At 39.5% G+C, this 144,179-nt stretch overlaps 1 pseudogene; it reads left to right on the top strand.

Annotated features, from left to right (window-relative positions):
- Positions 1 to 54,264: 54,264 nt before the first annotated feature.
- Positions 54,265 to 134,729, top strand: LOC143640944 (CD44 antigen-like; annotated as a pseudogene).
- The last annotated feature ends 9,450 nt before the right edge of the window (positions 134,730 to 144,179 follow it).

The following is a 144,179-nucleotide window of genomic DNA, read 5'->3' as shown; positions in this document are numbered from 1 at the left end:
AGGATTAATACGAAGTATTGTAGGTTTTGCTAACTTGGCACTTTAAGATCTCTTGAACAAGATGGGGAGCTCTGATGGCCATTATCTTTATTACTCTGATCTGCATGGTCCAGCTTCTTCACAAATAATTATGTTCATTTCACAAATAATTATTTTTTTATCTCCCAATTTTACTATAATACCTATAATTAGACTTATACTTGTTTCCCTTCGCTACATTATCCTTCACTTTGGAATTTTCTAATGAATAACACAACTCTTCTCATATTATGGTTCTTTCCTAGTTGGGTATTTGTACTCCTTTCAGTTTACACTTTATTAACTTTGAATTCTGAAAACTACTCTATATCCCCAGAAGAATCTAGATGGTCTGACAGTGTTTATCTCAAGGTTCCTTTTAAATTTACTGGTTTTAGACTCTCTCTTGGATTATCCCTGGTGCCTGGGGGAGCCTAAGCAGAGCCAGAGATTGCTCTTCCAGGCACAATTCTGTGATAAATTTAGTGATCCAATATTGGACAATTGAGATATGTTAACCAAGCTCCATGTGTTCCTTCCTACAATACTTAAGATAAAATTATACAGAAAAGCCCATCACCAAATTTTTAGATGGATTATCATTTCCTATATTCTGATGCCTTCTTCTCTGTAGTACACTGATTGTAACCACCTCCAACTCACCTTCCATCTGAGAATAAGAATGTAAGCACCATTGAAACTTTGTTCCACTAAGAGTTTTTAGCACTGTCTTTTCTAGATTGCTCACTGGAGAAACCCCAAGCCTCTAAGTTCAGTGCAGGTGGAAATAATGCCATGATTCAGTATCCCCCTATATTATGGCACTTTTCCACAATTCCTTAATAATTTCATAATGTTTAAGAAAATATTTAGGTACTATCATTATCAGAAATATTACTATTAGATAACATCAAATGCAAGTTGATTCTAGCAAATATAGATATCTAGATTTGTCCTTTTCCTTTAGGCTATGCAGAATTTACTTCAGAGAGCTCTCTGGCTGCTGCTCTCTTTGCTCTTTTTTGATTTCTTCTCCCATAACCCTCCCTCTAGGTTTCCCTTTGTGCTTTTCCTTCTAGTGACCTCACCTGTTCTGCCTCTCCTGGAACTGCCCTATGTCCTAGCTGTACTCTAGAAGAGTCAGAACTTCCTGCACTGTGAGTCCCTGAAGGCGGCTCTTATTTCCTCCATATTTTCCAGAGGAAAAATAATCTATGTGGAAAACAAAAATTTATCTAGTCTATGTTGGCATGTCTCAAGTATCATATAGTAAATACTCAATATTGTATATGTTAGAGAAAGCAAACCATTGCAGGATAATATTTTTTCACATTTATTTTTTAATATATTTTCTAAAATTGAGGTTACATGGAAACCCTCGAGAAACATTTATTCTAACGAAGGTGTTTGTGACAAAAGAATCCATCCCATACCTGCAAATTATAGAAAGTAAGTGAAAATTAATGATTATTCATTAATTTAAAAGGGCACACAAAATATATTCAGACTAAAATCCATAAATAGCACTCCAGAGAGTGTCTTCCTAAAAATTCGCGTTTGTTTGTGCTATTTATTACTTTGCTTTTTGTCCAGTAATTATTTACCTATGACTTTTTATGTAGGGTATTCTTAGAAACAAATGCTAAATTTATTTCAAGCTAAAAAAATGAATTGAACTTGGGCAGGAGTTGTGACTAAGCAGTAAAGTATTTGCCTAGAATGTGTGAGGCCCTGGATTTGATCCTCAGTACCACATAAAAATAAATAAAATAAAGGTATTGTATCCAGCTACAACTAAAAAATGACTATTTAATAAACAAATAAATCGAACTCATGCATTTTAAATTAAATATTTAAATATTAACATACATTTTAATATCAAAATTCTTATGTACCATTTTAAATGTGATTTATGTACCTTATGTTACATATATAGTATATTATATTTATTATTCTGCCTTTAGGAGATGAAAATAACTATTTAATAGAAAACCATTTTATTATAGTGAAATACTACACATGACTAGAAATTCTTCTAACAGATGCCCAGAAAATCTAGAGGGATACATTTTATTGTAATTATTTCACTCTATGACGTATCATGATGATTGTTTTCATTATATTAGAAATACAAGCTTTTTTTCTGTCATCTCCCTTACAGGGCAATTGATTTTTTTTTTCTATACTTACAAAATAGTTGATTTCAGATTGAGTTGCAATTGTGTGATTTGTTGTTTCATAAAAATCTAACTTCCAGGAAGTTTAAATAGAAAGCCAGAGCCTGACCTTAGGCTGTAATTGCAAAAAGTACTTTGTTAGGTTCATGTAGAAAGACTGAACACAGACTCTATAAAATGCTGTGTATATAGCCACCCAAAAGAGAAAAGACTTTGATGATGATTGCCTTAGGAGTTCTTGAGCACACAGGATGAAGGAATCATATTAATTCAAAGAATGCAAACTTTCTTGATTTTTATGAAGATATCTTACTAGAACCAATGGGAAGTAACTACTGAATTCAAGGTATAATTGGCATTTTTAAACTATTTTACCTGAGTGAGTAAGCAATGAAGATTAAAATGGAAATCAATTTACTCCCGTTGAAATTTTATTACCACATTCATGTTATATGTTAAAGTAAAAAAAAAAAATATGAAGATGGTGTCCTAAATCAAGAGCTGAATGATAAAATAAGTCAAAGATAAAAGTCAATGGTTGCTAAGAGCCACAGCCAAGTAATATAATGCATGGCATTTTTGGTTTAGGTGACGCCAGCAAGCCATTGAGATGATATGATTATGTTAAGATTTGCATTTATATGGATATTGGACTCCTGATGTCCACTTCGGCCTGTTACAGGACTCCTGGAGAGTTCCCATTGGTTGGGGAAGTGCGGTAGGGGGGAATTCCAGAGGAGGACCTTCCTCTGGGGTTCCGGGAGAACGTGGCGTGGGTCCATCGGGAATCTTCCCTGACGCGTAGGGAGCATTGGCGGTGGTTTCAAAAAATAAAGTTTGTTCCTGCTTGAGTGGCTCGTGATTTTGTGCCCAGCCAGACTGCGGCAATTGGTGGCCCGTATGGGGACCGCCTGAAGCTTGGAGGTGAGTAAAATTGCTTGCCCCTGAGGGAATGCGACAGAATATGTGACCATTTCAAAAAACAGTGTGTTCTTGTTTTGATTCATTTTATTTTTGTTTCAAGCTGCCTATCCCTAAAATTTTCTCAGGCAAACTGGGAAAAATGGTTGGCTCAAGGTATGAAGTTGTTCGGCCCTGAGAAAGAGAAAATTGATACAACTACTCTTTGTTCTGTTTTTGTTTCATTGTGTTTCGGTTTTGTTTTATGCTATCTTATTGGGTTGCGTTACCTTTAAAGTAGATTAGAAACTAGTAAAAAACAAACCAAAAGACTGTTAAGTAAATTGTTAGAGGTCCAGACTATGGTAGAAAACATGTTAGGTCAAGCAAAAGAGAAGGTCTCTTGAGCTAGTCAGACAGAGGAAAATTTGAAAAAAGAAAGCTTAGAGCAAAAACAACCATAAGGCGGGGAATTACAACAGGAGGCTGCTACTAACTCCGTTCTATCACCAGAGGGCATAATTCAACCAACAGCTCCATCTACAGCTGAGCGGTCCTCAACTCCCATAGTTGATGGACGGAATCCTGAGGCAGGACCCCAAAGATTAGCATGCCCTGTACTTGAACAGGCAGGAGGGCAACGAATTCACCATGCTTTAGATTTCAAAACAGAGAAGCAATTAAAGGAGGCTGTAACAACCTATGGGCCGCAAGCACCCTTCACCATAAGTATGGTTGAATCTATTACCAACCTGGACATGACACCAGCAGATTGGGCTAACATGTTTCGATCTGTGCTAAATGGAGGACAATATTTGTTATAGAAGGTTGCCGATGAAAAATTTTGCACAGAGACAGCTAGGCAAAATGCAGCAGCCGGTTACTCTCAAAAAAAATCTAAAAATGTTGTTAGGAAAGGGACCTTATGAGGGTCAACGACAACAAATTAAATATGATCCTGGTGTATTCACACAAATTGCTGTAGATGCGGTTAGGGCATGAAAAACTTTACAGGGGCATGGAGATTTACAAGGACAATTATCTAAGGTAATACAAGGAACTAATGAACCTTACGCTGAATTTGTAGATAGGCTTATTCAAACAGCTTCTAAAATACTTGGAGATACAGAACAGGCAATGCCATTTATAAAACAACTGGCTTATGACCAAGCAAATCGTTGCCACAAAGAGGTCATTAGACCATGGAGACATAAAGATTAAAACACATTTATTAAATTATGTAGAGACATTAATGAACAAGGACAAGTCTTAGCAGCAGTACAACAGGCTTTAGATGCCAGGCCAAAAGCATGCTATAATTGTGATCAAACAGGACATTTTAAAAGGAGTTGCCCCATATGAGGAGGGTTTAACAAAGCTAGGTATCAAAGGAATAGAATACCAGGTATTTGCCCACGATGCCGTAGAGGGAGACATTGGGCTAATGAATGCCGTTCTCAAACCACCAAAGAGGGTATTCCGTTATCAAAAAACGGACAAGGACCAAGTGTTTACCCACGATATTGTGGAAAAAGACATCAGGCTCCATTGCCAAAAAATGGATTGGAGGGCCCAATGCTTGGGGGCCCCAAACCACAAATATACCTGGCAATGGAGGAACCCAGCAGCACCATCAAGGTAGTGCCCAGGACACATTATCCATTAAATCCCTCATCAGACAAACTAGAGGGAGCGCAGGATTGGACATCTTCGCCTCTGTCAGAACAGTACTAACTCCAGAGATGGGAGTTCAAATTATTCCCACAGGAGTAAAAGGACCTCTTCCCCAAGGAACAGTAGGCTTATTATTGGGACGCAGTTCTTCTACACTAAAAGGACTTATGATAAGTTCCAGGGTAATTGATCCCGATTATAAAGGTGAAATAAAAATTATAGCTAGTTCTCCAATAGGTATATCAGTAATTTCACCAGGAGATAGAATAGCACAGTTATTAATATGCCGCAGTCTCTGGCTGGGCACAAATCACGAGCCACCACACAGCTTGTAGATTCAAACAGCAATTCTTTATTCCCGATCTCACACCGGCAGTCTACAAACATGTTCTGGGGAAATCCACGTTCTCTGCCCAAAATCACACTCTGCCCAAATCCAATACTCCTGGGGTTCTGTCTCCCAAAATATACTGTCTGACTCTAAGAACTCAAGAGGAACTCAGCAGCAGGATATGCCCTATTCTAAAGGGGGAACACCCTAATCTCCTATTATGCTAAACCATCCTATTCTAAAGGGGGAACACCCTAATCTATTATGCTAAACCAGGGACACCCTAAACAAGGATCCGCCCTGGTCCTTGAGCAAGGTCACCTTTCAAGAGTCTTTCCACTAGACAGCATGGGAGTAAGCTGGCAAGGAAATTGTCATACCTACTTGGCTGATGGCTCCCAGCATTAATAGTACCCAGCTTACATGATAAATTTTCCAGTTGTGCTGTAGAAAGAGGTACCAGGGGATTAGGCTCCACAGGTGTAGATTGGGCTATGCTGTCTTTAAATTTAGATTCTCGCCCCATGCTAAAACTAAATATTCAAGGGCATAAATTTAATGGGCTACTGGACACAGGTGCTGACCTTAGCATCATATCCTGTCAAGAATGGCCAAACATTGGCCATTACAACAAGCCACTCAAACGCTTCGAGGCCTAGAAGTGGTGACTAATCCCCATAGAAGTGCAATGGTATTAGATTGGAAGAATCCTGAAGGATGTGAAGGAACTATACAGCCCTATGTATTGGATCATCTTCCTATAAATTTATGGGGACGAGATGTCCTAGGTCAATTAGGTTTGACATTAACAAATAACATCAGTCCTAACGCGCCCACTACTCGGGCTAGACAAGGCTTTAGAAAAGAAAAAAAGATTTAAAAAACAAGAACAAGGTATGACAGCACCAATTCAGATAAATCAAGAAATAAATAGACATGATTGGGTTTTCAAAAAGGGCCACTGAGACAATCAAAATTACTTGGAAATCAGAAAGACCAGTGTGGGTTCCTCATGGGCCCCTGACTAAAGAAAAGATACAAGTAGCCTGGGGGGATGAGATTGATCAAATTATGTTGTGTGCTTATATGAATAAGACATAATAATCCCTACTACGATGTATAATTATATGCACTAATAAAAAAGTTTTCAAATTAAAAAAAATGTTAGTAGATGTTCTGGGTTATTTTAAAATTATATTTATTATATAATGCCATTATATTCAAATATTCAAATTCAATGATGAAGTTTATTAATATTTATGTTAGGTAAAGCTTATAGTTTTACTTCTTGAAAATCATGACACTTTGGCTCTACTTCTACTCATTAAGAGACATGTAGAACCATCTATGCTCCTAATACACTACGATAAAAGTTGTATACAAATTTAACTATATTGTGTTTCTGGTAGCCAGAACCCTTTTTAGCTCTGGTAAAGTGGGTATTGTTTCTGTCAGTGACCTCTTAATTACCCTCGACTATATGATCTATATAGTTCCACTATGATTCCACCAATGCCAATTTTAATGGCCCAGTCAATACAAGAACAGGAATCTTGTCATCAATGAGAAACTCACTTTCACTTTCCAGGGGCAAGATCCTGCATACATCACATGGTATGGTACTTGTGCTGAAAAAATTGTGGAGTCCACTGGTATCTTCACTACCATGGAGAAGACTGCCATTCACTTCCAAGATGAAGACAAATCATCATCATCTCTGCATCTTTTGCTGAGAAACACTTTTTTGTGATGGGTGTGAATTCTAAGAAGTAAGGCAACTACTTCAAGAACATTAACAATGGCTACTGTACTATCAACTGCTTAAGCTCCATGGTAATAGTCACCCATGACAACTTCAGCACCACAGAGGGACTCATGACCATAGTTTTTCCCATTGCAGAGATGCATAAGACAGTGAATGGCCCCTCTGCGAAACTGTGGTGCAACACCCTGGGGCTACCAACAATATCATTTCTGAATGCATTGGTGCTGCGTAAGACCATAGACAATTCATCCTTGAGCCAAATGGAAAGCTCACTGGCGCTGCTTTCTTTGGACCCACCCCAATGTGTCATTTATGGGCATGATCAGTAATCTATATAAAGGTGCCAAATATGATGCAAATAAGAAGTCGATTAAGCACATCAGCAAGATCCCTAAAATTCATTCTAGGTTACACAAGGAACCAGGTTGTCTACCGCAACTTTGACAGAGACTCTTTGTTACACCTTCAATGCTGGGTCTCTCATTGCCCTCAATGACCACTCTATCAGCTTCATTTAATGATGTGACAATGAATTTTACAACAGCAATAGGGTGGTATACCCTACATTCCACATGGCTTCCAGGAAGTATGAACCCCAAGAATTCCAGGCCTATCAAGAGGATTGAGAGGAAGAGAGAAGAGCTCAGCTGCCAGGTGTCCCTAACCTAAGTCAGCTCTCATGACACATAAACTCTTTCCCCCTCACAGTTTCTGTTTCAGATCCCCTAAAGAAGAGAATTACTTGGTCATGTTCCATCAATGAAGTCCTCTGAATCTAGCTTAAAAACAAAAAAAGAGCAACATATTTTAGGGTTATTTAACTAAAAATCCACTTGTATTCTTATGAACATGAAATTTGTAAAAACACTTTTCATCATGAAATTTAATTTGATGCAAGAAAGTGACAGATTTACAGATTTGTCAATGTAATAGTTCTTGGACTCGTGTATTATACAATTACAAATTGCATGTATGTTTTATTTATGTGTTTTGTTTATCATGTTTCATTTATTAAAAAAAAAGAAAATACAAAACAAAAGTACTCTAGTAAGTGCTGATAATCCAAAACCCTGCATTCTGTTATTAAACCTTTTTAAAATTATTGTTTGTACTTTTATCAATGTATTTCAATTGTTTATTTTCAATAATAATATTAATAATTTTTTTTTAAAATTTGAATTTCGATTTTCATGTATATTTACAATGGATATTTTTAATACAGGATACACTTTTTTTCCATTTTCAATCCTGATACTAATTTGTATCAAACAGAAGAGAGGAAATACAACTACAGAGAAAAAGAGACAAAGAAAATCTAGTTGTTAGGTGAATTCCACAACTTAAATGTTGTTAAACAGAGATGGTAAATAAATTATTTGGATTTATGACTTACTTTTATTTGGTATGCTTTCATCTTGATGTAATAGCAACACAGAGTGAAACTTACTCTTGATTCTGTTTATTCATCTGCATTTTAACTCATTTGCATGTGACTGATCAAAAATTCATTATAGCCAATATGCATCATTTGAAACAAAATTGGCTACTTTAGACCATGTGAATTTGTAGAATTCTCACAAATATTAGCAGGCCACAAACATAGTTACAGTTATATATGTTGAAAAGTTGCTGAATTTTTTAACACCTTTGCTTTTTCTCCCAGGTGTTAGACTAGTATTCACAGTTTAAAAACATAAAATATGTGTTCCTTCCTATGTCTTCACCTTATGGGGGGCTATTACTCTCCTGTGGATCAATGCCAGTGCCAGACCAAATAAATGATGTTGACTCTCTGATTCATTTCCCAGGATACTAGAACTACAATACCGGATTTGGGTTGAAAACTCATAAATCTTTGAGGTTGAGTGTAGTGAGATTCCTAAGTGCACACTGTTCTGATAGCATTAAAGATGAGATTTGAAGCTCTCCTGCTGCAATTCTGTACTTTATCTGTAGTTGATACTATTGCAAATGACAGGCTAGTGGTGATCTAATCAATAATTTAAGTTTTCTATCCTGGACCAAAATATCCACACAGGAAGAAATTCCTAAAGTAATACATTTGATGTCTGGATAGAACAGATTTGGCATTTCAGATTTTTTGGTTCCCCTCAATTGAAGTGTTTTATTTTCAAACTATCCCACATTCATTCATTATTTAAAGATATCTACTGTCTTTCAGTACTGTTTTTTTATTATTTATTTTCACCAAGGAAGGGATAATTAATTTAGCCTTCTTTGTTCCAGGTTGTGATTGAATGAAAATATTTCATGGGATGTTACAATATATCATGGTTTTGGCATCCTAAAAATTTCTCACTTGACAATAGTGTTAAAATTGTGGCTGCACAGTTAATCATTAACTCTTTTGTCCAATATATTAGTATTTTATCAACTAACATTCATTCATTTATTATTTATGTTATCTATTTCAAAACATACTTGACAGGTGAATTATTAACCCAGAATTACAAACTGTAAAGTCCCAAGTAAGAATAAATGAAATATTCAATAAAAGTACATGAATAAAATAGCAAAACCTATCTCTGCCATAAAATAAAAGAAAAATATATATTTTTAAATTATTTTGGCTTATTTTTCTTAAAAAGGGAAACTAAGTTTTGAATTAATAACAGGTCAACATTCAATATTATATTTTAATATTAAGAAGAGTGTCACAGTAGATTGGGTAGAGAGAGGTGATAGGAGGGGAGGGGAGAGGAGGTGGGATAGGGAGGGCAGCAGAATACAGCAGACACTAGTACTGCTGTATGTATATACATGATTGTAAATCAATGTGAACCTGCAATCTGTACACGTGGAAAAATGAGAATTCATACACCATTTGAATCAAATGTATGATATGTCAAGATCATTGTATTGTCTTGAGCAACTAATTAAAAAAAAGTTTCTAAGATCATAGTTTTTCAACTAGAGCAAAAAAAATGAATTGCTTAAGACTATCAGACATTTATTTGTATTTATGTTGTTATTGTAATTTGTATTATGTATTTTTCAGTTTATGATAACTAATTTTTCCCCAAGACTAAAAGTTGCAATGTGGTATGTTAGCTAATGGAAAATTTATAAAGAAGCAAACACATTTGTAAAGTTGAAACATCATTTATTCAACTGTAACTTACATATGCAAAAATACCTTATTTACTGAGAAAAATAAAATTTAATTATATCTTAGACAAGTTGCAAATATATACTTAAAAACACATTAATATTTTGGAAAAACATAATCTTATTTTTTTTAGAAAATATTTGTTGTTCTACCCAACGGATCATGTTTTACTGATAGATAAATAATTCTATTTGAAAATGAATTAGAAAAATGTCTTTTTAATAAAACAGGTCGCATATCCCTACTTTTAAAACTTTTTGGTTATACACAATATGTATGCAGTAAAGTATTAAAGAATTTTGTTCAATTAATTTTAGTGAATTTCACACACCTATATGATGGACATTCGGAGACAAAAATGTGCACGGCTAGTATATAAATATCCCCTTCCAATCACTCTAGACTACCATGAGTGATGCTCATCCTGACTAACCTGCAAGGGAAGTTGTGCTTGCCTTTGTGATTTGTGTCTCAACATGGAATTAAATAGATTCTGACTACTTTTGCTCAACATTAATGTTGTGAGGTTCCACCATGTTGAGGCATGCTAGGTACATCACTCATTTTCTCCTCTGATGATACAATATGATATGTATTTTTTAGTTTATGTTGTAGCCATCTAACTGTGAAGCAAATTAATTTTTAACTATTGTCTCATTTCCTCTTATTTTCAGAAAGTCCTTTTTTTTTCCCTGAAAAAGAATACAAAATATTTTCTTGTGGAATGGCTTCCTTAAAAACTACATTCAGTTTCTTCAGTAGATATTTTAATATTTATATCATTTATTTATTTGAGTTTTTAAAATTTTGTTTTGTATTTCATTTAATTATCAAATTTATTGTCATAAAGTTGTTTACCTCACTTCCTTAATGTCATTTTAATATAGGTATAATATTTAGTGATGAAACTTCTCTTTTTCCTGATATTTTGATAACTTCTGTCTTCTATTTCCCAAATTGATCTGCCTCAGGATTTATCTTCTTTTGCCTTCAACAGAGAAGCATATTATAATTTCTTTATTGCTTATTCTTTGTTCTATTTGTTTGATGCTTCCACCAATATTTATTATTTCCTCTATTCTCTGTACTATTTGTTTCATTTGCTCTTTTACTTATAGATATGTTAGTGGAAGTTGGGAGATTTTCTTTTTTGTCACAAGAGTTCAGTAGTAAGAAAGTTACATCCAAGAAATTTTAATATACTAATTTTCAGTTTAATTAAACTCAGAATACTTTCTAATTTATCTTTTATTTTCTTTTTTTTCATGCATGGGTCATTTGAAATTGTAACATTTTTTCCCCTGTCATTCATGGATTTTTCCAGACAAGTTTGTGGTATTGATTTCTAATAATATTATTTGGCAATCAGAAAAAATAATTATATGTTTCGAATTTTTTAACATCTATCAAGAATAGTGAGGTAACCCATAAAATGCTCTATTATGATAAATCTCATGCATATTTGAAAAAATATTGATATTTTTGGAGTATTTATAAAACTTAATGAAGTAAAAGAGTGATTATAGTTTCCATTCATTTATATCCTTAATTTCTATTTTATAATTATATTATGTTTTGAGGTGGGTTGTTGAAATCTTATAGCATAATAGCTGATCTGTCTAGTTCTCTTAGAATTTTCACCATTGTAAAAAATATTTTTAAGGTTTAAAATATGTGGGAATTATGATTTCTATGTTTTTGTTGAATTGAGCACTTTATTATGACTAGCCCTCTTTATCCATGGTCATGTTCTATGTCTTGAAATCAATTTTTTCCTCATTTTCCTGTCCTCTTTTGACTCTTTTGAAGTATTGTATATCCTTTTACTTTACATCATATCTATTGTTATATTTAATGTGAAATTCTTGTAGGAGCAAATAGTCAGGTCCTGATGCAATCTATTCAATTATCCTCTTGTCCTGAACTTGAAGTTAGAACTATACGACTTTTCCTCCTGTACTTTACACTACACATGTATATTAGAATAAAGGAGGAAAAAAATGGTGGATTATTAATTCCTAAATATCTCTTCAAGCAATACTACCTTTGCCTGTTATTTTCTATCAACAATCTAAAATTCTTTTAGGCATGATCCTTCAAATACCTTTCTTTCTCTGGTTATTTCATCAAGTGCGAGCACATGGTCCACTCACACCTTAAGGCTAGGAATTATTTAGAGAACTTTATTATAGCTACCAAAAATATCAACATTTTTTTCAAATATACATGAGATTTACCGAAACAGAGCATTTTGTGGGTTACCTTACAAGACTCAATTGATGTTAAAAAATTCAATATACATGGGAAAGTATATTCCCCTGACTTTCTACATCTGTTATTCATCAGCTTGGTGGGGCATCTCTTTCATTACTCCATATGTCCTCATTTTCCTAATTGGAGTTAAGCAACTGATTTTTAGTTGATTATACCACATCTATATGATAATAAAATACTATATTGTTTAGTATTAACCAAGAAATGGATAAGTAATAAATTCAATAGTTAATACAGTAGTTATCTGGTTAATCTGAAGAATAATAGAAAATAAAATAAAATAATATAACTTTTAACAAAAGCAAAACATTTGACTAGTGAATGTGTAGATATAAATATAGACATTCCAGGTTTCAAAAAATATAGATATTCCAGTTTTCAACAAGAAAAGAAAAACCGGTAGGCCATGTCAGGAAACAAAAGAATGTATCTCAAACAAAAGATACAAGGAAAATAAAGAGAGAGAGAGAGAGAGAGAGAGAGAGAGAGAGAGAGAGAGAGAGGGAGGGGGGGAGATTTATTGTGCAGAAGCTCAAATATTAGACTTTGTAGTTAAACATTTCTATGTAACAACTATAAATATGTAATAGTAATGCATATACTAATATAAGTATATAAAATACTTGAATAATATCATCAGCATTCTTGATTAAATATATGTGCATTGAACTTTAACATAAACAAAAAAAACATTTGTTATAAAGTATTCATTGGATGGTAATAAATATTGAAAAAATTGTAGGCCACAAACTCGAAGAATCCACTATAGAATAATGTGTTGCAATTATTTGTTATGACTCTTTTGTCTTATTCAATCTGAAAAAAATTCCTAAGACTCTCTTTCACTTTCACAATTTGATGATTTTCAATATCCTAGCAAATTTTGGTTTATCTGATATTCATAATAGAACTTTGATCATGCATTTTTTTTGTCAAGAATGTTACTTCATTTTTTCAAGTGATACACAGTTTTCATATAGTACATTAGTGGTGAGGTACTTTTGACCATGAGTGAAATCAGTCAAGTTTCTCCATTGTAAATTAACTTATAGGTTTTAAGTAAAGCATTATTTATGAGCAGTTATTTTGAGTGTACGAAGCATTTAATTTCCATGAGACTTTGATTCACAATTTATGTATTCATATTTTGTGCCACAATCACATTTTGGATTGTTGGTATATGGTGATTTTCTAGTTTTAATATTTACACTATACTTTTTTTGCGTTTATAGTATCAGATAGTCTTCTTTTTTAACCAATTTGTAGTATATCCATTTGCATATTGTATAAATACAAACATTGTTTAGCTATAATTCCAAGGAGCCCTGATTCCTTTTTCTGGAGAATGGAATAAGTGTCTGTGATGTTGTTCTTATGTTCTCACCAGGTCAAAGAAGAGAACTGAGACACAGATACACAAACATGTACACACACAGGGCACACAATTACCTATACACACACACAGGGCACACAAATACCTATACACACCTTTACATTTATAGTTATTTATCTAACTCTTTGTCTGTGTAACCATGTAATTTGTCATGAACTGAAAACCATGAGTTTTCAATGATATTTTGACCTTGAGTTCCACCTCAAATCCAATAGCAGTGAATATAATCTAGCTGCTTCTGCTTCTTTCTTTTTCTTTCTTTATTTTCTTTTTTTTTTTTTTTAGTGCCAGGAATTGAACCTGGGGATGCTTACCTAGCTACATCCTCAGTCCAAAAAGAGTTACAGATGTAGCTGTAAATGCCTTCTGAGTTCAATTCTTAGTATTACAAAAATAAAATAAAACTTCATTTATTTCCCAAGTATGAGCTTTTCACATTTGATTAGTCAGCTAATTACCACTTGCTTGATTCAATTTTTTTTTTTGGTCAGCCTTGAGATTGAACCCAGGTCTTTACACATGCTAGGCAAGTGTTCTACCACTGGTTACACCCTTATCCTTATTAACTAAGATCATTCAACTTAATATGCTTGCACAAACTTTCTTTTTATCTACTGTTACATGTATGTTTTATGTTATAGTTTGAATCTGAAATAGTCTCCAAAACCTCAAATGTTAAAATTTTAGTTCCTGTGACAAGTATATAACTTTGTTGAAAAGTTCAGCCTCTGGAAGATCATCAGATCACATGGACTCTAATCTCATCAAAGAATTAATCTAATGGTGTCTTCATAATTTTATTAGCTATGAGCAGGTGCTGGGAGCTAAGTGTGTCCTTGAAGGCTAGGTCATGTCTCTGGCCATTCTTGATCTCTCTGGACCTGGCCACCATGAAGTGAACAGTTTGTCTCTGCCATACCATTCTGCCATGATAATATGACTTACAAGAAGCTCAAAGTGAGAGGGTGAAATGACCATAGACTGAAACTTCTAAAACCATGAGCCCAAATAAATTCTTCCTCCAAGTCCCATCTATTTTCTCTTATATATGGAGGCTAGACACACAATAGGAAATAAGAAAGGGATCTCAAGTCAATAGAATAAACACAACAAGAATAAAGAGTTCAGTAGGGAAAAAAAGTGGTGGCTAAAGGATGATACTGGAAAATAAAATCTATCAAATTATCTTATATGCATATATAAATATGTCACATTGAAACCCCCTATTTGGTATAATCAATATGTACCAATAAAAATTTTCAAAAGCAGATTAAAACAAAATAAGTCCTTCATTTTTTTAATTTGACTTTCATAGATTTTCTTTTTTGGTGACAGAAATGAAAAGCTGACTACCACACTTGGTTACTGAATTAGTAGCAACATATCATATTTGTTTTGAAAATTATTCTTTTAAAAAGACTTTGATCAAATATCCTAAACATTAATATAATTATTTGAAGCTCGTTATTCTCTAAGAGCCTGATTTCTGTAAACATTTCTAACTACATTGATAGAATAATGTCATATTGTGAATTATTATTTTAACTTCCCTGTTCTCACTGCATGACACCATCATATTTAGCTCTTTATAATGTGGTTCAAATTAGATCTGAGTTATAACTTCAAAGTTCTCAGCTGAAATGATAAAAGAAGGGGGTATAAGAGTTACTTTTTACCTAAATTAAAGATACAGAGTGCCAACTATTCAACAACCTTTAAGAATATACAAATCTTTATGTCTAATATATGTGTGAGATCTATAGTTGAATATGTAAATTCTGCCACAAATTAATAATGTGATGGAAAAGCAACAAACATCAAAGACATTTTTAAAAGTGTAAATAATAAGCAATAAAATGGCATTAAACACCAGCTCCTTATTCACTTTATCACTTCAAAAATAATACCCTTCTTTTTTAAGACTTTTGGAATATTTAGTACTACTCTCTTTGATCTTTTTCTCACAATATTTATTTTATCAACCTTCCATAGAAGGAAGGTTTTTCCCAATACTAATTAAAATCTGACTAGTATTCAAGCGTGCTTAGAAAATGTATCTGAGGCAAATCATAAAGTAATACACATGATTTTAAAATTGTAATTGATGTAAAATTTTGCTAATGTCCATGTGTATGGGCTTGAAATTTTCATGAATCAAGAATAAATAAGATTTGGAAAACATGGGACAGAATTTATTAAGATAAAACTCAAAGTATGTGTGTGTTGGTCTTTTCTTCATGAGTATGTCATGGGCCAAAGTCTAACTTACATCTTCAGAAAGTTGATGTACTTCATCCTTCTTTATAAATTATACTCCTGTTACCTATATTCACAGGAACTGATATATGAAAAAAAACACAATTAAAATGATAAATACAACATTATAATTAGAGTACTTGACTTACTTAGTGATAAATATATTATAGGTAACAAATATATAGTGTCAATACTAGTGTATATGTTTATTTGCCTTCTTTCACTGAAGGCAGTGAAAATTGCTTAAAAAATTCAACTTGTTGATATGGTAGAGAGGTATAAAAAGGAAGCCAAATTATAGTCAAAATGTTATTTGGACAGAGTAAAATAAAAATAAAGCAAGTTACTTGGTATTTCAAAGTTAATTCATATTTCCATTAATCAGCTAGTATACTTAGTATGCTTCCCAGGATGGGATTCTCACGTGTCTGTCCAAGGGTTAGTGACATTCCCCTTAACTCAATGCCAGGACCAGAGCAGAGAGACAGCTGGGAACTCATTAGTGGGACACAGAGTTTGGCTGGCACCATGTGCGTTTGCTGGGTTTCATGGGGCTGTGCACTTGTGAAGACATATAGCCTGCATCTCAGTACCATGTTTCCATACACAGAAAGAGAATTTACCTATTGGTTCTAATTTTCTCTTGGTGAAAAGGTAACTCCCACACATGATAAATCACTGGGATCCCTGTGTGGTGCATGGATCTGTCTATGTGTTAACCACTGTTCATTGGTTCTGCAAATAGAGACCCAATGTGGAGAAGCAAAAAGAAGCCTTCAGGGAATACAGGAGGTGAGATATTTTTTACTATTGCTTGTGTCCCAGGTTTATTAAATCCACATAAAGTTGAAAAGATTCAGGTGAGTTTGAAAACATATGGTGTAGTATTATCTTAGCAAAATATGTTTAATAAATAGTCTTTTTTTCCCTATATATCCATGATGATGAATTGTAAAGTAGATGCATAACTGATGATATTTTGAAATAATTGTTTTACAATCTGGCATTCCATTCTAAATTCATATTTAAAAGAGTTCTTCAATGTTGCCTTTGGAATTCATTAAGTAATTAAAGAGAATAGTGGTTTTCCAAAACAATTCATCCACATATATTAACACAGGATATTCAAAGATAAAATTTCTGATTTGTTTGAAAAAAATACAATTTTCACTTAAATTAATTTAAATTGTAATTTAAAGATATGTTTATTATGTTCATCAGGAGAAACATTATCATGTCTTTAGTGTTAAATAGTTCATCTTTGTGAGAAAAATGGTATTATTTTCCTTTATTGTAATACTTGTCATTCATTTTATCTTAATTTTACTAAATATACTAAAACCAAAATTTGGAGTACAGTGGAAATAGCAATTTATTGTGTTTCACATTTGAAAACATTCTACCATGTGACTGACATGACATAAACATTGGAGAAAAGAAGATAAGATACTCCTGCCAGCACATTGGTTGTGGCTCAGTGAGCCTTGGGTTGGGTTTGCAGAACTATAAAATAATTAATTTATGCTTTTTTTAAAGACACTCAAAAAAATTTTTTTTATTGTGAGCTGTTACAGCTACTAATGTAAACTGATTGCTACAAAGGGTAAATAATGATCATGGGTATAGATTATATTGTAAAGAAGTCCTAAGTAAAGGCAGATAGTGAGCTCTCTTTATAGTTCAACTTGCAAGGAGTTACAAGTTGAACTTCAAGAGCATGCATAACAGTAATACAGAAGGATAAAGAATGAAACAAAATAAGGTCTTATAAAATCTGTAAACATAAATTAATTTTATGTATTTATACATATTCTTCAAATTATTCTACAACATTTATCACTCTTCATTTGATGCTTTTCTTTCCTTTTTAAAAAAAATCTCATAATTATGCAGGTGACAGAGTGAAACAGGTGAGTTCAGTAAGGAACTTAAGTAACCTAATTTTTATGAACTATGATTATCTAGTGCATGCATTGGTAAAAATGCTACCTTTTCAAGGTATGATAACAAAAATAAACACTCCAAGTCAAAATTGTGACAAATGAGTGGCCACATAGCTATAACATGCTAATATCATAAATGCCAAACACTTACACTATATAATCCATTGTTTTAGTCAGCATTTATGTTGCTGTTACTTAAATGACTAGGAATAACTGAAAGGAAGAAAAGTTTATTTGGAACTTTCAGCATCAGAAGTGAGTAGTTCCGCTTTACTTCTGTGGTTTTCTCCTTCTTTTTAAAATTTAAGATAGAAATATTATTAGAGTCTACAGATAAGTTTAAGTGAGAACAACAAAGTTGCCTTTGTTGTTTTTGCAGCTGTATCCACTGGATCAATCTTCTTAGTCCAGTCATGGCCAGGAGTACAAAAGCAACCGCCACCTGCATGAAAAAAGTAAGGCAATAGCAGCACAAGAACAACAAAGCAGCCTTTGGAGTCATCTATAAAGTCTTCCTAAGTCTCTGCTTCACTGAATCCTGTTGTTCCCAATTGCATGTTCACCAAGCCTCCTGGTGAAAGTCTCACTGCCAATGTGAGAATTAACAGAGAACCCTGAAATTCTGGTGACAGAGTATGAACACTGAAAAGTTTAACATCTCAGGTTTCTGTCATAAGTATGATTCTGGGTAGAATGAGCATACGGGGCCTCTTGATAATTTGTAAAATATACTTTTTTGGGGGGTATGGGATGGTACTGGGAATTGAACTCAGGGACACTGGACCATTGAGCCATACCAAGTCTATATTACAGTTTATTTAGAGGCATGGTTTGACTAAGTTGCTTAGCACCTGACTTTTGCTGAGGCTGGCTTTGAACTCCTGATCCTCCTGCCTCAGCCTCCAGAGCCACTGGAAGTACAGGAATGCACCACCTCGGCTGGCTGTATGATGTACTTTTAACCAGTGGTAACCAGCTCTGTTGAGGCTGTATCACCACTAAACCATAGTATGCATAAATATCAAGTTCAAGCCTACAAGCCACAGAGCCACTTATTGAAAACCCCTATATCTTTCTGAGGGCTTGTTTTGAGAATATTTACACTTGTTGAGCATGAGCACTGCCAACTCCAGATGAGCTATAAGAATAATGTCCCTGAGTCCTGTAGGAGTCATCAGCCAATGACAGATGGGGGTTAGTTTTTTTTTTTTTTTGCCCCCAACTTAGTCAGAGATATGGGCTACTTCTCCCTAAACCAATGACAATATCTGATTTGCTAATGCATTTTTAATTGGTTTTGTTCCTTTCCTGATTCATGTTTCCATTCTGTGCTATAGCTTCCTGGATTCCTCCAAAATAAATTACTTGAAATCCAATCATTGTCTCAGTTTCTATTTCTGGAGGAACCTACCTATCAGCACCATGAATCTTTGTTAAATTGTTCCACCAACATTTTACACTAATGCTATTTGTTCTCCAATTGCCCAAAACCTGACCTGTAAGTTGTACATCAAGTGCTGTATTTAGATGTTCCTTTGTTCGTTAAGTCCAAAATGTGATTTTCTTTTTCCTCCAGCATTTAGAACAAACCGTTTAATTATTTTGTTGATCATGAGAAGAAGTAATTAACTTTTATAGAAAAGATTATTATATGCATATAAAAAGAGTCCTTAAAACCTGAGCTCCTTGTAGCACAATAAAATGTTCACATTATTTTAAATATTAACAAAATGAGGCCAACTGAAGAAACAAATTAGCAGAGGATCCTTCTCTTATCAACCCATGTGATCTTTGAGTGGTATGGCAGGTTAAATCTATATTCCTTTCTGTTTTAGTCCTGCCAAGGAAACAAAAATCTTGCTAAATTGATTTAATCAAGAAAGTTACATTGAAATATTTTTTTTCCTAGTAGCACTTCAACAGTAAGGGGAGCTTTTAGCCTGTATGGAGCTTCAAGGTATTCAGAATTTATTTTTTGGTAGAGAAAATAGTAGAAATCAAACATTATGGTTCTTTCAAAATATGTTTCAGAGGAATTAGGTAGTCTCTATTCCATTTTCATGGACAACATGATATCTTCTATCTTGCTACACACTTACAGAATACAATAGAGAAACAAACTTCACTTCTTGCTGACTTTAACTGAAGTGTTCCAGTCTCTTTATAGGATTACTGAATGTGGTTTATATACTGAAATAGTCTGAGAATATTCTAGAGCTCTTGAAATGATGTCACAAGTGTCAGTTTCTCATGTCCTAAAGGAAACACAACTTTAGCAAATAGTAGTGAAGAATGCTCACAATGATCAAAAATAATTTCCCAAAATAAATAAATTAATAAAGTAGTTGTGATTAGTCTGCCTTTTAAAGAAGGACAATCCATATGTATGTTTGTGCATGCATAATAAATTTTAAAACATTCTGAATAAATGGTCAATTAACATGAAGAAAAGAACTTACATTCTTATATAGACATTTCCCCATTTCCAAGCACTTAAATATAGGACTGGAATGGGTATTGCTTTTTCTTTCTAGCAAAACAACTCATTTAGTCCTTAACTACCTAGATTTGAAATTGTATATGAACACAACTCACTTAATTATTCTTAGTGACCTGATATTATAAAAAATGTACAGTGGGAAAAAAAAGGCTTCAGGATAACTGTTTATTACAGGAAACTGAATTCTTGATGTTTTATGACATAAATTACATAATCCTTTGTTTAGCATCCCTCTGACAAAGCATTCTTCTTTCTGAAACTATTGATAGATGCAGTAGCATCGCATGGCAAAACTAGCACAGCTTGCAGGTAAAAAAAAAATGGACTCACAAGGGAGAGATAAGAGAATTTATTGAATATCTATTGTGTCCCTCAGTCTTTGTGAGGTGCTTTGAATTTATTATCCAGTTAAATTTGGCCCTCGTAAGAGCAACAATAAGATGCATCATAAGCTGTTGTAATAGCATGCTATGGAAACAGCCTTTTGGTTCGAATTCAGACTGCCACTTCTGTGGTCTGTAATTTCAGGGAAGTCACTAAACCTCTGTGCCTCAGTTGTTAAACCTGAAAAAAGAGGAAAAAAGAAAAAAAACATGTGGATGATATTAATGGTATCTACAATATAGAGTTATTGGGTATTTAAATCTCTTCTTATTTATTAAAACTCAGATGACTGAAAAATAACAACACTAAAGTGTGTTCAGTCTATAAATTTAAAATAATTAGGTGGGTAGGAGAATTCTGTGAATAGGTTGCTTTTCTGATGAGTGATTATGAATTGGCATTAGAATTGGATCTGTCTGAATAGTTATTCTTTGCTTTTATAAAACCATGATTCAGAAATTTATTCAGGGTCCTGCCAGTGGAAAGAGGCAATAGGAACATTAAATTCAGCACTTGTGACATAGAAGACACATATGCATAGATGCATATTTCCATGAAAGATGAATGAACAAGTAAGTTAATAAAGTGTCTGACTTCTGCCTCTTCCCTTTAAACTAGGTTTCTCCTTCCAGCTCAGACATAAGGATATCAATTGAAGCAAAGCCTTTGTTCTTCTTGCGACAAGTTGGATGAGCACTATCATCCATCCTACAACTATAGTCTGCTTCAGGACCCTTAAATGATAAATGTAGTAAAGTATAGGAAAGTGCCTTTAAAACCACAAAACACGTTTCAGTTACATGTATGCTGTTATCTGGTAGGGCTTATTGTTCCTGCTAAAAAATCCACCTAGGCTTGAATCTTGCTAGTTTATTGATTTTGATAACCACCTAAATTCCCTAAACTTCAGCTGTCTCAAAGGCAAATGAGCATAATTCACTGTGAGTGGTAAGGAAATATAGTTGACAGAACATGTAAGTACTTGATTCAACCCTCATCATGGTGCTTATCATCAGAGGGCAACTTGTATCAGCCAGATATTTCTATTATAATATTACTGTTTTTATCATTATTACTGTTCAGTGTGGCAGATTAGAAGGCACATTTCTTCAGAGCAATAGTAATAGCATGCACATGTGCCATTGTGCCCACATCCTGTGACAGTGGTAGATATTATTAATTCTCAATGACCTTTAACTTTTTTCTATACCAGGCAGTCACTGGTGACTAGAATGATAAATGAAATAAAAGTTATTTTCTGCCTTTTGTGCTTAAGTTTATTTTTATAGCCTTCTTTAAACATATACAAAGAAGATAATGAATGATTCAAATGCAATTTTTACATTCATTATTTCTTCAACAATCCAACCCTGAAGATGCATTTTGGAAGCAGACTCTAGAAGCCACGTCAGAAAGCAAAGACTTAAAGAGTATTTTATTTAATCCTCTTGCATACCTAAAAAGAAAACAATGATTGTGACATGAGGAAATTGATATGCAAAAGGCAAATATTTGTTTATTATATTTAAATATTTATATCATGCAGAAATTAAATATTGAAATCAGGGACATAAGTCCCATAGATCTCAAGCCAAAAGCAGTCAGTATTCTTATAACCTGAGGATAGCTAGGGGAAGAGGAAGTCACTCAAATATCACACAACTCCAATTTAATCTCCTTTCCAATAATGTTATCTACATATGAATCCTTCTTTCAACATTTCCTCATATAAATAATCATTGAACACTTTTTAAAATAAATATTATGGATTGACTAACATAGTAAAAAATGATGAGAAAAGTTCCATGCTATAATAATTCTAAGTTGGAAAGTGACATAAAGACATATGGTTATGATATATATATATATATATATATATATATATATATATATATATATATATATATTAATCTAGAGAATATGCCTGGGTATCCCATTCCTCAGCATTTATCCAAAAGGACTAAATCCAACATACTATAGCAATCCATGTACAGCAATTCATATATACTAAAGTTAATGGAAGCATAAATCACAATAGTCAAGTTATAGAGCCAGATTAGGTTTTTATCAACAGAAGAATAGACAAAGAAAAAGTGGTATATATACAAAATGGGTTTTACTTTGCCATAAAGAAGAAGAAAATTGTGTTATTTTCAGGAAAATGGATAGAACTGGATGACATTGTGTTAAGTGAAATAAGCCAGACTCAGAAAGTTGAAGGCTGTATGTTCTCTCTCACACTTGTAAGTTAGAGTGAAATAAGTCAAAAAAGGAACTCATGAAAATAGAAGAGAGATTAATAGAGGAGACGAAGGATATCATGGGAGAGAGGAGAGAACTGCAGTGGAGGTACTGGGGAAAGAAAATAGTCAAATTATATCATGTGCAAGTAAGAACATGCTACAATGTTACGAGTTTGTAATATGTGTATATATGTATAATGTATCAAGAAAAACTTTAAAGGAAGGAATAACTTCATAGGTAGAGTGGACCTGAGCTAAGAAAGCAGAGAAGAGAAAAAAATAAAAGAGGGATTATGAAATACTTGAATGAATTTGGTTTCACTGGAATACGTGAATTTATAGTGGGCACTTTTGGGAAATGAAAAAGAATAAACATATTGGCGACAGATAGGGTATAGCCATGAACTCCAGGCCTATACTTTGTAGTTTCTGTGTGACTTATTATGCTGAGCAGGTTGAAAACACCCTCAGGACTGCATGTTCAGTGTGCATTTGCTGGGATGACTCCTCCCAGAGAGCACTCAGTTATCAAGATCTTTCTCAGAAGCAGCTCTTATCCAGTGTCCACTCAATTTGGGTTTGAGGGATTGGTCTTCTTGTCTCAATTGGCAGGATGCTGATAAGTTACTTTAGCTGTTGTGAATGCAACTCAGACTGACTTTGTCTGTGCTCTGTCTTGCTCACTAGCTTTACCAAAACAAAACAAGCAAACAACAGCAATGACAAAAAACACTGTATTTTCTCAATACTCTCAACTATTCAACACTTCACTTCTAGTGTTAGTTATTTGGGGGTTTCCCAAACCATAAAATTCTGTAATTCTCTGCAGACACTAAATTATATCACCATGTACCTGGAGAAAGCATCAGATCTCACAGGTTTAAGGATGAAATCCCATCTACTCTCTCCACTTCAGAAGCAAATTGCATGTCTAGCTTATTAGTTGTGCTTCTAACTCTTGGCTATAAATCAGAGGTTTCATGACCCTCTCCCCCCCTTGGCATCCATAATTTGTGAGAATGGCTCACAGAACTTAGAAAATAACTTTACTTATTTTTATCTATTTATTTTAAAGTCTAAAACTCAGAAACGAATAAGAGAGAGAATCTTAGGGCCAAATATGTGGTTAGGTCTCAGAGATTCCATGATCTCTCCACTTGTCCCACCCATCAGGCATCTTACTGTGCTTATCAGGATGGGACTAGTGTAAGCCTCATCCTTTCAAGTTTATAGAGTCTCCATCTATGAACTTTACTGATATCATAAGCCATTAGTACTAATTTAACTCCCAGACCCTATTTCTTCTCCAGAAGCCCAGACGTTTGGAATAAAATTTTCAACCCTCTATTTACTTAGCTGGGAAGGTACAGAGATCAAATATATACTTTTGTAAATTGATCTCAATTAAAACTCAGAAACTGTAAAAGTAAAATAACTGTATTTGCAGTTTTCACATAAATTCAAGAGATGCAATTTCAAAATCCTCTGAATCAGTGTTCTGAAGAAACTACAGAAATTGAGCATTTATATGGCAAACTGTGCTGATAAGTGGCAAAGACGTAAATATTCTTTAGTAGGAAACTTCTAATGAAAGTTGAGAAAGAATAGAAACTGTGAGACTGAGAGAAGATTAAGAAAAAACACATGTACTTAGAAGATTCATAAGAAAAGAGTCTGATAACATCCTGAAATTAATTTTGAGTCTCAGAACTCAATTTAATTGCGTGGTCATTCTAGTAGTTCTAAGTGCCTGTAGTCTAAGGGTGGAGATGACCAGACTTCATGTTTCCAAACTACAACTTGAAATATGTGTCAGTGCTGCTTCTATAGTGGCTTTCCAACTCCATTAAACACCCACCCCCAGTGCTGCTTTAATTGTGATTTTCCTGTTATTTTATAGTTAATGCATGCAAATCCCCATCTCTGAGTTTACTTTCTTGGGAGTCTGACATTTAATAGTTACAGTCTATGACAAATTAGGGAATTATATGTAAAAAGTTGCATTAAGACAGAACAGTGAAATGTTTGGGGCTTTAATTTTAAGACAATTTAATTCAAGTTCTCCAAAGCATCAGTAAAATGATTTCAAAGGAATGATCCTACAAATGCAAAAATAAACAACAATCACAAAAATAACAACAGGGTTTCCTCAGTGAGAAAAATACATTTCCACAAATTTCTTGAAAATGGGATAAATATGGGAGCCAGTATGCCAGTATTCCTGTAAAAGAAATGTTATCAGTATCAAAATGGAGTCATTATTGTCAAACTTTGTCAAAGTGGAACCAGAAGACCATACAAAAAAAGAAAAAAAAAAAGCTTTCACTTAGCATTCCTGTAACACACCTTATTGTAAGAAATTCCTATACTTCCTAACGGTCCCACTCACGGTACTACATAGATAATAATAGACAGTTCCTGGGGCCTGCAGTACATCCAAAAAGTCACCTGTACCAAGACAGATGCCTAGCAAGGGCTGCCTGTATCAATGAACAAAGGCAAATTCCCAATATAAGTTCCTGTGAACAACAAATTTTAAGGCAGCTTAGCTGGATTCCTTTTTTTGTCATTTAGAGTTTTCATCATCCCACTCTTTAGGATATATCTGTGATTTTCACAGTATGAAGTTCTCAAGTTATAATTCTTTTGGTATTCCCAATTAAAAGGTTTGTTTTGGAGGACCTATCTCTATGAGTTTTAAGTATTTGTAATTTTAGATTGAGAGAAAGCAATAAAAAGAAGTAGCCCCAAATAAAACAGCAATGGGCTATGGAGGTTTGCCGGGCGGAGAAAGCAAGAAACTGTTTAAACAGAAAGCACAAATAAAATTCTTCCTCAAATTCAGTGTACATTTTAAAGGTAAAAAGGCAATACATAAAATAATTAGTAACTTTCATTGATTCAAAAGAAGAGGAGAGAGAAGCTTCAATATTTGCTAAAAAAATTTATGTTTACTGGAAAATCAAGTAATTATATTTTAAATTGATTATTATAGAAAAGTTTGAGTGTGATTTCTAAATATGGCTCTATTTCTAAATGAACACCACTGAATTTGAAAAAAAAAGAACTGAAAATGATATGTGGAGTGGTGGCTAATACTCTTTATTATAAGCTCCTTAGAACTATTCCATTTATTTTATAAGATGCCCAAATGCCTATGACAATACTTAGAACTCATGGGGTAGTAAAACAATAGCAGAAGAGATAAGGGCGGGAAAGGTGCAGACAGAATTAAGATTTAGTATTCCACTGAATGATCAGGCAAGGAATTACTGCAACAATGGGGAATGAAAATTTTGGCTCTCAGTTTTCCAAAATGACTGAGCAAACAGAAATAGAAGAAGAAACAGGAGTCAGGATAGCACCTGGTTCAAAGGTGAACAGCTTTTACTTTAGATGATATAGAACAGGTACTAAAACCTGTTCAGCAGCCACTGGAATTGTGAGATTAATGTGTGGAAAATATTTATATTTTATATTTTAAATATTTTATATTTGCAGATTCTATTATTCAAAAAAATATGAAATATTATTCATTGTGCTTCCTACATACATCTTGCTCCTTCTGTTTTCAGATGAATAAATTGATGTACTTTGAAAATGTCTAGAGTTGTTAAAATAGATGTGCAAAGAGAAAGACAAAACATCTATTTTTTGAAAACTTTCTAACTGGGCTTTTGGCAGTCAGAACATTAGGAACTGAGGGGATGTGAACATAAAATTAATCCATGTAACCTTTTATGACAGGTATGTTGAGGAAAAGAAAGAACTATCAGAGGCCAATGTAAGCATCAGTATTACATTGAAGGGCTGGTGCTGAAGCTCAGTGGTGGAGCACTTGCATAGTATGTGTGAGGCACTGTGTTCCATTGTCAGCACCACAGAAAAATAAATAATTATATATTTCAAAAAAAAGAATCAAGAAGAGTCATATGGAATTGGATGGGGTAGAGAGGGAAGGAAGTTATGGCCCCGAAGGAATCCAAAGGGAAAGATAAAAGAATATAATTGGGAGATTTGGGTGGTGTAATCAAACCCCAGCATCACCATTTTTAGTCAACCAAGTGGAAGACAAAGGAAGAGGGCAAACTTGAGCTTCTCACCCTGGTGAGCAATGTTCTTCACCTGAACTGAGGCTTCCCACAGAATGCTTCCCTGTTTATCTCCAGAGATTCTCAACAGAAAGCTGCTATCCCTTGGTCTGAAATTTTCTGAAACTGCTGTGTATGAATCTCTTTGATTGTATCAAGGACATCAGTAAGCATTGCCAAAGAACAGAATGTCTTTGGCTTCTAAAGGGGCTGTAGTAGGATGGGTTTTCTACAGTTATGGGGTGGGCCTGGGGAAAAAAAGCATACATATTATATCATGAAATTTAGAAACTAATCATTTATTGTCATTTTGCTTTTCCCCCTACTGACAATAAAGTTATTTTTCTCAAAATTACTTAATTCTTAGTTTTGGGAAAAAAAAATTCTTCCAATTCTACACGGATTTTTGCTATTTTAAAGACTGATTTATAAGGCAAATATGAATATGTGAAAAAGTTTAAGTATAAAGTATAAAGACTATTCTTCCCTTCTTTCTCACATTTTTTTCTACTTTTCTTTGTAGTTCTCTCTGCGAAAATAAGAACTTCTCTTGAAACATTAAAAAATACCCAAAGCTAGAGGGAATATACAAACTTAAATATTTCAAACCTTCCTTCATCTCTCTATTTCTCTCTCATTTATTCCTTAGGTACTCACTTCCTTGCAATTTCATCTTTCAATGTTTCTATTATTTATATTTAGAAGCCTGGTTGCAGATGAATGCATTTGAAACCTAAATATTTGTGGAAAAAACTTTTTCAAGCAAAATTGAATGAGATTTATTTGACCTCTGATTCCGTATTGCTTCCAGGACTTATGCATTTTCCTCTCCCTGTGTCCCTTTGTCAAAATGTTCTGGAAATAATTTGATAATAACATTGAATTTCCATTCACTAATGACCACTAGTGCCTTATAAGAGTATTCTCTAGCAAATTTGCATGATGGTTTTTTATATATAGACAAAAATCTATCTAGTTTTTTAGCTATTATTCAAAAACATATAGTAATTCTGACCTATTTTACATGTGCATAAGCAAACAGATATAGATAGAATTTTGCATTGATCTGTGCCCTTTCTTAATGAAAATTTACATGGCAAGAATTTTAGGTAAGTAGCAGGCTTCATTTCAATAAGTAGTTTACAGAACAGAAATATATAGCTTGCAGTACAAAGCAGAAGTGTACTTCAAAGCATAAGGAGAAGTGATGATGTATACGAACAAAGGCACTGCCCAGATTCCCACTATAGGCCACTGTGAAAATTAGGGATGCAGGTCTGCTCGGTCCTGATTGGTTTATGGTTACAGTCTACTGAAGTAGAGTTCATCAGTCACCTCTAATAGCAAGATGAGATTTTTCTGGGTGCTGTTTATATTGGCAGTTAAAACAGAAATATTCTCTGAGCATAGGTCAAAAAGTACAGCTTGTGGTTCTTCCAGGGTCACAAAGTGTGCATGGGAGCCCAGTCAGCAAAGACTATCAAGACTTCATTTTTAATTTAGATCCTAATAGCCCTTTGGGAGCCTTCTTGGAAATTTTTCTTTTTTCTAAAGTTCAAACTTTCATGTATAGGTTTCACAAATACATTATAAACTACACTAGAAGATATATTTTTTCTTAAAGATATTCAAGTCAGATTATTGTTTTTCATTACTTTTGAAAGATGCTCAAGAATAAATATGACGATGTCATTAGAATCATCTATAAATCCATTTAGTCTGTGCCATGCCATGCGATGTGCCAGACATTAAAGTAGCATAAGAATGGAAAGTTGAGGCCCATCTCTTATGTTCATCAAGAGCATCCTGCACAGTTGTGGTCTGATTTCCACATATGTAGCCTGACACACTCTTATTACAAGGATCTACTGTAAATGGAAAACAGCTCTATTTATTCACTTAGTTTGAGAACTGTGTGCACACAAACTCCTCCTTACTAATTTAATACCCTCTTCTATATACTTGTGACTGATTGGAGTAGCAGATGCATATGGCTATTCTCTGTCAGAATTTGTGTCCAGGAATAAAACTTGAGAATTTTTGTTGGTGTTGTATAATTGGATAACAATTATGCTTACTGTCATTTATTTTTTTCTCTTAGTGATATCCTCATCTTTGTAGTAGGAGGAAAGGCATTTGCCCCCTGGGTCTCAGGGTAACAGTTACCAACACTTACCTACCTTTTTTTTCAGTATCTTTAGGAACACAGAAAGAATTATTTTCTGAGATTAATATTTTTATAGTGTTAGATCATGGGTTAAATTTTATAGTAAATTTCTACCTCCAGTCCCTAATAAATTTTTAAAAAAATAGTAAAATACTTAAAACTCACTAGCCATGTGTTATATTTTAGATTAGGTGTTCCGCAAAACTCACGTGTGAGACAATGTGAGAAGGTTTAGAGGTGAAATGATTGGGTTATTAGATCCTTAACCTAATCATTGCATAAATCCTGTGATAAGGATCAACTGGGTAGTAACTGTAGGGTCTTTTAGACACAGGAAAAAAAACTGACTAAAACACCATGGGAAAATATGTTCTTTTATAAAATCTGACAGATGATAATAGTGCTTGCAATGAGGTGAGTCTTTTGATGATGAAAATCTATTTAATGACCTTAGTTCAAGCACTGGGTTATTTTAGCTTTGGTGCAATTTTTATTTTTAAATGAAAATGAAAATGGAAAAACCACACTAGAATCATAATCAGGTTTAATTTTAATGTCATCCTTTAGGTTTTTTATTTATTTTCAAAGTTTTTATTTTATGAAAATTTCTCAAAATCTTTACATAATTGCTTATTTTAAAATTATAATATACTATTTTAAGATTAAATCATTTTAAAAATAATTTATAACTCTAGAAATCTTGATAGAAACAGCCTTCACTCTTTTAATCTAAAAGGTTAAACAACAAATATTTTCTGTTTCTATCAAGAATTCTAGAGTTATAAATTATTTTTAAAATGACTTAATCTTAAAGTAGTATATTCTAATTTTAAAACAAGCAATTATGTTATGTGTATAAAAATTTATATCTGATTATAAAGTTATTGAAAATAGGAACTAATGTTTCACACTGACAATGCAAGTCATGACATATATTCAGAATTTGTAAATTTAGCCTCTGGTTAATCCATTAGTTTTAGTGGTATAATGTGTACAGCTACATCATCAGGTTGACAATGACCAGTAGTTAGATTATTATAGATATGTATGTGTGAAAATATCCATGTAATTGTTTCCTCAAAAAGCGATATGGACAATAGTGTTATTCCTTTCTAATTTACATATTTTTTTACCTGAAATTGAAAACTAACTACTATTTATTTATTATTTTCCCTCTTAAGTAGTCCTAATCTGACTATACAGGATGACATTTTATATCATTTGTAGTGATCCTTTAGCAAATTTGTAATTATTTGAACAGTATTAACAATATTTTGGATTTATGAAAAGACTTTTTTACATTAAATTTATTAAAATTATTTAAATTACCTAATGTGTTGTTTTGATACAAATGTGTTGTTTCATCTGTAACCAACATTGCAGCTCTTGATATGCAGACAAGATAACTTTACAGTACAATCACTTTTTAAAAACTATTAATGAACAAAGCTGTTATCTATTGCAATTTAGGCAGAAATCAGATATGTATTCTTACACCATGAGTTTTCATCCCCAGGAAGAGCATTGAACTCCCCTGCATTGATTTTATCATCTCTCCTTCCTTTGAAAATTGACAGATGAATAACAATTTCTACATTGCAGTTGTAATCATTTAATAACATATCCAGGTATATGCTTGTTTCATTAAATGTGTAGCACAGAACAGAATTTCTTCTCTGGGAGTGTAGAATCCCTCAGTATTTGAGGAGACTAGAGTGGGGCTTACCTTCTTATCGAGAAAATAATTACTAAAAATAATCACTAAAAATAATTATCCACAGTATTTGCCAGTGTCAAACAGAATGGGACTAGAATTAAGACCAGAGACCTTAATTCTAAAGCTGACCAGTTGTTTAAGTTTGTCTCTTTCTTAATTACACTGATTCTAAGCCACATTGAAGTTTCCAGCCTTGTAAAGATGGAGAAAACAGAACCAGGGCAAGACCCTTTATGGGCATGTAAATAGAAAGAAAGCGCAATTTCTTCGATAATTGACAGTTCAACCCAAAATGAGCTGTGGGAAACAAAAATTTTTCTAAAATCTACTCAGTATTTATATTGTTTGCAATACCAAGTAACTGATAAATTTGTAATTGAAATTTATATTAGATTATAAAAGTATATATATATTCCCCCCTCCTAGGAGATAAGCCCATTTGTTAAAATTAGACTACACTAATTTACCCAAACTTTCTAAATATCTATATTATTTAAGTTATATGTAATTATACATAACTGTATATTTTACATAATGAATTTTTTATAAAGTATAATTATAGATTTGATGTACTGTGTATACAAGTATATTTAAATGTATTATCTATTTAATATATACTACATATATATATATATATATATATATATATATATATATATATATATATATATATCATGCTATATATATGTAAAGTTTCTTGTTTTTATCAAAATAACAAAAGTACTCCAGTACTCATTGAAAATAATTATAGCTTATATTAAAATTAGTTGAATTGTTTTATAATAATTAAGAAAATGATTTTTATGTGAATTTCAAGCTTTCTACAAGCAATAACCTTATTAATCTTAGTATGCTTTATTCTTTGTATCTATATTTGTGCTGGAAAAAGCTGAGTGTTGTAAATTCCTTGAAATTCTTGGTTTCTTCTAAATCACATTCTTGAGCTGGATAAAGAAGCGTCTCTGGAACTTCAGCTAGGGATAGATTTATTTTCCCTTGTTTTCTCCCAAGCACTGAAGAGTCAGTGGGGTAATAAGCTTATGTTCTGCTGCACTCACTGTAATACTTTAGTGAATTGCTGTGGCTTTCATGAGAAGGCCTTACAGTGGTTCCCTGCAGGGCTTGTGTCTCTGTTGAGTGGCAAGTGTGGGCTGCTTCAGTCATTAAAAACTCCTGGCAAAATCTATTCCTAGAAATGCATGCTGATGCTCACAGGCGGCAGTACATAAGAGTAAGAAATGAACAGGAATTATAAGAATTACCTTTTTTTAAAATAGTATATACATCTCAAGGAGGGTATATTTTAGGTTTTCTGAATTTTAGATGCTAAGTGTTTTCAACATCCAACATTTAGTTTATTACTTTATTGGTCTCTATTCAGATGCTTTTGCAAGAAACATTAGTGACTATCAAATTAATTATGTCAAATGTAACCATAAAATCAAACTGGTAAGTTTTAAATTACATTGATGTTTAGAACCACCTCAAAATCTGATCATTGGACTTGGGTAGAAATATCTTTTCAAAAGCTTCTTGGTTAATTTCATGATACATGCAGTTTTGAGAATTTTTACACTAGTCTAATTCATTTAATTTATGGGAATGGTAAACTGAAGCAGAGAAAAGTAAAATAATATACACAAGGTGATAAAGAAGTCAGATTTACTATTATAGTGAGACCCAGTTCCACAGCACAGCAATTCTTCTAAAATAGTGGGATAAACCTTATCTTAATCTACATCATTTTGATATATGATATCATTCATCTATATTAGCAAGTAACAGCTTAAAGTTTAAGTTCAAATTCATATTACTCCTAAACATACCCTTTCATTTTTCGTGTTTTACATAAGTTCCTTTAATTTAAACACATAAAAGTTATCTCTATATTTTTAAATATAGATTTCAAAATTAAGAATTTGACATCTAAATATGATGTGAGACCCTCTAACAATGTAACTTGCACTCCCTTTTTCCACTGGATAGAGACTAGAATTTGATTCATGTATTTAGGGACATGTTTCCACAGAATAACTGAACATTCCTAAGCATACCTGTTATATTTATTTTGTATATGATGAAGAGATAGAACAAATAAAAATAGAGGAGTGAAGAAAATTATGGAGATGGTAGAGTTGTTTAAAATATGAAGTAACAGTTTGAATTTATTTCAAATGGAATGAATATATAGAATTGTATGGGGCATATGAACCTAAGTAAATAATGAAAGGAAATTTGCATTAGTACAGTATTTTTTATAAATTTACTTTTTCTAGAAAAATAGAGCTATAATTGTTAATGGGTTATATAATTTAATACATTTACCAATTACTACTATAACTCATATTTCTCTTGATAAAATTATACTGCTAGTAAAGCACATATCTTAAAATAACTCAGGTACTTGATCTATAGAAGAAGAAAAAAGTAACAAAAAAACATTAAATATTAACATCTGCAATTAACTTGTATTTTCAAAATTTCTCTTTTTCTTTCAAAAGGAAAATACACTGTGAGTTATTACAGTGCATCTTATTATAGTACATCTCATTACAAAAAAAAGTGACTTTGGGGATTTCTATTAACACATATAGTTATCAAAAGAAAAAGTATGGACATTGATATTATAGGCTAATGGAGATCTCTACCAATATTAAAGTACTCAGTGGGCAAAAAAGCAGATCTTCACATCTTTGAACAAATAGATCAACTTATTAAAGATGATTATGCTAATAAGACCATTAAAATTTAATATTTTCTGATTCATGTGTCAGAGAAGTTCAGAAGTGTCAGAAAGATCCCATCCTTCTTCACTGTTTCCAAATGTTTCTCTGTGAAGGCTGAAATTGTGGTATTGCCTGCCTCAGTGCAAGAAGGTCATTTTTAATGAGCAGAAGTTAAATTAGACCCCAGTATATATCTTTTGATGCAAATGTTGTTATCACAATTGAATACTCTTGGATTGTTGGGCATAGAGAAAAAAATTTAGAAGTATAACTCACTACCATGTCAATCTAATGCTTTTGATGAGAGAAATTCCACTAGGAACAAAGGGAAAGAAAAATGAAAGGGCTCAAAATTGTTTAAAAGGAAAGGGAAAAGCAACTTTCAAAATGAACTTAAAAAAACAATAAACTAGAAATAGAACATAAAATGAAAAATGATAACTGAAAGCAATTTAATGTGAATTTTATACAGAGATTGCAAAACATCATGATGGGCATTTCTGATGTGCTATAAAATGCACACATATTCACAGAATATTTAAACAAGCATTTTGAGAATCTTAGTTAATTTCAATTATAGCAAAAAAAACTTGTTCTAAATTGAGTTTTTGTTTGTTTATTACTAAAGTATGTTAACAGAATCACATTCTACGTTTCAACTCAATATTAATTATTACTTTTCAGATGAAATATCTTCAGATTGATCTTCCTTCTGTTTCCTATAAGAACATGATCTGTTCCTGGGGGAATAAGGAACTGAACAGAGTGAATATTTTTTATGTAATGTATGTGAAAATGTGAATTGGTTCATTACTGCAAGTTCATCTACAAAAAATTACTTTTTATGTTAAAATTGTTGACTAATTATCAAATTCCCATTACTTTTTTCCTGCTTTGAATCATGACATAGTAATTGTCCTCTTCTTTTCGTTGCTATGAATGATCACTCTAGGTCATTCACAACCCTTCCAGGAGCTTGGCCCCATGATCTATTTGTCTTCAAGCACAGGCACATCTTCTTGTAATTCTTCTGTGAAATTTCACATATGCATTCTTGAACTCCAATGTTTCACGTATTCCAGGCAACTCATGTTTCAAGAACTCTATTTTTAAAACAAAAACTCAATAAAAATAAATATCCTCAAGCACACCGTATTTTCTTTAAAATGTAAACTTCGAAAGTAGTAACATAATTTCAGAAACATAACCTAATGCATGCCTCATTTTACAGCCCCTTTGAGAATTTATATGAAAGAAGTGATTAGGCAATTAAATCCCATTGCCATTTCATAAGAAGAGTATGAATACAAATGTCAAGATCACCACTGGAATAAGAAAGGAGTCAGATTTCTTTTTTTATTTCTTTGATGCAAGAGATTGAACCCAGGGGCACTTAACCACTAGGCATGTACCCAGCCCTTTTTTTTATATTTTGTTTAGACATAGGGTCTCACTGAGTTTCCAAGTGCCTCACTAATCTGTCGAGGTTGGCTTTGAAATCCTGAACCTCCTTCCTTAGTCTCCTGAGTTGCTGGGACTATAGTTGTGTGCCACCATGCCTGGCAGGAGTCAGATTTCTAAATAAGTCCACTGTAATAAAATTTTTGTTTTCAATATATTCTTAATAAAAAGTAAAACCATAAAATGCAGAATATCAAAGTATATAAAATATTATTTTTTGATATCCTAAAAGTCGAATGGATTAGTGGGCTGGAATTACAGGCTTGTGCCACTGCACCCAGCTTAGAGTTCTTTCTAGTTTATGTAGACAAATTTAAGAATAGAAATTGACCACTCAGTTGTTGATTTCTTCATATTTTAAGTGAGCACATAAAAACAATCAATACTTCTTTCCAGTTTATATATTCAGACAATTATTTTAAGTTTTATGATTATTTTGAACTAACACTGTTGTTCTTTTGAACAAGTACAAACTTTCAATTTTTTGTAAAAATTTGTGAGGAAATTTTGAATATAATTTGTACAAAATTTATTTCATAAATGATTTTCCATTGGCCATTCTTAAAAAACAAACAGGTTGAATTGCTTAGAAGTATAAGGGAAGTAATCATCAGTGTAAAATTGTCTAGAAAATAACTGTTTGTAGGTGTGTGATTATTCTCCACAAAATAATGAGATGAAACTTATGAATCCTAAATTATTCCACTGTTACAAAGAATGCTCTTTGAAAACTCTGGTATAGAATAGTGCAGAATTCTCAAATGCATATTAAAGCTTTTCCTTACTATATCTAGTTATTCGTTTTGTATTCACAAGAAATGGAATATGGTGGCAAAGCACATACTATATAGATTTTATAACTTCTTGCAACATGTTAATTTATGTATTTATAATAATTTCTATTCTATAACATTTATGTTTAAAGCTTTTTTACATGATACTTTTGTGATAAGAAAAACATTTCATCCTTACATAATACTAAGATATACAAAAATATTATTGCATTTCAATAAAAAGTAACATTATAATGAATAACAAGTAACTCCAATAGACAGTAGATGATAAAAAGTATAGGAGAGACAACACTGTGGGAAATGTGATGATAACAAATATAGGAATATTCCACAACTTGGGCTGTAGGGATAAATATGCCTAAATAGAAAGTGCTAATGGGAGAGTATGGTAAATGCATCAAATGTTTCAGGCTGAACACCTGTCACCTTCTCCACAAATTTATATATCGAAAAGTAATCCTTGATGAAAGGTGTTTAGTGGGGTGGGCTTTGGTAAATGATTATGTCATGATGATGGACCCTTATGAATGGGAATTAGCCCCTTTAAAGAAGGGGCTCCAGGAAGCTCTCTCCCACTTTGTGCTATTGGAGGGCGCTGGAGAATTTGCCATCTATGAGCCAAAGGCAGTTCTCCCAAACACTGCATCTGCCGGATTCCTGATATGGTCTTCTAGGTCTTCATATCTGTGAGAAATAAATTCTGTTTACTAAAAGCCACATAGTTTATTTTTTTTTGTACCAGCCTGAAGGGACTAAGACAAACATACTAGTAAGAATAAATATTCAATTCCATCTATGTATCAACAAATGAAATGGACTAAATTATGACATCTACATATAAGAATATACTGCACTGAATTTAATTTTTATGTATGTACATAAAGGCCCAATTTAAAATAACAACTATAATAAATAGAAAAAATACCAGCAGAAGAAGTGGAACGGGGGAGGGAACCAGGAAGGGAAAGGGGAAATGCTGGGAACTGAGTTGACCAAATTATATTCCATGTTTGTATGATTATGTCAAATTGAACCCAAATATTAAGTATAACTATAATACAGTAATAAAAATATTCAAAAGAAGAAAATCAGAAACAGAAAATGTTAGAGTCACATCCTATTACAGTTATTCTTATAGTCTGGATTAATTTGTTCTGATTAGAATCTTCATTATGATGGTAATAGCATATCATGAGCAAAGTTTTACCTCAGTTTTCTTATCTGCACAGTGGTGATAATAATGGTGCTTATCTTGTGAAATTACTAATGAAAGACAAATTAAATTAAAGTCAATTAAATTAAAGTGATTAGAATAGTGCCCAGTGCATAGATAATTTCTGTGAATTATTGTAACTGTTATATGGAATATCTTGGAAAAGTTGTTTACTAGAAAGTGAAGTTTATTTTATATAAACAGAAAGTTTAATTGATGGCCTATGCATCAATTAAAGATTATATTAGTCAGGGTAAAGAAAATAAAAGGCCTAGAACTAGTTGAGAAATACTGGTGTGAATTAAAAGAACTAGTCAACTGAATATGGAAATTGATGAAATTTGAAGTCAGGGTTGATTCCAAAATTTAGAATAAAAATGATTGAAAGAAAAGGTCTTTGAAAGAAAGAAGGAAATTATAATGAGTATTATTTTGAAAGAAATTTAAAGAGCTTAGTTTAATTTTGTTTGCAATAACATCTAGATGTCAGGATATCTATCAACATAATCTAAGAGAATATTTTCATGGAATGTCAAGTTATTTTATCACATTTGTTGTGATCTCAAGATAGATATGAAATAATATCCTTAGAAAACTGAAAAAAATGTATTTTTAAGTGCTTGAATTTTTACAGATGAGGAAATTGAGGTCAATCAAAATTATTTATTAAAGGAGCCCATTTAAAAGAGAAAAAAAAGAAAGTAAAGTTCTATAAAAGAATTTCAAAGTATTATAAATATAACATACCCAGGAAGTTACCTGATCAAGTGTGGCTACTAGCTTATAAAATAAAGTTTCAAAGATAAATAATAATATAAGGAGATAATTTATAAATTCCAAGTTACTTTAAATACATATTTAAGTAAGACTTTCAATTTTTGTATATTTTAAGATTTTTTTATTGTTGTTTTTAGTAAATATACAGGTAAATTTGAAACTGGAAATAAATTTGTTCACTAACATATAGTTAAAATTTTAACAGTTCCAAAAACTAGATCTACATGACCAAACAAAGATGATACTAGTTACTAAAACAAAAAGGATTCTGATTCAGAGTTCTATCTGTGGATATATTTTAGCAGTTCCGCAGGTGATTTTTACTAAGAACCACACTCTAAAGACGAAGGCCTCCCATACAATCAAATAATCTCTCATCCCTCTTAGGATGACTGTTGTGCAGAGAAGGAAGAATATTATTTTTCAAATTACATACTCCAGTGACAATCATAGAACAAGTGATACCAAGATGACTTTTAGAATCTGTTGGAAAGCCTGCAGTTGGCTGCTAATTGAGACACAAGATATTAAGCTCACCACACTTCTGCCTCCTCTGCAATCTTACTTAGTCTCTTTGGAATCTAATCTTATCGTGGATTTTATTTCCCAAGACATTCTTTAAGACAATTCTTGAGGAATGAAACTTATAAGCTTAGATCTACGTTTTCATAAAATCCAAATGTTTCCAATCTTTCCTCTGATACCTTTGTTATGTAATTGATTTTCTCAATGGCCCCACACCTATGGAGTGACCTGGATTCTAAAAAGAGGAAATGAGAAAATCCACAAGATGAATTCTTTGGTCCCCCCCTCACTGCCCCCCGCCCCCCCACAGGGCCTCCACTCCTATAAGATCTCACTAACTCTGCAAAGAAGGAAAATTACTGCACCAATTTATTTGTAGGCCATTTTTTGATCCCCTTCAAATAGACACGTACAGTCTTGCATCACAATTCGTCCCTTGGAGGGGCAGTGGTCAGTTACCATGCAGGTATCTAGGGAAGAACATGCCAGGCTAGTGCAGAAAGTACATAGGTTCTGAAACCAGAAAAGAAAGGCTAAGCCAATAAAAGAACAGGGGGTCAATGTTCCTGGAGTGTATTCAGTTTACCAGTAAACAAGTAAAGAAATAAAGAAATACAGAGAAATGAAAGAGTAGGGATTAGTTCAGAGTAGCAGATGAAGAATCAGAAGTCAAATGTAAGAGACTGCCTTTTCTCCACTGTATGTTTTAGCAGCATTGTTGAGATCCAATTGACTTGAGATATTTGGGATTATTTCTGGGCTCTCTATTCTATTCCACCGTTCAACATACCTGTTTTTATGTCAATACCATAGTTGTTTTTTTTTACTATATTTTGTAATACATTTTGAAATCAGGCATTATGATCTTTTTGCATTATCCTTTTGGCTTCATATTGCTTTGACTATTTATGAATCTGCAGATTGCTTTAGGTAGTTTGGTAATTTTAAGAATATTAATTCTCCCAATATATGATCATGGGATGAAGCTCCATCCTTGAGTGTTTTCTTCAATTTCTTTTGGTAGGGTTTTAAAATTTTCATAACTAAGTTTAATATGATGTATTTTTGAGGCTATTGTTAATAGGATTTCTTTCTCAGTAAATTATTATTAGTGCATAGAAAATCTACTGGTTTTGTATGTGGATATTGTATTCTGTCACCTCACTGAATTTGTGTAACAGTTCTGAGAGTCTTTTGATGATGTCCTTATGGTATTTTAAGTGTAGAATCACACCATATGCAGACAGCTTCTTCAGCAAACAATGGTGGCAAAACTGGATATCCACATGAAGAAGATTTAAGCTAGATGCCGCTTTCTTGCCATGGGAAAAAAGAATCAGCTCAAAATAGAACAATGACCTGAAACTTTAAATATTCAATAAGAATACAGGGGAAATACTGCACGATATTTCCTCAGACAATAACTTCATGACTGGAACTCTGATATCTAGGAAACAAAAGCAAGAATTGTAAAATGGAGTGAGATCAAATTAAGAAATTTCTGCAAAGCAAAGAAAACAACAATCAACAAAATGAAAAGATAACCGATAGAATGGGAGAAAATCTTTACCAACTACTCATCTGAGAGGGGATTAATATCCATAATATGTGATGAACTAAAAAATCTTTTAACAACAGAAGACAATTCTACTCCACCATTTATTGGACACATCCCCTTGGGTCATTTATATATCTCACCAAGCCTGCATTTCTTCATCTGAAAAATGGGCATTTAAATCCACTCATTAAACAAATGTGCACTCAGTACCTAACACATTCTCAGCACTACACTCCATGCTAGCTTATGACTGTAAACCAAACTGAGATTCATTTTCCTGTAGGTGTTCAAGCAAGTGGTCATTTTGAGGATCAGATCAGATGACGCTGGGTTTATGCCTCTGGCACAGAGGCTGGGACAGAACCAGCCCTCAAGCAATGTCAGACCATTGCTATTTCTGGATCTGGCACCATGAAGAATGAATATTCACAGGACCTCCAATCCTCTGGACAACTGCATACACTAGCTATCCACCCTGTGTTACCAGTGAGAAAGCTGAGGCTAACCTGGTATAAGCATCTCGCCCACTCATTATCTATTAAAGACACATATTGCATTTTAATATAAAGAACTATGTGTTCTAAGCACTGGACAAACATCAACACATTAAAATAATAACTCATTAAAACTCGTCCTCTTTTCATTTTATCATACCACTTGCCTAACCACTAACTGATATTTTTCACTTCTGTTGGTTGCTACAGAAATGTTAAAGATGAATTTTTTTTGAAACTTTACTGTGATTCTCAATCTAGTATAGTAAACACAGAAACACAGAATAGCACAGTCATAAGACTAAAAAGTTATAAAAGGAAAACATTCTTGAAACTTCTTAGTATATCAAGGAGAAAATGCTCAAAGGAAATGGAAGAAATTTGAAAGTAAAAAATAGGGTCAGACCTCCACAAACAGCTACCAATCACTGCACAGGAGCAAGCAAAAAAGGACCCCAAGGAAAAATTAAAAATATTATACTGATTATAACCAACTCTGGAGGTACCTATATATATTCTTCTCTAATACACTCCTGTATTTTAGTTTTGTCTGTTTCCCCTTGTCTACCCAGATTGAATACTAACTCAATGAAGGTGTAGATTGTTTTGGTATTATTAATCTATTCATTGATGTAACCTGAGAGATCAAGAATAGACTCATTGCTCTCTCTCTCTCTCTCTCTCTCTCTCTCTCTCTCTCTCTCTCACACACACACACACACACACACACACACACACACACACACACACACATACTTTAAAAACAACAGGTAGCATAAAGGGAATTGAAAAGATAAACCAAATTACATAGAACAAATACTTGAATGTGATCTGACACTCTGTAGACCAAGGGGAGCTCCTCTTCACTACTGTGAAAAAAATGAAGAAAGAGAACTAAATTTTTTGAGTCTCTACATTAATATGTTTAATAGGAGAAAAAGTGTTCTCCTCTCCTCTGTTCTTCCTTCTGGAATCAAAAGTAGTGAAGTTCAATTATTCTTTTTTGTACTTAAATTTTAACATGAATAAAAATGTCTGCAACATAATCAATCCAGTTAATAATCTTGAAGATATAAGTATTTTATAGATGAATTTATTATTTGTTCTTCCATCTATTTATTAATAATTTTTTTAGGATACATTATGTATAAACAGTGTGCTAAGTGGCATATAACTTCCCAGAAATCCAATTCTTCACAGCTGACTGTAAAATTCTGTTAATTTTTTGGCTAAAATCTGCAAAATTGTCCCCTTGATAGAATATTCTATCTACCATGTTGGAAGAAAACTAACCCCAGCTCCTCTATTCTTCTCCCTTACCCCCATCCCCCAAACCCCCAGGTCCTCAGTACTCTCTGTGAATAGACCATTCTTACTGCCTTAAAACCCATCACTGACCTGCCATTTATTGCAATCATAGTACCAATCACAGGCTTCTATTTTCCTTATAGGTATTTGTTGGTATGTTTCCCTACCCCTCTAGGCAATAAAATCCTTTAAACAAGGACTCTATCCATTTATGCACTCCCTTCTACTCCCTCATTTAAAGCACCAGTGTGCTGCCTGATACATTATTGATTCTCAGATGGTCTGCACAGTGTGATACATAAAGGTGCAGCAATAACACACTGGTAAGAGGGGAAATCCCCAGTTCCATAGCTGAGCATTCTCATAAAGAAAAGAGATGAGTTTCCAGGTAAAAATATCTTGTATAATTTAAGAAGTGACATTACTCACATTACAGGAGTCAGAAGAGTCTTGCAGATACCTTGGAATTCCTGGAGAAAGAGACACCATCATATGCAGGAAGGAAAATCTGGAAATCTCTATGCTCTTGAAAAAACTCCCACCCTCTTCTGCCCTCAGGACACCCAGCTTTACCACCACTCTCTGCCTAGAAATTTTTGACACTAAGCTTACTTACCATCTTTAAGAAGCCCTAGAGTTCCAATTCATTCCTTCTTTCTTAGATTATCAGCCCACAAGTCTCCACACATCCTCTTCTTTGGCCCTGTCTCCATCACAGCCTAACCCTGCTGCTCCTACACTGTTTTCATCAAAGCTCATGAGCTTCTTTCTCCAAGATTGAGACCTACATGGCTCTCCTTTGAGAACTCAGCCCTTCTTTACCCCAAAAGTGAAGGCTACTGTTTCTTCCTAGACTACACAAACTGCATCCTTCTCCCTGCCCAATGTCCTCCTCATTGCTCTGTGCCAGACCATTCAACCTTCTCCTTCAGGGAAGAACCCCTGCTCTCAGGACTGCCTGTGAGCCATACTCACAGGAGAAGATCATTCCTGTTCCTTTAAAACCCACCTCCAACTTGCTGCTCATTAAAATCCCCTCCTGATCCCTCCTCTCCCTCATGGAGCTTACTTAATTCACCATCACCCTCCACACGAGCACTCAAAATAATTTTTAGTGACTTCCCATTCCTATTAAAAGTGGACTTTTAGCTCCATGGCCCCTTCTTCTTGTCAAAAAATCAGGGGGAGAAGAAGATGTTAAAGTGGTGAAGAACAGGAATTTCTGGCATGGTAAATCCACTCTGTAAGATTCCATCATGGAGAAAATTGACATTACTCTTTTTCACTGCTTAAAAAACTGCAAAATTAGTGTTTTAATAAGTAATTAAACTATTTATTGCTATGAATAATTACTTAATACCATCACTATTGGCAAAACATTTTGATTTTGTGCTTATGTAAAATGTTTCTCAGTAATGCACAAAGCAGAGAAACTAGTAAGACCATGCCCAGAGTCCTGATCCACAGAAATTGCAAGATGATAAATGTGCATGAGCTTGCTCAATTTCTGGTAATATTGTTACAAAGCAATAAACAAAATACAGATTTAATCATTAGGTCCTACTATTTACTAGTCAGAGCACAGGTGGATTCTTGTGCCAGTACCAGGTGCTGTACATGAAAAGAGTCTAGTTAATAAGTCAGTGCTCTATGGAAGATACCCAGAAAGACCAGAGGGTTCTGGGCCATGAAGCTGACCAGTAATGTTCATTCTTGTTGAGAAAGAAATGTTTTAGAACAACACTTCAAATAGATGAATTACTGCACTGTCAGCTGGAGACTGACTTAATGCTGTGCGGAGTGACAGGAAAACAAGGACCCATGGGGTAAGATACTAGTATACAAGAAAGAAAGGCGTTATAATGGCAATGGCTGTTTGAAATGGAATGAATGTGCTTATGAGACTCTGCTTAAGCAAAGTCATGGGTTGGGTTGCACCACAGTTTGCATTGTGATGAGGATGAAATTCTACCTCCAGAAACACAATGATTACATGCACTGATACAATAATTCTGATTATAATTCTGATGTAATTCTACAATATATAATTTGAATGATATGATGAGGTCATGTATATAGGTTTACTTTTGTTTTTATTTGATTTCAATTACAACTAACAGCACAGGCATGGAGAAGTGATTTGATTAGGAAATTAGATGAATTAGATGAGGGAAGGTAGAGAAAGTACACATGAAAACTTTCCTTTCCCATTTTCTATCCAGGGGCAATATTTTTGCAGGTACTAAAGGAAAGAATTGGAGTTTTATGACACTAATTTTTTTGACAATGGCTTGAAAGTTTTATGTAGACTTAGAAAAACTGCTTTAAAATGCTACAATTCCGGGGATTCTGGGTTGCTTTGCAGAGAGCCCCGGAACCAACAGAGACATGATACAGCAGCGAGCACTACCTGAGAACGGCCAGCAGAGGGAGCGCCTGGACTGAGAAAGTGAAAGTGATTGGGGCTTCAGAAAGGGGCTTAAATATTGGCTCCTCAGCTGAAGGTACTGGATGGAAGGAAATGCTGTTTCCAAAATATTATGCAGTGTTTTTAACACAGTCAAGGTTTAGAGGACGAAAACAAAATAAGTAAAGGACAGATTTTATTATCTTGTTGAATGTAAGTTCAATTTACCAGCCAGACAGCAAAGGTCTGACTTAGTGGTGTTGGCCAGATATGGGAACTATCTAGGGATCATCAAAAAGTACTCATTAAAAAGAAAAAGGAAAAAAGAGACCCACCCCAAAGATTCTGCTCTAACTAGCCTAAGAAGCAGCCTAAATATGTGGAATTTTCTAAGCCACCCCAATGATTCTAATATCACTCTGGGTTAGACCACTGGCTGGCTCAGTGGTGATCTATCAGAGGCTGTTGTTTAAGTGGCTTTGGGATTTATCATTATTATTATTATTAATGTTAATTAGTTTGTTTGTTTATTCATTCATTCATTCATTCATTCATTCATTCATTCCAGTTTCTGGCCTGGATCCAGAGAGCAACAAAAGATTCATAGGTGATGAATAAACAAAAGAAGCAGGTGATTGTTAGAAAAATTAGAAAAAGTAAATTTAAAATAATCCAGTGGGGCATGGTGATGCACACCTGCAATCCTAGCAGCTCAGGAGGATTAGGCAGGATTGCAAGTTCAAAGCCAGCCACAGCAATTTAAGGAGACCCTGTCTCAAAATAAAATTAAAAAAAAATATATATAAAGGGCTGGGAATATAGCTCAGTGGCAAAGCACCCTTGGTTCAATCCCTGGTACCAAAAAAAACCAAAAACAAAAAACACAAAACAAAAAAAGGTGCAGAAAATGTTCTTAAAAGCACAGTAAAAGCAACTCATTTCAAATGTTTTACCCTGACTACATTTTCTTTCTTTTTGCTCTCTCTTTTTCTCTTATTGTCTCTATCCCCTTTCTCCCTAAACTCTGATTCCCTCATCAATTTCACTCGCATCTTAATGATTGTTCTTTTCAGACTGAGTGAAGTTATTGTGACAGGGTCTCAGACTGTCGGTCTCCAGCTGTGCGCTGTAGGAGCTGCAGCCTTGTAATGTACAAACACTCAGCAGCCTGAGGGTGGAGACACAGAGGCTGGAGGGGGCGATGCTGCCAAGCAAGGGCAGAAGAACCAGACCAGCTGCCTGAGCAGCACCTCCCAACAGAAAAATAGGATCAGGGAGAGGGACCTGAGGCAGGAGCCAGAGCCCTGTTACCCAAAGTGTGGTCCCTCGACTAGAAGCATCAGCACCACCAGTGAAGCTGCCAAGCTTCTGGATCTGAAGCTACAGTGCAGCAAGAGCCTCAGGTGATTCAGAGCCCACTGAAGCATGGCTTTGCAACATTCTGTCTAACTGGACTTTACAACCTCAAAGCACAAGTGGTGGAGAGGAAGTCATGAGGTCCACCTTCATTTGAGGACTTATGTAAAATGACTTGCTAAAACAGCATCTGGAAGGAGGGCCTGGGGGTCAGCTCAGTCCAGTGGTGTGGCGCCTCAGATCAGGAGCTGCCTCACATGTCAGATGCAGAGAGACGCTCTGTGCTCTGTAGATCAGAGCTCAACATGCCTGTTCCCCTCCACTTACTTGGACTGTCTTGTAGCCTGTGTGTCTTTTATGGCAAATTATTTCTGGAAATGGTAGCAAACAAATAATAATAAAAGAGCATCATCCTCTGATGCTCCTTTCTTCAGCTGCAAGTGGAAGCCAACTGAAATTTTGATACAACATATGTATCATGTATAACATGTAAACATTCCAAATTGGTTATCATCTTATTGTTTTAATGAAAATAGTTGTCCTTAGTAATATCTGTGTACCGAATATCAGGAGACACAAAAGTGTTATATTTTTTCACTCAAAAATGTCACACTTAAGGGGCTGGGGTTGTGGCTCAGCACTAGAACGCTGGCCTAGCATGTATGAGGTGCTGGGTTCGATCCTCAACATCATACAAAAAAAATAAATAAAATAAAGATATAAAAATGTCATACTTAAAATAAAGTATGACAAAGCCATCAAACTTTTGATCAAACTATGAAACCTTGATCTCCTCAAGTCTGATTTTTAAAATTATATTCAAAAACACATTTTGTGAATGTATTAGCTTCCTGTGACTGCTGTAACAACACAAACTTGTTAGCTTAAAACAAGAGAAATGCATTCTACTACAGTTCTGGTGTCAAAAGTCCAATATTGTTTTCAATGTGCTGAATCCAAGATGTCAGCAGGGCCTTGCTCCCTCTGAGGCTCTGTAGTGATTCCTGGATTCCTTGGTGTGGGAATTCCGCAGCACTCCAATCTCTGTCTCCATTTTCACAATACCTTCTCTTTTGTGTTAAATCTCCATCCGTCCATCTTCCGAGGACACTGATAACTGAATTTATGGCCTTCCTGGACACTCAAAGATAATCTCCCCATCTCAAGATCCTTAATGTCATTTGCAACACCCATTTTCCAAATAAGGTAAAATAAGGTTCTGAGTATGAGAACAAAATTTCTCTGGGGAGCCAATGTTGGGGTTCGAGCGTGCAGAGTTTAGCTCCCTCAGGCCTGACACTTTGCAAGAGCTGTGGCTGTGATTTAGGTCAGCTGAGGCAAACCTCAGTTAGGAGGAGGAAACGTTCTCTTCCCCTTATCGCAAGTCACAAGTTCTGCATGGTTTGGCCAAGAGGAAGAAGCTTCCTGCATACTTGTCCTAGGAACAGTACATTCTAAAGAAACAAATGCATCCTCAGGGGAGTAGATAATGTCTACAAAGAACTTTAGGAGGGTACTTATCAAATAAGCAGGAACGATCTGAAGTTAGCTCTGTGTATCCGCTGAGGCATGTTATCTGGGCAATGTGGCCAAAGTGTTATTGAAGAATTGCTTGCTTTGTTAGAAGAAGAATATAAAAGGAACTTGCAAATAAACCTCAGCATGCAGTTGCAATTGCTGCCTTTGCTCTGCATCCCCTGTGTCCCGGTTATTTCGTGACCCTTACCCAGGGACCCGAACGCACTAGACGTTCACAAGCCAACATTTAGTCTATGAAGTAAATAAACATTTATAAGATGTTATGTAGAAATGATACTCAAAATGGGTAATTTATACATCTAAAACATATGAAGCAAACAGAAAAGGCTATGGAAGCATGTCTCCTTGCAGTGATAACTTCACATAAGCTACTTTACTGTTTGCAATTTTATTCTTACTATATCGTGAGTTGTGCATCATCCCAAAGAAATAGGACAATGATGGTGAGTGCAAAGAGGGGACCCTGCTTAAGTCCCGTAGAAGAGACGAACAGAACCAGAACATTGGGATTTATAATCCCTCATCTTGTGCCCTTCCCACCTCAGCACACAGACAGATCTGTGAGACATTATTAATAGGACTGTAATTCATCTCAGTAGACTTGTACAACAGCTTATGTATGCAAGACCAGCACTCAGATGAAGCTCATTGGTCAGCCAGGTGACCTCACTAGCTAAGTGACTCTCTTTCTCCCAGCAGGTGCCGCTGTGTTTCTGCTGACCTCCTGGACATCCCTTGTTTGGTTTCAAAGTCAAGGAGTGACACTGCCATATGGCTATCTCCTATGAAAACCAGGCTAATTCATTACTATTTGACCCTGGAAAAGTTAAGAGACTCTTAAACCAAAGAAAAAAGAATGCATTTCGTATTCTTTTCCTTCTTCAGACCTGGTGCACAGGATTCTATTTCAATTATCACTCACGAGTTCACCATCCCAGACAAGGGCTAGGTCATCTGAGGACTTACATCCAATCTTACCCTCCCTAATTTGAAGTAAGTCCCATCTTGATTTACTTTTATTATTTTTGGCATCTTCTTTTTTATTTAACTTTATTTGTCATAATGAAGATCATCTAATATTTTATATTAATTATAAAAAATTTTATGTTAATTATATGTTTCATTTACAACTTGATTATTCTATAAAATATATCACTTTGATGTTTGTGTACAGGACAAAAAATTATTTTAAATTTTATGTATTGGATATAATGATGTCATAAATCTTTTAAGGTTTTTAAAAATTTAACATTATACTGCTAAGATTCATCCAAATTCCTGTGCAACTATTATGTGAATAGAAAATTTCATCTGCTTTCCTAATAATGGGCATTTGTATTTATAGTTTTATGCCCATGTTACAGGAAGGGGAAAAAATGGCAATTTGAAAGCTCATCAGTGTTTTTATTAACCTATTACCATGATACAATTCCACAGTGTAAATATAACTTACTGGTGCTGAAAATGGAGTTGTGTTCCAACAGTTTGAGAGTTGTGTAAGACTCACAATATATTTCAAAGAAACAAAAACAATATAATTTTCTACTTCTCTACCAAGTAGTGAGTCTCCTGGTTGATGCACAAGAGACCAATTAATTCATAGTAAATTGAAAAGAACAACAGAGACAAACCACCCTGGCATTTGTGATAAAATGCACTGACCTTGGAAATTACAACAGTCCCCAGATGGAGGCAGCCCAGGGAGCAGAACAGGGCTCCTGGTCTCTCTTCCCCATGTTGTGGCCTGGGGGAGCAACTCCAGCCAAAGAAGGAAAAACAGGCTGGCCTGAGGCTTCCAGGTTGTAAATGCTAGGATGGAGACTTTAAGACCAAGACCAAAATGGGAACTGAGACTTGGGAGAAGGAGCAAGAACTATAGTGGAAGGGTAAAGGGTGGTCAAAAGTGAATAGTTTTTCTGCATTTTTAGCACTGGTTCACTGGGGAGCAACAGCAAGGTGGGACCAGAAAGCTGCCGACAGGTGAAAGGCTTGGGTTTTCCTTTTCTTGTTCATCATTCTTTACTCCTTCTTTTATGGAGGCATCTATTGCACATGGGTTGGGGCATTTGAAAGGCAGAATATGGTGCTCTTTGTAGAGGTGGAAAGTATGGCAAGAGGGTGTTCCTCCCCTGTGCTGTTATATCAGCAGGAGAGGGGAGGAAGGATAACCGAACAGAGCCCCCAGTACTATGCAGGAATAAGTATACAGTGGGACTATGTAGGTCAAGGCATGCCCAAGGAAAGAAAATCTATACCTTTATCTGTTCTAAAAAAGATTGGGTTATTTTTTGAGCTTTGAATGGGATATGCAGGAATGTGATTTACAACCAAACCTCTGATAAGTATACTGGCAGAAAATCTGTTAGGAATTTAGGTCAAAATAGTTTTACAAACATGGACTGCATTGCAACATTTTGTCATAGCTTTTGCAACTGTATATATGTCATTTAGATATATACAATTTTAATATATGTAGCTATGGTTACATATTTATTCATAAAAAGTTATCAAGGGCCTATTTTTCCCAAGATTGTGCTAAAAGCTAGGATTCAATTATGGAAAATAAGAATTCATGACAAAGGATGATGTCCTTCATAGACTACACCACCCATAAGCTGACTCATGGACAAGAACTGACTCCCACCCCCAACACATGCTCTCTTTGCAACTGACTTGCTGTCCTGCAGCCCTACAAGGGGGATACCTTATTTCTAACAGCCTGAGTGGTCAGGGATTGTTATTCAGAATCCCAACACCAAAAATAGGGGTTTGTAACCTAAAATTAGTAAACTCAGAATTGAAAATAAAGCATTTTACCAAGAAGCAAGGCTGTGTGCCTGGCAACTTTTGAATGCTCCATACAACCATATAGAAAGAGCTGGATTTCCATAGTTCTCTGGGCATCACTGAGGTGTAGGTTCATCTTTAGTGTCACAGTGAATTTGTTGTGACCTTCAGCGCTGTTATACTTAGTTTAAAATTATAAATTATTTTGCATCCTCAGCACCAGTCTCAATTGTTGTGAGTTATCTGATTAACTTCAAATTATATTTTAATGTATTTCTGCATCAATAACATGTTTGGCCAATTGTCTTACAATGACTAGAAATTAGAACAGTTCTGCATTGTGGATTAAAGTAGAATCAGTAAAGAGACTATGTTAAAGCAAACACAAATCTAATTCTTCCTTAATTCTTGATCAACTTTTTTAAGCACTGATACCATAATCCACACAATTCAATGAGAGAGCAGGGGCAGGTAGACCAATAGATCTTTTGCATATCTAAGTGTACCAAGGAAATGAAAGGGGGACCCTGTCCTGGAGCAGTTCCAGGTGACAAACACACACAGCTTTATGTTATCCTTCATGGTGATTGTTTGGATGGGGAGGGGGCTTCATCATATACACTATGAAACAATAAACACTAACCCTGATTTACATGTAGATATACAAATGATGTCTGAGACAGAATAAGTCACATAGCTGGTGGTGACTAGGGGTGGGGAAAGGGAGAAGAGATGGTATGAATACTAGTATATTCCCATTAGATTAGACCATAAAAGTAATTTGAACACATATATTGACTTTTGATAGAATTTCACCCTCATATGAAGGATGAAATGCAGATCAAAGAGTCTCAGATAAATCAAGAGCAGTACTTCTATCATACTTGTATAGGTCCATCCTGTCTGGTTATTTTTGCAAAAGTTGTTTGTTTTCACTCTGGATTATCAACACTCCACAAAACATTACCAGGATGGTTTATTATTTTCAGCAAAGGATAAAGTTTCCCCCCCCAAGTTAGGATCTAGACAGTTGACATGGCATGGCCTGCACACGGCTCAGCTGCTGGCAGCTGCTCTTCCTCTGATCTCTGTGGAAGGCAGGCAGCAGCTCATTGTTGACTCCACTGTGCCAAGTCTCCTGCTGACAGGTTCCAGGGAGAGAGGACTGCCTTACCTGACTACCTGTCAACATAGGGGAGGGAGCAAGCGCCAGTCCCACCAAGGCGCAGTCTTCTGATGACTACATTCACTGAAAAGCCAGGAAACTCGGTCCTCTAGAGGTGCTCATCCAGATTTTTAATTTTCAGTCATTTCTGTTTTTCTGTTTCTTATGATTAAACTAATTGGCTCACAGTGCAACAAGCTGAGGAATAGCGACGGGTGGTGGAGAGGGATTTTTGAAAGACAAAACATCAGGATTTTTGACAATCATCCTGTTACCCAAGAGTCCTGGGGACTCATTCTTTAGCACATACAAACTTAAATTCAAAAAGGGAGAAGACCCTCCCTGCTGCTCCTGTTTTCCACACTGCTTTGGAGACAGAGCACAGACAGCTGGCTCCGAGTATTCTTTTCTAGGGCTGTCTTTGGTAGATGCCTTCTCAGACTACACTGACATTTGCAAGCAGTGCCACTTGTGTCTTTCTTTCTCCTACTAGTCTTGTCACATGTAGGCAGCAACCATATGATCAAGGCCATCCACGGTCCCTTAAAATACCAGACTGGAGTCGAGCACAACCACCACCATTTTCCTCGCAAAGCACAAGCCAAACTTATTGACATGCTCTAGGAAACACTCTGTTCCTAAATTAGAAACGAATGCTCTGAAAATACAGACCCTCCCACTTCTTACCAGAAAAGATCTCACATGTTTTAGTGGGTGCCAGCAGTTCAAAGCAAACACAACAACTACAACATATACTGCTCTTTAGTTTCTACAGGATCAAGTTCAAACTCACTGACCTAATTTAAAATCTGGACCCTGTCTATCTATCTAGCTTCAGGTCTTGCTGTTCCCCCATCCCATCTCTTCATTTGATCTAATATTCAAGTTATTCCACGTACATGGTGCTTATTATATATACACATTCATTTATCTAGTACTTAATAGATGCAGGAATTTTGAGTCATTTAATCCTCATCAATTCTATGAAGTAGATACTATTATGAAGCTCACTTTATACTTAAGGAAACTGAGCTACATACAGGCTCATTGCCTTATTCGAGGTCAAGCAGCCCAGATGGGATTTGAACCTGGACGTTCTGTTCCTGAACCCGTAGTATTCCTCACTACAAGACTACTGCCTGTGGATGACCTGTCCCTACAATTTTATCAGAAGAATTTCTCTTCCTCCTTCTAGACCTGGCTCAAATATCACCTCCCCTGGGAAGTTAGGAAAGTGGGTGACTTCTTTCTCTAGGACTGATGGCACTCTGAACATATATACAGTCATCCCTTGGTATTCATAGGGGATTATTTTTATGACACTCCCCTCGCATGGATAGCAAACTCCTTAGATGCTGAAGTCCCTCATATAGAATGGTGTCATGTCTGCATATATCCTACTATCTTCCATATGCTGTAAATCATCTCTAGATACTTACAAAAGCTAACACAATGTAAATGCTATGCAAATGGTACTGGATGTATTGTTTAAGGAACAATGAGAATATCTTCAATCCACAGACACAGATAGTCACTGTATTTGGCAGGATACTTCATATTGTGGGTGGCAGGCTGCTGAGTCTAGCTCCCTACTAGAGTGTGAGGCCTCTGAACACAAGGCCAGGTCTTATTTATCTTGAAGTTCTTGGGTGCTCACTGCATGTATGATGAATGAGTGGACAGGTGGATAATTAGGTGCATTTCTCTCCATTTTTCATTTTCCTTTAATAAATTACAAAATCTTACCTTCCCTCAGAAGTTCCTTCAGGGTCTTACACAGCCACTGATAATCACTTGCATTTTTCTGTGTATCTCATCAGGCAAAAATTCCTGCTTTTGCTTTCCCAATATTAATTCATAGTATATAATGCGTAGGTATGAATTAAAAATATGATTTTTCATGTTTTCCAACTTGAAATGCCTCCCGGGAAGAATATGATAATCTCTGTCCCTCTTTGAGATTTATTGGCCAGGATAAGGGGGGAAAGTGGATTAAGATTTGCAGAATCAGGATATGTAGAAGCAAGAAAGAATGGGTGAATGGGTGGATGAATGAGAGGATGGAAAAAATGATGGGTGGTTATGTTGATGGATGGCAGATGAGTGGAGGAATTCATACATGGGTGGATGATGGAGAAGAGGATGGTGGAGGGATGCAATTTCATGAAGAAATGTGGAAAAAGATGTATGGAATGATGGATAAGTTGTATGGTGGATGAGTGGGAGAACTAGTGGTTGGATGGATGGTTGGATGTGTGGTTGATCTAGTGGATGTTGGGAAGACGGATGAACATGGGTGGATACTGGATGGGCAGAAGGATGGATGGGAGGATGTAAAGAAAGATGGTAGATTGGTGGATGGGTGGATGAAAAACTACTTGGGAGGATGAATGAGTGTGTAAGTGAGTGGAAGGACTGAGGTATCATCCTGGGACCTGAGGATGAACAACACATGGATTTGGGGAGGCAAATTCCAGCCCTGTGGCTGGCCATCAGTAGCTGCCCCTGACCCAGCTGTGCACCACGGACTTCACTACTCTCTTAGGTAAAGAAGGACGAGCGCTCCCACAAGCTCTCCACCCCTCACTCTCCACTATGGCCCTGGAAGCGCCATCTGGGCAGGATTTCGCCATTGCCCCAGCTTCTCTCCCAGGATCTCCAGCCGTTCGCCGGGGAAAACCAGAGAATCCTTCCCAGCCTGACTCAGAGAAATTTAGCGGGAAAGGAGAGGCCAGAGGCAGAACTCAGCGGAGAGGTTTTAGGACTCATTCATCCTCCTGCGGGGGGCGAACTGGCGGGAGAACCCGGCGGTGCGTCCGGCGGGTGGGCGCCTCCAGGCGCTGCCACGGTCCCTTCCCGGCAGCTCGTATTTACAACTTCCATTAAGAACCTGGCGGGGGCGGAGGGCCAGGGCTGAGGAGGGCTGGTATGTCTTTAAACCGCTGCTGGCTGCTTAGTCACAGCCCCTCGCTTGGGTGTGTCCTTCACTCGCTCCCTCCCTCTTAGGTCACTCTCTCAACCCTGGAATAAAAACTGCAGCCAACTTCCGAGGCGGCCTCATTGCCCAGCGGCCCCCAGCCTCTGACAGGTTCGGTCCGCCCTTGTCGCCGCGTCCTCCACCCACACCCCACCCCGCGCCCCGGGACCCCCCAGCTCCACTTGCTTGCTCTCGCGGTTCGCGCACACACACCATGGACAATCTCTGGTGGCGCGCAGCCTGGGGACTCTGCCTCGTGCAGCTGAGCCTGGCGCAGTTGCAGATCGGTGAGTGACCGCGGCCATCGGGGCCAGCAGAGTGGGAACCCAGGACGGCGCCGCGGGAGCTCCGTGGGCAGAGTGGCCCTGGGGGACTGTAGTCCAGCGGAAGGTGAGCGACTTGGGTTGGATTCTGGAAAGCAGGGCTGGGATTGGCGCTGAAATGCCGGTAGACTCTGCTGGTGGGAAGCATCCTTGTGTTGAGAAGAACCGGGAAAGAGAGAAGAGGCTTCGCTGGGCAGGCTGCCCGCGCGCAGTTTTGGGTGAGGTCCTTAGGGCTGGAGCACATGGCCGCAAGTTAACTGTACTCCTGGATGCTTTGCTGGTGTCTAGACTAGCAGGCTCCTGCGCCCAAGGGCTCTCTGAGCCCCGCAGTCTGTGGTTGACAGGGCAGAGCTAGGCAGGGCACGGGCAAGAGGAGCTGAGGCAGGTACTGGCACTGGGACAGGAGGGGTAGGTGCCTGGGTAAGGTGGCCACGCACTTAGAAGCCTGAGAGCCCTTGGCAATGAGCTTTCCAGAAAGACAACTGAGAAAGTAAGGGTGGCTCCCCCACTGAATCTGGTTTCCCAAGCCCTTATTGCCCCTCCAGTCACTGACCACCATAACTCCTGTGGAAACTTGAACCAGCTCTGAGGCCAGGTCTGGATGTCTATGAGGGACCAGCCCCGGCAGCTGGGCAGCAGCAGGGAGACTGTATAGGAGAGGCAATGACTGGACCAGCTGCGACCTCCTGGTTCTGCCAATCAGTCAGGGAAAATCCAAACACTGATAGGGCTGCCTGGTAGCCTTGGAGCTGGAGGGAGCTTGGATATCAGGGTAACATCAGGGACCCAGAAGCTAAGGTTCCAGTGTCCCATCCAGAGGAGGTTGGGGGCTTTGGGTGACTGTACAGGGGAGGGGCTGTGAGGTATTCCAGCATGGCTCAACTCCAAGTGTTCCCTCTCTTTGTCTATATATGAACAGATAATTTTTACATGACGGATTTGCTTATCACTAGCAAAATTAATTTTTCTTTCAAGTAGTGCCAGCTGGGTCACAGAGACAGCTCAGCCTACAGTTAATTCTACTCAGCAAATACTTATTAAACCCAGTTCTTAGGAATACCTGGAAAGCAAAAGACAACCCAACCTGTGGGAACTAGAATTTTGATTCCTGGAACAGAAGCAATGCAAATAATGATAACAACAATAACAACAATAATAGCGCTGTGATAGCACTAGTCACTGTTGTATACTTTCACTGTGTTAAATCCTTTACATATGTTATCTCATTTTACCCTTGCAATAGGAGGAAAACAGAGGCTCAGAGAGGTTAGATGACTTGCTGAGGTTACACAGCCACAGGTGGTACTGAATATGAACTCAGGTTCATTGAGTTCTGAAGCCTAGGCTTAGAATATGTTAGAATGTACTCCAGGATGGGTGAAGTTGGATAGGATTTGGGGCAGGACTAGACCAGAGGCCACAGGGAACTGGAGCTCCAAGGGGCCTTTGAAAGGCAGAAATGCTCTTATTGGAGGGGAACTGGCAGGAGCCCTGGGCCCAGCCTTAGAGAACAGAGGCCGGGGAGCTTCCCTGAGGCTTCCAGGGAAGGTTGCTGGCATGTTACCCACCGGTGGTGTCTTCTGCTTTGTCTCTGAGTATCTTGATTCTTCTTAGCCTGTCTCCTTCTAAAGGGCCCCCATCCTCAAATACTCTTGACCCTTGGGGTTCTCCCTGAGACCAGCAGGCTCACTCCTGCCTCGGGTTTCCTGTTCTCTTTGGGTGCATCATTCACAGAAGGCACGAGAAGTGCCAGCTGCAGTGAGCACCTGGGTCCTGACTTCCGTGTGCTTGTGAAGTTGTTTAAAAGGAACTGAGACTTGAAAAGGAGACAGGACTTAACGGCAGACCCAGGGCTGGGTAGGCAGAGGTGGAAGAAGAAGGAAGGGAGAGGAATGGAAAGGCACCACCATGGCCCATTCTTGGGTGTGGAAGACTCTGGAAGACCATGAAAATGGAAAGGGGCAAGGCTTTGAGCAGAGGAAAGAAAGTTCCAAACTCTGTATCAGAAATCAGAAAGCATAGCAATAGTCAAAGCTCCTTTAAGCACCTTTGAACCTAGAAACTCAGAGTTGGAGAACAGGTACCTTGAATGAGGTGTGGGGAGAAGAATGTGGCCTTAGAGGCGGAGGAGTCCTCTGTACACCCATCGCCTTCCTCTGTGGTGAAAGGTCAGTGCTAGGGAACTGTACCCCTGGTTTTGAGAAAGAGGGGCGCCTCTGAGAACCCTTCTGCCTGGGGATGGCCGGTACCTTTCTGCTCCCACTGGGGCTTAGAGATGCCTCCATCTCTGGGAGCCAGGGCTTTGGCTGTGTTCCCATGAAAGGAAACCAGGAAGCAGAGCTGCATCCCCTCGGGGGTTAGCACTGATTAATTCAGTGATTCCCCTGGCACACACGGGGCATCCTGAACACGCTTGGTGTGAGTACGTGTGTTGGAGGCTGCAGCCGCAGGAGAAGGGTCTATTTTTTTCCAAATTTTCCCACGTGGGAGGGGATGCTGCACTACATGAAATTCCTAGTTTATGACACATCCCCTTCCATTCATTCAAGAAATATTCCCTGATTCATTGTCATAAACTCAGAGCGGGGGACTCTAAGCATCATTTAGGGAAACACATACATAACACACACACACACACACACACACACACACTCACATAAAAAAATCCCTTCTTTTTCCCAAGGAGGAAGTAGACCATGAAAGAGAGGGACTAGTCACTTGCCCTCTGAGACTGATTAGGGCAGGATACCTTTCATACATTTGGTCTCTAAAATACCTCTATCTTGGAGGTCTGTAGGAGGCTGCCCCAACCCTGCCGAATGCTTGTTTAACACTTTAAATACTGTCTTACCACTCATCCCAAGTCTGTAGTTTGCCCCCACAGTAGTTCTGTTTGAGCTTCATAAAGAATGATAATATGAAGGGAAGCTGGTGGAGGAGGAGGGAAACACTAAGGGAGAATAGTGACCAAATTTTATGGCCACAACATGTACATGTACAAATATGTAACAAAGAATTGAATCCATTATTATGTATGATCATAATGCACCAATAAAATAGGAATGAATATATATGTTCCTATTCCATAATATATGTATATAATATAGTCCATGATACACACACACACACACACACACACACACACACACACACACATACATTATGGTAAAGCAAGTTCATGCTCAAGAACAATTCCACCTTGTCCTGGGGCTTCTGTTGCCTCCTGGGACATCTGTGGATGCCGGTTTTAAAATCTGGCACTTTGCTATTGTACCAGATGGTTCTATGCAAAGCAGGGTCCTAAGTTTCTAGGAAAATAGCACTCACTAAGCACCAATTCTATGCTAAACATTGAGCTGGGGGTTGCCATGAGTCCTTACATAAGCCTCACAGCAGCCCTATGCTTGAGTGTGTTCTTCACTCCATTTTCTTGATAAAGAATTTGAGGCTCCAACTTCACCCATCCTGGAGTACATTCTAACATATCCTAATTTGACTTGCCCAAGGATACAGTGGTAGAGTTATGTTTTCCCCGTAGTCTCAAATCCCCCCAGGTTGAACCTCAGGGCCTCTGCTCCGTCCATTCATTACTTGCCTTTGGAGAACTTTGGGAACTGTGTGTGATCCTCCCATCCTCCTGTCTTCCGAGGCCAGCACAGCCTGGCATGAATGGCTTTGCCCTCCACCCTCGGGCTGGTTGTGGATTCTTGAATACCCTGCCCTGCCCTGCCCTGTCCTGACTCATCATTCTGCAGGCCTGGCCGCAGCTGTCAGAGATGTCAGCCTTCTTAGTTGTTGCTAAAATAAGTCAGTCGATTCCCTTATCAGAGTCCAGCTGCCCTTCTAGACATGCTCTCATTTGCAAACTTGGAAAAAATGGAGAGGTTGCTCCCTAAGAGAAAAGTCAGGGCAAAGGCCTCTCCTGAAATTGAGAAAGAGACCCTGAAGATGCTCTCACACTGACCTTGCAGGCGCTTCTTATGCAGCAACCTGCAGGGGCCCTTGGTCACAGGCTCATTAGCAGGTTATACCTGCCCCTGGTAAGGGGAAGTCTTGGTTCCCCCTTGCGCTGACATGGTTCTCTGCAAAAGTCAAGGATTTTGAGCCAAAACTAGTGTGGAATGCCAGGTGACATGGGGCCACCCAAGAGATGGTGAATCAGCCTGGAGTCTGCTGATGGTCAGGAGGTTGCAGGAGGCGAGCGAGGCCTCCCCAGCAGCCCAGCCAGGGGCTGAGGGAGAGATTAGCTGTGGTTGTTTCCCCAACACCTCTGTTTTAGTCAATTCCACCCAGACCCTGAAAGGGAAGTGATTCTTGTGAAAGAAGGAGCTGAAGCAGGTGGCGGAGGCTGCGTCCCACAGTGTCGTTTTCAAAGGGGATCTTTTGGACCCCAGAGAGAAATTCTGGGGGTTTGCAAAGTGAGATGCCAATGACTCAATTTCCGTTGTGTCTCCGCTTGAAAGAGGACACAGGTGTTCTTTAGGGAGAACTGGTTCCTTTCATTTGAAATTTAAACCCTACTCTCCACTCATGGAGCAGATGAAATTTTTTCTTAAAACACTCCCCCAAACTGGGTCTGAGAAGCCAGCCCCATCTGCCAAGAGGAATAGAAGGGGTATTTCTCTTATCTGTCTTCTACAGCTCTGTGGAGCCCCCTTATATCAGGGATCATATCTCCTTCATTTTTTTGGAGTTCCAGACCCTAGAGCTGGTACCCCTTTGTGACCAGAAACTATTTGTTGAACTGAGTTGAAGTTCTAGAATATAGACCTACTTCTCCATAGGAATGCTAGCTGGCTGGCTGGTCTGCTTAAGACGCCAGTGCATTCATGTGCTGAATGTACGTGCCATCGGGGGCGCTGGCTGGCTTGGCTCTGGGCAGGGCTGAGGGGCAACTGCCACAGGGCTCATGTTTGGTCAGCCCGAGCAGAGAGCTCACTCATCTGCTTGTGGCTTTAGTGGCTGCTTGCTGTGGCCGGGGAGGGCAGGGTTGTATAGATGGTTAGGCCAAGAAGGGAAAGGGAGAGGATGACACCAATCCCAAACTGAAGCCTCAAAATATAACACTCCCCAGCAGTGCCCAGTGTGGAGGTCTGGCCATTTGGGAGCCTCCATGTTGAGGGTGGAATCCACAGGTGAGAGGCCAACCTAACCCCCACGCCTGCTTCTGAAAGGTGGTGGTGGCTGAGAGAGAAGCTGGAGGGCTTCACAGAAGCTTCTGGCTGTCTCCTGTGGGGCTCTCTGGGAGAGAGAGAATTATCAAGCTGCCTTCCAACATGATGGTGCTGCAGGAAAGATGCCCATGTGCAGGGAAGCCTGACCTCTGGCAGAGAGCCACACTGACCTCCTCTTCCCAGTTTGCCAAGTGGGAAGTTGTCCACAACTGGGCCAAGTCCTGCCTTCCCATGGGTCCCCTGCCCCATGAGACTCAGACGGGAATTCGGGCACAAAATGAGTGCATGGGTATTACAGGGGACAGAAACCCATGGAACCAGATCTCCCCGAGTTTGGGGTGCACTGGGAGCCTGGGTGTGTCCTCCTGAAGCAAGTGTCCTTCATAAGGGCAAGTGTGGGCAGATGGGTCTCAGGTGGGTGTGGAGGGACTGAGTCACCAACCGCTTTGCAAAACTCAGATCCCTAAAACCTGCCTTGGGTCTTCACCTTTTTAAAATTTTTCTTTCTTTCTTTTTTTTAACTAAAAATATTTTCTATTGGTTCTTTTTAGTTCTGCATGGCAGTAGAGTCCATTTTGACATAATTACACAAACATGGAATATATGTTGTTCTAATTCAGACCTCAGTAGGGTCTCGACCTTTTGACAGTAAAAGTTAATTGCAAGACTTTGGTATGTGTGTGTGGGTGTGCTCATCACCAGTCATTTTGAGCATTTACTATGGTGTCACAGCAAGTCTTGTCTGGTGGTGGCTGAAATTTCATGTTGTTGTTTTAGAGTTCTTGTATCTTCTGCAATTGCTTTTTTTGTGGCTTGTTCTATGTTTCTGAGATACCATCATCACCGTTGGTAATAATAGCAAACACGGGGTGCTGACGATGTGCTAGCACATACCAGTTGCTTCCTGTATGCTAACTCACCACACACCAGCCTCATGAAGGTGATGCTGTTGTTATATTTCTTATACATATGAGGAAACAGAGCACGGGGAATTTAAGTAACTGGGCCAAGGTCACACAATTGGGATTTGATGGAGCTGGGATTCAGACCCAGCAGGTCTGGCTACAGAGTTCATGCTCTCGGTCAAAATGATGGTGATTTTCCTGGTATATTAAGATTTCAGGGCATCCCCCAAACCTAGATGATTTTACCTGGGAGTATTCTGGTTGTTTTCAAAAACTGTTTGGGAATCTGGTTGTGTGTGGGATCATAATGCCCACAGAGCTGGTTTTGCTTTTCCTTTTCAAACACAATGTCAGAGGAGAGAATTGGAATTGCAAAAATGAAGGGGGGAGAAGTCATCATTAAAACTCTTCCCATTCATACGATGAGTGGCTCATTCATTCCAATCCCTGCATGGAAGTTCTACACTCCTTTACTGATGGGATGTTGGGGAGGGTGTAGGACTGGAGAAGATGGTGAATTGAGTTCACTGTTACATCAGTATTTCTCACCAGGATGAAAAGTGAAGGCTCTTGATTGGTATTTCTTCATCAGCTAGGACCATGACTCAAGATTGGGCAAAATGGAAATGAACCAACTGAATAGCAGCAAAATGTTGGCCTGTTTAAAAGCCCCAGGTTCGAAGGTCTTCTTTCTATCACTTACAACTGTAGGGAGGGGGCTGTCAGGAGTCAGGCTTCCCGCCTCCAGGGCATAAAGAACTCAGCCCAAGCCAAGTTTGGCCCAGTAGGTGAACATCAGTCACATCATGGAGCAAGTGAATTTTCTCCACATACCCCTGGATGAAAAACAAGCCACCCAGGAAGGCAGGAGGCAAAGCCCCTTGGGGACATCTGATTTAGTTTGCAAGACAGAGTCCAGGCAGTTAACCTGGGAACAGGGAAGTGTCCAAGGTTCCCCATCGGTTTTGGTTTGGGTGCACTCAAGCGGGTCTTTGTGCCTTCTGGGAGGACCCATGCACCAGTCAGAGAGTTAAGCAGCACCTTGTTGTACTTCATCTCCTTGAAGACATGGGTGATGACCGTAATGCCTCTTCACAGGTGTTCACACTATGCAAATTAAGGTGCCAGGGACTAATGAACAGTTCCATGCAGCCTCTGACCTAGAGTGTTTTTTTCACCCATACCTCTCGCCCCACACTTTGTAAACTATGAAAGCATTAAATGAGTGTCTCCTATATGTCAGCCACAAATGTTGCCAATGCTGAACGTTCCCAGTTCAAAACCCAGAGTCCAGAAGGCCTGAGCACCCATCTGGCAGCCTTCAGATGACCAGCCCTGTAGCCACTAGGGAGCTGCAGGCTCCACACCTTGGAGGGAGGACAGGAGCCCCGAACATACAGATGCAGACAAGAGTTTGAAGAAGAAATCTCTTGCCCAGGAGACTGCCTTTGCACTGGATCCTCTGTGCTGGTACTAGCTGTTTTCATATGTCAGGTTCATACCTTTAGGCAACTTAAGTAACTTTCACTTTCCTTTATGATCTTCCAGTTGTTCCCCCTGATAATTTATAAAGATTCTGTGGTATGCCTTCAGTTAAAAAGAGGTTCTAAGGATGTCTCTTAGCCTTGTAATGACTCTAAAGTCCCTTAGGGGAAAGCCCATGCCTCGGGTACATTTTTGTACAACTAGAGCTCCCAGCTGTTGGCATATCCCCCCAGTTATAGTAAGTGCTAAATAAATACTTAGATGGTTGAATGAATAACATTTCTAGATTTGACTAGGAAAGCAATCCCCATCATTTACCATTTGTGATTTTTAGAGGTTTGGTCTAATTCTTTTTCATGTTCTACAGGGGAAAAGTATTTTTTCTAATGCCTCTTGTAATGACTCTTGAACCTTGAAATATCTTTTCTCAGCACTGTCTCAGGTTTTAGTGGATCCTTCTTGAGGTTTGACATATCAGGCAATATAGGGGAAGTTTAGAGCTCATTCTTTTCCTTTAATTCTGGCTCCTTCTTTGCCTCAGTTTTTATTTTTTACCTGGTTTCATGTATTATGAACTCTGACTCTCATAATCATATTTTCAATATGCTCAGAGAGAGTATGTTGGCTTTTTGGTCACTACGTTAAAAGGAAAATATAAAAAGTGTTGGTTCTTTCAATCCATGATTTAAAAATCTTCCAAACCAAGGATCACCTCCATATAACCACATAGCCCAAAGGAGGAGGCTGGGCCTTGTGGGAGGGTGCATGGAGGTGTTAGGGTTATAAAACAAGACAGACTTCAGTTTATTCCTCTCTCTCCTACGTGGAAGCAGTATGAGCTCAGGCAGTCGCACTGTTAAGCTTCAAGAAAGATATTTTGTTCATCATTTCTAAAGCAATGTGTCTAGTACATAGAAAGTACCCCAAGGGGCTGTGGTTTGGGCTCAGCGGTAGAGTGCTTGCCTTGCACATGTGAGGCCCTGGGTTTGATCCTCAGCACCACATAAAAAAAATAAAGATATTGTGTTCATTTACAACTAAAAATAAAAGAAATTACCCAAAGAATAGAAATGATTGTGCTATTTTAGTTCTGAGTACTGATTCATTATGTGATGTTCAGAAAATCTTTTTTTACCCAACTTTACCACCATTTTTCCATGTTTAAAATGAGAGGGCTGTATTCTAATGGATCTCTCAAGTTCTTTCCAGGCCTTTTGTTCTATAAATTCACCATTCTGTGGGCCCACTAATACCTCAGTTTCATAAAACTTAATGGAAAGAATAACACTATTATAATGCAGTACCAAAAAAATGTGATGTCTGGTTTATATTAAGTGTCAGAAGTGAATTATTGGTCCATGCCAGAAACAAGCATATGGACCCAGTTACCCTATAAATGCCAATAAGCCAGAATGACTCCGAGGGAGAAGGCACGTTGCCCAGAGTCCTCCACTCTCATCGCCTGGGGAGTGGACAGCTGAAGAAGCTCAGGTCAGCAAAGTTGACATGTCCCACCCACACAGCTGACACTCCAGGAAACCAGGCCTAGAGTTACCTGTAGGTTCTAAATGCAAGGTCCTTTAAACTGTCCTTGCAAAACATTGCTCCAAGTCAGAACAGCCAGCTCATAAAGGAAAGAAAAGATGGTGTCTTCACTCTTAAAGCTCCAGGAACACTTTTGAATTCTCAGCTTCCCTAAAGGAACTTTGCAACATGAACCACAACACTCAGCCAAAGCTCAACTTAGAGGATGAGCTTTAGTATCTTATGGAAAAACAATATGAGAATCTTAAAGAAAAAACAGAAAAGAAAAACAAAAGTACAAACCCATATATGTACATATATACTACCTACATATGAAATTTAGTCAAGGCTCTGAGTTAGACAGGTCTGTGTGTTGGTGAGCTGCTGCTTCTACGGAGAGTCTCCCAGACTCCCTCTAAGTTTGTTTGTTTTCCCAGGAAGCCAGAGAAACTCTTGCTCTAAGTGGGCAGAGGAAAAAAAAGGAGCCTAAAGACTTTATTACTGAGGAGTTTGTCTAAATGGGTCAGAGGCTAAATCCTCTGTCTGGTTCCAGTCTTCTATCAGTCACTGAAAATCCTGGTCAGATTACAGCCTATTCTGATTGTTCCCAATTTACACCCATCACGAATCCTTTGACCATGGGTTTGGGTTGAAATTAAATTCCAGATGGGTTCAGGTCTCATGTCACATACAATGCCCTCAATTAGGGTTGAATGTGGTTCAGCCATCTGGATCTCCAGCTCATCATTCAGACACAAGTATTATTTTAGGAGAATTGAGAACCCACACATACCCAGCCAAGGTCTAGCATTTCTCCCTTAGACACAGGATGACAAGGGCAAGGTCCTTCCCTTATTGGTTGTTTCTCTTTCCCCAGTTGTAAAATGGTGACAAACAGACCCCTTTAGCTTATTAGAGTGTATGGTGTGATTGGTACTGTGGAAAGAAGTGGGGGAGGTAGAAGAGCTAGTTTCCTCAGAATTTTACAGCTTAGTAGAAGAGAAGTTTAGTAGGTGAAAGAGTTGTACCTAAGAGCAAATAACCAAGTGTTGGTAGATCAGAAAACAAACAAACAAACAAACAAAAAAACCAGACATCTTCCTGAGCTGGGACTATATGGGAAGGCTTCAAGAATTTGAGGATGACTTGAATGTGGAAAGAAGATGGATACAGAAGAGGAGAGAAACCCCAGGATAGGATAGAGCATGGACCAAAAGTTTAAAGCAGGAGAAATTAATATGACTGAATCAGGGACAGAAGAGGGGTCAGCCTGCCTGGATAAGAAAGTCCATGTTGGGGCTGGGGCTGGGGCTGGGGCTGGGGCTGAGTGGTAGAGCACTCACTTAGCATGTGTGAGGCATTGGGTTCGATCCTCAGCACTGCATAAAGATAAATACAATAAAGGTATTGTGTCCATCCACAACTAAAAATATTAAAAAACAAATAAATAAAGTCCACGTTGAAGAACAATGAGGGATAGCATTGGACTGATTCTAGGTAATTGGTTAATAGTGGCACTGCATTACTAACTTCCCTAGTGCAGAAGTCTGATGACTCATCTGTCAGTGCTAACAGAGTTTCAAAGCAAGACAGCTTCAGTATCGGTCGAGAGAGAACCCTGACAACTTGACCTGGGTTAGAAAGTGGCAGTTTAAGTGAATCCCAAACAGTCCTCAGCAGCCATAGCAAGTAGAAGTCAGCTCTTGTGACATTTCCTACTGACTCCCAGAGCTTTCTGAAGTGCTGTACTAAGAAGTCAAACCTTGACTCAGCTACAGAGAGTGCTGTGATCCATTAGTGATATCTGCCATGGACAAAAAAAAAATGGAAGATTTGACCCCCAGGTGATATCACTGGGCTATCACCATAGTAGAGCAACAGCTTTCTCCAGCTTATGCTTCTGATCGTTAGTATAGAATGTTCTGGGAGTTCAGTCATTCCTGAAGGTAGCCAACTAGCCACACTGTCAGCTCCACCTCCTTTCAGAGTAGTCTAAAAACAGTCTTACTGAGAGTTGCTTGGGCCTTCTCTTATGATTCACCCCCATTCTGTTTTCCCATCACCCCAAGTGCAGTTAGTTGCTGGGAGTCAGGAATCTCCTCTGAACAAGGGCCAGGCTTCCTGGCAAAGGGTGCCATCTCTGCATCGCCTTCTCCATCTGCAAACCGAGAATACAAAAAATGACGCCTCACCCATGGGGGTGATAGGGAGAATAACAAGCTAATGGGGAAAAAGCCATTGAAGATGAAAGGGTTGTAGTTGCATGTTAATTACAACTTTTATCAGCCCTGGAGCTTCTGCATTCTCAGCTGCCACGGGAGCTCTGCTGTGCCTCCCAAATGCAAAAAAATAGCAGCTTCCCATGGACGGGCCCCACTGGGTCCTACTTGTAGCATCCAAAGTCAAGAAATCTGGATTCTGAACTTAGGCTGGCCAGCCAGCTTTGGGCCACTCAAGTTTCCTACTACTCATCCCCAAGGGGAAAAAAAATAGTCTCCCTACCTGGACAGGTAAGATAAGATAGAACCAAGGTATAAACAAAAGGCTCCATCAAGAGTCTACAAGAAATAGCCCCTGGGTAAGATTAGGACACTCTGCTCTAGTTCCCATCCTGTGAAAGCCTAATTGTGTGACCTTGGGCTATTGGCTCCAGTCTAATGCTTCAATATACTGTGTGAACCACCAGGGGATAATAATCCCTCTGCCTCCCCCAGACCTCTCCACCTTGGCCTCCTGGTGTGAAAGTGTTTTGTGCTGGTAGGCAGGAGCACGTGATGTAAAACTACAAGGTGCTATTATTACCTGAGGTGAATTTTGCCTTTATCTATGGCTCCTGTTGCTGGATGACCCCAATCATTGAAACTGTATTCTTTGGAATGCTCACCAACCTTCTGGGAGCTGCCTGCCATCCCCTGCTTATCTAGGAGGGCCCAGTCCTAGCTCAGACATCTTGGTTGTGGCCATTTCCTGAGGCATGAAAATTCATTCAGGCTGGCAGGGGACCAGGCACTCTGCCAAGATGGGTCTCAATGCATTTGCGGTGGTAAATCCATAGAAGCACAAGGTGGGATGCTTCTCAGATGCTTTGCTAGGGTTGATGGGTCAGCTGGGAGGCTCAGGTTGAATGGAGCCTACACAGTAGCACTCAGAAGTAGAGAAAGAGAGGAAGGGCCCTCTGTGCAAAGTTAGCCTGGCCTGGTGACCAAAAGTCAAAGATGATGGCATGTCAGAGTGGAAAGGGTGGTAGAAATAGTTTTATTGGACTAGACAAGGAAACAGAGCCTCGAGGACTTCAAGGGACTGGCTTGAGGTCATACAACTATTTAGTAGCAAAACAATCTGACTCCCGGACCTTTCCATTTTGTCCTCTGAAATGATAGAGGAGAAGGCATTGAGCAAGAGGACAATGGGCTGAAATTTCCCCAAGGAGACCTGAAGTTCAAAAACAGAGGAAGACTAAATAAACGGTGTTTTGGTGACACAATGGGAAACGGTGAGGTGATTCCCCTCCGCTGGAGCCCTCGCAGCGCTGGACCTGGTTTCCTGTGACTATCTTGCATGTCCTTATTTGGTATCTGTTTTGATCCTTTTTTGCCTTAATGAACCTTTGGATCCAAAGGGCCCAAGAGCAACCTGGCCTGGGTTCAGCTCAGCCTCTCTGAGCAGTTCTATGAGTTGGATCAACAACCAGGGGTTTTCAAATGATTCTGTTTTTCACTCAGCATGTGTGCATGGAACACCAGTGTGTGTTCTGCTGTGCTAGGCATTGGGGTACAACTTGAAACCAGAGAGGCACGGCCGCTTCCGTGATAAGCTTACAGTCCATCGGAGAGACAGATGGTAAACAGCTAATAAGCCCCTATTTAATTATACCATGTGAGTGTTATGAAGGAGAAGCCCAAGGTCTTGTGAAAGCGTGTAACAGGGAGCTCCCATCCGATCTAGGCCTCTTAGAACCTCCAGGTTGCCGGGTCCCCACAGTTCCTGGAGGACCCCGCTTGTTGGATTTCTCAGAACCCTTCCTACTCTCAGTTTGAGGATGGGATCAAAGCTTCACACGGCAGCTCTAACTAGACTGTCCCCTCTCCTGACTTCCTCACAATTGGGTCCTCTGAGTAAGAAAGCAAGAAAAACATAGTTTCACTCCTCAAAAATTCTGAGAGCTACTGGTTTGCCCTACCTGCTCTGCCACAGACAACGATGGGTTGAGAACCATGGGACCCTCCAAGCCGACTCTGGATTTTAGAAGCAGAGATGGGTTGAGAATCATAGGACCCTCCAAGCTGACTCCAGATTTTAGAAGCAGATGGTGGAAGAGCATAGGAACCCAAATTCTAGAGAAAGAGAAAAAAAAGGGGGGTGCCATGTGGCTTGGAGGTCATTTTAGGCAGGGAAAGGGGAGGGTGTTATAACTGACTTAGGATCTTGAGTGTTAAATTTTGGTTTAGGGTTAAACATCATCCATTTGCTTGACCCTTTCTTGGTCTTATAGCTGAAGCTTGGAACCAAGGTTTACTTAGCATATGTGTGCAGGCGGAGGGTGTTGCAGAATGACTTCTGGTGATTACGCCCGTGCATGTTGTGTGTCCAGGCAGGAGGAAAGGCAGGAACTCTGGGATATGGATGTCCAGCATCTGGCTAAAAGGGCCTCCATGTTTTATCTCCTTTGCTTCTGGTGACTTCTTGGGAGATGACAAGAGCAGATTCTTTCAAAACAGTGATACGGATGTGGCATTATTTAAGATCCTGTCAAATGTATGCACAGTCAATGATAAAGATATGTAACAATTGGTGGAGTGTAGGCAACAACTAATCCAAATGATCAGTGGTCAACAGCTGTGTCTGGTAAATGAGAACAGATTCAAGGTTATCCGCCACTAACGGCACAAATATCTGTCTCACCACATTGAGTCAGATGTACTTTCTTGGATAGGAGAGTGAGGGTTATAACTCCCATGACTAAAGAGAAGCTGCAATCCATCTATGCATCAAACTATGAGATTGTTATCCATTGGGTCTTGGTTTGTAGCTATCAGTGCAGTGTAAGTAACAGAGCAATCAACTCTCCTAAAGTATTATCTTCCACAACAAGAAGTCTGGGATGAGACCATTCCAGGAGTTCAGTGATATTGATATTGATATTGGAGAAATGGTTTTTCCAGAAGTGCTTGATTGACTTCTATTTACTTCTCATTAGACAAGTGGGATCACATCCCTAACCAGTCCTTGATGAGGAGAAACTGGACCTTAATGCTTCATCAAGGTCAATCATAACCTGTCCACTGGAGCTAGGAGTCTGGGCTTCTGCCCCCGCCCCAAAGCACAAGTTGAGGGTTTCCAGACAAAAGTTGAGTTAGTCAGAAGAAAACCATGTTGCAGTGATAAAAATGTGCATTAGAGTCAGTAAGAGCCACTTGGTGGAGTTGTGGTTTGAAACTCTATCTGGGCCAAAGAAAAAAGGTACAACTAAGTTCTTGCTTTCCTGAGCCACATCCTCCACTTTTTTTTTTCTGAGAAGACTCACTTAATGGATAGAATCCACATGGAGACACAATATAATTTGAGGCTTACATGGTCTTTGGCTTATTCTCAGTCATAGTAGTCACAACTTTATCCTTTCTTTTCTCCCATAAAAGGAAATAACTTCAGGGAATAACCTTAAGTTTGTTATAATTCCAAAAAATAGTCTATCTTTTGCATACTTGAGCACTTTATTATTAGAAACTCAGTATTTAATAGGCCATTTCAGCACTGTTGGAATAACACCACACCCCAGGACTGCTATCATGATCCATTATCAACCAATCACCATGGCCTTGGATGAGCATCTCATCCTGTAAATTATGAAATGACGACCCCCAAGAGATATGGCTGGCTTCTTTTTTCTATTACACTTTTCTAGTGGAGTGTTTTAATGGGTGTGAAGTGTTTTCGTCTCCATTATCTAATCTGGTCTTTACATTAATTTTGTGGTTGGCATTATCATCCTTTTGTATGGGAGGGAAACTTAATGACTTTCCCAAGGTCATTACAAGTCAAGGTCATAGCTAATTAGGACAGGATGGAGATCTGAACCCCAGAGCTGATGTTCATGTCACCACACAACACTGGCTCCCCATGGATCTTACCTGGTTTTTAGGAGTCTGGGATTGGCTATTGAATTTTGGATTAATTGGTCTTTCAAAGGCAGAATCCTTCCTAATAGTTTCTTTGAGTTCAAAACTCAAGGGCCCAACATCTTGGCCTTTTAACACACCCAAAAATGAACAGGAGGGGTTTCTGGGCCAGTTCCCTGCCTCTATACATTTAGCACATGAATGTAACATCCTGGGGGAGGCCTTCAGGAATTTTTTGTGTGATTTTCACTTTTTTTTAACACTTAAACAAAGTTAAAGGATCTATGATGACTCTATTCACATGTGTTTATAGATGGTTCTCACAGATGTGGTTGTTTCTTCCACAGGAAGGAAGCCAGTTCTTCTTAGTATCTAACCATGAAGAGCTAGAAGAAATGGATTCTATTAAGCCAAAATGACTTATGCTTTATTTTGAGGCTGAATTTCCAGACTGGGAGCCTTGTTGAGCATTAGCCTGGCCAGCTAGTTCTAAATCCACCCCTCAGTCCTAAGCTGTAGTGCATTTCCTAAGAGAGGCTTCCCATGGGGACAGCAAGGGCCCTGGAGAGGAAAGGCTTCCAATTATAAGAAGCTTTCTACTGCAGCAGGCATTTCTGCTAGAATACTTGTCGTGCTGTGGGGTTGACTTGTTTAACATCTGTCTTCCCCACTGAACTGTAACTTTATGTTACCGTGACCTTGTCTGCCTTATCTGAAGCCCTGGTCCTACTAGCACATGTCTAGTACATGAAGGCACTGGACAGAATCTTGCTTGCTTGGTTGGAATTGGGGTTCTCTTTTGGTAGGCCTGTATCCACTTTAGTGTTGGGGAGGTTTGGATGAGATTGTGTTTTACCATGATGGATTCAGGTAAGAATTTCCAAATTCAACTTTTAATAATAACTTTATCGGCTAGGTGCAGTGGCACTCACCTGTAATCCCAGCAGCTGGGGAGGCTGAGGCAGGAGGATCACTAGTTCAAAGCCAGCCTCAGCAACAACAAGGCACTAAACTACTCAGTGAGACCCTGTCTCTAAATAATACAAAGTAGGGCTGGGGATGTGGCTCAGTGATTGAGTGCCCTGAGTTCAGTCCCTGGTACCCCCCCCATAAATAACTTTATATCTATTAATTTCTATCATCTATTATCTATCTCTGTCTATCATCTCTATTACCCATTTCTCCATCATCTATCTTCTATTTATTCCTATTTCAATAAGAGACAAGTGTGTAAAGAGCGAGGGAAGGACAGCCAGCAGGCCACCTCTCTCGCCTCCTTCTTCCTCTGGGCTGTGTGCCTCCCCACTTCTCTCGCCAGCTTTGTTAAGTGGCACTGACTAAGAGTAGCATGGGAAGCCAAATAAATGCAACATCTCATCACGTAGGATGAATGTAAAGGACAAGGGGGAAGAAACTCTCTTCCAAAAGGAGAAAGTTGGGACAAGGTTCGGGGACGCAAACCAGGCTCCTTCTTTACTGGGGGCCGAGAGAGGAGCTCCCTGCAGGTCCCTTCTGGGACATGTGGCAGCTCCTTCTCCCTTCCAACAAGCACCATCAGGTAGCTCACAGGCTCCTCCATCCTTTTGAAGCCTATTGGAGCTTTCTGTTTTTATATTGTTTGGATGGTTAAAGTCAACAGCCACTTTTGTGTTCTGCATTGTTAAAAACTTTGAAAAACCCTTCTGGTTTCTTCTCCAAAAGAGCTTCCCAGACCTCCTGGGATATGGTCAGAAACAGGCCCCTCTTTAAACAGGCACAGGAAACAGTGTTTCAAAACCAGGTGTCTATCTTCTTCTAAAGGCTAGACTGAGCACAATTACTCCAGCCTACATAGTTGAGTCTCTGGGCTATTGGGAATCCTCTGATGTCCTGGGCACTCAGAAAGCACTGTGGACCCTGTAGTGACAGCCACATTCGAGTGCTGTCACTCAACAATTACGTCTCTTGAAGCAATTAATTTACCTGCTCTGTGCCCTGATTTTCTCATCTTTAAAACAGAATTATAGTACCTATAGCTTAGGATCGTATTAGGACTGATGTGAGGGGGTCCATGAAGCCCTTGATAGAATTTCTGGCATGGAGTAAGCACTCAACAGTAATAATTATGATGGTTGTTATGATCATAACAATCATAGGCCTCTCCCTTCACCATTCACCCCTGACTGTGCTCCCGCCACACTCGAGAAGGCTTCCAGCTGCCTTTGACAGATTTCCGTTCCATTTCTGGGCATAACGTTTGCTAATAAAATCTCCTTTAATTTGGTGGGGCAGGCACACCAGCGTGATGACACACACATGTGCTTACTGCAACCGCTGCAGCAGAGCAGATAAGGTAGGCCGGGATGTTCCAGGAAGCTTTGCTGGAGCTGGTGAAGGCAGATGAAGGCGCACACTCCAGGTCCTGTCTTTACTTGCACAATTACAGTCAACCTCCCAGGCTGCTTGTCTCAGCAGGATCAAGCCTTTCCTGCCTTCTGTCTTGGCAGTTGGTGGTGGGGCTGAAGGAGGAGATAGCAGTTTCCTCCCTCTGGGGAGGAGGTGTTTCTTGACAGTCCTCTCCCTGGTCTCAGACAACAGAAGAGCCCTCAGAGGTGCTTTAACTTGGTAGCTTCCTTCTCATACGGGGAATTCTGGACTTTTTTAGAACCTACTTCCTCCCCTAGAGCCCAGCTTGGAATCTGTGGGTTGCCCACGGGGAGGGGGCAACTTCTGAGTACCTAAAAGTCCTGTCAATCATTAGGTTGTTCGGTTCTCTTATCTCCAAAAACACTTCATTTTTCTTTAACTGCTTAGTTCTGCTCCCCTCCAGAGGAAGGAGGGTCCGACCACTCTAGGCCACACCTCAGAAGTGAGTAATACTTTTGCACTTTTTCATGGGAGTGTTTGCATCTAAGGCAGGTTCTCATCTTGCTTTTAATTTCATGAGTGTGGCTTTAGGCTGTTGCTTGGCACGAAACAGCAGATAATCAAAGTGTAAGTGATTTTTTGATGGCATAAATATATTATAAATTTAGAACCCATGGGTCCTCTCAGTATTTGGGAGAGCTAAGGCTGGTTGCTCAAAGTTTTATCTTCTGGGGGAAGAAGGAAAAGATTGATATCTATGGAGTACCTGTTAGGATACCTACTGCATACTGATTCTTAACATATATTATCTAACTCCCTTTCACTTGTTTTTTGAGCAAATATATCTGGAATGAATGAGTGACTGAATTTCATACAAACCACGTTTACAGGCTGAGCAACTTAGGCTCATAGAGGGGAAGTGCTTGCCTCAGATGGCTCAGCTCTTGTGTACAGGCCTGGAATTGAATTCGGAGTGACCTTCTCCTTGTTAACATTACACTACAAGTTCCTACTCAGCTCTATGGGGTTAAAACTCATTTTTCAATCCCAGAACTTTGAGGCCTTGAAAATTCAAGGATCTCTTTTTCTAAGAATTTTGATTTCTTTTTTTTTCTTGGCTCCTAGAGTATTAAGAGACTTGACTTAATGTAAACTGGCCTGCATCTTTGGGATAGGAGGTGATGGGAACTTCCCTCTCCAGACTCTTCCCAGGGCTGTGGGGCCTCCAAGACCACCAAAGATCAGGGAGTCATTGGAGGGGCTGTCTGCTCAGCAGCGCCAGAGGACTGTCTCAGGAAGGAAGAATGCTTTGAATTGGCCCAAAATGCTGAAATCCACCACAAGGAGCACTGGTGATGTTTGCAGTAATTGAGAAAGAGCCTCTCTAAGGAGATCAGTCACTGTGTGCCCGCCTCTTAATAGAAACCACTCATTCCCTCCAGCATCCAGGAGGCCAGCAGTAGGCCTCTGTGCTCAGAGGCTTTGTTTGGTGTCATCTGAGATCAGGGTGCTGTCTCTCTCTCTCTCTCTCTCTCTAGTTTCGTCTATTCTTTCTTTTTACTGGCCAGAATACCCAGCCTGGCTATCCTCTGCACCATAGCCACCTTGATACAGTGAAATGCCTTTGTCCCACGGGTAAGAGGGAACCATTTGGGTTGCTGTAGTATTTGGAGGGTAAGTTAGGAGGAAACACAGGCTTCTCTCAGAGGCAGGGAGGTAGTTTGAGACCTAGAGGCCATCAAATCCAACCACTTGCTTGTCTGATGAAGAAACTGATTCCCAGGCAGGCGAAGTGACTTCTCCAAGTGCTTGAAGCTTCTCAGTAAGTGGCTTGACACCAAACCCCATGTCACTGGAATTTCAAATTAATATTTTTCCCACTTAAAAAAAAGACATTTATTGGGTATCATACTGTGTGTGGGACTCTGGGATGTGAAGGTGAATAAGCCTTTGTCTCAAGGGGACCTGCTTTAGTTCCATGGGTTAATACCACTTGTGGCAGGTCTTTCCTTGAGTTTTATAGGTAGACTATTTATGCATCTCCCTCTAAATTGTCGTATTGTCTCTATCAATCTGTCTCTTTCACATACTGTATAGACTGCATCTGGAAAATTAGGCTCCTGAATCCTAATTAGCTGGAGTGCTGGACGTCTCCAAGGGCTGTGACCAAGGATATAGTAAGCAACCGACCAGTTAATCAAGAATTAAGTTAGCCTGAGAGGCACTCCCCATCCAGGCTGCCTTGAGAACCCTTTAATCTTTGAGATGGTTGACTAATAGCTATCAAGTACCAAGTGCTTTTCTAAGATTCAGATACTTTGCCAAGGGCTTTAGATGCATTTCTTCATGTAATCCTTAAAAGCAACCCACGAGAAAAGCATTACTTTCCCTTTCCTGATGAAGAAACTTAAAGACTAAGAAATCACGGCATGCTTAACATCCCAGAGCTGAGTCTAGGACCCATCTTTCCAAAGACGACCTCAGCTGTTATGATCTTACAATAAATACCATGCGGATAACACTGCAGTCACCAGTTACTGTGAAATAATGAATGGCACAGATGCCTAGGGCCCAGGAGGTCCTTGGAAGGCATTAGAGGGCTTGGGAGTGACACATCACAGGTTCACCCTGTTGGGCTCTTTGGGAACTCTGTGCCTGAATGGAATAGCCTTGACTTTCAGGCTAAGACCAGAAGGGGCAGACACAGCCCTCCTTTCACTCACTGTACTCAGCATGTGATTCAAATAAAACTCTTGTCCCCAAGGTCAGTCCATTTAATTGTCATAGCCTTTTCCCTCCAATTCTTGCTTGTGTATCCTACCGAGTTCAAACTCCAAGGACATCTTTTTATGTGCAAGGTAAAGGTGACTTCCAAATCTCATTTAATCTGTGTATGGGGGCAGGGCTCCTTTTACCAGATATCTGATCCACCCCAAACCCCATAATAAATAAATTAAAATATGCCCACAATTTCCCAGAAGAGTGAGCATCAGACCACACTGACCACCTGTCCATGCAGTCCCTGTCATTCTCTGTTACATCAGTACCAGAAATGACCTCATTCACAGATTGGCCACTTGTTTGTTTACCGTCTATGTCGTCACTCTTTGAGGGCAGGGATGGTATCTGTGTCCCCAGCATCTAGGGTCATAGCTGTCTCATAGCACACATATGGAAGATGGTGTGACTTGACACCTTATGTCACGCCTAGTGGGCTCCTGATGCTTCTGGAGGCACAGATTTCACAGGAAGAAGCCCATTTGTTCTCACCCAGAGATTTCTAGAACTCAGTTCCAGTGTGGTGAAAGAATGAGCCATTACTGGGTGTGGTCCCTTGTCATGTTCATGGCCATTTATTTAAAGTCAAATCAACACCTTATTTTCTTCAACAGCTTCACAGAAGTATCATTTGAAGTCATATTCCTTAAAATCAGGAAGTTATGTTTGGCCTACTCCAGCTGAGCATGCAATAAATGGTAAAGACTTTGGTCCAAACCCCACAGCTAGAGCTGTATTTAAAAGCTTGTCAGCAACAAGTTCTATGAAGCTTGGCATTTGAGACTGGCATCTGCTGTTACAGATAGGATGTCCCAGATTGAAAGCTCAGGAAGAGGTATGGATTACATGCTCTTCGTGCACAGGGCAATTGGAACTGTACTAATCCTGGAAATCTTTTGGCCCAGATTTTTGAACTATTCCCATAATACAGGCTCTCCTGCTTTGAAATGTTTGTGTATCTCTCAAAAGCATCTGAGCAATGAGCAACAGCAGAGTCATTGCACTGGGAATAGAGCTCTTGCTTCTCATGTGTGTGCACACATGTACACACGTGCTGCACACACACACACACACACACACACAAACACACACACATCCCTGTTCACTGAAGCACTTGACAGAAAATGAGAAGAGAGAGATTGGGTTATTAAAATATCACCTGGCACTTTCTGAACTTCCAAGTTCAGAATCAATGAAAATCTAGAACTCTACTTAGCCACTTGAAATGCTCCGTTGTTGCAAGTCAAGAAAATAGTTTTGTAGACACATCACTTCCCCATTGACATAATTGAAGAGGAAAAGGGAAAACTCAAAAACATGAATTTTGTTCTTTTTTAACCCATCTGTAGGTCAGAATTGGTTATCAGTAAACTATAGATAAAGTCCTATTGGCAACCCAGTGTTAAGGTTTATGAATGACTTAGTTTTCTTATTACCTGAAACGAAATCATGGTTATTTCTATAAAAGTGTATCAACTCACTTGTGTTAGGATGAGCCTTTTTGAGTGACAGGCAAAGAGGCCACTTGGATGATAGGCGTCTAGTACCCAATGGAGAATGACTGACATTGTCCTACCTATGAGTTGAAGTGATGGAAGTGGGGGGTAGAGGCTTAAAAAGCATCAGTCTGAGGAATATCTGAACTAGATCCCATCTATCATGAGAAGAGCAGAGCCGTTGACTGGTCCACTACCCCAGCCAGACAGAAATCCAATCCATTCATCAAGCTCTTATCTAGGTCCCTAGAGAGTCAACCCTATTTGGGCACAGGCCTCAAGTCCCAATGCAGGGCTGACATTTTCTAGGAAAGTCTCCCTATCTCTTTTGGTCCCTTAGCTATCCACTGGAAGAAGAAGGTAGTAATCAGTTGTATTTTCTATTATTGGAATATTAACACTGTTCAAATTGCAGCAGTTAATAGAGGTGTTGACATGTGGTGGCTAAAAAGGAAGGGAGGAGTCTCCTGACCCCCTACAGTGCAACTGTGGACATTTTCTCAGCTTCTTTCAGCCTCAGTTTTGTCACCTGTAAAAAGATTTAGTGACAGAATTGTGTTTACCTCATGCCACTATTATGGGATTTGAGTTAGATATTATGAGGTGTCCCTTGCCGAGAGCCTGATGTATAGTTGATGCTCCGTTAGTATGAACGTGACTGAGAAAGCCAGCCAGGGGCTCATTGTAGGAGCTGTCAGGACCCCAGTGTCCCAACCATACCTTTTTCCCTGTAGTTCTCTTGGATTTCAAGTCCCTAGTGTGAGCTTCTGTGCCTGCCAAGAAGACAGCTGTGGCTTTGATAAACCAACTCTTTACTGACTCCTGTCAGAGATCGTGTGTCATTCTGGAGTCTGACTCCTGCCTTTGGCCACTTTCCTAGTGGGATCCTGGGCCTGTTGTGCTGTGAACCTCACTAAGTTCGTCTGTGAAGTGGGAATGATAATTGGCCCTCTCAAGGCTGCTCTGAGAATTATGTGGAATAACATCTGGTTAGCCACCTGGACCACATTGCCACACAGGAGCAGCTCCATACATTCCAGAATCCTCTCTTTCTCACTGGAAAAGATACTAAAAGAAAGGCAAAAGGAAAGACAATCAAGATTGGAGATGCTGTGGACTGTGTGATAAAGCTAGGCCCCGTGGGAACTAGGGGTGGCCTTTCTCCCCTCCACTGGCACGGCTCTGTCTTAAAGGACAAAATGGCTTAGTTGAGTTTCTGATTCTATAAATCTTGTCAAGCCCACTGTTCACCCAGGTCCAGCCCCCATAGAGTAGATTAGAAATTCAGACTTGGCTCTCTCCTTTCTGCCCAGTGAAGGAAGGATAATCTTTATCTTTATAATTGTAAGTTGCAAAGTATTTTTATGCTGATATGGTGAGGAAAAATATAAAAATAATAATGCTAAGCCTACATCACCCCCACAGCATGTTTGCAGAATGCATTTCCTGTGAGCTGCTACCTTTGACCATAGAACCCTATGCAAATTGCTTGACCATCTCTTTCATAGCCATGACATGGGTGACTGACCCTCCTGGTGCATTGCAGGACTTCCTGATAATCATCATCATGGCTATGGTTGGTCCCTACTGCACTGATTTCTAGATTGGTCTGTGTTGCATCCCAGGGAATAGCCAGACCTCGGTAGGTAATGTGGGCACTGGGGTAGAATGAGCAGCTGGTGGATCAGCCTGATACATCATGTAGTTCTGCCGGATACATCATGGTGGGGAGGGGAAGAAAGTCTGAAAACTGTCACTGTCCTCTCTAAGTGCAGTTACTGCTCCCTTTAGCCTGTGGAGAAATCAAGGCAAAAGGGCAGTAGCCCCAGGAGGTAATGGGGAAACCCAGGGGACCTGGGGAGTCTGCATTGACACCTGGGTTCTTCAAACTCTGTGAGATATTAAGTCTCCTAATCCTGTTTCTTGATTTGTAAAATGAGACCATTGCTTCTACTCTCTGGATTTTATAGGGCTTCTTTTGGGTATGAAAGTGCTTCATAATTGGCAAAGGAAACTCCGAAATGGCAAGACTATCTGCCACACTTTGATTCGTTCCATTCAGCAGAGGGTGAGACTTTAATGGGTCTCAATTCATATGTGATTTTTGAGAGGCTTTCTGAGATTTTCATACTGTCCCAAGAATGCATAGTTACCCTCCCCATTTTTTCCTACAAGCTCCAAGGATTTCCTAACTTCTTATTTCATCCTGGGAGGCAGGAAGATTAGGTGTGCCCAGAGGAGCTACTGTGAGTTACTCGAGGTCATGTAGCTTATAATTAACAGGATTTAGGCTAGAATCAGTGCGTCCTACTCCCAGATAGAGCCCCTGGCTCATCAGCACGTTGGTGACCTATTAATCACCCCTGAAATGCAGTTATTACCTGTGAGTAATAGTTTCTCCTTTTTCTCGACTCTCACAAGGTACTTCTCTCCATCTAACTATTTCTTCAAGGTTCTGGCTGCAGACCTGAAAAAAACTGGGTACAAATTAGATGATGTGGCAGTCACTGTAACAACCCAGGAAAAAATATATAATTATAAAAAAAGGGGAACGATCCTTTTTCTATGTAGAACAGGAAAACCCCTATGTGGTCCCTGAGATGCCTTCTGAGATTATTGACCACATCCTGGGTTTGTGCTAGTCAATTTGCTAAATCAATAAGATCCAAAAAAGAAGAAAACAAAGGTTTTGACGACAGTGGATTTCCTGATTGCCATGGTGACACACAAGGTACACACTGTGGTTTCTTTCCATCATCTGTCTTCCTGGAGCTTTGCTCTGTATGGACTACTTAGCCTTACAGAATTCTTGTGCATGGAGGCAACCATTCAGGGCATGTAATATCCTTTGCCAGGCAGACTGTGGACTCAGGCTCAGGAGTGGGGGCCTCAGCAGGCTTTCAGTATCCAAGTCCCATAATTGCACTTGAGACGAGGAAAGCAACCCGATATTTTTCTAGATTGTGTGTTAGGTTGGTTATGTGGAGGCCTTGGCTGAAGAGCTAGAGGAACACTAGGAAAACAGTTGAGAGAACCCTTTGGAAAGTTCTCTGATTGATAGAGTGGAGATATGGTGGGCTCTACTGGTTCAGATTTGGCTGCCAAGACAGTTTCCATGCTCCATAGACAAGAGACCAAGAGACCTGGGGCTTTAGCCAAGAAGTTGGAGCAACTTTCTTCTCTAAGTACCAGGAGATGAATGGTTCAGTTGAAAGCAACCCAGAACACATTCTGGAGGAAATTCCCCTGGTATGATTGTGTATGACTGTTTTCTCTGCTCATTAAACCCTCATCCACCTCCAGGGTAATTCCGGGAGAGACTGAGTCACTCGAGACTCATGGTCTGGACAGCCAAATGTGACTCGGCCACCAAGTGTGATTTTGGCCTCATTTGGAAACAGATGCTGAACAATATGTCCTTTCACTAAGTGCCCATCACATGGGTGTCAGGAGATGGGAGCAAGTGACATGGGGGCAGCAGAAAGGATGTCAGCCTCCTGGACTGGCAGGCCTGGGTGGCAGCAGGGGCTGTAATAGCTTGAAAGAGTCAAAAGATTCTCAGAGGGAGACTTCTGGACTTTAAAGACATCAAACAGATGAAGAACAGAAAGACTTCTTCATGTCCTGTTAAGACAGCAGGGCTGTGACTTTATTGGGATCAGCTTGCTCGAACCTCTTATAACAGAGATTTTGGTGGCAAGAGTCCTGGACGAGGAGTCAGGAATCTGCAGTTACGGTCCCCTGAGGTTCTGCTTTTCTCACAACTGTGTGGGAAACCATGCTCAGTCATTCTTGATTTAATTTTCTCTTGTCTCTCTATTGTTCTTCCTGGCTCTAAACATGGAAGATCTAAATAGCAATAATGCTTTAAAATATATTTGGCCCTTTCCCTCCCCACGTCCAGTCAGAATCAGCTCACTTAGGTTTCTGAGTTGCATCATCTTCCATTTTGGACACAAGCTCAACAAATCAGAAGACAGAAACAGAATCCTGGCTTTTTAATTATCACTCCTATAAAAGTGAAGAATGTGGTGAGCTCACCAGTGCCTTGGGCTGCCACTGCCCAAGAGGTTGGTGTGGCTTGACTCCCAGGAGTCCCATCAAGTTGGATGCAGTCAGCCTAAAGTTGGGTGCCAGGTTCCAGCTCGATCAGCCTGGAGCCTAAATTTGATCTGTCTAGACCTTTGGGTTGGGCAGTAGACATCTCAAAATGTCACAAGGGTAACATGGTGTGGCAACCCAGCCCTGGGCTCACTCTGAATCCCAGGGTCCTCTCCCCACTTAGGCTGTAAATGGCAAGTGGCTTGAGGGCTGTAGCTAGGATTGGACTCTCAATTCCCAAAGACACCATGGGAAGGGCAAAGGGCAGGAACAGAGCAAGGTAGCTGACTTACTGTCGGAAAGCCAGTGAACATTAGGACTGTAGAACTTCTCCCCCTGGGAGAGAGCACATGTTCCATTAGTGAGGTTGTTTTCCACTGAAGCCTCACCAGGCCCTTGGGTGAGGGCCCTGCCCTTGAAGCCTTATGATCCAGAATCAAGGGAAGTCTGTCACTAAATGATATTCAATAAGCTCAAGTTGTTCTCTCTTGAGCTCTCTTTTAATGATCACCTCCCAACACTTTAAAAACCACGTGGAGAATAGGTGGGGATCTTCTAGTTTTAGAATCTGTCCCATGCATGAGCTGCCATTGAACACTGTGAAGGGTTCAGCCTGGTCTGAAACCTGACTCGCAGGGACCTAACTTGTGACTTCTCCATGAATAGGTTAACTCAAAAGAAAAATGGAGATAATAAAAGTGCCCGTTGCATCTTCACGGGAATAAAATGAGTTATTTAGTATAAAATGTTGAAAACTTTCAAACCGGAATAGATAATGTCTACACCTGCCGATGTTATCACTCCTGGTCTGTGATAAGTGAGCGTGGGAATTAGACGAGTCATTGAGTCGCCAGAACTGGTCTGACTCTCACCTTCAAGATAAAGCAACACCTCATCTCCACACACATAGCTGATTCCACAACCAAATTAGGAGGAAGATACCTAATTCTACCTCATCCCTCCTGTGGAGATGATAGACAGGGACCAGGCCCATTTGGTTGACTCCTTAGAGAAAAAAAAATCCTTCATTTAGGGCTACCAAGAGAAGTGAGGTTTGGAGAAGTCACCTTCTCTCTTTGGGCACAGTATGGTGGCATGTCTTCTTCCTGAGGTCTTCATAGGGCCTGCACTGTTGACATCCTCTTTTTTGGGAGGTCTGGCCTCAGCAACGGCCCTGTAATGGTACTTGAGCTGTACCCTTTGTGGAGAATATGGCTGGAAAGTTCAGACAGGTAAAGCCAGTTACAGAACTGAAAATGGGTGTTGGAAACATTTGCTTTCAAGGAACAGAGCAAATGTTTCAGACTAAAGACATGTTTAGGGCCCAGTAGGCAATTCTTATCAAAGCCCCACAAGTGAGTTTAGATATATGTGGGAAAGGGATCAGAGAGACATCCTTTTTGTGCCTCCTGAGTCTGCTTGTCCTGTGTGTTTGTGGCAGGGGGGGGACATTCATTCTTATTCATTCATTCACTCACTCATCTATTCATTCATTTGTTCTCATTTACTTGCCCTAGACAGCTATATGGAGTACTGGGTAGATAACGGTAGGAAGAGAGAGATAGTCCTAGCTGTCATGAAGCCCGCAGGGATTTGCAAAATTCCAGAATCCTTGAATTCCTGATGACCAAAGATAACAATTTGTTATACTCTTTACTGGGTTCTGTCACAGACTTCTTTGAGAAACTCCTGAGACTGAGGGTCAGTACGCCATCAAATCACCTGTGCCCATGAGTTCACACACACCCAGTCTTATGCACAGTCCCACGGGTTCACAGAGTCCTTGAAGACCAGCCTCTGGATTCCAGGTGGAACACCTCTTGTCACCCAGCTCTGTCACTCTCCAGCTGTGTGAATACTTCCACTTGCCTCTTAAGCAAGCTTGGAAAGATGTAGATAACAGCAACCTGAGTGAAAATTACACAGTAATTTTCTCCTCGAAGATGTTGCTTGTGATTTTCTACCACTTGGGAAATGACTGGATGGGACCAAGAAGCTATTTCTCACAGGCTCCACAATGTAGGCAAAGTTTTGAAATGTGTGTGGGTGACTTTATTAGTGAGATTTATTTTTCTTGTTCTGAAGCTTAGGGGAAGCTATGGATAAGATTAGTGGTGTTACTGGTCTTCTGTGGCTTATCAAGTGATGATAAATTTAAACAGGAGCCAGGATAGAGATCCAGCTCTCCCACTTGGATGACTTTGGACGATTTACTTTACCACTTTGGGGCTCAATTTCCTCCTTTCCTAAAAACGGATTTGAGAGTAGTGCCTACCTCATAGAATTTTTATATTTGAATTAGCTAAAGTACTTAAGGCAGATAATAAGTTGCAATACACATTGGCTCTGTTTATTAAGTGCCAAGCCCCATATCAAGTGTTTGACATGTGTCACAAAATAGTCCCTCAAACACTGAGAGGCTGGTATTGTCATCCCATCAAAGAGGAGGCTGAGCATCTGAGGCGTTAAGTAATAAACTAGCTGCGAAGGAAAGATCTGAGCCAAAAGCAGCTTTGGCCAGGCCCCAAGTAAGCTGAACTATGAACCCTCAGTGGGTTCAGGGCTGGAATTGGGCACTATAGGCTGTGGAGTCTGGAAGAGCTCCTTCCCTTGGTCTTCCTGACAGGTCACAAGCCCACCTGGGTGGATGAGACTCCATGTAATGAGCATTCTGCAGGTTGGGTGACATCCTGGGGAGCCTTCCCCTCTGAATCTGAAAGTGGCCTCAAAGAGTCAATGTTTTCCACTGGGCCTATTCCATCTCTCAGAGTGTATGTGGGGGAAGGGGGGCTTGGGACAGTTTATTCCTTACATGATACAAGAGATTTATTGGAGACTCGAGGGTTCAATGGAAAACCTAACTTTATTTCCAGTTGCAGAGGCTTGTTGGAGAGATGCAATCAGCCACTTAACATTCACTTCTTGAGTCAGAGTGGATTCTGAATCCACTCTTGGTTTCCCAGAAGACACATGAAAATATCTCAGGAGTCCTTCCTGCCGTGTTGGCAGCATGGCCAGCACCATTGCCGTGGACACTGCCACCCTATGCAGAGATGTTCTGTGGTCCATGAGGCTCAAATGTTACCCTTACTTTAATGCTACTTAAGTCTTGGGACTATTGTCAGCTATGCCTTGATGAGGTTAGAAGTTAAAAAAAATGGCCTAGCTCAAGGTTAGAGGACTGGGCAGTGGCAAAGTTTGTGGGCACCAGGAGCTCAGGCTGGTTAGATTTGGTCTTGGCTCCACTCTTATTACCTCTGTGAACTTAAGGGTTTTTTTCTTTCTTTTTTTAAAAATAGCTTCCCTGCTCTGAGCCTTAGTTTCTGTATCTGAAAAGTGATGATGAAAATATCGACCACCTCATAGGGTTGTTTAAGGATAAAATGAATTAGTACTTGTAAAATGCTCACAAAAGTGCCTAGTATGTATGTAATAAGTGAATAATAAGTATTAGCTATGATTATTGCTGTTGGTATTGTGAACATCCTTTAGGGTGATAATTTGGGTTTTCATAAGTGTTAAAGAAGCCTGTTGGAACATCTTCATAAATTGTCAGGGCTTGGGAGATACACAGCCCCAAAGGCTTGGGCCCTTTTTAAGGCAAGAGGGACTTACAGGAAAGGGACTGTGAATGTTCATGACAGTTGACTTCATTTTTACAATTCCTAAACGTTTGAATGCCATCAGAGTTAGGAGTGGAAACTTCTGGTGAGTTAACATAAATGCAAGCTGTGGGATTTTTACTTTACCAAGAATTTCTTCCTCCATTCAGTAGCTCTCTATGGATACCTACAATGTATCAGGCCCTGTTTAAGCCTCATAGTCTTGCAGAATTGAAGGTTGAGGTTCTCTGTTTCATCCTGTCTGGGCTGGCCACAAGCCTACATACTCACATGCATATCAGCATGCTCGCCCAATGCATGACGGTACTGTCTATAAAGTTACATTGGGTGCTGCACATGGAACTCAAGGGATTTTACTCAAAAATCTCAGCCTGCATTGATTTCTCTTACATTCACATCTTCTGTCTGCCAGGTGTCAAGCTAGAATTGATTTTGATAAGCAAGAAATTGCCATTCGGCTCCAAACCACTGTCTAGCCTCAGATTTTATTTTTAACCTGGGAGTGACAGCAGCCACCTGGGCCAGGAGCAGGTAGTTTGTCTCTCCTGGCATCTGAGGGAGGCCTCCCCTGGCAGCCTCCCCTCCAAAAGCTGATTGGGATGTTTTGTTTTTCTTTTGCATGCTGGACAAGGAAAGGCCCCGGAAAGGTTACAGAGTGACAGGTTCCCTTTGTGAGATTGGCCAACTGAGACTCAAGGTGAAAATGTCAGTAAAAACAAATAGTATTTCAAAAGGGCCTGTGCATTTCCTTCCTCCTCATTCTCATTGCCTCATGAGCCAAGTGTTGCAGGAGTGGTCTGGGAGGACCCATCAGACCTGATAAGGAACACTCTGCACAAGAGCATATTTTGTATTTCGTGGATTCTGATTTTTTTTAAGTATTTTTTAGTTGTAGTTGGACACAATATCTTTATTTTATTTATTCATTTATTTTTTTATGTGGTGCTAAGGATCGAACTCAGGGTCTTGTACCTGCTAGGTGAGCGCTCTACCACTGAGCCACAACCCCAGCCCTGATGTTTTTTCCTTTAAGCACCCACTTCCTAATGACAGAAACAAAAGAAAACACAGTTGACGTTGGCTTATGTATTTTCAAGTGCCACTTCTTATTTCTTTTACTATTTTCAGAATAAGGGAAGATAATGTAGAATTTTAATAGTTCTCCCGTTTTTCGTTTGCTGAACCCTGATTTCTAGAGTTTGGAACCTCCTTTAGGCTCTAGCAGGGGAGAGCTGTTGGTTGTCACCTGTGCACTCCATAAGAATGACCCTATCCTTCTCATCATGAAGCAACCATTCACATGTGCCTCTCCCTTTCCTATAGCTGGTTTAGTGACATAAAAGGACCCCCACAAAGCAGTTCAAAGCATGCCTTTGGTGCTAAACACACCTGGGATTGTTTTCTAACTCTAACATTTAGTAGCTGGGTGATTTTGGGGAAGCTGTTCAATTTTTCTGAGCTTTGGTTTCTTCACCTGTAAATAATACATAAAACTCACCTCTTGGAGTTCTGCTGAAGTTGAGGCAACACAGCCCCAAAGGGACTGGGTACCTAGGGACACTGCTGTGAAAGATCTCTCCCACAGCTGTCAGCTCAGAAAGGCAGGATAAAGCAACTGGGATTCAGGAAAAGCCTATGATTCTAGATGGAAATATTCATTTTGTTAGGCAACTCATTTCTCTGAACCTCAATTTTCTTATTGATAAATAAGTAGAATTTTCCCAACTTTCTTTGGACTTGCCCAAGGGAAAAGCCTGGAGTCTGGCTTGAAGACAACCTTGTCATTCTGTGTCTTAACTAACAGAATGCTGCCCCATGTGGCACCTGGGCGTTTGTCCATTGTCTCCTAGAGAACCACAGGCCCTGAGTCTCAAGGAAGCACTCAGAAGGAATGAAACCTCACCAGGCCAATTCCAATGACTTCATTTATCTGGGCGGAGTTTACTCACATGCAGACTGGGGATAATAGACTTCCAAAAGAGTAATGAGTTTTCAATTAAGGCCTTTGAAGTCTTTTGAGATTGTTACACAAAGAATCATGCAGAACCAGGATGATTTCCAGCTCCTGAGATTTCAGAGTAATGTCTACAAAAACTCACAGAATTCTTCGTGTTAAATTGTCATTTACCTAGCTTCGTTTTCAATGCCATTAATTCTTGGGAACAAATAGCAGGACATGGATCTGTCGCTATATTAAAAATGTGTTTTTGAGGAAATTTCAAGGAGTCGTTCATTCATTTGACAGATAGCTGAGGAGCATCTGCTCTCTGTTGGGCACTGTTATAGATGCTAGAGTGAAAACAAGTGAAAGGCCTTTGCTTTTTAGACTGTCACTTCAGGCAGACAAAGAGCCAAATATCCAAATGGATGATCATGTTCTTACGCAGACCCCAAAAGCTGGCAGAAGTAGAGGGAGAAGCTGGGGGCTGGTAAGAGTGATCAGGGAAGGACTCCAAAGGAAGGGGTCATAAAGTTGAAATTCTGAATGATGAACATGAGCCACCCATGTGAATCACTGAGGATGGAACATTCCGGGCAGAGGGAAAGCAGGTGTGTGTTCTAAGGAGCCAAAGTACCTGAGGGAATTGATGGAAAGGTTTTTGCTTAGAGCAGAGCAAACCATGTTGAGGCTGGAGAAGGAGACAGGAGCCAGAGGGCTTTGGTCTTGCCATGATGAGGACCTTTGTTCTGGGTACAGCCAGAAGGTATTGGAGGTTATGGGTGAGGAGGCAATCAAACTCGAGTGTGGAATAATGCTGTGAAGGTTAAGGTGAAGCAAGATTCCCAAATATAGGACTGTGTATCTAGTACTATTTCCACTATGCAGCCCTATGTGTGTACATGTACATATGCATAGGTGTTCCATGTGGGGTGTGTATTCAGTAAACAAACTGGAGGAACATTCAGCAAAAGACTCTGGCTTTCTCAGTGGTACTCTTGTTTTTCTTCATTATTTTCCTCAATTTTGTAAGGTTTCCATGAGTTTGTGTTACTTTAAATCAGATGCTTAAAAAAACAAAACAAACAAAAAAAAAAACCCAATTCTTTTGTGTAGTAACCCATGGGGACCGTAAGCATGATGTGCTTTATTTACCATGTCTCATCTCAAATTTGAGCTTATGGAAAGTTCCTTTGATGTGCCTGAGTGAATCTTGAAGGCTCTGATCAGTAGAGTTGTTTATTTGAATATTTCCTGAGTCTTCCCTAAAATGATGCAAAGTCTGTCTGCAAAAGAGCTGACATTTCTGTTTCATCCTACAGATCTGAATATAACCTGCCGCTACGCAGGTGTATTCCATGTGGAGAAAAACGGTCGCTACAGCATCTCTCGGATGGAGGCGCCTGACCTCTGCAAGGCTTTCAACAGTACCCTGTCCACCATTGCCCAGATGCAACAGGCTCTAGCCAAGGGATTTGAGACCTGCAGGTAAGGGACCAGCACCCACCACTGGGAAAGCCAGTGGTCTGGGTCCAGGGGACCGGACTTAGAACTGAAGGCTCCTCCCTGGCAGCTGAATGGATTATTACCTAACCAGTCAGCCCCTATTAATTTGGCCAAGTCCATGTGAAACCAGCCTGATAACTGGAATTTCAAGTCAGTTAAAGACACTTTTGTGAGTCATAGAGAGGGAGGCCTGAGGAAGACGTGAAGGGTCATATTGGTTGGAATCCTCTTGGGTAATGTGCTTCCATAGCGCTCTCCTGGCTTTGAAGAAGTGTGCAATATCATTGTCGGAACCACAAGAAAACGTAAACCAAATAACAGTGTTTAAAATAAATATGTGCCTGGTTGAGTCTTGGCCCTGCAGACTTGGCTCAAAGCATGTTTTGCAAACGTGTGTGTGTGTGTGTGTGTGTGTGTGTGTGTGTGTGTTTATGTTGCTTTGGTTTGAAAAAGTCAATAAATAGCCATGAAATAGTTTAGCATGTGTTCCATTAAGATACATCATTATATGCCTCAGGGACCCCAGTGCTCGGTAGAGCTTTCCTCAAATCAGTTTGTTCGTTTGTTCTAAGGTAATCACAATGGCCAGGGGCCTTATTTTTAAAATTATTAATGGCAAGGTTGCACACAAAGAGCAAGCCATGGTGACAACCACAGCAGAGTGCCTGGTTTTGGTTTAATTTCACTACAAGAGGTCAGAGTAGTGTTAGTAAACCCTCTGAAGTTTCCACTCTAGCTTGTGGTTCCGGAAAAGTGGGTCTCCTTTCTCTTCAATGCACACACACACACACACACACACACACACACACACACACACACAGGCTGCTTTTGCAAAGTCAAGCTGCAGGACTTTTTATGAAAACTACTAAGTGTAAGTTAAATGCTGCTGTCCCCTGTCCTTGGGTACAGTCATGCATTCACCTCATGAGAGGTAGCTGAGATTCTTTTCCTAAAATGGAAGGGGAAAATCTTTAGTCTATGATGGTTCTCATATGGTAGCCATTAACCACATGTGCTGATTTCTACTTATATTTAATTAAAATTAAAAATAATGAAAACTTGAGTGACTCTGGCTACATTTCAAATGCTCAACTAGCCACAAACGGCAAGTGGTTGTTGTATTAAATGACACAAATTTATATGCAGAACATTTGCATCATACACTCTGAAACAAACAGCAGATGTATTTGACATCTCTGTGTCTATATAGAGCTAAGTCTGGAGAATGTAAAAGGAGCAGAGGGAGGAAGATTTCTCCTGTACCTACAGAAACTGAGATGAAAGAAGACCCATTAGCAAATCAATTTATTGGATACCCAAGGTTAATTGTTTAAATTTGGCCTTGACTAGGCCACTAGGCTAAGAAAGTGGATTTAGTAAGTTGCACTTTGACTGTGAAATACAGACAAGTCTTTTGAGAGACGGAGAGGTGGTCTCATATGCTGAAACCAAGAGGAGATCTTGTTGTCAGGGCCATCAGGGAGTGCTGAGGTGCTGAGATCCCTTCTGGCCCCTTAGCTGCATCTTCCACTTAGTCTTTAAACCATGCTGTGGATTGATTTTACTACCCTGCTTTATGAATAAAGAACTGAGGCTTAGGTAAATTCCTCAGCTTTTCCTGAATCACACAGCTTGCACAGGAGTCAGGATTTGGTCTGCTTAGTCTGAGCCCAGGACAAGATTTTAGTGATCAAGCTTTCCTGAGGGGAAGAGGGAAGTTAAGTTAAGCATGCTGTACTGATTTGCTGAATATTTCTTTCCTCCTTGTGCATCTCTCTCTCTCTCTCTCTCTCTCTCTCTCTCTCTCTCTCTCTCTCTCTCTCTCTCTCACATACACACACACACACACACACACATCAATTTTAATATCCTCAGCTTGTATGTAGTGCACCACATAAAAATCACAGATAGCCAGGCATGGTGGTACATGCCTGTAATCCCAGCAGCTCAGGAGGCTGAAGAAGGAGAATTGCAAGCTCAAAGTCAGCATCAGCAACTTAATCAATTTAGTGAGACCCTGTCTCTAAATAAAATACAAAAGGGGCTGGGGATGTGACTCAGTGGTTAAGCACCACTGAGTTCAATCCCCAGTACCAAAAAAAAAAATCACAGACAACATGATATGAGATAATATCAGTAATAATTTACAAAGCAAGTGTGTGTGTGTGTGTTCTAGAACATTAGCGTTGTACTTCCTTGTCAATGTGACATGATGTGGTAATGTAAGGTGGGGAGGTAGGTTCACCAAGGAGTATTATTTAGCAAAAAGAAAAAAGTAAAAACAAGCCAAAGAAATAGATAATTTCACCCATCTCTGGTATTAAGTGTTGCAAAACTCCTTTCCATAATTTCACTCAGATAGCTCTGAATCAGACACCTGCCACAGGATAGATAGCAGAGTCTCACGGGTGAGAATAAAACCTCAGCAGCTACTCTTCTTTCACTTGCCCTGCCCTGATCAGTAGCAACACTCAGATACATGAAAACCTATTAACATTTAATTGTGACACTCCCCCTTGCCAGCTAAGAAAACTTTGGGAAATCAGTCTCTTGGTTCAGAGGAGGAATTAGTCATGCGAGCTATCGTTGCAACATAGACGTAATGAGCTCTGTGTGCTTAGAAACTTCCAACTCACACACATTTCCATGGATCTTGCAGGGCCATGCACTCTGTGCTGTTGCCCCTGGCAGGAAAAATTAAAGGCTCTGCACAGAGCCTTTTTTAGTCAGCGCTGCATTTTCAGAAACCTGCTGGATTTAGCTTCTCCCTCTCTGCCCTCCCGCTGCCATCATCCCCTCCCTTGAAAATGGCATGTTCTCATTTTTTGAGTCATTTTCTATTTGGGAAAAAAAAAAAAAAACTTCTGTCATGAGTATGTAGCCACTAGCAAGTTGCTAGAAGAGGCTGGGCACTGCACGCTGTAATGAAAGGGCCTCCAGTGACACATAACATGCTTCCAGAGACACCTTGGAAGAGGGAGAAGGGTTAAACATCCCCTCCCACCACCACCGCTTTGCTATGTCTGAAATGTTCTCTAACTAAATGAGCCATTGCTACCTACTTCCTTAATTGCTCTTTCTCTCATTTTAATGATTGTCAATTTATTTCCACTGGCCATGGAATTGTGCACAGGATCCTCAGGAGACCAAACATGCTATGCAACTGGCATATGAACAAGGGTTTATGTTCAGAATAATGGAGTGTGAAGTGAGGGACTCTCAGGATAAGGTCAAGCTGGGAAAGAAGAGTGGTGGAGAGGAAATAAGGCAGATATGAAATCTGTGACCTGAAATGAAGAGCCAACCCTTCCTGTATCATAGGAGTAGTCTTTTTAGGTCTTTTCTGGAAAATATAATGGTTATCGAGTGCCAGAGTGAATCTCTCATCACTTTTCTCTGACTCAGTTTCCTTCTGCTTGTTCCAACCAACTTGACATGGTTGACTACAAGTTTTGTTTGGAACTACTGTTTTTTTTTTTTTTTCTTTCATGAATTTTATTTATTTGGAAAGAAAAAATAGCTGGGGATGGCACACATGCCTGTAATCTCAGAGGCTCAGGAGGCTGAGGCAGAAGGATTGTGAGTTCAAAGCCAGTGTCAGCAACTTAGCAAGGCCCTTAGCAACTCAGTGAGACCCTGTCTTTAAATAAATTTTATAGAAGGGCTGGGGATGTGGCTCAGTGGTAAAGCATCCCTGGGTTCAATCCCTGGTACCAAAAAAAAAAAAAAAAGAAAGAAAGAAAACAGAAAAAGAAAAAGTAAAGGCTGTTCATGGATCTGTAAATAAGATAACTTTGTTTTTGTTATTCTGGTTGATCTCTTTTACACTCCTGTGATGTTATTATGGGATTTCACATAACTCAGTTGTTGAAATCTCTATCATATAGCAGGCGCTCACTGAGTGTCTCTACAGCAGAGAGAAGGTATCTCTACAGCAGAGAGAAGGTGTTAACTCATAAATATTAAATACTTACTATGAACGCAGAATGCTGTAAGTGCTCAAAAAGAAAGCAAAGTAAAAGAAAAGGTTAAAAAGTGATAGGAATTTTTTTTTAAACTGAGTAGGTGCATTTAGGAGCCCTGATCAAAGTGATGCATGAAGCCATTAGCAGAAGGGGCAGCCAGTGCAAAACCAGGAATGCAGGAGCATCCTGTCCTGTTCCAAGGACATTGAGGAGGCCAAGGTGGCTAAAGTCCAGTGATCGGAAGGGTGAATGCCAGGGAATACAGTCAGAGGGGTCGGCAGGGGCCAGCTCACGAAGGGTGATTCATTCAGTGTAAAGGGAAAGTCATTGATCTAATAGTGGGGTAGAAGCCAAATGGTTTTGCTGAGAATATTTATTATATATGGGATTGAGAGGGAGCTAAGAGAGTGCATGATTGACCATCCACCTTCTTGAATGTCACTTACCAACAGTTGACACAACTACACAACTAGAGAATAAGAAAGTTAAATGAAGGTGTAGATGCTGGATGGCTCCCCACCTATGCAACTCTTCCAACCCCTAGCCCAGAAATTCGTGCTCACACATCTAATTCAAGCCCCAGAAAAATCAAACAATTCTATGTACAATGAGTCTTCAGGTTCTTTTGAGAAGGATCATTTCCATAAATGTCAAATATTTCAATGCCAACAATCAGAAGTCTGACTTCTCAAACTGAGCCTTCTGTTCCACCTGAAAGTTTGAAGCTGCATTAAAGTAAAAGGTGAAGCTTTGAGGTAAACATGACACATCTTCATGAAGTGTCAGTTTTCCTTAAAGGTGAGAAGGGGATGATAAATTAGCTCTAAAGTGATATCATCTATGGTAGTAGAATATAAAATCTGCATGAAATTTTAAGGGACATTGCAGTCATTGTGGAGTTGCATCAGGGGCTGGAATCAGGCTGTGCCACCCACCCATTATTGCAGGACCTTGAAGGATCTGCATGAGAATTCAGAGAGGAAATCTAGAATTTAGGGGAAAGGAAAAAATACAGAGTTGGTAGTAAAAACAGAGTATGTGAAGTTGGTGAATTCTGCCAATATAGGTTATTACAACTACAATATAGGTTACTACAACTATGGGGAGACACTCAAAACAATGAGAAGAAAGCTGTAGAACATTTACTCCACTCTGTTGCATGGATAGGGGACCCAAAAAGAATTTGATCAAAAGGGGGAAAGTCCAATGGAGGCTAGACAGTATGTGGCCCATGCCTGGAATGTTTAAGGCTATCCTAATGAATGCAAACACATGGGGATAAACAGGAGCTCCATGCCCAGCCAACGTGGGGACTGCTTGATCCATCTTGGCATGAGAAGTAAGATAAAGGGACTGGTCAGGTGCAAGGGCTGGCATGGGCCTGCAGACTCCAAGCCTCTGGGCACTGCTTGCTGCTTCTCCTTGCTGTGACCAGGAAATATATTTAGTGAAGTATGTAGTTGTGTTCTCATTTTCTCTTGCCTCTTTTACAAGTCCGTGTCGCCTTGGTTAAGGTATTGAGACTCTTCATTCAAAAAGGCAAAAGCTCATGCTGTTTTCTGGGTCTGCAATCAAAGCCCTGTAGGCAGAGATGGATGAGGGTTTTCTCCTTGCCTTTAATTTTGCCCATGATGTTGGGTTCATTCCCAAAGCCAGGGTCAATATCATTGATTAACTTTTCTCTCCTTAGAGAGGGGGATGTAAATTCACTTGAAAAACTTTATACTAGAGATGTATTTCATACCCAAATGGCTCTATTAAAGGAGCAAAATTAGAAGTAATGGTTTTCTTTTTCTCTATTTTCCTAATTAACTCAATGTGGTTTTGCTTTTTGCAGTATTGGGGATTGAACCCAGGGCTTGGCTCATGCCAAGGAAACACTCAACCACTGAGCTACATCCACAGCCCAACTGACTCAGTGTTGATAGGCTTCTAATTTTTAAGAGAATATTTATTGATCAGCTGTCTGTACTCAGTACTGCTTGAGAGAGTGGGGATAGGAAGAACCAGAGGCTGTATTTCTGTCATGTTTCTCTTGGCCCTTTTTATGCAGTGGAGCTCGAGTTTCTGAAAACACAGCCCACCAGGAAGCCCACCTTAGTGTCTAACAAATCCCTGGGTTCAGGGACACCTCAGCGGCTAACTCTCCCAGCTGAGAAGAGCTCATTAACCAGAATGAAAAGCTATCTAATGAGGTCCCATGATCTGACGTGGGAGCATGAATATATTAATTGGACATTTGGGTCACCATCCATCGCAGTATACTTGCTAGAGTTGATGTTCTTTATCAAAGTTTAAGTGAAATGGAGCATGAAGGGGGTCTATGTGAGCACACACTGTCACCATTCACAGAATGGTTAGTGTTCTTGACATGCCCCATCCCATTTCAATGTATCTCTTGGAGATTCTCAGTGTGCTCTTCTCATCTGCCATTGTGTCTGAATTGAGGGGAGGATGCTGCATCCCTGGCATAAAACATCCATAATCCAAAACCCATTTCTGGGCACCTGCAGCATACAAATACCAAAATCATCCCAAAGATGGGACCATTCTCTAGCAGCATCTCCAAGATAAACAGGATGGAAGCCCCACAAATCACCCAAGTTGGCTACATGATTGTATTTTCAAATAAGAAAATTTTTTTTTAATATTGTAAAGAGCTAAAGAAATAGTACTATCTTCTATAACCTTGTGAATTGATCAGGAAAAGGGACAGAAATGTGTTTGTTCTTTTATCTCCATATTTTTTTAAATGACTTGGCATAGAAGTGTCAAGCAAATACTGACAAATAATTATTGAACACCTGTACCTGTAATTTCCTTTAACATTTCTTATGGCATGCCATTCAGAGTATATCTACATGCTTCTTGACCTGCTCATATTTGCAAACCATTTGGGGGAGTTACAATCTTTGGTATGCTTCCTGGGAGAATGGACCTTTGAGAAATTATATTGGTGTTTTTTGCCTTTTTTATTAATTGATCAAAAATTTATTAAGTGCTTTTCTGTTCCCATCACACATAACTATTTTGGCCAAGACACTCCTCAGGATGGGAGTGTGGCTCAGTGGTAAAGTACTTACCTAACATATACGAGACCCTGGGTTCCATCTGCAGTGACGCTCCCCCCAGCCCCACACTTACTAGTCATCTTTTGGAGCTTATAAATTCCAATGGGCAGTGGTAGCAGGAGATAGGGGTCATGGTAAGATCTACCATGGACTGCCATCAGGTAAAATGAGAGAGATAATTTTAGACAATGGTGAACAAGAAGAATAAATTAAAGCAAGATGATACACATTGGGGTGTGTGGAAGTGACAAAAGGCTGGTTTAGATTAGTTGGTAAGGAATGACCCTACCAAGGAGGTGACCTTTACCTTTGAAGAATTTGCTAGTTATTTTCACGATGAGACCAAAGATATGGTCAGGTAAAAGATATTCCCTTTTCTTGTGGGAAAAAGATGTGGGAGGTACTGGGAAGCAACCAACTCCTGTATAGTCCAACTCTTGTTTTGTCTAATGCTGAGTATCCAACAACTTATGGCAAGATACTTACAATGCTTGTGATAGCAGCTCTCCTTGTGACAGCAGTCTGTCTACCTCCATTCCTCCATGCACAAATGCATGCATGCATGCATGCATCCCTCCCTCTCTCCCTTTTACTTCTTGTTTGTCAAGAAGCAACTCCGGAAGAAACCAACCATACAGATATACTGCCATATTACATTTAAGCAAATGCATGTATGCTCAAACACACACACACACACACACACACACACACACACACACACACACACATTACGAAAACTGTAATGCACAAGTAAATCCAAGCTTCCTTAACAGCAAAACCAGTTCAAAGCTCTCTGAATTTTTAGGGCCCAATACAAGGTATGGCATGCCTGAGTGGGATGGTGGGTTAGGCTCTCTGCAGCCTGCTTATAGGACTCCAGGGAAGGCATGCAGGCAGAACTTCAATGCCTGTTTTCCAAAGGTTTCAGACAGTGCTGTTCAGGGGGTTTCCCAGCAACATCTGTGGATGATCAGACAGCCCAGAAATCTTGAAGAAGGGTTGGGAAAGGAGAAGATAAATGGAGAACAAAAGAAAAAAGAATCCAGGGTTGCCCATGATGAGATATGCCAAGACAATATTCGTAAGAGTTGTTCTGGGTGCCTATGTCCAAGATGGCCGACCTCAGCTGAGACACAGTCTATACCGATTAGGTACTTAGGAAGACCAGTTAAATTAATGAAGTAATAAAGTACTTAATTAATAAAGTAATTAGTATATTAATAACAATGAATACCAAGACTATAAATTAATTGGTTTTAAGATATTTTGATCAGGCATTTTTCTTATTGACTATTTTAATCTGCAGATCAACGTGGTGTTCATGCTAACCGTGTGTCTGCCATGTTTTTCCATCATTTTTATTGGTGCCTGGGATTACAAATAATTTTCTCATGATACTTTATATGTTTCTTTGTTTTTTAATTTTTTTTTACAGGATCCTACATTACTTTTACAGTAAAAAAAATTAAAAATCTTCTTTAGTGTATATATCACTAGAGAAGGACCCATATCTATCTTCACAATTAAACCCTCAGCCTTCCATAGTGGCTGATACAGAAAACACAGATTTTTTAATAAATAAAATTGTTGGAGAGAGGTAATAAGTATCCAGGACCTTATGAAATTAAACAAAAATGGAAAGTGCACCACAAAGGGCAGAGAACTTTCTAGCAAAATACCAAGTTTCATGAAAAGAAAATCACTTGGGATAAATTTAATAAAAATCCCATCCTTACTAACTTATAGAAATGGAGTCAATTTTGCTAGTGACTTTTTAGAATTTTCATGCTTTTTCCCCCCACCTCCCAGCTCCAATCGACTAAGAAGATTGTACATCAGTCACAGACCTGCCCAATTCCTTTGATGGCATAGTTACCATAAGTAAGTCTCTCTCTTCTCATCTTGAGTTTTCTCTTTCTTGAGAAGGGCATCCGGTGTGTTCTCTATGGTTTATATTTGAATAGAATATTAGTCATTTCCCTAGGGCTGGGGAAGGTTGGCTCTGATTCAGGGTTCCTTCCCCTTTTGGTTTATCCTGAAGCAGTGTTCCTCAATCTTCAGTCATTTGGAAACCACTTTCACATTCTGGATGCATATCTCTAAATACTACACAGCACTCTCACTTTATCTGGTATATTTTTTTTATTTATTTCACCTATTCTCTTCTACTTAAAATATATTTGTATTTATTTATTTAAAAATAAATTTACTTATTGAAAAAGAATAAAAGCTAGATAGCAAATGGAAAACCCACACCTCTTGTCATAAATAGAAGATAACCTTAAAAATAAATTTAAACATAAGTAACATTAAATAATATTTTAAAGTTCCTGCTGCTGACACCCGAATCCTTCTCTTATAAAGAAGGATTAAGAAGTGTCAGGGACAGGAGCATTCAGTCTTCAAATGGAAATTTTATGTTTGCTATCGCTTAAGTTTTGAAAGATAAGTATAAAGGGTTAAAACTTCCTGATATGTGTTATGGCATTATTTATACCATGCCCACTCCCAATCATCTTGATTATCTGCAGAAGTATGTATATGGGACTTTTAAAAGCAAAAATAATCTTAACCAGAACTTTTTAATATCTCAGCCTATTAACCCTGATCATACTGTACCTGGTATTCTTTTCTTTGGTAAGTAGCACAGTGTTGAGGAAATCTGCTTTCTGCTTGCTCAGAGCCACAGTGCTTGGGCTTGGTGGTAGTAGTGGTGGGTGATGGGCATCTTCCTGGACCATACAAATTCAGTCTCCCCTGTTATGTAAAGAATCTGTCCTTGGCCTGTGCCTTGCTGCAGGAAGGGTGACCTCACACAGCAATAGTACAATGTGAGATGTATTAGATCAGTTGGGCCAGTTTGACATCTTACTTCCTTAACCACCTGGCTGACAATAGAGGAATGCCTTACTTTTTCTGAGCCTCAATTTTCTCTTATGTATAATCAAATGACATGTAAGAATTATCATAAAACTTAAGAAATACATTTATTGTGTGCCTGGTCCATGGTAAATGCTCAATATATGCCTTGATTCCTACAGATCCCTTTCAAAGCCCAGATTTGTACACGTTTGATAAGTGGTATATTTTAATATGTCCCCTCAAAAGTTCACATGGGGGAAACAACCCCCGAATTTGTATGTTAATGGTTTTTGGAGATAGGGTCTTTGAGAAATAATTAGGATTAGATGGAGGGGGTCAAGAGAAGGAGGCCCCCATGAAGGTGAGGCCTCAATAGTTTTATAAGAACAGGAAGAGAGACCTAAGCTAGCACACTTGCTCTGAATCATTACTGGGTAATACTCTCTGCCATATTAGGATACAAGAAGAAGCCCCTCACAAGATACTGTGACCCATGTTCATATTCATGAACATGGACTTCCTAGCCTCTGGAACTGTGAGCGAAATAATCTTCTATTCTTTACAAATTACCTGTTCTGAAGTATCTTGTTACAGTAACAAAAAATGGCCTTAGATGGTCTCCATATTTCCTCAGATCATCTACAGAGATTATCAAGGAGACTGAGATTTGGGAATTTTTTTTGTTTGTTTGTGGTTTTTTTTTTCATAGTTCCACTTGAGCAATCTAGATAGTGGACAAAAGGAAACTTCAGTCGCACTGATGCAATTCAGCAGAAAATAATTTCTGCTAAATGCACATGCGTGTATTGAGTGGCCCAGACTTGAAGGCAGCAAATATTTTAAGCAAGAACAATGAATAAATTCATCTGAACTTTTCCCCCCTCTAGTCCATTCTAGCCATTTACTTGTTTAGATTTAGATCTTTATGTACATCCGTGTTTGTTAACATCAAGGTCAAATTTCACAGAGGATGGCAGAGCCTCTGTCAATATTTAGACACACTGATTTCCTAGCTTAGAGTGGAGGTTTGCTTCAACTGACAAAATTTGCCCTTTAGAAAGAAAATCTGTTCCTTCATGGGTTTGCAACCATGCCTTCTTTGTGGAGGTCTGCTATTTCAAATCTTTTCTGGAAATGGATGGAGTTAATAACAACACACTTTACACATCCTTCAGAAGGCAGAGTCAGGAACCAGGTAGGGAATTATCATTTATAGAGCATTCATTTATTTTGAATACTGTGCTGAATGCTTTACTCACAATGTCATAAGGCTCGTGATAATTCTATCCAGAAGGTGACATGGCGCTTGCTTTCGAAATGAGGACTTAAGCTCACAATTGTGCCTCATCCAGACCTACATGAAGCTGGGATTCAAATATGAGGGTTCCCAAGAACCTCTTCTTTCTCCTGCACATTTCCAGGCTGTGTGGGATGGGGTGCAGGGAGAGCAGAGAAGAATGTACTTTCTGGGTGCCACCCCCCATGTCTCCTCACTAGATAGAAAGGTATACTTCCTACTAAAGAAGAGTTTCAAAGCCACTGTGCTATATGACAATTCAGTCTTTCTTCAAGACTCAAAAAATATCAGCTGTGAAGTTCTCAAAGTGCCCTTCTCTCTCCCAAGCCATTGTCAACCGCGATGGGACCCGCTACAGCAAGAAAGGCGAATACAGGACGCACGAGGAAGACATCAACCCGAGCCAACCTATGGACAAGGACATGAGCAGCGGCTCCTCCAGCGAAAGGAGCACTTCAGGGGGTTACACCATCTTCCACACCCACCTGCCCACTTCACAGCCATCCACAGACCAAGAGGATGCTGGGGTCTCCGAGAACAACCCTACCACCAGTAAGGAGAAGGAGCTCTTCTGCTTCCCAGTAGCAATTCGTTGGCCACATGCCTGGGATCTCCTGAGCCACATTCCCTTGAGTTTTGATTTTCTTTTGTCTCTGGCATGGAAGCAGTGGTGACGTCATTGGGGCGGTGGGTGGCCGTGCTGATCCGTGCTCTACATGCCTTGACCACCACAGCCTGCAATTGTCTGTCTGTCTACAACTATGTGTTTCTTACCTTGGAGTAAGAAGTGCCCCAGGAAGTGTTTTAGAAGACACCCCCCCACCACCCATCCTGATGCTCTGATCCCTGGGGATATAGTTAGGGTTCAAACCTGATACAGAAACAATTTTTGATTTTGCTTCTTTATTCTTCTTACTCACTGTAGATACAATTGTTTCCATAAAGGTGGGAGTGCAGAATACGAATACCATTCCATAGGCTCCTTTTTCTACCTAAATGTATATTTTTATATATTGTAATTGGATTTACAGTCATTCATTAATTCATAATCATCAATTGTGATTTACTAAACAATTCTTTTCCTTTGGGTCTAAGGAAGAGTTTTATGATCAAATTATATCAGCTTCAGAGTTTAGATGCCAGCCTGCGGGGAAGGTCCTTAATGCTTAGCTGGTGTGTGGTTTGTTCATTACTTAAGACTGTAAGAGAGGACAGATGCAAATGCTGCATTTGGTGGCTCTGGTCTCATGCCACTGGCTGCAGTTCTATTGCATGTCCTCCCTCTCCTTTGTCATCTTCCTCTGTCCCCCTGTGGTTTGTTTTCAACAGGTTTCCAGATGGGCTCTGCTCCTGTGGGGATTATTCATATTGAAGTAGTGCACCTGGGTCCTGGGTTGATTTCTTAATATGGTGCTGATTTCTCTTTTCCTGGCTTCAGCTCTTGAGGGGTGACACTCCAGCCTCCAGACAGTGTGGCAGAAATATACTTGTTGGTCAATACTCGAGATGAGGTCCTTTCTATCCCTTATCACCCCGAGGCCAGGGAAGTTTCCACATGGCTCTGGTTTAATTTAAGGTTATTTGCTCAATGGCATTTTAAATTTATGTTAGAAACTTGCTGAGAGAGTGATGCAAGTAGGTTTGGGGTTCTGGTAATTCCCGGCAGATTCTTTGAAGCATCTCAAAAAGTGCATCTATTCAAACTGCCCATGCGTTCCTGGGCCTGGGCTCTCTAAAGATGGCACCCCCGTTTTGTTTGTGGTTCCATGGGCAATACTTCTCAGGACAGACATCTGGAAACCATAGTGCCATGGGCTGCCTGCTGCTTCCTGGGTGCCTTGCCTTTATTTTAATATTTTTTTAGCACTGGAGATTGAACCCACGGACACTACACCAACCAAGCTACACCCCCACCTCTTTTAATTTTTTTTTTTTTTGAGACAGGATCTTGTTAAGTTGCTGAGGCTGGCCTTGAACTTGTGATCCTCCTGCTCCAGCTTCTGGAGTAGCTGGGATCACAGGCACTTGCCCGGCACCAGGCTGGTTGCTGGCCTTTTAAACATCACTTTGTTGTTAAGGTGCACAGTTCTGTTAGACACTGGCAAATACAATAATTAGGGGTGTCAGCAGGAAGTAGAACAGTTCTAAAGTCCTATTTCCCACCAAAGAAGAACATCCTGACAAAATACATCTTGTGGGGATGAGATGAGCCCCCACCCCCTTGAGCTTTAGAAAAGGCAATTATCACATTTTTATTAGCATCTTTTCTAAGTTAGTCAGTCAGCAAATGTGTTTTGAGGACCTACTATGTGCAGTGTCTATTCTAATGCTTGGGATCCAAAGGTAAAAACCCTAGAAAGTAATATTGAAAAGAATAAGTTTGAGTGAGATTTTCATTTATTCAACCAAGATTTGGTGTCTGCGCCAGACACTGCTTTGGTTACTGGGGCTCAATGTTAGTCCTTCCTTGATGGATGCAACATGCTAGTTCAGATATTAAGCAAAAGAAAAACATACTTAAGAGAATAACTATGTTTTCCTCCTTAAAAAGCACTTAGCTGTTTCTTTTAATAGTTAAGGACAGAAGAGAAAAACTAATTTGTCCATGTGGGTGAGTCCAGAGCTAAGTGGAGAATTATTGAAGTGTTCTAAGATTCACTAAGGCCAACGGCAGCTCCAAGAGATTAATCCATGCAAAGAAGGATATCAAAACAAAGACAAGAAAACAGAACAAACAAAAGCCGGGTGGAAACTTAAATGCAGCCTGTGGCATACTGGGAAGAGTTAGCAATGCTGAGGTCCTAAGTAGAATCAGATTTTCTGAGTCCAGGAAGGAGATTCCCTGGCCTTATCATGGTTGGACTGAGCTGGGCAACTGCCAGAGGCTGTGTCTGCAGATCCTCCCTAATGCATGCAGGGAGGCAGAGGTCAAGAGGAGGGCTGGCTGGGGACATGGAAGCTGCCTGTCTTTGGCTTGACTGCTTCATTCCTTCTTAAGGGTCCTTAGTGGGTGGCAAAGGGAAAGCTAACAAGACCAACCATCAATTTAAAAAAAAAAAAAAGACCAACCATTTACATGGCTCTGGACTTCCCCCGGGCTGTTTATCATAATTGTTATTTTTGGAAGAGCCCTCCTGGAGGTGTGTCAATTGGTGCCTTCCTATTGGTGATTGGAACTCTCTGGAATCAAGAAACCAAAACTAATTCAGGAAGCCAACTCCTGCTTTGGAAGTCTCAATTTCCTTGTCTTCTGGGTGTCAAACAAGTAATTTTTTTTTCTTTGGTTTGGCATGGCCTACTTGGGTGGGGCAAATTGGAAAGTGCTGGCGAGGCTGTAGCTGTTTTCATCTTTCCCTCTCATACGACTCCTTTCAGGAAGATGAAAATAAATGCCTATTTCTATCTTGCTCTTGTACATTCATCTCCTTTGTTGCTATTTTTTTCCTGGTGTACTGTAGGGGTGAAAGTGCAGGAACTAAGCTATTTTCATAAAGTTACTGAGGTGAGAACAGGGTGTCTCTGGGCTTTCTAAGGGATGCTCAGGTTTACTGGGGACATAATAAGGGAAATTGGCTCCTATCTCTCTGCTTTTTGTTCTGAACTATTATGTCCTTTATAGCATGGACCATGTGGTGCCTGTTATAGGAATTTGGCATGTACAATGCCAAAGTTTTAAATGAGAAGGTATTCAGGAACCACTCGAAATAATGCAGGAAGAGTCCATAAGTTGTATCACATTTTCACAGGAATGTATGATTTGAATTATGTCTTCATAATCTCAGCTGGTTTATGTATTTGTCCTGATGATTTTTACCTTTCTGTTTTTATTGAGAAACATTTTGGACTCAAGTCCAAGTTGAGAGTCAAGTGAGAGATTTTTAAATTACAAAATGCTACTGTTGTCCTCTTTCTAATTTGAGTAGAGTTCAAAATCTTTAACTTTGACATTTTTGCTTCTTGTCTGGAAACACGGACTGAATTGAATCCAAAGTGACGAGTGGAACTTGAGAAAGTTTAATTTGATTTCAATACTTAGAACACACACCCTTCGTGAAATTCTTGCTCAGGTATAAAGTGTGGTCTGAGTTTGATGTGTATGGGTAGAGCTTTGAAGTCCCAGTTGTTATTACAAGCTGGGTGTGTTGCTAGATAGATCCAAATGATATATGCAAGCATCTCCAAAGATACTCCAAAGGTGAATGAATGAAAGCAACTTTATGTCATGCTGCATATTGCATGGTCCAGTCACCCAGTCAAGAAAAAAACAAATCTCCGTCCATTGCAGTATTAAGCTGTGGCTTAATTCTTGCTCTAATCATTATTTTAGGAGGTTCAATTGGGAGATTGAGAAGCACTGGATTTATACCCATACAAATTTGCATTTCTGATGTTGTTCTAAGATGTTGGGAGATGTTAGAAAGAAGGCCGGAAATATTAAAAATAAAAATAAAAAAAACACACCTCAATATCTCTTCTTTAATCTTCATTCTATAAGAGATACAAATGTTTGACATAGAATGGAGAGTAAACTCTGACAGAGAGAATCTCACTCAACAATGTTTTCATAATCGATCCAGTTACCTCCACTGTGCACTCAAACAGCCGTGCATCAGCTCAGAAGAGAAGTAATTGGATATGGTCCTGGTTTGGTAATTCACAGCCTAAGACTCAGGATCTCACAACAATAGCAGCCACAGGTAAATTGCTATGTCTTTTGCTCATCGATAGTCTTGAATGCCAGGTCTTTTAATGATAAGAAAAAGAATATCCATTATCACGCCCAAGTGTCCCACTGAGGGTCCCTCAGCATCGCTAGTGAGAGCAGGATCTGCTGCTGTTTCCCTTGTCACAGAAGCCAATAGCTCTGGGGATATGACAAGATCCCCTAAATACCTAATTTGTTCTTTTTATGGCAACAGGTATGTAGAATCAAAATTATTTTTCCTTCAGATGCTTTGATTATGCGATTCATTGAGAAAAATATCTTCTAGGAAAAAAGTCTATTGGAAGATGCACACCTTTATTTCCTGCTGACCCAGTTATCACAGTTAGTAGTAAAAGAGGGAACCATGATTTACACCTGGAAAGGGCAGGCCCTGGACACTTGTTTGGATACTTCAAACCTTTACTGTAAGGTAGAAAATGATGTGGTTCTACATCAGAGTCTAGGTCGCCTACAGGTTCCTGGAGGTTTGTCTATGATTTCTAAATTCCTGCAAATTATTTTAAAGTGGGAGCTTCAGGGAGAAAGGTTTTGTCTATAACAACGGTGGGGGTTTAGAAGCATATCTCCATTTATTAGCTTTTGCTGATGGAGAATATGATCATATTTCAAAATAAGCAGGCATCCTTTCTGCAAAAGGGAAGAAATAAAAATAGAAAGATGATACTTCACATTTGCTTTTAAGACAGAATAAACTATATTCTTTACTTCTATAAATAATCACATATGACAACAGTGCTATGTTATGTTATGGTTCTATGTCGCACTGATTAGGATATTTTGGGGTCAGGTGGGAGAGAGATTGCAGCACACTGAAAGGCCATTTTAAAATGTTTACAGTGTTGACCATTGCAGAAAAAAAATAGTGTGAAGGAAAAGGTCTTCTTTGGCTGTGTTTCTTTTGGGATCATTTCTGGGCTTTCTTGAAATCTGAAAAAAGAAATCTCACTTGTCTTTTGTAATTGGGATTTTAATGATGGTTTCAGCCTCTCTGCTTGAACTTGTTCTCAATTTTTTGTCGCCTCTTATCTGATATTCTTCCGTTGCACGTCATGGTGGCAGAAATGTCAGTCTTTGGAAATTTTCAAGTCAAGATTATTGCTTCTGGTTTTATCAGTGGGTCACTTTGTCTCTTTTCCTGTGTTGCTATACTATTTTCAACTCAAACGGGATTAAAAATGGACTGTTCTGCTTTGTAAAATAATAGTGTTGATATAAAATAAATGACTCTGGGCAAGGTTCCCAGGGGATTTGGAGTCTCCATGGAGAAAGTGGAAAGACATCTTCTTTAGTCTCCTACTTTACATGTTCTCTTTTCCTGTGTTTTGGATTCCTGGGATTATATCTGGCAGAAATATCATACCCTAAATTCTTGGAGAATGATATTGGTTAGCCAAGATAGAGTGTATGGAAGATTAAGGGGCTAGGACTCTAAAGACCTGGGGTGTAGAATCATAAACGCTCAGATTTGGAGAGGATCTTAAATAGTCTGGTTCAATCAGCATTTCTAATCATTTAATTACTTACACAACTTTCCTGCCAAGTGATCTTCCTTATCATGGGAAACAAAGCTCTCCTTGAAGCAGTTCAATGTTGGATAGTTCAGATTATTCCATTAAATCTAAAGGAAGCTGTAGCATGGGTGTTGGAAGAATACCCATCTCCCTGAAATTCTTACCACTGGTCCTAGTTTGGCATCATGGCGGAGGAGACAAAATTTCCCTTCCCATTTCACATTGTAAACTTTTAGAATTCAGAGCTCTCATGCTCTGAGATGTCTCTGTTGCTAATTAGCTTTCTGACTTCACATAAGTCGGCAAATTTTTCCAGCACTTTTATTTTTTCATCTTTAAGATGAAGAGCTTGAGCCAGATTATATTCAAGGTCCTTCCATTTCTGACATTCTATGAATTCTAGTCTGGGCCTCTGAAAGAAATGGAATTTCTTGGCCTTTTCCCCCTTTCTTTCCACCTTTCCATCTATTGAGTATAGATGATTCTCTTGACTAGGGGAAAAAAATTAGTGAAAGCATACACAATGCTATTTCTTTGGAACTCACAATTCACTTTTCAACAATCTGTTCAGTCATGGTTACCACAGTTTTGATGAGCACTAGTGCTACGGCTCCTGAAACAGCAAGCAAGAAGCAAGAGGCCCAGGACTGGCTTTCATGGTTGTTTCAACCATCAGAGTCCAGGAATCATCTTCTTACGACAACAATGTCTGGTAATGAGTTATGGTTATCTTATGCATTTTCTTGACCATCTTTAATGATTTTCATTGCCATATGGGATAATGTTCAAGTCTAAAGTCCATTCTGGTCACACAAATATTTGATTTTGGAAGGACTATGAGTTCTTAGATCAGTATCTTTGATTACATGGAACTAATATGCAGTTTTCTTTTTTTCTACTCTGTGGGATTTCTAACTCCTCAGAGGAGGATAGTAGAGGAGCTATGAACAGGGACAGGTTTGTCTTGAGGATAGAACAAAATTATAACTTTGAAAGAATGCTTATGCCTACTCCAAAATTATTGAAGTCATAAAAAGCTTGTAACTTTTTTTATGAGAAAATGAAATAACCTAGCTGAGATAGAAAAATATAGAAAACCTCCATCAATTGCGTTATTGGGGTGGACACTAATGGTATGCAAAGCAAATGGTCATTTCATAAGACAGCCTGAGCCTCATTCAGAATGCAGAAAACCTCTTTTTAATAAAAAAGAGGTCTTCTGCAGTAACCACTGAGAAGCTGAAAGTTTCCATCTCCTTTTCTATGATTAATTCCAAAAGAAAAGAAGGAAAAGTTCTAAGAATTTAGACTGGAATCCACTTTCATCGTCTCTTCTGGTTGACTAATAAAATGCCAGACATTATTTCTCTGTTAATTGACTTTTTTTTCCCTCTCTGTCTGCCAAAGTAGTGTTGGGAATTACAGCATTACTTCCATTTGCATTTAGAGAGATACCATAATCTGATGCTAAAGATTTAAAAAAAAATAAATTAGAAAATTATGAATGCCACTCTACCATTTTAGAAATGATTGACATGATTTCAAAGTTTTCTTGAAGGTGTCTTGATAAAGCAAATAGGCATATATGAAACCTTTCCACTCTTTTCTTGGAACTCAAACTTTTAAAGAATGTGAATAATGAGTTATTAAGAACTGCATCTGAAAGCACAGGGGAGTTTTGACTATCTTTTTGATGTTTTTAGTTTGCTGTGTTCTGTTTTTACTTCTTTAGTGGAGCGGTGCCCATATTTATTCTTCCTTAAAGTGAAGGTTCTGATGTAAGGATCATAGCAATTGCTTTGAGATCTATAGATTAGATCCAGATGCAAGTCTGCAAGAACCCTCTCCCGTTCCTCTTGAAATCTTGGGAAATCCATTCCACCTGCTGTGCCTGACTTTCTTCCTCTGTGGAATGGGTTACTTGGCATCCAGCTCCACCACTAACGCAAGTCACCATAACAGGTATGGATTCAAATACCATCTCAACAGGCTGGAAGCCAAATGAAGAGAATGAAGATGAAAGAGACAAACACGTCAGTTTTTCTGGATCAGGCATTGATGATGATGAAGACTTTGTCTCCAGCACCAGTAAGAATGATCAATTCCAGTAGAACCACTTTTGCAAGTTTTACTAATTAACCTAAGTGACACCTGATAGTATTTCTCTTGGAAAACAGTCAATGTGAAAAATGGGTGGACTTATGATGATCCCTTAGTTATATCCCCATATAATTGTGGAGGAGGAAATAAGATGCGATTTCTTTTTTTTTTCTTTTTTTTTTTAATGACAACCTAAACATATTTGGAGAAGTGAACCAAATGCCTTAGGTTCTTCCTATTTTGTTTATCGGTGAGATTGACTACTATAGATTCTCTTTGAGTTATCAAGGTTTGTCAGAGAATGACATGTGAAAACAACACAACAAATGCTCATTGTGTACCTGCTCTGCTGGGTGCTGGGAGCACACGGATGAAAAAAGCCCTTGCATTTGAAAAGTGATTAAGAGAGTATTAATTCAAAATTGCCAATGACCCTGAATTGAAGGCTTTTAGAAGGGCCTAGAAAGGCTTAAAACAGGGGAGTGAGAACTCAAGAGTTGTCTTAATCAAAATCTGGTTGAAGTCAAAGGAACAAACCCAGAATTTTAACAAACATGTAAGTAAAAGACGTTGAAAAGAAGGGTAAATATTAGCTCACTTAAAAAAGGCAGTGCTAGTTATTAAAAGCAAATAGTGAAACTGCTTAATAGTATACAAATTTGTGACCATTATAAAACTTTTTGAGAACTAAGACATGAAATATTTTTTTCAATTGAGTTGAAAAAAAAATATTCTTTTAAAATTAAAATATACCAAGTTTGGTCAAATATTCTGCCAGATGACTGAGTTTCTCACATGAACCTGTAATGACCTATGGTTTTGCTGGACAGAATGAGAATCTTGAAATTAACTCCATAACAGCTTTGCTTTTCCTTAGAGATAAGGCTCTTGGGGTGTTACATGAGCTCTCCCAGGTCACTGAATTTCTGTCTGTCCTGTTGAAACTTGAGAGTTTCATCCCCAAATGAATAGCACCCAGGGAGGAGGGGATCTAAAAGAATAGCCCAGATTTTGAAAGCACCTGAGCATATGGCAGCCATACAACAAATACTCAAAATGAACTCCATTCTTTATTTTACAGCTTTAAAATATATATTTTTTAGCCTGGACATCTCTGCAGAGCTTAGTCTATACTCTTTCTTTTTTAATTTTTTAAAACTGTTTTTGTAGTTGTAGATGGATACAATACCTTTATATAATTTATTTATCTTTATGTGGTGCTGAGGATCGAACCCAGGGCCTCACACATGCTAAGCAAGCGCTCTACCACTGAGCTACAACCCCAGCCCCTCTATGCTCTTTTTAATACCTTCAGAAAGAAAACCAAGTAACCAAAATCACTGGAGCTTTATGAGTACACTGTCTCCTGGGTTCAGGATGTGGCCCAGTCTTGGGTAGGTCCATCTGTAAAAAATATGGTTTTGATACTTGAGAAACCCAAATCCCTTGGATGATGACCCCAAAAGATCAACCTGCAAATAAACTCTATGATCAGGCTCCAGGGGAAAACTTCCTTCACTATTTCTTCATCTCTAGAGCATATTTTTCAATTTCCATTCACTTTTTTGTTGAGTGTCTATGCCTGTGATTCAACAGGATACCGTTTTCCTTTTGGAGGGGAAGGATAGCTACCATTTTTCATGCCTATTGAGAATGTGTTTCATGATTCTAGACATTATTCTCTTAACTTGTGAAATAGTTTTGGGTTATTTGGGTATCAAAAATAAGCTTTGAAAGAAGATGGATTTGCAAATATCCTTTTCATAAAAGACATTCTAATTTTGTCATGATCCTTCTGTTGGATGTTTATGCTATTCTAACCCAAATATTTTTGTATGACAATATCAGGGAACTGTTATATGGATATATACCTCTTTTTTTTTTCAACGCACTTTTCTGATGGTGATGGGTTACTTCTGGACTTTTTCTATTGACTGTAATGCATCTTGTTTTTCTTTCATTGGCTGTGAATGGCTTGCTCATGATATTTGTATTTGATGAGAATTACCATGCGTGTCTGAGAAACATTCAGAGTTATGTGGCTAAACCATATTGCTATTCTAGGTAGATGTTCTTTCTCAGAACCATCTACAGGAAAGTTCTGGATGCTCAGGGTATTTTTTTCTCCAGGAAAATTAACTAACAAAATAATGATTATTGTGGTATAATTTTCAGACACCTGCCTCTTCCGTCTGAGGTAGCAAACATGCCAGCGATACCAATTCTTTGGCCTTTCAAGTGCAGAGGGCCACCTACAAATCTGCATGGATGGGCAAAGCTCTGTCATCTCTGGTGATCCTCGGTGGAGGGCTGATGTATTCCAAGCTGTTCTTCATGCTACCACAGTTTCTTTGGCTGCTTTCTCCAAGAAAATCTCATGTTCTGAACCCCAACGAATTCTATGACAGAATGCAAAGGACATTGAGATGCTTCTCAATATGGTGGATCAAGCTGAAGGCTCTCTTCACTTTCTCTCTGTTTCCATGCAACCATCTATACAACCTGGTATAGATGCCTCATTGTATAGACTACAGAAGGAGTAAATGTGCAGTACAATTTGTGAAGGCTCAAGAAATAACATTTTCCTAATTGCTTCAATCATCATTATCACAGTTTCAACCACTCCACGGGTTTCTGACCACACAGAACAGAACCATTACTGGAACCAATGGAGGCCAAGCCATTAAAACCCAGAAGCACCACTTGAGACAACCACAAGAATAACTGGTAATGGGTTATATGTAATTAACGAAAGATATTTTTCCTTCAAAGTCTATGATGCTGCAATTGTCAACCCTTAGGACACAGTGGAAAATTTAGTTAATGTTGCATCATAAATTCTCAGTGAACTTTCATAAGGATGCTCAATTCCATTTAGGAGTCAGATATCAGTCATATCATCTGGGCACAAAGTATTTGGGGGGGGGCTTATTATAAAATGAATACATTTGAATGGTTTATAGTGGAATATCAAGTAATCATGAAGAAATTTCATTCCCATTCATTTTTTTCTTGGGACATATTAGTGAAATCATTCAAATTTTTGAGAGTGGTTGCTCCGAAGTAGTGTTCAGACATAACACTTTTAGATAGCATGTACATAAATGGAAGAAGAAAACCAATAAAAGTTGATTGATAAAAAAAAAAAAATCACAGCATGTATAACCTCACCATAACAGATGTAGACAGAAATGGCCCCAGTGTTCATGGAGAAAACTGGACCCAGGAACCACAGCCTCCTCTCATTCACCATGAACATCAGGATGAAGAGGAGGCCCCACATTCAACAAGCACAAGTAAGGATGGTGGTTGGCAGCTCTTGGTTACGGGAGTGAGTAAAGACATTCCGGGGGCTAGGGAAGACAATTTTTAGACACTGGCCACACTCTGTGTCTCCGAACAGTCCTAATCTCTGCAGAGGCTGAAAAGGGGCCAAATCTGCACACAATTTTTAGAAACTGGAAGAAAAATGCTAACTTGTCAGGTTGCACGAAAGGCCAAAACATTTATCTGAGATAAATTCTATATCTGAGATAGAATTCTGTGCTAAAGATTCCCAGAGGTCCCATATGGGTGATTTGTGTGGGTTTATGGAAATGTATGGTGAAGAGTGCGTTCTTTGAGTGCTTAGTGGAGGATCTGGAAGGAAAGTTTGACAAACAGAAGGATCTTTGGAATTATTCTTTCTGTGAGGATGTATGATAAACCCACTTTCTGTTTCATGTTCTCTTTCTCTGTTATAAAATGGCATCCCTTGAACTCTTGGAGAAAAGTCAATAATATACATGGTCTGCATTTGAATTCTACAACTGCTCTTTTTCTGTTTCCAAACCCAGGGGAACTTGAGGGATGCTTTGATACTCTCACTGTCATTCTCCTTATGCACAAACACCTCAGGTTTTCTAAAATAATCTCCAGGCTCACCGCTTGACTATCAAAATAGGATGAAAACAAAAAGAGAAAAAGTAAAAAAGTATGTTCTCTTCTTTCAGATTTGTAGCTCTGAGAGATGCCTACCTTATTTGGAATAAAGTAAGCTTTTTTTTTTTTTAGATAACAGTTTGTAGCATTTTTGAAACTGTGGTTCAACTATCACTCTCACAACCTTGAATACCCCTGTAGGGGACAGGTACTAAACAGTGACTTAGAAGCTAAAGGAGCTTTTGGGAATCACTCATCTGAGGGATCCCAGACAACCAAAGAAAAATTTAGGACACTGTTCAATAAGTCCTGCACATTGTACTGAATATGTCCAACAGGCAGGCCCACATGTGATTTCTTAGCCTAATATATTTGATATAAACATAATGATTGTGAGCTGGGTTAACAAAGAAGTGTTCTAATAGGAAAAGGAAGAGAGTGGAAGTCTATAGTCCCCTTTGGGCTCTAATAGTGTATCTTAGAAATTATTCTAAACATTTTGTACTGAAGCAGAGCACATCCTAAGTGACCTGGAATTAATGAGCCTAATGTCAGAAGGTAGTGGTTTGGGGTCATTGCCATAGGGTTGTAACCATGTTATAGGTCAGTGTTGTAACACCCTAGACATTGTAACAGCTTTCACAATGGGTAAAGCCATTGCTGGTACATTTTTGTTGAGTGTGCTATAGGGAACATGACCCATGTGATTTGTCTGACTATACTTATGTCACAAGTTGTTATACTCTTCCTCCAAAGTCAGCAAAGAGTTAATTCTTTGAACAGTTCTCTTAGGCAGGATATGTGAGGCCACTCACCACAGTAAGATAAGAATTGTACTGGAAATTCACAGGCTATGGCCTGGTCTTAACTTTGCACCAATCCAGCCACATGATTTTGAACCAATTAAAATTTCTTTGGTTCCTAGTTTTTTCAGCTGAAGAATTAAAGGATGGGGCCATTTCATTTCTAATATTCCTTTCTGAATATTAGTGGTGTATCTCCTCGTTGTCTTCCTTTTCTACTGTCTCTCCTCATGAGTCTGTGCCCTTAAAGTATAAGAGCTATTGATGAGGAAATGGGACCACAACGGCTCACAATTGACATTCTTCTCACAGCCTGGGAAACTTCTAGTAGTACAACAGAAGAAACAGCCACCCAGAGAGAACAGTGGTTTGGGAATGGATGGCATGGGGGATATCACCAAACATCAAGAGAAGAATCTCATTCAACAGCAGGGACAACTGGTAATGGATGGTTTAATAAGCAACCTTGAGTGGGAACTTCCTTTTGAATTAAATACTGAGCACTGAGGACATGGGACAAAAGAATAATGAAGAAAAGATCCTGTTAGGTTTCTGAAAAAGTCATGTTGTGGTGAACACAGAGGCAAACCCTAAAGGCTCCTAAAAATCACCTGAACAGGAATAGCTACAAGCACACAAAGGAAACACAGGGAATATTTCCTCGAGAATGTCACTTTCAGATCTAGCTTTGGGCATCCCCTAGTGAGATTATAAGAGAGACACTAAGCTTATAAAATGCTTCCTTTTGTAAAAAAATCTACTCTCTAATGTGGGCCCATCTTTATAATATGGCCGTGCGAAATACTAGGCTTCTGAGAAAGAATGTTGTTAGAACTCTAGAGTAGAAAGAAGCAGAACCCGATATTATGAGAAAAATGACACCTAGCTGACATCATCTGGGCTTTTGTGCATATCTGTTTGGTGATTTCTCCTTGAGTGTACAATTGCTTTCCTCATATTTATAACCAAGTCACCTCCTCTAATTCTTGAATCGTGGGACTGAATAAATTGGACTCAAGTCATATCATTCTCTCGAAGTGATGCCAAATCACTTAGTTCTGCAAGCTCTTGTGCATGACTCTTTGGTCTGCGTGACTGAAGTATGGAAATACACCCTGCTTTGTAAAGAATGTGAATTTCACATTCTTACTTGCTACCAGTGAGAAATAGTCCCATGTTTCCATTTGCAATATAGAATATAATGCAAAATATCTTTCCAGTGCATGGCAACTTTTGAATGAATTCCTAGTAGAGCAAGGGATTCAGTGACTGGCTATGTGGTTAGGTTGTTGCTGGGGAGATACTGTTGTGAGCTTTTTTAAAATCTGTCCTTCTCCATAGGTGAAGAATGAGGCAGAGGCATACGGCACATTTTTTATATGGCATTTGTGCCATGAGTCCCATTATTAAAAGGTTGTTTTTAATAGATTCCATTCATGCTTTGGTGATGAATGGTATTGACTTTCATGCTTAGCCCGTGGCAATCTGTTATCTATCTGATTCCTTCTCTATATCACTAACAATCTTTTGTGTATTTCACTGGAATGTGGTTTTCTCTGCATGACATCATGCACTTGGGTGCTTGTACTCTCCCCTTAAGGGGATTGACACAGCACAGATCAAGAGTTGTTTCTTCATCTTCCCTTGATGCCTATAACTCATTCTGTATCCACTTCCACTGCAGAAATTGTTAATACTTTATGTCCTCTAGTTCACATGCCAGTTGCCAAGAAAATGAGCATGAATTAACCCAAACCTGCTAAAACATTCTGTATATGAAATCTCTTTGCCCTGTGTACTAGAAAGAGAGTTGTAATGTTTGGTCTAGAGAATCTTTTGAAAAATATCAGTGTGTCCTTGGAAAAATGTCAATTAACACTTTGACAATTGCTTTAACTGCATGGTCATAGAAGCTTCAGCCCACAATGGCCATCCAGATCAAAGAATGACAACACAGCGTCAAGAGGACGATTTCTGGACTGATTACTTTGACCCAATCTCACATCCAATGAGACGAGGTCATCAGACAGAAAGAACCATGGGTAATAGTCTCTGAACATTTGAAATTTTATATATATATATATATATATATATATATATATATATATATATATAACAGCAGAGTGCATTACAATTCTTGTTACACAAATAGAGCACAATTTTTCATATCACTGGTTGTATACATAGTATATTCACACCAATTCATGTCTTCAAACCTGTACTTTGGATAATAATGATCGTCACATTCCACCATCATTAATGAATATATTATGTTTTTAAAATCATGCAGTTATTTCTCTTAGCAATGTGTCCTGGGTTTTAGGCCAATCTACTTTTCCTGGGAACTTGAAATTTCTTCAGAACTCAGTTTTCTTGGTAGGAGAAATAGACACATTCATCTGAATATGAAGTCCTGATATTAGAATAAATAATTTTGCAAGAGCATTAAAGGATTATTACTTATATATTGTGAAAATGGAAGTCTTTTCCCATGTGGAGGGGTTAGTCTCAAGATTGCTCTTCCATTTACATTTTTTTTAAGTTTTAGTTGTAGTTGGATACAATACTTTTATTTATTTATTTAAAATAGTGGTGCTGAGGATCGAACCCAGGGCCCCGCACGGGTTAGGCGAGCGCTCTACCGCTGAGCCACAATCCCAGCCCTCTTCTATTTACTTGTAACCCAAGGTTTTCAAAAGAACAAGGTTATGGAGTCAGTGACTATTTCCATTGCAGTCTAAGAAATAACTTGTCTTTGGCAGAAAAATCAGAGAGGTTAAAGAGTTGATGAGTAGTTATACCAAAAATGTAACTAAAAGGCTCAGAAAACTTGATTATTCTTGTCACATTTAGAGACAATATGGTATTTTGTGATTTGAAATTTAGACTCTTCTTGGCTTTTGGTGAAAGTTCATGAATTTAATGGGTGAACAACTTTTAAATGAGATGGAATTCCTGACTTCTTAGATACCCTTCTTTCTTATTTACCTATGAGCAATTCAAAAAGAGAGAGAAAAAGACAGTAGTTACCGTTCTGCAAGATTAGAATATTGTGAATTGATCCTATCAACTTGTATAAAGGAATTTCTCTTCATTATAACAGGTGACAGTTTGCTTGGGAGAAACTTCAAGAATTGATAGTATGTAGTGCTCCTCTTTTATCAATAGTAAATAAGTTGAATAATCCATAGCCCATGCTCTTTAAGAAACAAAATTAGCTGTCAAAGGAAAGCATTTAGCATCAAAATAGACCTAACAATGTGAAGCAGAAAGAGATGTGAAATCACTATTGCCAACAGTAATTGCTCAATAAATTCAGAGCATCCCACACCCTCCAGAGAGCATTAGAGGAAGATGGATAGGATCTGTTTTGGGGGAAATGGGAAAAAAAAACTTGGGTAGTTAGAGAAAGGAAGTAAAATATTTTCTTTTAACAAAAGGAGATTCACATAAGGAAGACCACAAAGGAAGAAAAACCAAGAAATAACTATGTCAGATTGGTGGATCCCTTGTCATAGGGAAGAAGAGTTGAATGGCTAGGTTGGGGCCATTGCGTTGAATTCCTGTAGTGCCTCATGCAGCCTCTGCACACATTTTAGTGCAACATGGCTCCTGGGGGCTCTGATGACATTCAATAGAAAACAAAGGAAGTAAGAGATCCTCAGAATCAAACTAAAGGGTCTTCAAACTGAGGCAGAGAAAGGGATCCCATTACATGGTGAGCAGGTAAGGACAATACAGCTGGCTTCAACGGAGGAGTAGCATACTACCTCTTGAAGGAGTCTATGAATAAAATGAAAATGAACAAGAGTGGCTTTTTTATGGCAGAATATCTACTAGGAATTTTAATTTGAGTTAGTTGGCCTTTCCTCTTCTTTGAAATCTGAGAGAGTAGAGTCCGCCATACATTTCTATCCTGCAAAGATCTTGATGATCTTTTCTTTTAGATTGTGAAGACTTCCCCGCAGATGTGGGAGCCCAGTATTTCAGCACTCTCCTCTGGAGCTATTTGGAACAGATTACATTTCCCCAGAGGCAATAGTGTGGGTGGATTGACTCAACCTTTGGCCTCTGTTTCACTCAGGATTTGTTTTTTCAGCAGAATAGACCTGTGATAACTATTAAAAATAGGATCTCAAACACTTTAGTGCTAAGTCTCTGCACCACTCATCACTATAGAGAGTAAACTTCAAAGATACCTCGTATTTATGCTTCTTGGGGAGGGACTCAGTGACATACACTGCTTCTTGTTTCTTGTCCCTGCTACTTCCTGTGGCCTCTGCCTAGGTAGTATTATATAATGATTGTTTTGTTTTGTTTTGTTTTTTTCAGTTTTATTTACATGTTCACTATGTGAAACAAAAAAGGACTCAATGAGGGAAGAAGGGTGTTAAAAAGTCATTTTGCCTACTAGGTGGGAGGTGATTCTGCATGTCTAAGAAAGGCCATGGGCACGGAATGGGACTAATATGGGTTATGTTTCTGCCTCTGCAAGGCTCGGGAGTCCCATCCTGTGCTCATGTAGCATCTTTCTAGACTCAGCAAAAACAAATCAAAATCACGATTTTGAGACCACTCCACCCTCCAGTGAAAGCTGGTTACTTCTTGTGACATTCTGAGAAACAATTGTCTCCACTCTGGAGCTCTGAAATCAGTTATGTGCTTTCTTTCCTCCGACCGGTTTCAAATATAAAACGAACTTGGCTACAGAACATAAATGACCCTTAAGCGGTGGTTTAGGAAATAAAGCAATAACACTGATTTAATTCCTTCAGATGTGGACTCCAGTCATAGTACAATGCTTCAGCCTCCTGCCAATCCAAACACAGATTTGGTGGAAGACATCAACGGGACAGGACCTATTTCAGTGACAACTCGTAAGGATGATGACACTCAGCCTTGTTTGTTGACCTCTCTTCCTGCTTCGGCTCTTTCCCATGTTGGTCAAGATGCAGTGTTTGGTGGTGGAATTGTGCATTTTTTGTTTTTTTTTGTTTTTGCTACGTGGCTCTGCTCACCCCAGGGTGTTATGCTATCTTCATTGTCTATATTTCTTGTGGGTTGTTGAAACCTGGCGTTACCTTCATTCTTGGTGCCTTCCAGATTCAATGACTTTCTGAAGGGGGGGGGAAATAAAGGAAGGAAGGAAAAGAGGAAGAAAGAGGGAAAATAAAAAGGAAGGAGAGAAAGGGAGGAAGAAAGAACAAAGGAGAAAGGAAAGATCAGAAAGGAAGGAAGAAGATAAAAATGGATTACCAAATGCATTCTAAGTACTCATATTAGGGACACCCAAGACCTCAGAGAGGACAGAGGTTTCTCTTTGTTTTAACTGACCACCTCCTTGAACTCTCAGCCTTGCTTCAGTAGAGGCAGACAGATTGCTTTCATGGTTGTGAAAAGACATTTTGGGGAGCCAGATCGTCAGAGAGAGGTGGGAAATCACTTTAATCCACAGAGGAGGGCAAGGCACATTGTGGACAATTGACAAAGGTGGCAGGGTCCCCGGAGGACCTGGACAAAAGAAAGGAACATTTGCCAATGCCCCACTTTTTTTATCACTAAGCATTTGGTAGGAAGCAGCATTAAACTTCTAGTAGCCTTATTTTTCACCATATGTACAGGCAAATCTTAGAGATCAGGCTGAAGTCATTCATAATTCCTTGGCAGAATATGAAGGAAATCCAGAATTGAGAGGGTCTCATTTTACTGCTTGCTACTCATAATGGGGAGAGTCTTTTATATGAGCCCTTGAGGCCCAGCAAAAGATCAGCAAGCATGTGTTTGATTGTTGGCCATATAAATAGCACAGTGTGAAGCATCAAAGGAGCTGGTAAATAAGCCTATGAACTGGCTTCTGCCAATGAAGAGCTTGTATTTCCATTTTATGTTTCTTCTGGCTTTTGTCCTGATGTTGGGTTTGGGATTTGGTGGATGTCTGTCTCTTGGTAATGTTTATTTGGTGGTGGTCACGACTGATGGGTGTGTTTTATGGAGTGCTTGCACCTTCAACTCAAAGGTCAGTACCTTTCCTAGAAGAATGCAAATGAAATGAATTCAAAACACTCAAAGTGATTTCAGTTATGGGCAATGGTTCAACCTCAGAACACTGAGGGTCCTGTGTTTGCCCAGGGAACCATTTCCTTGGTGCAGTGATGAGAATCCCTGTCCACAGACAAGATCAAAAAACCAATAATAGAATGAAATGGTATCTTTCACTTAATGGTTTTTAGAAGGGAGTTATGTTTTCCTTGTATAAATTTGATTTGAGTTACTCAAGCAGGTCATCCTAAATGGTATCTTTTCTCTTCTGTGGTTACAGGCATCCTACACAGTGTTATTTTTTTCCTACAGTCATGTTTGTTGACCCTCAATTAGATGCTTTTGACTACTGATAGGAACACTAAAATTTAAATATTCCTTTTCCATGTCTCCGTGTTCTCTGGTTTTCTTGAGGGTCTGGGTGCCATGCTGTAGTGGGAACTGGGCTGATGCATGGTGGGTGGGGAGTTCTGGTTCAGGCTTCACCTTGGCACTTGACCTTGATGGGCTGTACCCAGAGACAAAGGGGAAGAAAGTAGAGACAAAATGGAATTCTTCTGCATATTTCTCCATGCGATGTGGCATATCTCGTCCTCCTCATGCACCTGTGCATAGATCCTTCCTGTTAGCAGATCTCAGAGCGCTTGTATTACGGTTCAAAATAACACTGGCTTCATCCCTCATTGAAACAGAGCACAGTCATTCCCAGAGCTTCTCTACGTCACATGGAGAACTGGAAGAAGATATAGAGGAAACAACTGTTTCTACTATCACATCTAGCAGTAAGGATTATAAAGCTCAGCTGGCTTCAGCTATTGATAAAAATCACTATTTTAAATGTGCTTTTTTCAATGTCTTTGGTGGAGGGACCTCAGCTGGCTGTTGCTACACTGCTTCTTTTGATCAAAAGGTGCATCTGATGGTGGTCTATGCATTTTCTGCTCTGTAGACCTCTTAGAAGCCATTGTACATTAAATGTAAACTGTGTTGCTTAATCTCTAAGGCCATACTTCTGAAGCTCTAGAGTTGGTGACTTGGTTTAAAAACAATGTATTGCTTCCTTACTATTTGCAATTGCTGTAAAAGTCTAATTCTATCACTTTACGTTCTTTACATTAACAACATTATTTTGCCATTTGACCTCTGGAACGCAACTCTGTGGTGCTGGTGACCATGAAGCTGTGGCCTCCTGGAAAGGGAAGGAAGAGTTAAGTTAGCAGCCTTAGGTCTTTGAAACCTTGCGTTTTCTATTTCACTTGCAGGCAGCATAATTTTATCTTTCACACTTTGCTTTTCAATGCGGTGTTCCTTCTATATCTTTGAAGGTGGATTCCACTGAGAAAGAGTGCAAAATTGTCTAGTACCTGAGCTGACTTCAAGGCCACAGCTGTCTTGGCCTAAGCCTTACCTTAACAGCTCAGGCAGATGTTTCAACAAATGCTTCTTCTGGGTAGTAGAATCACTTCTGTTGAGTGCCGTCCAGGTGGCATCTATTGAGAAATATCAGTTTTGTTCAAGAGTGTGACCAACTTCCCTGTCTTTTGCTTTTGTTCTTGGATAACAAGAGGAAGGCTTTTGTAGCAATCGCATGCTATGAAAAAAAGCACGTGGAGGGTGGTGATCTTACCCATGTGGGGTTTTCATTGATTCCACCTCCACACAGATAGGAATGATGGCAGAGGTGGAAGAAGAGGTGGACATCCTCCTGAAGACTCAACTACCTAATTGGAAGGTAAAACCTCCCACTACCCACACACAAGGGAAAACAGGACCCGCATCCCAGTGACCCCTGCTCAGCCTGGGGTCTTTGGAGTTACTGAAGTTCCTGTTGGAGATTTCACCTCTAATGTTGATGGCTCTTTACCAGGTAATTTGGCCACTTGTTATCTGGTTTGCTTTCTTTACAGAGAGAAATCACATGCACTTTTTTCCTATTAAAGGGCTATTTTCTGTGTAGGCTGTGATTAGGCAACTTTGTAACTTTCATCCTGGACATCAACTCTACCATCAGTAAACTCAGGTTTATTTAGGATAAAAATAATGCTTCCATTTGCCAGTGCACTTTCCATTTTTTTTGTGTGTGTGTGTGACTTGGTTGTTATGGTGAGATTTCTTTCTTTGTCTTCTTCTTCATCTGGTGATCTATCAAGTTGAACCATATGAAATTAATGGTTTTGTGGAAATAATTGAATATTGGCAATTTCATTTGATTCAACTAATATATGCTGCCTATTTAGTATAGTTTACCCAAATGTGTGAGTAATTTCCTTTATTATCTTTTATTGGTGATGGATTGATCAATTTTACCTTTGGTGATGGGCTGGTGGCTAATCTCTTCTAGTTATGATGCACTAAAAGCTTCATGATCCAATCTACTATTAATGAATAGAAACTACTTCTTTTATTGTAATGGCATAGAAATGACTTATTCAATTAAGTCTGATATGCACTTGGAATGAGACTCTTCTTCTCAAATAAGCAGTTCTCTAATTATTCTTTTGTTTGTTTCTCACTGTGCATTAAGAAATTCACAGTAAAAAGGGGGGAACTAGAAAACATTCACTCTAGCTAGGAAACTAAAAACAAATTCCCTCTTCCTAGTATCAGCCATTTGAGTACTTCTTATGGCTCATTAACATATTAAAAATTAGTGAATTTAAATATATGTTTTTTTTTAATAACAGAGACCCTCCCTCCACAACCCTTCCTCCCAAAAGAAGAAAAAAAATATGAAACCTAATACATAAAACAGGTGGCTGTGTGATGCTATGCCTGATGTAGGAAAAGAAATTCTAGAAGGTCACTTGTTTGGCCTGTCTTTTGGGCTGCCCACGCCAGGATTTCAAAGAAAATAGTTTAAAAAATACTGACCTCAGCAATACTGGCAGGACAGAGCCCCCTCACATTTCTTGTTTTTTTTTTTTTTTGTTTGTTTGTTTGTTTTTCCATTTAGCACGGTTCTATTCTTCCTTGCTAAAAACTCCAAGAACCATTGTTAGAGATGTGAATGTTATGAGTACTGCCAGCTGGGAGTACCCCTGTAATCTCAGCAGCTCTGGAGGCCAAGACAGGAGGATCATGAATTCAAAGTCAGCCTTGGCAAAAGCGAGGCTCTAAGCAACTCAGTGAGACCCTGTCTCTAAATAAAATACAAAATAGGGCTGGGGATGTGGCTCAGTCGTTGAATGCCCCTGAGTATAATCCCTAGTACAAAAAAAAAGAGTATTGCTTAGTTTCTCTTGGCAAAATAAGGCCTGTTGTGCAACCTAATGGATTTAAATTTTAAACAGCAATTTTAATAGTTACAGTATCCTATAAGGTTTACAAAACCATGGAGATAAAAGGCCTTCTATACAATCTGTATTCCCAGGTACTAATCCCTTCTGTGGAGTGTACAAATGTAACCATATGACAGACTTTTCATGGTTCCCCGTGGAGTAAATGATTAGTGAATAGTCTGATTTCCATCCTTGGTTTTCATTCAAACACTCATCCAAGTGTATTTCTGCCCATACATTTTTCTCAGTCTCTATGTTTATGGCTAGGAACTAACACATTCAGAACCGTGGTGGCAGTGCTGGTGATGGTTTTGGTGATAGTGGTGGTGCTTTTGGTATCGGGGATTACAATGGGGCATTTCAGCAAGTGCTGCCATCTGTTATTCTAACCATCAACCAAGGAGCAAAGCAATCTCTCAAATATAATTATGAGGGTGATCACCTTTCCTCATCAGGGAAATGAAGATGATCAGGTTACTGTTTTCTTTCCAGGTACCTTCTCAATGGATGACTACATCCACTTTATGAAACCATTTTGTGATTTTTTCAAAAACAAGATTCTAGTATGATTAGTATTTTTTTTTTTTTGAAATGTGGTGTTGTTGTGGGGTGAAGAAGACAGTGAATTCCCATAGGCTAAATCCGGGATTCGACCTGTAGATTCAGATTTTAGCAATTCTTGAGTTGGTCTAAGATTAAGCTTCATAGTAATGGATGTTTGAGAAGATGGGATTATATCAACTATTGGTATTGAAAATATAGTCTTGATTTTTGGAAAATCATTAAGAAATAATTCTAATACCTGGATACACATTGTTCACATGTTATCATCTCACAATTTCTTTTTTCACTTTTTTTATTCCCTTTCCCCTAAATAGGTGGATGGCTTTTCTTTTTGAATCTTTAAATCTTTCCATCACAAGATTTTTTAATTTTAACTCATTTCCTGCCTTCAAGAAATCTCTTTAAGTGTTCCATGCCCTGAGCCAGAGTACACAGTGATCAGAAGTCTCATAATCCAAATTTTACTGTCTTTATTTAAAATACACAATGTCCAGTTCCAACCTCAGACCTGTGAGGGCATAGTATTTTTGTGGGAGAGTTCTTTGCCACCATTCTTGGATTTCTACCAAAAGCACATCTCCTAGGGTCATCCATGAGGACCTATGCTACATCAGCTCCCTTAATTCTGGGATTTGCAATGTTGGGGCAAGGATCGCCTACAGATTTAAAGCCAAAAAGTGACGGGTTGTGTGAAAATGCAAGTACTCCATACTGACCTTCCATCATTGCCCATGACAGGAGACCAAGACGCAGGTGGGAGGTCCCATACCACACATGGATCTGGATCGGCTGGTGAGTTTGAAACTGCTGTAGTCGTTTACTGTTATAATCGTTGAACCTGAAGATTACCAATGAAGTGTGAGTCAGTGTCTCCAGAGAAGTTGTTCACACATTTTTAGCAGGCATTACAATCGTGGGGAGGGTGAGTGAAGTCACATTGCTCGGGCCCCACCCTGAAAGTTTCTGATTCAGTAGGTCTGGGGTGCAGCCCAAATATTTGTACTTCTAATAAATTCCCTGGTAATGCTGATGCTTCTGGGACAGGGACCACACTTTGAGAACTACTGCTCTAGAGGCAAGTCTTCCATCTGAAAGGATCAGCAAGAATTCAAGCAGGGCTGCTTGTTAACATTTGCCATCTGCCAGAATGACTAAGAGTGTGAGTCTGAAAGAGGAATATCCTGATCCCAGTTCCTCTACACATTAACCAAGAAAGATACACAAAGGGTTGGAGATTCAGTTTCCTAACTAATAAATTTTCGATAATTTGTCACAGGGCATTGATTTAAAGTCACATGATACAATGGCTAGCATTTAAGAGTTTACTGAGTGTTAGCAGCGTTGTTCAAAACACTTCAGAGGTTATACCATATGCGACTGCTATTTCTTCTATTTCTATAGGGCAATAATTATCAGTAATTATCAAATTCAAAGTTCATCTAATATTGATTCATTTAATTAGTCTGCAAACCCTGTCGTATATAAGGACCATTTTTTATTCCCATGTTCCAGATGAGGAAACGAAGGTAAGTAAGTAACCTGGCCAAATTGGCATGTCCATTGAGTGACAGAGTCAGGTGTAAAACCCAGAGATGCACTGCCTCTCATAAGCACAATCTAGAGAAAGCAACCCATTACGACCATAGTTACTGCCAGACACACATTATTAAATAGATTCCTGTTTGCTCTCAGATCTCATCCCTGAAAACAGTACTTCCGGCAGCAAAAGTTTGACATGGGGCAGCTGATCTCTCATGCTGGGGCTAGTGAGAGGCTCTGCCATTGCTGCCTACTGTGGTTCCCCGTTAGCACTGCAAATCCAGGTGACCTCACACAAACCAGTTAATCCATGTAAATTATCATCCTCCCCTTCATGCCCAAGTTGGGGCAAGGATCGCCTACAGATTTAAAGCCAATCTGAAAATGGATAGTTACATGGTGGCTTTGATAATAACCCTTTATGGAAGAGCATGGGAATGTAGGGCTCATTTGAAATACTTCTGAAGTCGAGACAGAAGTTGAAGATTCCTTGGGTAGGGCCCTTGACCTTTCCCAGCCTCAGATCCTTATTAGTAAAGAGCAGAGCAGACCAACCAGCCTCGGTTACCCCCTAGAGTTTTTACGAGGAGCACAAGGTGTCAGGAATGTGCAAGTATTTTGGAAACAGTAGGGTGTTATTATTAAAAGTCCTGCTCTTTGAAACCAAAAGACTCCAGCTACTCTGAAATGTGGTCCTTGGACCCGCAGCAGAGACACCACTGAAGAGCTGGCTAGAAATGCAGCATCTCTGGCCAACACAGACAGATTGGATTAGCATTTGCATTTTAACACCCTCCAGGTGGTTTGTGTAGAAGTCAAAGTTTGAGAATCTCTATCCTCCACTGCCTTTCTCACAGCTGAAGCCAAATGAAGGCTCTCTGCCCATGTCACAGGTTGGGTCTCACCTCCCAACAAGGGTGCCCGGTGCCCCTCTTTGCAGAACTTGCTCTCCCTGCCAGTCCCAACCTTGATGGATTTGTGGACCTCTCTAACTCAGGAGAGCCTGCTGTCTCTTGTCGATCCTCTTCAGCTTTTGCCTAAAGTGAGAATCTGGTGGGCGGGAGCTGGTCTTTTTTTTGGCTCCTGTGCAGGTGTCTATTGTTCAAACAGGAGGTTTCATGTTGTTGTGTACACACCCAGATCTTTCCTTGCTGGGAGCACTTTTTGGAAAATCAAAATAAAGAGATTATCATCTATTAATGGTCTCCCTTTCAAATATCAAAGGCTGCTGTGAGTCAGAAAAAAAAAATGACCAGAGAGAGTGACTGTACCTTAGGTGGTTTCCAAGGCCAAAGATCTCCAACTTAGATGGCCACTATCCCACGACTTGTGCAGGTGAAGACCTGCCAATGACCAAGGACCCTGGCAGGCACTTAGGGTAAGTGCTTTGGACACTTTTGAGGTTTGTGGAGTAAAAGGCCATTGTCAAAAATGGGCTGGAGTATGTTGAAACAGTAAGACATCTGGTAAGAATTTGCTCTATTATGAGTTTTAACAAAAACATCGAATTATATAAACAGGAATCTTCCTACCCCAAATAATCATTGTAATCAATATTTCAGGGTCTGTTCTGCATATTCCAAAGTCTGACTCTCTAAGAAAAGCTAAGACAGCAGTCCCCTGCTGTCTAAATCTGCTGACTGGCTAAACATCTGAGTTTTCTCTCCTCAGGGGCCTTCGGTAGATTATGGCAGGTTCCCATTTGCTAGAGGACATTTGTAGTAGGACATTTCAAGTTTTGCTCTCAGGTAGCATAGGAAGCATCAAAAGGCAAAAACAAACACACAAAATTTATGAAGCTTTAATTTATTTAAGTCTCTTAGCAAGGTGTCTTACAGCGGTTTGGTTGTTGTTGTTGTTTTAATTTTAATATGATACCGTTCTCATTTTGATAAACCACCTATTGTTTTGACTTGTGGATTGTATGTCTTGCAAATGCTTCCCTCCCATTTGGGACTTTGGGATCATTTTCTTATTATTACTATATTTAGTAGTAGGAAATGTTCATTTTTTCCAACAAAGGTATGTTCCACCAATACATGGGTAAGGAATCTACTAGGGTGATTTTTCATTGACAGAAAAGGTCACTGCTCCCAAATCCTTATTATTTGGTGTTTGTTTTGGCTTCTGTGATGATATTAGAGGTGATCTTTAGATTCAGTTTGGATATTACATGTGTAAGCAGTGAGAGGGGTGGACACCTGACTTTTAAGAGTGTCAAGATTTGAGACATCTGAAGCCAATTCTTTATTTGGCTCAGGACCAGAACTGACCATTGCATCCCCTAGAGATCTTGTTAAAATGAAGACTCTGCTTCGGTAGGTTTGTAGGAAGGCCTGACATTCTGCATTCCTGGTGAGCTCCCAAGTTATGGCTATGCTGCCAGCCTAGGGGCCAAACTTGGAGGAGCAAGGTCCTAAATTAAACATAGAGATTAATAATTACACACAACCACCATGACTGCATAGTTCTTTAAGTCTCTGTGAAATGATGATTAAGTAGATTCTATTATTATCATCCCCATTTCATAAGTGAGAAAACCAAGACTTAAGGAGGGTAATTTGACCCAGCCCACATTGTTAGCAAGAGGCAGATGTAGGACTGGAATCCAAGGCTGCCCAGCTAGAGCCCAAAGCCTTAACCACTGCACCACACAGCTTCTAAGAATTTTCATGTTCCTTGACACAAAATAACGTTTCTGAGCCTTCCCCTTAATTGCATGGAACTCTTGAGGGGGGTGGATTTTCTTGCAATGTTTTTTATATAACACCATAAATGTCTGTGGCTTCAATCTATAAATAGTTTCTTAGTGATGCAGACCTTGGAACTTGGCCCCACGTGTTGCTCTGGAAAGAACTCCTATTTGCGCATTCCAAACTTGAGCTAAAAGATCTTGTTGCTTTTCCCCTTAGGACATTTAAGTGGGAATCAAGAAGGTGGGGCAACCACGACTTCTGGACCTATAAGGAAACCCCACATTCCAGGTGAGTTTCACAGTTGAAGCAAAAAAAAAAAAATTCAAAGAAAGTTTCTCAGAATGTTCCAGGAAGAAGAAGAAAACCAATCAAATGCCCATTCTCCTAAATTAAGGTCCCCTGAACCTGATGGCTTCTCTTTGAATGTTTAAGAATGAATGAGAGTACCATGCTTCTTGGAAGAAAAGGATGGAACACTCATGTTTCCTTGGTCCCCTGGGTCACCTAGGTGGGCTGAGCTCACATTCAGATCCCCTGGCCTGTCTCAGAGAAGTGCTATGTTATTTACTAAAGTTTTCTTCACAAATGAGTGATTACCCGAGCTCTCCTAGGACCTTCCTGTTACCACCCACTGTCCCCTTTATTTCTTGGGCTGGATTTTTTTTTGCATTGCAAATAAGGAGGAGACATAAGGACCATCTGTGTTGGGTGGAGAAAAAATATCTTTTTCCTTCATTACTTTTTTCATGAGGGTCAATCCACTGATCCAGTCAAAAAAAAAAAAAAAAAAAAAAACTTCAGAAAATATTCCATGTTCAAGTAGTGAGGGGGGTGAACACTGACTTTTAAGAATGTCAAGATTTGAGACATCTGAAGCCAGTTCTTTATTTGGCTCAGGATCAGAACTGACCATTGGTAAAGGGCGATTACAGAAGGGAAGGGCTCTCCCAGCATAGTAAATTACCCTTTTAATTCTCCCCTCTTTGGAGGGCTCCAAACTGAGCCACCAATGGGGAAAGAGAAGAATGTGGTGTATGCCTGGCTCCTCTGCCTCAGCTTGTCTGAGCACACTTGAAGGCAGAGCCTCTGGAGAGAGGGGATGGGCTGCAAGGGAGGAAAGGGAAGGAAAAGGGAAATGCAGGAACTGTGATTGGCAGTAGGCATCTTCCCAACTCAAGTGAGAGTGAATGTGGAACATCTCAGGACTGGAGACCAGGGCCAAGGTGCAGGGTAGGCTGGAGAAATAGTACACTCCCGTCAGCCTCCTCACTACTTAAGATGAGCCAAAGGTGGTACCCAGCAGGAAATAGGAGGAAACCAAGACTTCTCAAGAAAGTGGACAATGAATGACTTTACATCTTTCTTCTTTCTCAAACCCTGGTTCATTGCAAACATATAAAACTTCCACTTTCCAAGTCCTATCTTAATCCTATCAAAGCCTGATCTTAAAACAAGTGTATAGTATTTCAATAGGGCACAGTCATACATAGTATCAAAGAGGTTTTCAAAAATATAACTAAACAAATGGATGAAAATATCTCACCATTCAGAAGCTCCATGGTTACTATTTTCATCTGTATTCTTCCTGTTGTCTTTCAATGTAATTTATGTACAAAAATAGAACTGTATGGTATGTGCAGTCTGGTCAACCATTCCTGGTGGTTGACCACAGCTTTTTCACATAGTTTACTATTTTCTTTTTGGATATATACAATGGATATATCCTAATTTATTTAACCAATCCCCTACCATTGGATATTGGGTTGTTCCCAACTTTTAATATTAGAAACAGCACAGTAAAGTGCATCTTTACAGCTAATTTTGAGATTCTATAAGTTCCAGGAAGTATAACTATGGGATTGAAAGCATGAATATTTTGAAAACTCTTGCAAATGGAGACAAATGACCTTCATTACGTGTACACAGATTCACCCACTTTCTACCTCCTGAGCAGGGTCCTTTGCCACACTCACTAGAATGTGATCTTCATTTTGTTTAGAATGTTTCTTTCAAAAGAAGCATAAATTTCCTTTAACCTATTTAATAATACTGCACCAAAGACATCTACAAGTCTCAACAAGTCACCCTAGGTGTTTTTGGAAAGAGATTTCTCATGGTAGGACTTGAAAATGCTGACTGATGATAAAAGATTCATTCAGGAGGCCTGTTGGACAGCAGTACAGAAAAATTCTTATTTTACAATGACCTGCCTGGTGGCTGGACCTTTTGGTTGGAGGGCTCTCGGTGCTGACTGTGGTTCTTACTTGAAACAGGTTGATTTTTAAACTGAATTTTTGGTTTTACAAAGTACATTTCCAAAGCTCACACGTGTCCTTTGGTTCCTTCACACCAGAGTGGCTCATCATCTTTGCCTCCCTCTTGGCCCTGGCTTTGATTCTTGCAGTCTGCATTGCTGTCAACAGTCGGAAAAGGTAAGAGGCTCCCCCTTGGGGCCTGCAACTTGGGGGAGGCATCATTTAAACTGAGGCTTTATGTCCTTGCTGCTCGGAGTGTAGTTCCTGTGAGCAGCAGCCTTGGCTTCCTGGGAGCTTGTTAGAAATGCAGAATCTCAGTTCCACCTGTTTTACAGTTTGGGCTTTAACAAGATCCCAGGGCTTGGTGGGCATGGCACAGTTTAAGAAACCCTTCTGTCCCATTCTTTAGAGAAAGGAGGCATGTGTGATTAGTTGGACCCCCACTTTTAAATGGTGGTTGAATCTCATGGTTCTTAATTTTTGCAGAGTTAAATCCAATGAAGACTCTCTCTCATAAAAGTTATGAAATAGCTCATAGGGAATGAACAACGAAGTATAGATTCACTCATTGATTTGTTAAATAAACATTTATTAAGTGCTTTGAGGATCCATAAAATATGGAAAGATTTAGGGATCTTTAGCCTGAGGCCCATGGAACCTTCCAGAACCCTTGCCTGAAGGGTTTTTTGTGTCTTGTGTTTTTTTTTGTAATAATGTTTTCTATTTTCTGGAAGCTGCAGTTACAAGAATTCAGGTTATAGCCTAGGAAAACTTGCTAACATTGAGATCTATGGAACAATAAAGAACTTTCCTTAGGAGAGTGGGTAAAGACAGAGCACTCCAGTGGATAAAGATAGAGAAGACCTAGAGAGAATGGACAAGTGTTCTCTTTGCCTGTCCTTAGAGGCCCCCCTGTCTTCCTACCTCAACCGGGGCTTAGCAGTTTGAAGATTATTTGCATGGCACATACACATAGTTAAGCCACAAGCTGGACCAGAAACAACACTACCCAGGGTGAACAGAAGGACAGTAATAATTCTCGCAACAGAGGAAATGAGCATTAACCAGACAGACTTTAAAATAAAGGTGTACTTTTATATAAGTGGAAATTTTCTGCCCAAGACTCTTTAAAGACTCATTATGAAACCTTTTTAACATTAAACCGTTCGTAGATGTCCCCCGGGATTGCTTCTAAAGTAAGAGAATCTTATTTTCATGTAGGGCTGCCTGTATTGTGCCTCTGAATCATCTCACAGGCCAGAAAATGCCCCTTAGTTTGGGAGAAGCCCTAGAGAGGAATTATAGACTCTTGGTTGTTCACTTTTAGAAAACAATAAACAACTAATATCATATTGTGCATAACCTTTGTAGTCTCCAATTATCTGAAGAAATCAATAGTACCAAATTTATGCTGGTACAAGTTAATAAAAGTAGTATATTTTTGTGCCCCTGGGTTCAATCCATAGCACCAAAAAGAAAAAAAAGTACTATATTAAAGTCAATAGCTGTGTTGCTCGCTATACCTTTGAGAGCATAAAAAAAAAAAAAAAATCACACAAAGAACAAGAACCAGGGGTCTAAAAAACCTATGTGCTCCTATTAATAAAAAGGGATTTTTTAAAAAGATGAATCTAAATAATGTGACTTGGGGAAACCATTAAAAAAAAATCTTTATACTTCCCCCCCAGCTTCCTTGTCTTCCCTTGGATTACTTTTGATCAATTAAATATGAATTTCCCATTGTTTGAAATTAGTCCTTTTGTCCCAGGCCCTAGAATGTACCCCTAATGCTCACATGTACAGTCCATAAGTTTTGCACATGTCACCAAGGAGACCTTGGCCTGCATGCTGTCGACGTGGGGAGCCCTCCGAGAAGCAGCTCAGCTCTCCCCAAGAGCAGCTGGGGTCTGTACATCTTGGAGGGTTAGCTCCCTGTCTTGTCAGCAGCAACAGAGAGGACAGGGCCTCATGGTCCTGGGTCCCCTCCCCCCAAGACCAGCAGTCACCATAGCAACAGGCAAACAGGGACACACAGAACCCAGCAGAGCAAGTATCTCACTGGGAAAGTAGCTGCGTGGATGCCATAAATTACTGTGTCCCGATTTGATAATTGAAAACAGATTTGCCACTCAGCTAAAGGATGGTTAACGGCTGCACAGGCCCCGAATGTTTACTGCATTCCTAAAGCCAACAGCCCATTTCGAATCCTGTTAGAAGGCTGAGGCCTTTCTGCTTTGGGTGTTAACACTGAAGAATGATGCAGAATGCTATTTTCATCAAAGAACGTTTGGTTGAAAATAGGACCTCAAAGCAGACTTATTCATTCAGCAAACATCTTTTTTAATTTTATTTTGGTACCGGGCATTGAACCCAGGGGCACTTTATCACTGAGCTACACATCCCCAGCCCTTTTTTATATTTTATTTAGAGACAAAGTTTCGCTGAGTTGCTTAGGGCCTTGCTAAGTTGCTGAGGCTGGCTTTGAACTCTCGATCCTCCTGCCTCAGCCTCCTGAGCTGCTGAGATTACAGGTGTGTGCCACCATGACCAGCTCAGCAAATATCTTTTGGGTGGCTCCCGTGACCATCAGCACTGGTGAGAAGGAAGAGAAAAAATGAAGAGTGCTGTTCCTTCCATAGAAGAATCTTGAGTTTTAGTGGCTGTATAAGCCTGTCAGATTTGAGTCACTTCTTATTTGTGGAGAACACCATCAGTGCCAGCCATTGTATAGGGATTATGGTTGAAAGAGGAAAGATGCTAGTGGCTGATGTTGACATGCAGGATTGACCATGACAAAGTACTCTGTGAGACACTGATGTAGGGTGTTCCATGACTTCTTCAATTTTCCCCACCCCCCGCCATCTTCCAAAATTGCTTTCATTGATGTTCTTTAGGAGACCAGCCTCGATGAATGACAGCTCCCCAAAGGGAAATGGACTTGATTCACCCCCACTAAGAGCACACCATTTCAGGAGTCAATTGGGGTGGGAGATATTGGATGAAGTCCAAGAGAAGCAGCCTGCAGGCATCTTTCCCTTAAAGAATTTTTCCAATGTGTCTGAAGAGGGGAAAAAGACCGAGGACATTGTCAGAGAAGACTTTCCAAGACAGGAGGGATTTAAGGACATTTCTAGGCTGATTGTGCAGAAAAGACCTCCGCAGGTCTCTGCTCTTATGGGAATAATCATGTTTTCTGTGAACCCAGAAGGCAGTTACCCACCCTCTTCTTGGTAGGTCCCCTCCATAAATCTCCGTGATTTAGAAATGTCTTCCTGGTCTGTTTCCACTGTCTAGCTTGCTGGGATCCTGCTGTCTACAACAGTGCTGTTCAATAACTCTTTCTGAGTGATGGACACATGCTGCATCTGTACTGTTTGTCCATAGCCACTAGCCACCTGTGGCTCATGAGCACTTAAAACATGGCTAGTTCCACCAAAGTAGTGAATTTTAATCCCAGTGGCTCAGGCGACTGAGGCAGGAGGATCGTGAGTTCAAAGCCAGCCTCAGCAAAAGCCAGGTGCTAAGCAACTCAGTGAGACCCTGTCGAGTGCCCCTGAGTTCAATCCTCAGTACCTCCCAAAAATAAAATAATAATTTTAAACTTTACTCATTTTCATTTAAATTCAGTTGACACTTACATAGCCACCTGTGACTGGTGGCTACTGTGTTAGATAGTACAGTTCTTAAACAACGTGAAATAAATTCCTAAATATTTTTTAAAGATTTTCAGGTAGAAGAGACGTGAATCAGTTAAGTTAGTTGCCGAAGAACTCTTTTGAGATAAATTCCACCATGTCCTAAAAGTTTGTTACCTGTATTTTAAAGCCCATTCAGCCTGCCCTGCCCCCTCCTGGTGAGCCCTTCATCTGGTGGTCACTGTGCTCGGTCACAGCGGGACATTTCCATGAGAGAAGACAAAGGCAAAACACAAGTCAGCAAGGATCCCCAGCCTTGGGAGTCATAAGGTCTAAGCTGTGACTCTGGCAATGTGACTCTAGACAATACCCGTGACCTCTAGACTTAGTGTCCAGTTTACATAAAAAGGAGTTGAGCTGGATGATCCCTAAGGTCTCTTCAGCTGCTGTTCTTCCTTCATTCCTATAACCAAGGAAAATGGAAAATTTAGCCCTTATCTTTTGAAACTATTTATTAAGCACCTAGATCACTCAATATTGGACTGAGTTATTAACAAGAATCATCTTACCCTCCTCCAAGAGCTCAGACAGATAATGGAGTTATATAAATCCAAAGAGGAGAGGAGCCAGCCAGAGGTCAAGTGTAGTATTCCTGTGTTCTAAGGTCAAGTGCTATTTACTTCCAATATCAGCTTCATTTAGATTAATAACGTTCGTCCCCTCCCCTGCATGCAGAGACAGATTTTTGGTTTTTATGCTTACAAAGCACTATGCCACTTCATTCCCCTGCTCACCCATACACCGGCAGGCAAATAGAAATTACTTTAATTAGGCAACTTTCCTCCAAAGAACACCTGAGAATTTAGAATCATGCAAGTGGCAGTCAAGTTGTAGCCCTTTAAACCCTTTTAATAGTACACAAAACATGGTAGGATGAGGCAGCCAGAGGAAATCAGTCTAGTCCATTTCACATGGCTCTCATTATGCCAGCAATTACAGCCAGCCACTTCTTGATCGCTTCCTGTATTCCGGATACCCGTCTAAGTGCTTAGTGTCCTCAACCCACATTGTTCATAAAAGCAATAAATAATATCCATAATAGACTCTTTTATTGAGTACCAGGATCTATGTCAAGGTCTCTCCATTCTCATGTGAGGCTGATAACTCTCAATTGCCTCATTTCACAAGTACCCAAAACTGAAGGTCAGAGAGGTTGAATAGCCCCAGGTCACACAGGTGCAAGCTTTCACAGCCCAGCCTCCCAAACCCTGCTCTTGACCATGCACCCTACTCTGTGGGCTTTATCCACATTCCCTGTCCTCGTAAATGTGCTCCGTAGTTAAAGCATCTTTCCCTCCACCCTTCACCAAACCTCATGCCAGAGGATATAAGATCCACCTCCTGTGGAGGGGTTATGATTTCTATTTCCCCAAACAAGAGATTAAAGTTTATAGCCTTGGCAGTCCTACAGGGAATGGCCTGTGATCATGAATAATAGAGGCTTTGTCTCTATAACTCAAATATCCAGCGGCAAAGTGAACAATTCTGACTTCATACTGTTTCCAGATATCCAGATGGTTGGCAGCACTGATAAGAGCCAAGCAGGGCTGGGCTTTTGGTCATAAAAGTCTAGATCTGAATATTGACTTTGTCAGTCTTATCCCTTAGGTGACCTCAAGAAAGTTATTAAACTTCTCTGGGCCCCAGTTTCCACTGCTGTGTAATGGGGACGATTGCTGCTTTGTGGGACTATTATAAGGATCATGGATAATTATTTGCGAAGAGTCTGGAGTTCAGAAAGTATTTAACGAATGCTAATACTTCTCTCCTCTTCCCCGCCCTCCTGGTAGTTGTGAAACTGTGCAACTTTGCTTCCGTTAAGCACCGTTTTCTAACTGCTCTGTCTGTAGCTGTGATCATGTTACAGGAAAGAGGAAGCCCTGCACCAAGCCGGGAGGGTGAGGCAACGCTATGACAATAGCAGGACAGTCTCATGCTCATTTGTAGAAAACCTTCTTCTGCATTTGAGTCTTAAGTAAGGTTATGAAGAAACCTTAAAGTAACAGCAAATAATTTATCTTCTACTCAGGATTATACGTGAGTGAACCAATGTTAGGGAAAATCAAAAATATGGCCTCTATTTCTAGAACAATGTTGTTTTATTCTTCTCTGTGCAAGCAGTAATAACACTGACAAAGCCAACGAAATGTTGATGGGGAGAGGAAGTGGTGCGACTTTCTTGAATACACAAATCAGAGTGATTTACAATCATCATGTTGATGGTTCACCTGAGTCTTCAGGAACTGCTGCAGTGTTCACAAAAGGCAACATTTCCATTGCATGGTGTGGTGGGAGAAGAATTAGAGCTTGGGAGTCAGACCGACCAGGGTTTGAATCCTGACTCTTTTACCGCTTGTTGAATATTTTGGGAAAAATACTAAATATTCAGATCTCCAATTCTTTCTGTGACAGGATGATAATAATATCACTGGGTTCCCAGAGTGGTGATCACGGATTCTCCAACTCGTCCGTGCATCAGAAGCCCCCACAGACTGTTATACCTCAGGTCCTGGGCCCCAATCCTAGAGTTTTCTGATTCACTGAGAATTTCCATTTCTAACAAGTTCCAAAATGATGCTTTTGCTGTTGGTCCAGGGACCTCACTTTGAGAAATGCTGGTTGTTAAGAATTGATAAGATAAAGTAGAGAAGGTATCAAGCTCAGTGCTTTTAGGTCATTATAAACTGTGATGATGGTCATGGTCATGACTGAACAGTGATGATGGTCATGAAGATGGTGATTGAGTCATTTGACCCTGTCTCCACTTTATCTTAGTCAAAAGGCCAGGAACTCATGCTCATTTTACCCTTTCTCTCGATGTTTTACAAATGATTAGGTGTGGGCAGAAGAAAAAGCTGGTGATCAACAATGGCAATGGGACCATGGATGACAGAAAGCCAAGTGGACTCAACGGGGAAGCCAGCAAGTCTCAGAAAATGGTGCATTTGGTGAACAAGGAGTCATCAGAGACCCCAGACCAATTTATGACAGCCGATGAGACACAGAACCTGCAGAATGTGGACATGAAGATCGGGGTGTAACATCTACACCATTAACTTGAAAAGAAAAAACAGTTTGAAATATAATCATTACAGGGAGCTGGGACACTTCACAGATGCAATGTGCTACTGATTGTTTTATTGGGGACTTTTTTTTAAGCATAAAATTTTCTACTTTTTTGCGGTTTTTTTTGTGTTTTTTTTGTTTTGTTTTGTTTTTAAAAGTCAGGTCCAAAATTTATAAAAACAGCATTGCTTTCTGACATTAGGACTCAGTTAATAATCCACAAGAATCTGACAGTTCCAGTTCCCCGCTAGAGGCCTTCAACCCTGCAGGGGTGTGCTAAAGATGGCTTCTAACAAAGACCACAAATACATGTGTCTGATTCCCAACCTTCTCCATACCCTATCTCCCAGCTAAGAGTCACCAGCTAAGGACATTCCCAGGGGTTAAGAGGGATTGGTCCCTGGGAGAAAATCTGAATGGGCCCATATTGTCCCTCCGGCAGCCCGTCCCTGGGCATTGTTCTCAAGTGAGGTTAGGGGTTTGGGGTATACTGGTTATACATACCTTTTAACAAACAGACCCCCCTGGAAATTTTTCAGATGCTTCTGGGAGACACCCAAAGGGTGAAGCTATTTATCTGTAGTAAGCTATTTATCTGTGTTTTTGAAATATTAAACCCTGGCGGTCCTTTGATCAGTATGATTTTTTTTTTAGGTTACTTTGTCAGAGGCATAAAAGGGTTTCAGCTGATACATAATAAATATCTGTACTTCTTCCATTTTAACCCTTTGTGCTGTGATCTTTCTGTCTCTAAAACCAGCAACACCTGGGTCTCTAGAGCTCATTGGGATAGTCTGAGAATGGTCCTCCTTAAACTCATCACAGAGTCCCTGGACTCCCACTCAGGATCCCTCAGCCAAACCTCACAGATCAAGGAAGGCAGCACTGTTTGATTTCTGGGGCTGTTTAGAAGCTTTGTCTTGGATTCTGGAGTCAGAATTGTGAGCAGAAGAGCTTCAGCCGCTTTTGGGTTTTAATGGCCACTTTTCTGTACCCTTGAAGGGCTTTAAGAAATCATATTCCATTTTATCATCTGCCATTTGTGGGGTCCCATTTCATAGTGGTGATTTCCAAAAAAACATATCATAATCCCTTTTGACCTCTCATGATTATAAACGAAAAAGTATGGTCAGTGGCCAACTGATTGGCATAGGTTGGTGAGGGGGGATATGTGGTATAGATCTTATTCCACTATTTTATGGCATATTTGTTTGTCTGCCCCTCCATGCATTTTCTGACTACGATGAGTTAAGTTCCTGGGGAATCCCTCAAAAGGTTATAGGGTTTCCCACGACTGGAATCTTATCACCAGAAAAGCAGGTTTATGGCTAAACAAGAGAATAATGGCTTTATCCTCTGTCCTGTGTTTTTCCAACTTGGCAAGTCCTTTGGGGCACTTCTTCATCATTCAGTATGTGCCATTGGTCCTGGAACTTCCAAGGGCTACTCATAACCGATAAGGTTGATGCTCTCAAGTAAGGGTTCTCCTTTTTTAAGCTTCCAGAAAAGTCGCTCATTGCCTGAACTGCTGTGCTTCACAGGCAATGTTTTTCAAGTCAAAAATAGGAGAAGAAGAGGGAAAAAAATTCCCTACGTAAAAATGAGGACTGGTTTGTACAAAGAGTTGACAGGAAGGATGTATTTAAAGGAGAGATGCAAACTTTCCACTCCTTCCCGACCGTTGCTCTTCCTACCCGCTCTGACCTTCTCCCTCCGCTCTGGCTACAATCTTAAAAATGAAAACTCCTTTCTCTCCTTCTGTGAATGTTTTTGGCTACTTGCATGTTCAGATGCCTGGTTTTCTTTTTTTATTTTCCTTTTCAAGTTGAAAGAAAATGGACATAAGTTTTCTCTGGGTTGTTATTTCCACTAGTATTAAAAATTCCCCTTTTTTCTAAGGGATTTCTTGGCTCTGCCACACACCCAGACAGGCTCCCTCAGGCTCTTTAACAAGCCACTCTGGGATCAGCTTTAAGAGGGCCCTGCCAGGCTCCACCTGTCCCCCAGATTCTTTTGGGGGCACATTGGAGAGTCAAGTCTCACAGCTACAGATGATTTCCTGCCCATTCTAGACATTTTCCAACAAATAGGTGGGGTAGGAAATGATTTGACATAATGGCCATGACTCTGAAAGCATAATTTGACCACATGTCATTCCTACCAATGACATGCCAGGTGGCCTGGACTAAGTCATTAAACTGGGCCCTTGTTACAAAAGTAAGGGGCTACCATTTAACTATATCACAAAGCAACCCGAGAACTTAAGGCATAATTTTCCCTGCAATTGTCAATCTTTTATGTCTCCTAAGGGCTTTCCTTAAATTAGCTCTGGGTGAAAAATTAAATGAGGCAAAAGACACCTCCAAGTCCACATTTTGCAGGTTCTAGCCTGTCAACTTGTATTCTTCCAGCAGAACCTCTCAAAAGGTTTTGCATTGAAACCCATAACATCAAGAATCAGTTTTGTGTTGACATTCACTCAATGATGTCACAGCAGAGCAGTAGAAGAGAGGAAATATCCAACTTCTCTGGAAGAATGAAATATCCTTAAGAACAAGAATAACAGGTTCATTTGCTTTTGTCCTAGGTGTGTTTTGTTGTAAGTCCTCGGTGTGGATTTAGCAAAGACTGGCCCATTGTTCATGTTTGTACAATGATCATTGCTGTTGCTACTTGGATTTTTCAGAGCATACCCTTCCTCTGGTTTTTGTATATTTATTGATGGACCAATAATAATGAGGAAAGCATGACATGTATTCTGCCTGGTTGAAAGCACTTATTGGAAAATATTAAAAGGCTAACATTAAAAGGCAAAAGGAAATGGACTCAGAAGTCTCTAATTCAAGGGAAATGGGAGGCTGGGAGGGATGAGCTGTGGTTGTCTCTCTGGGTAAAATGGAAGCACAAAGTCAAAGGTTTCTGAGGTGGTTGAAGCCTCACACTCATCTTGTGTTTTTTTCTAAAAGGAAAAACTACATGGTTTCCAACACTCAAGAGTCTTTTATTGAAGAAAGTTTGATTTTTTTCATAGGAGGTGTTAAGCCTACATTTTTCAAACTAAGTGAGATTCTGTGATGTATTCATTTTTTAAAGGAAAATAGCTATTCTTGGACTCCACACTGAAGAGAGGAAGGTGAACATATCCTCTGTGCCATTGACTATTGCTTTCACCTCCATGCCCTTAAGCAGGCCTCTAAATAAAGACAATGAAGAGATACTGACTAAAGGATAAAACAAATCAGAGATTGGAAGGAAGAAGAGACGATAGCAACAAAAATTTGAAACTAGATCAGAGAAAAATATTCAGCCTTTGGTTTTTGAGGATTGGCTTATTTCACTTAGCATGATATTCTCCAGCTCCATCCATTTACCTTCAAATGCCATAATTTCATTCTTATTTAAGGCCGAGTGATATTCCATTGTGTATATATTTTATCTACTCATCTGTTAAAGGGCACTTAGGTTGGTCCCATAGTTTAGCTATTTTGAGTTGAGCTCTATAAACTTTGGTGTGGCTGCGTCACTGTAGTATGCTGATTTTAAGTCCTTTGGGAAAAAACCGAGGAGTGGGATAGCTGGGTCAAACAGTAGTTCCATTCCATGTTTTCTGAGGAATCTCCATACTGCTTTCCATAGTGGTTGCACCAATTTGCAGTAGGGACAGTTAAACACATATCATTTTCATAGGCATCATTTGCTACTGGCACAAAAGAAGCATTTTATTTTGTTTTCAAATGAGGCTGCACCAGGGAGGAAACATCTAAGCTGAAAAGTCCCCACAGAAGATAAATTTGCCAGGCAATTGTTTGCACTTCACACAACTGCAGCCTCCCGGTGGCCTGGAAGATAAGGTTTATTGCTCATTGGTGCTGAATGCTCATCACAGGTCCCAGGCCGGCTCTGTCTTCTTAGTTGCTCAGAGACACTGACTAATGGCACAGTTTTCATCTCCAATGTTTCTATTACCTTCTAGAGGGAAAAGGAGATTCTACAAGTGCAAAAGCACAGAACTGGAAGATGCTACTGCTTCTCAATCTCAAACAGCCCGAGATAAGATAGATGCTTCTTGCAATAAAACCACTTTAGCTTCATGGGCAAAAGCAATTCCAGGGCCTGATCATCCTCTCTATTGCTGAATCCCCTGCATGGATTCATGTGGCATCCAGTTTATTCTTTCATTTAAAAAATAGCTTAGGAAAAACAAATGCAAGGATGTGGTTCTCTGCCATAAGCCTGGGCTCAAAGTTCCCACAGTAATGAGACAGGGGCTTGCTTCTGAAGTGCTGAGGCGATGGCTGTTGGAATATGAGGCTGCTGGCATTAGACTATCACTAGCAGAGATTTTTAAGAGATGTAATATCAAGGAAACCACAGACTTTACTTATGAAATTCTTAACTGTTCAGATTTCCACCCCCGAACCCAATTCCAGGGATCAAACCCAGGACCTTGAGTATATTAGGCAAGAATTCGATCACAGAGCTATACCCTCGGTCCTGTTCAAGACTTAAAAGAAACCCTAAACTCTAACTTTTGGTGAGCAGAAAATAGAGGGTGTTGCTAAAGGAGCAATAGCAAGTTGGTACGGTGGAAAATGACTTTCTAGAAAGTAGAATGAAGGGCTCTGGGGTGGGTGGTGGGGAACGGACTGGGGAAGCCCTCTCAAGGAGCCAGATCAGGATCTAATCAAGAAAATGTCCTTATCTATAGTGCAGGGGCCCTCTAATGTCTGCCCATCAGGATTTCTGAAAAGGGATGGCTCAGCCCAGGAGTTTAAGTCCAAACTGGGTAAAGAGAACTCCCCGCATCTGAAAAGAAAAGAACACGGTGACTTGTGAGTCTTCCAGTGGTCCATTTCCAGATGGGAGTGTCTGCAGGGCCTGAGCTATCTCTGTTCCAAATGGCAGTGTGTGGGCTTAGGATGGAGCAGACCGGAAGACCTGCAGAACATCTGTATGATTCCACTGTCATTGGGATCTATATCTGGACAATACCTAGGAACTTCCGCACAGCACAATGAGATCCTGGATTCTGAACCTGATGCCATGACTGGATGAGACTTTTGTGTATCTCCCTTCAGAAAGAGCTGAGTGCATTTTGTATGTGGGGAACAGAGTGTATCAAATATGAGGTGACCAGAGAAGTGGAACAGGGTTATGTATTTATGCTGTTTACCAAATGTTTCTGGATCTCCCCTCCCCTTCCTGTTCTGAAAATATGGTGGTATGACATTTCATTCTCTCTTGGAGCCAGATGGGAATAAGTGGCTAGTTTGGGCCAATAGGTTATGAGATGGGGTGACATTTAACCTCCATGTGAGGATCTCCCTAGAGCTCTTTCCCTACTGGTGTGGCAACAAAAGCCTGCTTAAGATAGTGACTGGTCAAAAAAGCAACCCTAGAGACATTACCTGACTTCAAATTATACTACAGAGCTATAGTAACAAAAACTGCATGGTGCTGGCCTAAAAACAGACACATAAACTAATGATACAGAGTAGAAGACACAGAGACAAACACACAGAGATAGTCACCTGGTCCTCGACAAAGGGGTCAAAAACATACATTGGAGAAAGTGTCCTTTTTAACAAATGGAGCTGGAAAAACTGTTTATCTGTGTGTAGACAATGAGACTAGACCCTTATTTCTCACCCTGCATGAAAATCAACTCAAAACAAATCAAAGACCTAGGAATTAGATAAGAAATTATGTAACTCCTAGAAGAAAACATAGGGTCAATACTCCAACACACAGGCACCGGAAACAACTCTCTCAATAGGATCCCCAAAGCTCAGGAAATTATGTCAAGAGTTAATAAATGGAATGGCATAAAATATAAAAGCTTCTGCACAGCAAAGGAAACAATTAAGAATGTGAAGAGAGAATCTCCAGAATGGGAAAAAAAATCTTTGCTAACTACTCTTCTGACAGAGGATTAATATCTAGAATATATAAAAACTAAAAAAACTTTAACCCAATTAATAGGTGGCAACTGAAATAAACAGATACTTTTCAAAAGAAGAAATACAAATAGTCAACAAATATATGAAAAAATGTTCACCATCATTAGCAATTAGGGAAATGCAAATCAAAACTACCCTGAGATTTCATGTCACACCCATCACAATGGCAGCCATCAGGAATACAAACAAATAAATGCTAGAGAGGATGTGGAGAAAAACGAACACTTCTCCACTCTTGATGGGATTGTAAATTAGTACAACCTCTATGGAAATCAGTATGGAGGTTCCTCAAAAGATGGGTCATGGAACCACTATATGATCCAGCCATACCACTCCTCAGGATTTATCCTAAAGAATGAAACTCATTCTACTATAGTGGTACATGCATACCCATGTTTATAGTAGCATGGTTCACAATAGACAAACTACGGAACAAGTCCAGGTGCCCATCAATGAGTGAATGGATAAAGAAAATATGGTATATATGCACAGTGGAGTTTTATTCAATCATAAAGAAAAATGATATATCATTTGTAGAAAAATGGATGAAACTCAAGAACATCAGGTTAAGCAAAATAAGCCAAACTCCTCTGAGGTCAAGGGTCATATGTTTTCTCTCAAATGTGGAAGGTAGACAGGAAAAAGGAAAAGAAAAGTGAGGGGGATATCTCATGAAATTTGAAGGGAGAACAATAGAGTCAAGGGACGGAGGGAGGGAGGAGAAGAGGGAAAAGGGAAATACTGGGGAATGATATTAGACAAATTATGTTATATGTTCTATGAATAGTTAACAACAAATCCCACCATTATATACAATTATTATGCACCAATCAAAACATGGAAGAACAAAACACAAAATGCAAATGGCTAAATAAGCAAGTTCAAATTATTTTTCTTTGCTTATAAAAAATAAATACTAATAAAAAAATAAGAGGCATTAAAAGAAAAGAGAGTGGCTAGTTTGTCACATAACGTCTCTGAAGAACGACAGTGAGTGGAACCATCTACAGACCTGCAGTGGAACCATGGTGTGAGCCGATAATAAACTTATCTTGTCGCCATCACTGAGATTTCTGTATCATTCACCAACAGCACGACTCAGCCGATCCTGATACCATGAAAGATGGCAGATGTAAGACAAATGTCAATCATTCCTCTTTCCTTCTTCCTTTGCAGTCAATGATAATCAATTTTGATTCTTTCCTGGACATCCTGGAGAGTGACTGAGAATCCTCCTCACTCTCAGTAGATGAGAGTTGACATTCAAGATTGACACTCTTTGGCCCATTGACTTTCAGAGGTTTAGGGAAGAGAACTATTTGCTTGAATTAGTGGAGGCAACTGTTACAGGTGCACCGAGAGACTCCAGGTTCCTTTGAGACAACGTCTTTACCAACCCTGGGTTTCATGATTCCGGAAGGCAATTGTATAGGTGATATATGACCCTATGACATGACCAGCAAGACCAGTCCTCCTTGAGTGTCCTGAATTCATGTGTAACTGGACTTCAAATTAGACACCAAAGTGGGTTGCACTCGGCACAGAGGTCCATACACTATAAGGAATGGGTAGCATCGGCACTATACTCACCAAGTTGTTTGGGGAAACAGAACAAATCCCGGGAAGCATTGAATCTAGAAAGACTTCTGAGCCAGCTTCTTTCTAGGTGTGCACATTTCCCCCTTTGAGTCTCAATTTCCTTATGAATAAAATAGGGAAAGTGATAGCATCTACCTTACAGAGTTGCGGTCATAACCAAATGACTGAGGTACATGAGAGTGAGCCTGCCACGTGGAAGGCACGTAGGGGATGAAGCATCAGGAGATGCCATTGGTGCTCGGCCTGGGTCCCCTTTCCAGGCTGGAGCGCTCCTCCCTTAACTGCTGTGTTGACAGTTAATCACTAACAGCTGTTCCCTCCCATTCGTAGCCCATGTCTGACTGATAATGGTGCTCAGAGAAAATCTTTGTTTCCTTGAGAGAAGAAATGCACAGACTTCTTCTAAAGCTGATTGCTTGCTCAATGTTCTTCATTCCATGCACGGATTCCCCATACCTTCACAAGTCTTCCTAAAAAATACACTCGCAAAAAAATTATTTGAACTGGAATCCTGCCTCAGACTATGCTTCTAGGAATCCCAACTTAAGACAATTAATAACTATGTTATTATTATTAATGTGGTGATCAATTGATACTTTAATATTAATAAAAAGTAGCAGACCCTTAAGACTGTGAGGGTGACATGAAGTTGCTAAAAACCATTGAGGGCCGTCATTTTGAGAAGATCCTGGCATAGCTGTGGATGAACTCCCCCAATCAAAAAGGTCTCAAAAGTTTCCTCTCAATCTCTGCCTGGAACTATTGGGGAGAAAGCAAACATAATGTGTGGCTGACACACATTATGATGGGTAAGGCAGCTGCTGGGAATAGACTCGGCCAAGGGAGTTCTGGATGGTTCTGCTAGGTTGGGCACATTCCACAGAAATGGCCTTTCTCATGACATTGGTCTCTATGAGTACATGCAACTCTGGGAACTAAGGACTCCCCAAGGGACTTTTCCAGTGAGGAAAAGACTTGCTTCATTTCTGAATGTCCTGTTTCCTGTTGGTAGAGCCAGCTCAAGCTCCCGTCTCAGTGAGAGGGCACTTTGGCCAGGCTGAGACTGACTTCTCCATGAAGGAATTCTGGGCTTCGTGTGGCCAAGCATCAGAGCAAGAGAAGGCATTCAATAACACAACTTCATCATGACCAAGGAGCTTCCCTGGAGTAGAGGGTGGGTATCCCTTGCTCAGTCAGAAGAGACAAGGATCCGTCACTAAGGCTCAGATTTGGGGGGAGGGCAGTTGAACTGTAGGTTACATGCACATGTACAAATATGACATAATGCATCCCACTTTTATGTACAATTATAATGCACCAATAAAATTAATTTTTTTTTAAAAAATTATTTTTATTTTCTCTCCACCCACTTCTGAATCTATACCAACATGGTGACAGAAGCCATTGGTTTTGCTGACCCTGCTCTGAGAAAGGCCAATAATGGCCTTAAAATTGATGAATCCAATGATCATTTTGCAACAGGGACATTTTTTACTCTCTCTATATCATGTGGTACTGGCAGCCACTCCAGGACACCTGCTCTGTTCTGACTCTCCTCCTTATGTCTCCGCATGCTACACATCCTGACTCACATCCCTCTGCTCATCTTCATGGCCACAGAGCTCCCCTGGAGCCTTTCCTCAGCCCAGTTCTTTCTTCCAGCCTTCATGATTTGTCTGAGTGAGCTCATTTACTTCTACAATTATAACTGCCATTCTACCAACATTCCAGCCTCTCACATGAACATCTCCACCTCCTATCCCACATACACTGCTGGGAGCCATCGATGCTGGGAGCCATCAGCCAAGTAGGTATGACAAATTCCTTGCCAGCTTACTCCCATGCTGTCTAGTGGAAGGACTTCTG

Source organism: Callospermophilus lateralis, unplaced genomic scaffold (genome assembly GCF_048772815.1).
Source record: "Callospermophilus lateralis isolate mCalLat2 unplaced genomic scaffold, mCalLat2.hap1 Scaffold_79, whole genome shotgun sequence".
NCBI lineage: Eukaryota > Metazoa > Chordata > Mammalia > Rodentia > Sciuridae > Callospermophilus > Callospermophilus lateralis.
Note: the sequence above shows the minus strand (reverse complement) of the source record. Positions and strands in the feature narration are given on the sequence as shown.